This window comes from Notamacropus eugenii, chromosome 3 (assembly GCF_028372415.1).
Source record: "Notamacropus eugenii isolate mMacEug1 chromosome 3, mMacEug1.pri_v2, whole genome shotgun sequence".
NCBI classification, from domain to species: Eukaryota; Metazoa; Chordata; class Mammalia; order Diprotodontia; family Macropodidae; genus Notamacropus; species Notamacropus eugenii.
The window spans coordinates 187,009,439-187,153,617 of NC_092874.1; the positions used below are offsets into that span (position 1 = coordinate 187,009,439).

Sequence of the window (144,179 nt, forward strand, 5' to 3'; positions counted from 1 at the left end):
CATGCTTTTGTGGAATGAGTACCTACATAGATAAAGTTACATATTTTGTTAAAGAATTATTATACATACCTGACTAATCTCTATAAAGAAAATGTGGAGGAGGCTGACAAGATCTCTGATGGAACACAATTAGAGTACAATAGTGAATTCATGTTTTTTTATTCTTGTATTATAGAAGAAGGAATATGGGTCTCTAAAAAGGAATTTAATATTCCACTTCATGTATAGTTATAAGTTCTAGAAAAAGGAATAAGATGAAAAAATTCTAAAATGCATATATTTATTCATTCTTATAGTTTGGCTAGTCAAAAAGAAAAAAAATCTTATGATTTTTGAGTCAGGGCTTCACTGTCTGGGAATAGCAAGTTTGTGGCTAAAGTTCAGCTCTCCCAACTTCTAGTCTGACATTTTTTTCCTCAAGGCACAATTTCTGATGGCAAAATAGAAAGGACGATCAATTTTCTTTTCCTGTTGGATTTCTTATAGAGGGCATAAATTGTATCACTGAGGATAATTCTTGTTTTTGAGTGAATTAAAGTTAATCAAGCAGCAGCTATTTATTGAATACATATATTTAGGTATTCTAAAACTACATAAAATATATTAAAAATATATAGCTCTATTACTTGTATTTGTCAATTAGTTATGACTGCTAAATGAGTAGTGTATATATACACATACACACACATATGTATGTGTATAAATATATGAAATTCTATGATATAATCTAACTTTTCAAGGGTAAAATTAATTAGTTGATTGACACCTTTTGTCCTAAAATGTTAACCTCTTTGCAATTTCTTTATATTAAAAAACTGAAATGTCTTCAGATGAGATTTTTTTTTAATCATACATTTGCAGTGAATACTGTGGTGAGAATGTGGTAGGATGGGACCAGGTTGTAAAGACTTTAAAAGCCAAATAAAAGAGTTTATATTTGGTCCTAGAGACGATAGGGAACCATTGGAGTTTATTGAATAGGGAAGTTTTATAATCAGACCTGCACTTTGGAAAATTTACTTTGGCAGCAATATGGAGGAGAGATTGGAGTGGGGAGAGACTTGAGGCAGACAGAGCCATTAGAAGGAATGCAATACTTCAGGTGAGAGGCAATGAAACCCTGAGCTATAGTAGGGCAATGGTCATGTGAGCAGTGACAAGGGAATGGATGTTGTGGAGGTAACAATTTCATAGTTTGTCAACTCATTGAATATACGGGATGAGGGAGAGTGAGGAATCGAGGACACTGAGATTGTGAACTTAAGTAACCAGAAATGTGGTAGTGCCCTCTGTAGAAATAGGCAAGTGTGGAACCATGGTGGGTTTGGTGGGAAGATAATGAGTGCTAATGTGAACATGATGAGATTGAGAGGCTTTATGGGACATGCAGTTTGAAATGTCCAATAAGCAGTTCCTTGTGCATGACTGGAGGTTAGGAGATAGATTGAAAAAGAAGGAAAATGTAGAGAGAAATGAGAGGAAAACCTAGAACAAAGCCCAAAATTAATGGAAAGAAGAAAGATGATCCATTGAAGGAGATAGATGGAGTGGTCAGATACGTAAGCAGTAAACCAAAAGAGAGTAGTGCTATGAAAATCGAGGTCAGAAGAAGAACTGTCAGGGGAAGATAATATTCAGGGAAAGGAGGTGTTCACCAGTGTTTTCCCTGGAATGTACTACCTCTTCACTTCTATCTCATAAAAGTTCTGTTAATGATTTTGGCTCTTTTAATATTTGTTTCAAATAGATTTGAAAATGGAGTCAAATTTTGAAAGATGATGTAACAGAATATTATACAAAAAGTGTATGGATTAGAAAAGACATATTGACATGACTTTAAACTGACCTTTAGAGGAAAAAATGTCAAAGATAACTATAATGTACTTAAGTTAATGTGTACTTCAAATAGAATCTTAATTAACAAAACAACTGGATTTGCTAAAAGAATTACTAAGATATTAGACAAGAATACGTTAATGGAAATAGTTGATAATTTTCCAGGAGTTACTTCAGAACAAATTTTCAATTATAAGTTCTCCATGGAAAAAATAGCATCACCAAATATATGGAGCAAACTTAGTTTTACAATATTACTTTATGATCATATAGTCATTAGAAATGATTTTTTTAATACTAATGTACTTGAGGCATTAATTCATTAGCAAGTTAAGAAGAAATAATATATACTTTAAATAAGCTATGCTTTCATATCAACTCACTAATGAAAATTTAATTAAATATAAACCCAATTATATAATTTTATGCAAAATTTTGCAAGATTTTGTTTCTTTTCTGTATAACTAGAATCATGTTATCTCTGGGTTTGTTTAGGAAGACTTTCTTTCCTATTTCCATGGTCAGAAAGGTAAAGGATTTTCAAAATTTAGAGATTTAAGAAGCCTAAATCTGCTTTTAAAATGTATATATTCAAGAAAGTATAATATGCCAATAAGATGTTATTTGATATATTTTTTTTAAATACAAGGGGATGAAACTTGATAGAAGAAAAATAAATTATCCAAGAGATCACTGAATGAAAGTGGCAAAATCTATATTGCAATTCAGATTGCTTAACTGCTCTACTTGCCAAATAGTAGGACACATTAGAGAGTCTTGGAGTGAGTCCTGTAAGGATTACATGTATTTGACACATAATTATATACTTCCACTCACTGTTAATAGTTTTATATATTGAAGCCTTGTTTCTTTAACTAAACTTGGAACTCCTGGGAGATAGAGAAGAATAGGACCTGTGATTTCATTGGTATAGTGAACTCCCAGGTGAGAAACCTTCTTCGGGCCATGTAGATCAGAATCTTTTCTGTACATTATAGTTTTGGAGGGTTGCCTAGAGCACTGAATGGTTAAGTGATTGCCTAGCATCGGAAAGAAGGGGGCAGACCTTTCAGCAGGATGTTCTACGTTGAGAAGGCTGCATGTTGGATATTCCATGGCAAGGAGGCCTCAGGTACTGACAAAGTTTCAAGATAAGGCAATAGTTGTTTCAAAATCTAGAAGCCAGAAAAAAGCCTGGGAAAGAAATGAAGGCTTGCTAGAGCCTCTCCACAGTGTGGAGGTTCTAGGAGGGATGTTCTATCTTGAGAAGGCCCTTAGGGACCTTCTTTATCAACTACATGGTGCCGAACAGTGGCTAATACCTCTTACAAAGTATCATGTACTTTATGAGAAGTAGAATGAATGAATGAATGAATGAATGAATGAATGAATGAAAGTTCATTCCTTTAAGTCATGTGTCTGGCAGCAGTCCTGGTCTTGGGGATCTAATGCTGAGGTTTCACACACAGATTGACAAGGCAGTGAACTCAAAGGGACTAAGAGATTCTAGCCTTTCCTACCTCATCCATTCCATAGACACACAGGAGAATAATATATTTCAGAAAAGGTTTTATTTATTGGAAGAAAAGGAATGAAATTAAAGTCCTTTAAAGATAAGATAGGTAGTTGTAACTGGAACTGATGACTAGGCTCTGGATCTGTAGGCTTTTCTATGAGAAGAGGGGCTTTTTTTGGGGGGATGAGAAAAGATCATGAGCAAGGAGAGTTTCACTTATAGAACGTCCTGTATCTTCAGATGTTTGATTTTTCAGCTTAGGGGGATGTCCCACATGAGTACTTTCAGAACCCGGTTTTGAACTCAGATCTGTTCATGACTACCTTTTTGAACCTGAGCAAATTATTTAATCTTTCTGGACTTCATTTGTCTCTTCTATAAAATGAAGGGATTGTCTCTTTCATAAAATGAGGAGATTGGATCTCTATTGTCTTTCTATTTCTAAAATTTTTTCACCTACATTTGTGCCTTTTGACTTTTTTTTACATAATTGCTGAGCCCTCAGGTATTTTTGAAACATTATGTATATGTGGGATTTTGTTATAGTCAATTTTGTTACTCTATTGCAATATTATAGTCTACAGAAAGATTTGGTATCCCACAGAATTATGAATTGTGTAGTAAATTTAAGTTGAATGTCAAAGATCAAGTCTGTTGCTATATGAACCTGATGTCAAAAACTCTAGGGCATTCTAAGAATACATGGAGTTATGTGTTAAGGGCTCAAAAGCATCTCCAATACCCATTTGAAGAGTGTCAACTCATTTTTGTTATACTGTCATTTCCCAGAAAAAAGTCTCATTAATAATTTATATCTAATTTCAGCTTAACACATAGATTCTGTTAAAAGAAAAGTGAGTGGGATTAACATAGTGAAGTGAGTAGGACTAACCAAATCAAATGTCGAAGTGAAAATCATGACAAGTACCTAGCATTCCATTTTCACCCTCTTGCCGCCCCCATTTTTAGGAGACATTTATAAAAAAAAAAAGTTTTTCTATGAAGTTTTATACGTACATTTACAAATCATTCTCATTATGTAGAGTAATTTATTTGAAGACTAAGTATCTCTAAGATGAAACCAGTTTTATAGATAAGGCTGACATAGGTCTATATCTTCTAACCATTACAATCTCTTTTTGCTCCTTTTATCATTTGGCTAAGAGTCTTAACTGTGCGTTTCCAAATGTAGGTTCCTCCAGTCCTCTACCCCAAATGTTTTTGGCATAGTCTTCTGTATGTGCCCATGAGTGTCCATGTGTATCCTTTTCTAAAAACAACAAAAAGGCTTAATCGATTTATTTTGATCATTTGCCATCCCTTTATATAGTTATACCCCTGCCTCCAACAGCAAAAATAAAAGCAAAAAAGTTAAGTGAAATCATTAATTACCTCAACATATTGATCAAAGCAACAGGATATGCAAAATTCTATGTAATTCACTACTTATTTACCAAGTCTGAGGAAGTGGTTCCAACATCAGTTGTTTTTCTAGATTCTATTCAGTAACCATGCTTTCTGGGAAGCCAATCCCACCTTGTCCAGTCATCCCTAGTCAAACACACAAAGACAGATGGGCTTTCTATTCTCATATACTCACAGATTCTATTTCCAAACTTTGTTTTTGTTCCCCTCTTATATGTCCTACCTAACACCCACACAGAGAAATTTTTACCCCCTCTTACTCACCTTCATTCATATTGCCTTGTTGTTCAGATGTCAGCCTCATGCACACATGTGTAAGGACTACAAATACATTATAATTAAAGAGATGAAGCTTGTTTGCATGGAGTTGAAAAGAGTTGAAATGCAGGTGAATATTCTAGTTATCTAATCTTAAGGCCTTTAATTTAATTCCTTTTCTTCCAATCAAATGAAATCTATTTTGTAATTCATTAGTTCTCTTTTGCATATATGTGAGATGGATGAGGTGAGAGGAGGAAGAGAGAAGAGACAAATTCCTTTCATTTTTCCCTTGTCCCTAGAACTTGGACTTTGGAAGTTGAATTTTTTGTACCCGAGAGTAGGACTTTATATTTATCCCTTCTAAATTAAATTTTATTGGCCCAATATTACTTCCTATCTTTATCATCTAAAGTCTTAGCTATACTTCCTTTTTTATTTCATCTGCAAATTTGATAAGCTATCACCTATGCTTTTATAAAAAAAATGTAAAATCACACCAAGCATCAAGCACAGATCATTAAGGAACTTTCCTGGACAGCTCAATTCAGTTTATGAAGCATTTATCAAATGTTTACTGTCTGCCAGACACATTCCTAGGGGCTGGGGATGCAAAGGGAAAAAGAAAAGCACAGTTCATACACACACCATGGAACTTACATTCTACTGGAGGGAAGCAGCATGTATATAGACAAACATATACAAATTATATGCAGAGTAGTACAGAGTAATCTGGGAAGAGGTGCAGAGAGCATACCAAGGAGGATGAGAAAAAAAGAGGCCTTGAAGAGAAGATGACATTTGAGCTTACTCTTGGAGGGATTTAAGAATATCAAGAAGGAGAGATAAGAATAAAGACCATTCCAAACATGGAAGACAGCCCTTGCAAAGCACAGAGACTTCAGTTGAGATGGCATGTATGGAAAGTAGCAAGTTTGCCAATTTGGCTGGAATATAGAGTGCATGACAGGAAGAAAGAGAAAGTAAGAGTAGAAAAATAGGTGGCATCCAGATTTGTGAAAAGCTTAAAGGCAAAAAAGAGAATTTTGTAGCTGACCTTAGAAATAATGGGGGACCACTGAAACTTTTGGACAAGGGAGTGACAGAGTCAGGACCTCACTTTAGAGATATCAATTCTGCAACTTTATGGAAGCTGGATTGGAGAGGGGAGAAACTGAAGGCAGAGAGATCAATTAGGAGCCCTTTGCAAGAGTTCAAATGAGAGATGGTGAGGGCCTGATGTGAGTAAAGGAGATGGAATAGATGCAAGAAAGGTTGTAGAGTTATAAAATGAATGAGTAGGGAAGAGAGAAGAGCTAGATATGACTCCCAGATTGCGGACTTGAATGACAAAAAGATTAATGGTAACCTCCATAAAAGTAGAGAAATTAGGAGGTATGTGGGTTTTGGGAGGAGAGAGAATTCTGTTTGGACCTGCTGAGTTTCAGATGTTAATGGTATAATTGAGAGATATCTAGCAGAAAGTTGGTGATACAGAACTGAAGAGAAAGAGAAAGATGAGGATTGCATAAATAGATTTGGGAGTCATCTGTGTATATACAGATGATAGTTGAACCCATGAGAGCTGCTGAGATCATCAAGGTAGACAGAAGGAAGAGGGAAAGAGAGAAACACACACACACACACACACACAGATAGAGAGAGACAGAAATAGATAGATAGAGGAAGGAGAAGGAAGGAGAAAGAAAAAAGGGAGGAGAAGGCAAAGGAGGAGGACAAAGGGGAAAAAAGAGAGAGAAGGAAAAAAGGAAGAAAAAAGAGAAAGAAGAAAAAGAGGTGGAGGAGAAGCAGCCACAACATATATTGAGAGAATCAACAACAAAAGTAGAAGAAATGGCCTTGGCAAGAAGGACCATATCTTACTTTCAGATAGGATGAAAAATGATGAGAAAGTGGGGGATAATGCTGAGGGAATTTGGGGTTTAGAACTGTGGAGTTAAGGGAGTTTATGATAAAGAATCCCAATTTTCTTCAGTTAAGTGTGAGAAAGAACAAGTCTTTTGCTGTTGGGAGTTGGGGGAAGGAAAATAGTTTGTGGAGAGAAGAGCAGGTTTGGTACAGTTGTTGGTGTGCATATTAGGGATAATCAGAAAAGAGTAAAAAGGTTGTTGTGAAGCAATGAAGGTCAAGCTGACATCAGATAATATAAATTTGTAATGTATCAGTTCATCATGGATATGGTATCTTCCAATAGCATTCAGTAGTATGTGAGGAAGAGGAAAATGATGGTATGGATAATCTTGTGTTTATGTCAGGAATAGGATGAACTTCAACAGGATAAGGGAAGGCAAGGCCATACATGAAGGATTTATTAAGTGCTTACTATGTGCTAGGTCTGTGCTCAGCACCGATGAAGTGAATATAAGAAAAAAGAATGAGGAAGGATAACATAAAATCTAAGGGCCACTGTATCCTTGTTATTAGCAGGGGAAGGTGTGGTGACTTGCATGATCTTCAGATTTCCTTCAAGTCAAAGGGGCCCAGTCTTCATGTATTAAGATTTCTTTTATGCCCTTAGGAGACAGGAAACACATCAATACAGTCAGAAGCTACCAGGAAACTGCATCCTAGAGGCATGTGCCAATTAGACTGTGAGGATAGCTTTGTCACTTTTTGGAGAATACTTATCCATGTTGTGGGGAGAAGGAGAGGATTGGGGAGCCTTTATGGTAGACATTAGTCCTATCACAAATAGTAAATAAATAATTGTTGGGTATTTCAACATGCTTGTTTCATACTTAGACATGTAATGGATATAATCAAGAAAGAAGCTAAGGATCTGAAGACATTATTAGAAAAATTAAGCACATTCAACCTTTGGTAATAATTGAATTGCTTAAGGAGTATATTTTTTTTCAGTATTTCATAATAACTTTACAAAACTTACCCTTGTACTAAGACACAAACAACTCATAAATAAATGCAGAAAAATTAAACACATTATTTATAGATCATAATGCAAAATCAATTAAGCAACACGCACTTATTAGGTGCTTTTTATGTGTTAGTCTTTGCATTAATCAAGTACTGGGGATAAAAATAATAAGCAAAACACATCCCCTGTCCTCAAAAAGCTGAAATTCCAAGGAGAATACAATGTATACATACACACAAGATACACGCAGAATAGACAGAATGATCTTAGAAGAAAAGATTAACTAGCAAGTGGGAGGTAGAGTTAGAACGCCAAGCCACTTACCAAAAGGTGGCATCTGAGCTCTGGGCAAATATGCACATCAATACCCTATTGGTTGGTCTATGAATTGGTCTAATTATTCTGGAAAACTAACATGGAATTATTTAAGAAAAACCATGAAACTATTCCCATGCTCTGATCCAATGACTCCACTTCTAGGCAAATACTTTAAGTAAGTCCAAGAGAAAAATAAAGGTGTCATACATATCCAAATATTTGTTGTAAAGCAGTACTGTGGTATCAAAGAATTAGAAACAAACTAAATGCACTTGTTAGGAATGACTGTCCAAATCACACTATATGATTATAAATGAAATGTGGTTATATATGGAATATAAATTTAATAGGTTTTTATTGTATAATAAGAAATGATTAATATGAGGAATTCAGAGTAATAAGAGAAGACTTGTATGAACAACTAGAACCAATAGAAGAGTATTCTCAATGACTAGCACAATGTCAATGAAAACAACATCAAAAGACTTGAAATGACTAATTTCAGTGACCAGTTTTGCTACCAGAACACAGAGAATGAAACAATCTCTTCTCTTGTTGGTAGAGAGGTAGGGGTCTAAAGTATAGAATGATGCAGATTAGTTAAAAGTTGTCCCTTTACTGATTGATTTTTTCTTTATTGTCTTTGCTAGCTATGAGGAATGATATCAGGAAAACAGTAATATATATTTTTAACTGTTTAGGAAAATAGAAAAGAAAATGGGAATGAGATACACCTGCTGCTTGTATGTAAGGGGAAATGTTTTTGGATAAAAGATGTATCTTTACTACTTAGCTTTTATTTTGCTTTTATTATTTCTGTCAAGTAGAAACTTTTTTGGATTGAAAAGCCTAGCTAAAAAAAATAAAAGGAATTGGAGCTTAGGATGGGCGAAGTGATTGTAAAAGAGAATCTAGCTGCCCGAAAATGTTCAGGAGTTCTGGACAGATCTAACAAGTCAGGCTAAACCACTGTCAGTGATCTCTGAGAAATCCTGGAAAAGGTGAGGGGGGCCACAGTGTTGATTAAGAAAAATGTTCTGTTTTCCCCTCCCCCCCAAAGATAGCAAGATCTTAAATGTATTAATTTTTAAAGGGAGAAAAGTATATTAAGCAATTTAAAGATTAATGAGTTTGACCACTATCTCTGACTAGTCTAGAATCTGTAATTAGCAGCAAACAGCTATCCACTAAGAACAAAACATTCCAGATTTATCTTAGTTCCTTTCTTAACAGGTTACTAGACTAATAGATTAGGGGAATACTCAGATATAGACTATCTAGATTTCAATAAAATATTTAACAAAGTTTCTAATAATGTTCTTAAAGACAAAATAGAGAGATGGACATACTTAGAAACAGAAAGTGTTAGAGATAGAAGAGGTAGTGAGTTTGGAACTGGTAACTTGATTGAACCAACCAATCATTTTTATCCAGGAGAGAGGTATTTAGTGGAATTCTACTGGGATTTGTCAGAATTCTGTCATTCACAGGACCAATAAGGTGAAGCTAGAAGGGCCATCTGGTTAGGGTTCCAAATTCAAAAAGAACTGCAAATTTAGCAGGTGCTGTTGCAGGAATCACCTTATTTTTTCAAATTAATTAATCAATGAATTTTCAGTTTTCAACATTCACTTCGATACAATTTTGAGTTTCAAATTTTTTCCTTCTCCATCTCCTCTCCCCAAGATGGAATACAATATAGGCTGTACGTATACATTCATATTAAACACATTTCACATTAGTCATATTGTAAAGAAGAATTGGAACCAACGGGAGGAACCATGAGATAGAAGAAACAAACAAGCCAAAAAATGAGAGCAAATAGTGTGCTTCTCTCTGCATTCAGACGCCATAGTTCTTTTTCTGGATGTGGATAGCATTTTCTATCATGAGTCTTTTAGAATTGTCTTGGATCCTTGCATTGCTGAGAAGAACTAAGTCTATCTAAGTTAGTCATTTCTCAATGTTGCTGTTACTGTGCACAATGTCCTTCTGGTTCTGCTCACTTCACTCAGCATCAGTCAGTGTAAACCTTTCCAGGTTTTTCTGAAATCTGCCTGCTCATTGTTTCTTCTGGAACAATAGTATTTCATTGCATTCGTATACCACAACTTGTTCAGTCATCCCCCTACTTGATGGACATTCTCTCAATTTCCAATTCTTCCAAAAAGAGCTGCTACAAATATTTTGTACTTATGGGCCCTTTTCCTGTTTTAATGATCTCTTTGGGATACATATCTAGAAGTGGTATTGCTGGGTTAAAGGGTATGCATAGTTTTATAGCTCTTTGGGCATAGTTCCAAATTGCTCTCCAGAATGGTTGGATCAATTCACAGCTCCAGCAACAATGCATTAGTGTTCCAATTTTCCCACATCTTCTCCAACATTTGCTATTCTCCTGTACTGTCAAGTTAGCCAAACTGAGGTGTGATGTGGTACCTAAGAGTTGTTTTGATTTGTATTTCTCTAATCAATAGAAATTTAGAGTATTTTTTATATGACTACAGATAGTTTTAATTTCTTCATTCAAAAACTGCCTATTCATATCCTTTGACCCTTTATCAATTGAGGAATGACTTGTATTCTTATAAATTTGACTCAATTCTTTATATGCTTTAGAAATGAGGCCTTTATCAGAGAGACTGGCTGTAAAAATTGTTTTCCAGCTTTCTGTTTCCCTTCTAATCTTGGGTGCATTGGCTTTGAGCAAAAACTTTTCAATTTAATGTGATCAAAATTATCCATTTTGCATTTCATAATGTTCTCTATATCTCTTGTTTGATTATAAATTCTTCTATTCTCCTTAAATCTGACAGGTAAACTATTCCTTGCTCTCCCAGTTTGCTTATAGTATCAGCCTTTATATCTAAATTGTGTACCCATTTTGACTTTATCTTAGTATATAGTGTAAGATGTTGATCTATGCCTAGTTTCTGCCAAACTATTTTCTAGATTTCCTGGCAGTTTTTGTCAAATAATGAGTTCTTATCTCAGAAACTGGAGTCTATTAAACAATAGATTACTATAGTCATTGAGTACTGTGTACTGTGTACCTAACTTCTTCCACTGATTCACCACTCTCAGGAATCACTTTCTAATGGGTAACTGAGACTAATTTAGGAACCCAGAACTCTGAGATTTACAAGGTACCTGCTGCTCAGGCAGGAAGTGTTCATCTCTCAGGATTACTGGTTCTTTATTGAAGATCTGTGCTTAGGGAAGAAAGAAATATAAAAGCAGAAGAAGGATGCCAATCACTCAAGCTCAACCTGATCAGAATATAATGTTTGTTCTGTTATTTTAGCCAACATAGCCAGTGGTTGTGGGATAAAGAGGAAGAGAAACCCCTTCTTTCTCCTTGTTGGAAATTTTAGGCAAAGAAACACTGGGACAGTCCAAAGAGTCAGTTTAAAAAGAAAAAGAATAGAACCTTTCTATAGCCTACTGAGGAATATCCTCAGGACTCAACAGCTGGCTGTCTTAAAAACAACTTCCCAGACGTGGAGACCAGTCATATCAATTAAGTAAAAACACATATCTATCCCAATGGAGTCAGAGTGTATGTTCCATGGGTTCATCCCTCTTATAAATAAAAAGTTATTAACCTGCTATTTTTCAAACATTGTGCTTGGTTCTGGGAAAGAAGAAAAATAGATAAAAGCTTTCCTGAGAGGGCTTATAGTCTAGTAAGATGATATAATATATGTAGAGTTAAAATTATACTAAAACATTGAAAAAGTACAAATTAAGGTGATAGAACAGGGATCCAAAAGATCTCTGTAAGCCAGAAGGGTGGGCTGACTTTAACAAAGTGAAATTTAGTAAGGATACACACATAAAGGTTTGAATCAATTCCCTGGACTCACAATTGTACAAGTGATGGAAATAAGCTGTAGTTTAGTGAAAAAGACTGGTGAGAGTTTTTATTGGATTTCAGATTCACTACGGGTTAATAGAACAAGACTGCAAAAGAGCTAATTCAAAGACTGAATTAACAGAAGTATAGGATTCAAAAGGAGGAAAGCGATAAGCCCATATTACTCCATTACTCAGACCACATCTGGAGTGTAGTTTAGTACTGGGATCTAAATTTTAGAAGGGACATTACCTAACTGAAACATGTCTAGATAATTGTTCAGGGTACAATTCTTTTACATGTACTTTTGATCATCTGAAACTTTGGTAGCTATTATTCTTAATGAAAGGTGGCATACATAGTGGATAGAAAGCTGCTCTTGGAGTGAGAAAAGGTAGAGTTCAAGTCCCATCTCTGATAGAAACTGATTGTGTGGCCCTGGGCAAATCATACAACCTCTCACTGACCCATGTGAAAAAAGAATCTAAGTTGTGGATCAGTTGGTAGGGAGCATCCTCACTGAGAATTCCCTATACCAATAAAATCACAGATTTGATCCAACAAAAACATTATTGGTTATTTCTATTAAGTCTTTTTCCCCCTCTATAAGGAAATGTCCTCAGAAAACTGCAATTATAATTTAAAGCATGTAATAAAAGGGGAAGAAAAGAATGATGGATTGAGTACCAAAGCTAAGGAACCCACATACAGTGTTAACACTGTGACATTTGGGAGACAGGTTTTATGAGGGTAGAAGGTTGAATTTTTCCTTGTTTTGCTGCAGTGAACCAGAAATAAGAGATTTTCATTTATATTTCAGTAAGAAGAATCTCTGAGTCAAAGTCAGGTTCTACTGGACCAGTTCTGGGAAGAAGTTCATTCTCTAGGAGGTTAAGTGACTCATCCTTGGCTTAGAGAAATCTCTTATAATTTTACAAAGTTTGTCCCTGCATTCTTTGATTTCTTTGCTCAGACACACATACTCTAAGAAAATGCTTACCTTTTAGAGAGAAAAAAAATAAAAAGCAAAACAAAACAGTACTCCTTTTTTTACAATGACCCAATCAAGAACAGCCCATCACCAGGAACAAATCCTTTATGTGATCCAGTGGCATAATGCATTTTTTGAATAATTGACATATCCAAGGCTAGGATACATCACCAGCTTCATGTCATTTACTATTCTCTGCCAGTCAATATAAGTACGAGTCACTGGAAGATCTCTTCTTAAAATTTTTTGCAATGAAACTGCTAGGTCCTGAAATTCTTCTATGACTGCAGTTTGAAATTTGTTTTCTTGCTCCTCTACAAATTTGGCAAAGCCTATAGCGAGTTGAGCTTGGTTAACCACATCCAAGTAGTCCTGTACATCCTTGCTGATATCAAGATGAAAGTTGACTTGTTTAAAGAAATGTGCTTTCACATAAATTGACCCTATTACTTGAGTGAGAAAAGGAGTTATTGAAAAAATCCATTTTGATTTCCAAAGGCCATTCCAGTAATCTGAAGCTTTGTAATGATGATCTTCTATGCATGCTATTAAGAACTCTTTACTTCTTATGGTTTTCCTAAGTACATTGCAATTTCCTGATGGGAAGTGTTTGCTCACATAGATTTTTAAAGCATAAGATACCACCATTCTCAGACATTCTGCCTCATTACGTAGAATACCATGACTCTCAATGTCTTTCAGCTGATTCTCAAGAACATCAAATTTGAAAGAAAGCCTGGTATGAGAGTCAAAGAAGCGATGGTCACCCAGTTCATTGTGGTGAGCAAGTAGTACTTGGTGTCCATCTATGTTGAGTGGTACAAAATACTTTTTGCAGTATTTGTTACCAGCCCATTCACCATGTCGTCGCATTAATTTTTCATCTTCAACCAGCAGAGAAAGGTCATCAAAACTATTTATAAATTCTCCTGGAGGGGCTTGTGTTAGCAAATTTTGAATGGCTTTTTCTTTGTCTTTCTCACTCACTTTACAGCGAAAGTTCTTCATTGTTTTTCTTTCGGGGGAAGTAAAGAAAATTAAATTAAATATGACCAAAAGAATAAGAGAACATCATTCATGATGCCTTCCCAATCGACATGTTAAAGGTTCAAGAAGTTTTTATGATCATCCATCATCAGACAGAAGGTCTGGAACATTCTGATCTTCCAAATGTTGTCATAATGTATTTTACTCAGCAACATCTAGAACTCTTGAGAATGTTACAGAATGCATTTGTGTGGAAACAACTTATAAGGCCAGTAGTCATGTGATAGGCTGATTTGCAGTGTTAACAGCTCACTATAATCTGAGGATTTAAAGAAACCGGGAATCCTGAACACTCCTCTGCAAAGGTGGTATGTCTGTGCTTGTGTTCCATACTGGGAGATATCTAGAGAAATAGCATCAAGAGTCAAGGCAGGGTTAGGAATATTGGATACCTTAAGGCACAGTAGTGAAGCTGGCATATTTATCTTCCTGATCCATTAGAATAGGGCCATTAATATAGTAGCCTCAAATTATTTGAAAACATTCTATGATGAGAAGGCTTGAATAAATGTAAAAAGAAACAAATGTAAACATTCTTATTGTCTAAGTTCATGGGGAGAAAGTCAAACTTCTAATTTAAGGAAAATGTGTTTTAGATGGACATAAAGAAAAGTAGACTACCCTAGAAGTCAAACTTCTAATTTAAGGAAAATGTGTTTTAGATGGACATAAAGAAAAGGAGACTACCCTAGATTACCCTAGATTATATAGAAAAGGACTGGACTGGAGTATTTTACCTTGCACACAGTTATGTAAAAGAAAGTAAAATGCTACAGATTATTGGTTGTTCTCTGCTCTTTTCCTAGCATCTTCGTGGCAGCAGCAGGTGCATTAATGAAATCTATTACTTCAAGAGGCAAACCTGAGTACCTTCAGAAGCACCATAAAAACAAGAAATATGGAATGCTTGACTAATTGAGAACAAGACATAAAAGAGTCTAAGAAATGGAGAACAAATATCCACTTAGATGTCACTTCTGCCTCCCCTGTTCTTTCTCCTGATTTCATACTTTTCTGGGTTTTGATCCCAACCTTTTCCAAGATTTTCTGTTAGGTTAAAATCCATTCCTTGAGCACATGCTTTTTGTTAACATTATATTCTCTTAGGTTTTCTCTAGTTTCAATATCAAACTCTTTATCAGGTAAAGAACAAAAGGGTTGCCATGACTGACCTGACCCACAATTCATATTATATAGATATTTTTCATCTGGCATTAGCACCATGGTTTGCTTTTTTAGAGAACAATTTCCTCCTAAATGCTAGCCTCTTAAGTTTAGATGTGTACCCCCAAAACACTTCAGTAGTTCTTAATACTCCATCACAGATAGGGCATATCTTTCTTGAATTTTATCTGAATCTTTTTAAAAAAAAGTACTTATATTTTAGCTACTTATCTCTTAGCAGTAGTAGAATCATAGTATAGATTTAAAATAGGAAGAGACCTTAGAAGCCCTCCCATCCAATTGTCTCATTTTATAGATAATGAAATTGAGGTTCAGTGAGGTTAAATGATTTGCTTGGATATTTAGCTATTGTCTGGATTTGAGGCAGGATTTGAACTCAGATCTTGATTGTCTATGATTCTATTCACTGTGCCACCTAACTGTTCCTATGATTTCTGAAATTTTCCACAATTCTTATTAGAGATTAAACAATATTTCTTTTCTGTGCCCTAAATTTATATATTTCAAGTTTCAATCTTTCAATCCTAAACCTCTACAGAAATATTAATTATTTTATTATTATCATCATTACTCCCATTAGTTTTAGTGAGAATTCATTTTTTGGATAAAGTCTGTTCTTGCTCAACCCCCACCATGATTTTATCACATCAGACAAAATTACCTCTCATCATTCCTTTTATCTGCTGAATAAGAACGATCTCCTTAATTCTCATAAAAAAATGGTTCATCTGTCCCTTGATCATTTTAGATTTTCTTTGGACTTCACTGAGGTGTGAAAACTAGATCTTTATCCAAGTTCCAGGTGTGGACATACAATACTTTTCCTATTCTTGAAAGTGCTTGGAATTTGTTAATGTTTGGGTGTAGCAGCCCATTTAACTCATGCTTTCAGAGATAAATCCACAATAACTACTAAATTCCTCGCTGGTGTCATGACTTCCTTTTTTCAGGTTTTCCTTCTTTCATCTGTAATTTTTATTGTTTCATGTCTTTGAGTAACTTTACTTCACCGAGATCCTTATCTTAGTCCAAATAGAGGCTCTCTCTCTGCATCTAACTTTTATTATTCTTTGGTGTGTAGCTAGAAGTGTATACATACATATATTTATGTGTATATATATATAAAGGGGGAGAGGGTAAAGGAGAGACAAAGGAAGAGGAAAAGAGAGACATACAGAAACAGAGAGAAGGAGTGTATGTATGTGTGATGGTAGGGGTAGGAGGTGGAAGTGGAGAAGTGTTGCAAGGTAGAAAGAGTGTTGGATTTAAAATTAGAGGACATTTCCTACCTATGTGACCTTGGGTAAGTCACTTCCTTTCTCTGGGTCTTAGTTTCCCCATCTACTTGTATGATACACACATAATAAGGGAGCTAGGTGGCACAGTGGATAGAGTGTTGGGTCTGAAATCAAGAAGTCCTGAGTTCAAATTTAGTCTCCTCCTAGCTGTGTGACCCTGGGCAAGTCATTTAACCTTTGTTTGACTTAGTTTCCTCACCTGTAAAATGGGGATAATAATAGCACCTACCTCATAGTGCTGTTGTAAGGATCAAATGAAATAATAATGTAAAGGCACAGTGTCTGAACTATAGCAAGTGCTATTTAGATGTCAATATTATTGTACACACACACATATATACATATGTATACATATATATGAATGTATATACATATACACATTTTATTTTAGCATGATCTTATTTTAAGGATATATTCTATATTAAAGTGGTCCTGTATTTGAACTAATGCAACATACTGTTTGTATCTTTTAAAGCAAAATATAGAGCACCATTTAAAATAAATATTTTAAACTGCCCCTGAAACCAAATTTTAGATATTTAGATGCCTAATGATTTGGTATACTAAATGTTAATCATGAGACTTTCCTTAACTTGTTTTTTTCTCCATACATGGTTTTTATCAGTTATTCAGGAAGACTTTAGAGCTGGAAGAATTAGCGTAGAAAAAACAGTGAAATTACTTGAAAAGCTAGATATCCGGTGTGATGGTAATCATGTCAAATGTATTTTTAAGGTGAGAAGATATATTTATTTATTTTTCTTATAAGGGCTTGTGGTAGTGGATCAATTTTATGGTTCCTACACAAATTGCACATGACAAATGAAAGTCTTTTGGAAATCAAAGCACATGTTAATGCACATTTCTGACAATGGATAGAGTCTGGACAAAAGGAAAATATGACAAATATAGAAGAGGATGAGAATATTTAATCATCTATATGATTTAATGCAAAGTTGATTAATCTCTTTGGTAGAAAGTTTACTGACCATAAAAATGTGGATGTAATGTCATCTGATTCAGAATATGTATCATTATTGTTCTCAAAGCTAGATTCTCTACACTCTGCTATTTTAAGGTCCTTATTGAATCTTAAAGTACTATATAGTTATGATTATTATTGTTAGTATATAAATATTGTTGTTATACAGGATATGAATAAGGATTCCATGAAAAAATCAGTGTTGACTCCAGTTAGTCACCAGTGCCAAGGTCAAAATAAAGCCAGTAATTGGGGAGGTGGAAATAGGTTAACAAGAGGTGGTAGAAGGTAGATGTCTAGGGCTTGACAAAGGAAATCCTACTCTTGGAGTGTGAGTTGAGCTAAAGCTGGAGGGAGAGCTGAGGACTCAGTACCTGCCTGCTCATTCATGTCTCTTGTTTTGGACACTGAAACTTTCCTAAACTGCAGTTCTTATAATTAAACATGGTACTCCAAGTGTGGTCCGACCAGAGGAGATTATGAGGAAACTATCACCTCTTTATTTCAAAAAGTTAAATCTTTCTTAACTCAACCAAAGGGTGAAGTTAATTCTTTTGGACTCTATATTACCCTGTGTTGCCTGATATTTAACATGCGGTCTCCTAAAAGTTCCAGATCTTTTTCAAACAAAAATCTATGTAAGCATTTTCCCTCCATCTTGTGCTTGTGGAGTTGGTTTTTTGAACCAAAGTATAAAACTTTACATTTCTCTATTTTGCATTTAATTTTGGAATCAACCTAACGTTTTAGATCATCAATTTCTTTATCTGAGTCCTGACTTTGTTTTTTTAGGTCTTCAAATTAGATGTGCATTCTATGTGTGCCTTTGTCCGAATCATTAATAAAAATGTTAAAATCCATATGAGGCCGAGCACATGGGGCAGTGTGCTGGAGACTTATTCAGTTGACCTCTAAGCATCAATTGAGTTTCACATCGCTCTACATTTTCTACAAGAATAGAAACTATATCAAAAGCATTGCTAAAATTTAGGCAAACTAAGTAGAATTTCATGATTTCCTTTTTAATAATGCTTCAAAATGGGATATAAATTTGGCTTGGTAAGGCCTCTTCCTGAGACAATTCTGGCCTATAAATAAATATTGTTTCCATTTTTATATACTAATTAGCCAATACTTTAACAATGCATTCTCAAATTTTTCTAGGAATTAGCATCAAATTCACTCTCCTGTAGTTTATAGACTCAACTCATTCATTTTTTATTTGAAAATCAAGAATACCATTTGTCCTTTTGCAGTCCTTCAATACTTCTCTTGTCTGTTTTCTATAATCTATAATCTTTCAGACATCACTTAAAGTGATTCAGCAATCACATTAACTGATACTTTGAATCTCCTGAATCTAGTTCATCCAGGTCAAGTGTCTTGAATTTGTCTTAAACAGCTAGGTGCTTTCTTACTTCCCCATATATATCTTGTGTTACTACCTCCATTCTATCCATTTTTGTTCTGTCATTGTCAATGAAAAGGCCAGGAAAACAGAAGGAAATAAAAATGAGCAGCAATGCCTTCTGTCTGTTGTCAGTTGCCACCATCCCATCTTCCTTGAACAATGGTTCTGTCTATATTTAATCCTCCTCTTAATCCTAAGGTAGCTTTTTATAATGCCCACCTTTGCTGTCCTTAATTTTTCTCACAAAAATTGTTCTGAGCTTTTTTACTCTTGATATTCTTCTTACAGTACCATGCTTCACTTCTGTAGTCATTATGTTATCTTTCTTTGTGTTTATATCCTGTTTATGCATATATAACACATATACAATACATACATATATATGTATAATACATATATAATACATATACACACAAATATGTATGTATGTATACATAGATATGTGAATACATTATCCATATATATCTGTGGTCCAATGTGGATGTACAGAGAACTAATATGTGAGTATGTATGTATTTATGTACATATAAAAAATCTTGTTATTTGATCATTCATATGCATGCATATATGTGTAGATGTATATATATATATATATACATATATATATATATATATATATATATATATATATATATATATATATATATATATATATATATATATATATATATATATATATGTAGTTTGGTCTGTTTTTTCTGCATCCACATTAGTCTCTTCAGACAGTTCTTTCCTCCCCCTCTCTTTTCAGAATTATTTTCCATTTTCTCACTAAAATCCAATTATTTGGAGAGATGCATTGAGTTCAAGATGCCTGGGTATGTCCAGTTGAAAATGTGATGGAGCTCAGGAAAATGATGAGGGCTAGATTTTTGGATCTGGGAGTCATGTTCATACAGATAATAGCTTAATGGGAGCTGATAGAGTCACTAAGAGAGTGTGTAGAAGAGAAAAGGGCACAAGGTTGAACCATGGGATATCTCCATGGTTAGTGGTAGAACTTGGGATAGTGTTTGCATAGAAATCTGAGGAGTGGTCATTATAGGTTGAAGGTAAGTAATGAAAACATATCCAGGAGGACAAAAAGAAATTCAAGGAAGTCAGGAAGGATGAAGCCTGAGAAAAGGCTAATGGATTTAGCAATTTAATAAAATTTAAAATTAATTTTTAGCAAAATGCAGTAGTGATGTAACAAGTGGCAGAGTTTTTATATTGGGTGAGGAACTTTGAGCAAAGATCTAAAGACAAACTGTTGACACTCTGAGAGTCAGAGAGAACTTGGAATTACTCCCAGACATGATCCAGTGTTGAGTGGGAGAGGGAGCCTATAAAAATGGGAATAATGTTGGGTTAACAAAGTACGTCCTTGTTACTGAGAAAGATCAGGCCACTGGTCAACAGTCCTCCATGAAACTGTGTCCAATATAATTTTAAGTGTTCATTTTTAACTCTTTTTAAGAGTTAAAAGCTACACACTTTATTATTCTATGAATTTCTTTGAAATAATAGATATTTTGTAAATTTTTTCTATTCTTATCTTTTTGAAATCCCTCTTTGAATATAACTGCTCTGCTTTATTATATTTTTTATTTTATTCTAATGCTTTAATTTTATTTTAAAGTTTCATAGTTTTGTTTATTACTCGATGATTGTCTGCTTAAGCAATGGTATCTGATGCATTGCTGGATAGATAGATAGATAGATAGATAGATAGATAGATAGATAGATAGATGGACTGATGAATTGAGCATTTATTGCTCTCTAATTAATACCAAGATCTGGGGGTGCAAACAGAAGTAAATGACCTCAAGGAGCTAAAATTCTAGTGGGGGAATACAACTCATAAAGAGGAGTGGAGAGCTGGGATGACGCAGGTCAAATACTCCTGCAGAGTCCTTGTGGTTTTGGATGAAAGTTTGCCTATCAGAAACCAATGTCTCAGAGGTAGAGTCCAGTGTTTTGCAGTCAAGAAAATGAGAATTGTGGCCAGATAGTAGGCAGCGTGATGTTGTTATTTAATCTAAATTAAACAGTATGGGTAGGAAATCTTTAGAAGGTTGGTTCAAAGTGTTGGGATTTAAATCTCATGATAGACTTTTGAAAAATTATTTTTAATTGCAAAAACATTAATAAACATGACATTTTCCATATACAAAAACAGAAAGGGAGAATTGTATACGAAACTATGAATCTCTATTATGTACATATTATTTTTAAAGTATGTAAATGTTAAATATAACATGGTAGTACCCACACTGCACTACTTGTCTGGTTCCATTTCTGAAAGTCCTTTTGCACTCTTCTGTTTATTTCTTTAACATTTCATTGGGACTATCTCTATCCCCTTCCCCCTCTTTATAATTCCTACTCCCTGCCAGGAAAGCCTTTTCTTGTAACTAATAGTCAAGCAGTGGGGTAGAGTGTGCTGATCCTGGATCAGGAAGATCTGAACTGAGATTTGACCTCAGATGCTTACTAGCTAGGAAAGTCACCTAACCTCTGTTTGCCTCAGTTTCTTCAACTATAAAGTGATGATGATAATAATACCTACCTTTCAGGGTTGTTGTGAGGATCAAGAGAGATAATACTTGTAAAATACTTAGCACAATGTCTGACACAGAGTAGGAGCTTTCTAATTATTCCTCTCCCCTCCCTTTCTCTTCCTTTCCTTTTCCTTCCCCTGTCAAGCAGAATAAATCACACATTGATTTTTCCTGAAAAATCTAAGTCTTATTCCACACTTATAAGTGATTAGTAGCACCATGAGATTTGAGGACAAATGTCAAAAAAGAGGGATGATTACACATCATAGGTCAGTGATCTTAACTTTGAAGCCTAGGGAAATTATGGAAAGCATCATTAAAGACATGGTTACTGACATTTAGAAAAGGATGTGGTGATTACAAGGAACCACAATGATTTTAGTAAGAACTTGTCATTTCAAACTAACTCATTTCCTTTTTTCTGTATTTCTAAATTAAATGAGGGGCACGTTATAGATTTAACTTTACCTAGATTTTAGCAAAGCTTTAGATAAAGCATTTAATGTTATTCTTGTGGAGAAAGTGGGGGGCAGTGGATTAGACAATGACACAATAAAGTAGATTCAAAAATGGTTGTATAGCCAGGTTTAAAGAGTAGTTGTTGATAGATTAATATTAGTGTGGCAAGAGGTCGTGTGTATTTCCCAAGTGATTTGTACTTGGGCTTATGTTACTTAACGTTTTTATTAATTACTTGAATAAAGACATAGATGTTATGCTTATAAAAACTGAAGATGACACAAAAGTAGGAGTGCTAGCTTACACATTGTGTGAAAGAGTCAGCAATGAAAAGGAGCTTGACAGGCTAGCACTGGGCAATATCTGATAAGATAAAATTCATCAGGAATGTTTAAATTTGTCTTTACAATGTCTTTCACCTAGGTACAAAAAATAAACTTCATAAGTATAACATGGTAGATATGAAGTATAACATGGTAGATACATGATAGAGAGCAGTTCCGAAAATTATCTAGGGTTTTTAGAATACTCTAAGCTTAATATGAGTCAGCAGTATGATGTGACAGAAATACATGACAGCTAATGACATTGGAGTACATTAAGATGGGTATACTTCTGTGAACAGGGATGTAATAGTGAAGACCCACTGTTCTCTGCCTTTATTAGGTAGCTGGAGTACTATGTTCAGTTCTGAGTGCCACATTTTAAGAAAGTCATTGATAAATTGTACATTGACCAGAGCAGAACAACCAGGATGCTGAAAGACCTTGAGTCCATGACCTATTAGGACTGGTCAAAGGAACCCATAATCCTTAGCATGGGGAAGATTAAGATTTTGGGGTTGAGGAAGTATATAATATCTATCTTCAAGTAGTTAAAGGATATGCATATATACACACATATATATAATAACATATATATGTGTATATATGTATGTGTATACACACATATATGTGTGTATATACATATATACATATGTATATATATGTATGTATATATATGTATATATATGAAAGATGACTTTCTACCATTGCTGAATTCCATTATTGCCTACTGGAAAAAAAGTTTTCAGCAGCATTGAATTGACCAGAATAAGGTGTTTTGGAATTCAAGTTCTGAGTCTGTGAGGACAGTGCAGTGGACAAAAGCTTACTACATTTTTGCCACGAATATTTCACCTTTTGATGTTGGAGCTGTGTCTAAGCTACAGAGTGTCAGATGACATTGTGGTACTACTTGCCATTCAACAATGATGTTCTTTGCAGAGTGAGATGATACTAAACTATAAAATAGCCCTTTGCTATTATCAATGTCAAAAAGCCTATTACTTGTAAATTTATAATACAGACATATCAAAAGCTTCATTTAGATTATAGAGGTAAATGTATACATCTTTAAGTATTTTATAAAGATTGCATCACTGCAGCCTTCTGCTCAGTGGTTATGACTACATGATCTAAGTTGCATTGAATGCTGATGACAAGAGCTGTGTGCTACTATAGATCCCAAATTATGTTTTGCTACTTTGACTGAAAATGTTCTGGTTAGAAGACCTTCTTGATCCCCTACTTTGGGCTCCTTAACTCATGCAATTAACTGTGTAGGAATTCTAGCTTGATGAATTCAAACCATTTTCAAGTTGTCAACATAAAAGGATCTAGGCACAAAAGATGCCTTTTATAGGGGGAAATTATGTTCCTATTCCAAAAGGCAGCCATCCTATTATCTAGTGAGTGTTCATATGCTCTTTAAGGAGATCATGAAAATGTGGCATTATGTCTGGAATCATAGAAATCAGGGAACCCATGAAGGATGAGAAGATTCCGAGGGCAACAAAAATTCTAAATTGAAAGCATTTAACCCTTAATCAGTGAACATTAGCATCACTGATCACTAATTTGACAAATATCTGTAAAGTGCCCACCTCATCCCTGAGAATGTTAGCTTTTTGAGAACACGGGCTGTTTTTTTGTTGCTGTTTTTATAGCTCCAAAACTTAGCAGAGTGCTTTGAACATAGACATTTGTGGGATTGAACTGAATTAAGTTGAATTGTGTAAAGCACACTGTTGGGGGATGGGGGAGCTATAAAGTTTAGATAACACAAAGCACACTCCCTCCTGAAGCTTACAGATAGATGAGTAAGGAGATAAGACATACAAAGAAATAGTCGTTTAAAAAAAAACCCTGAAAAGTCCAAATAGTCTATATCCTAGTGGAATGCAAATTCTGCTAGTTTCTACCAAGCTGGAAATTGATTTTGGTGCAAGACTGGGGACAAGCCTCGCCCAGCCAGAAAGGCTCCTTACTAAGATGGCCACAGAATGATATATCTTTTGGTCACAGCTACTCTCCCTCTTTTAATTAGAGATAGGTTGTTGCACTCTGCATTGGAGAAGAGATTACTCAAACTAATGAAGCTATAGGACCTTGAAATGTTGAAATAAGCAGTCGAAATGTTTTGTAAGATCAGTTGGCAGAGCTTTTGATAACCATTAAAGACTTTGAGAATTAGGGCAATTCAGTTTCTGCTTCACAAACTTAATAACTGTGTGACCCTGGAAAAGTCATGTAATCCCTATGCCTCAGTTTTCTTATCTGTAATATAAAGGAGTCAGAATCAATATCTTTCTATACTCTCTTCTAGCTCTAAATCTATGAACCTTGTTTGTTGTGATTTCATAAATTGGATAATAGGAGATCAACTGATCAATTGAGGATTACCTCCCTCTTTTCCCTGCCACTCCTCAGATATCTTTGAAAACTCTAAGACACTAGATTTGTCAACCATCAAAGGGTCTATTTGTTCACATTTATAACACTGACACTTTTTAAATCACCAGTCTTTTCTTATTCTATTTAAACTAGCATAGACCAATTTCTGTTTTGCCAAAAATTTTCAGAGGATAAACTGTGCTGAGCAATTACGTTTCTTTAAAAAAGTCCACAATTTGTTCTGGTTCTTAATATTAAGATCTTTGCAATGCTTTTTATATAGTATTAACTTTCAAGAAAATTATTTGCAGCTCTATTGACTGTGTTCTAAAATGTGTTGCCAAGAAGTGAACTTCTTCCAATTCTTCCTGACTAGGGTAGTCTCCTTACTGTTGGAGACTATTTTTTTCATAATGCATTCCAATTTTCTATTAGCATTATTAGTGACCTCATCATAGTATTGACTCATACTGAGTCTGAAGTCCATTAAAACCCACATATATATATATATATTTAAGATAAATGACCATGTTATCCCCACTTTATACTTGTGATGTCTATTTCTAAAGTAGGAACAATGAGAAGAAGTGTCAGAGAGAAAAATTCTGGCTTCGTGTAAGAATAAACTTTATCATAAGAACTACCCCAAAATAGAATGGCTGACCTTAAGAAGTAATGGGCTCCCTTTCTTGGTGGTCCTCAAAGGACAGTTGATCATTTACCATGTATGGTGCAGAGTACATTTTCTTTCAAGATGGATTTATATGGCTTCTGATGTCCCTTCAAACTCCAAAATTCTGTGATTGTGTGCTTGCCTATTTTTAAAAAGTGCATTTTCATTAAGCATTAGGCAAGAAGATTGCTTTTCCAAAACCCATTTACAAAAAAAATATGACCTAGTTAAACTAATTTCATTGCATGCCTAATATGGCAGTTCTCAAAAGATGTATTAGAATTAGCAGATAAGACTGTTGTCCTTCCTGAACCTTAGCATCGTAATATTGATGGGACAGCATCAACATCTTACACCAGATCTTTCTTACTATATTTTTCCAAGATGTGCATAGATTTCTAGTTTTCTTCTTTTAGGCTCAGAACTATTTTTAAATTGTCTCTCTTACAGTGTAGTGTGATAGAATAAGAATGATTAAGAGTCGTGATAAAATTCTAATTCTGATACTTCAGTGTCTGTGCTTTTTGGCAATTTGTCTCACAAACCTGAGCCTCATTTTTCTGATCTGTATAATAGGAATGTATAATGGCATCATTGTAGATGCCAAGCCTATCTTGTAGTATTGTGAAGATTGAATGACTGATATGTACATTAATTAAATAATTAGATAATTGGTACTGTATTATAATTCATAGGACAGCACATCTAGCTATTTTCTATAGCGTTCATGATTTTTGTATATACAGTACTATAATGAATTGATTTTTCTTCATTTCTTTCAATTTTCATCCCCAAAACTTTTGTAGGCTTCATTTTGCCTGTTGTGCTTTTATCCTCTTTCTTTCTACTGTTCATCATTTTCCATTTGACTTCTTTCTCCATCTTTGCTATCTTTCTTATCCTTTCTTACCTCTGATCTTCTTGACTTCTCGGAGCTTGGGCTCTCATAGGACTTATTTGTGTAGCATGCTCTTTCTCTCTGTCTTTTCCTTTTTTGGTTCATCAACCAATCATTATGTTTCTTTGAACTCAGGGTCTTGGGAGTTATTGAATTGAACTCGTACAGAATTTCCCTGTGCTTTTTGAACTTTGAATCAGGGATTCTCAGCATTATAATCTCTCCCCAGTGTCAATCTAAATTTAATGTATTTGTGGAAAAAAGGGTTACTTGAGGGTTTTAGTTATTCCAATTAATCAAGATTGAGCTTTTCTTTAGCATAATAACATTATACAAACCAGTCTAAAGTATTGTGGGATTCAGATGTTTAATAATTCACATTGGTATTCACCCAAGTTCATCAAAATTAATGAGGTTATATTGTACAATACTAAAAAAAATGGGGAGGTAGATGGAAAATTCAATAAGTCAACAGTATGATATTGTAGTAAAGGGAGCTAATGTAATTTTGGGCTTCTTTAAGAGGGGCATAGCATCTAGGAAAGAGGAGCTATGGAATTGGTATTTGTTCTTCATTCTTTTTTTCTCCTTAAGACTCTAGATCTGTTTTTGGCTACAAAGGAATTTCATTATTATTTTGTTAACCTTTGATAGTTTGAATTGTATGACACTAAATCTGCAAACCATCTTAGATAGTTCATAAGTTTTATTATGTTGGGACAATCCAACATCAAGAAAGAAATATCACTCCAATTAATGAAATAGCCAAAATAGCAAATGAACAAGGTGAATTCACAGTGAATATATGGAAACAATCATCAGATTACCTAAAAAATATCAAACCCTCAAATTAACAGAACATGAAATAGAGATTTTATTCCAATCTCTGAAAATGAAATTACACAAACCGTGAAGATAATGTTAATTTCTTTAAAGACTATTTGGAATAGGGTCGTTTGAAACCTCTGTTTCATGTCATATTAATTTAGACATATATATATATATATATACATTTATGGGTACTAATAAAATACCAAGGACTAGCCAAAATAATAACAAAGTCCACTGGGAGGAACTAAAGTTCTAGAATCTGAATGAACAAATGAATAAAAGAAACATTTATTTGTGATGTACAAAAGCATTGTGCTAAGCACTGGTGATACAAATAGAAAAAAAGCAAAACAGTGTCTCCTCTCAAGGAATTCACATTTAGTGGGGGTGGGGGAGTGGGGGAGGCAATAAATGTAGGAGTTTTAGTTTCAAGTCAGATGGAAAGACTCAGTGGTTTTTAGGGTACAGAAGTAACAAAGATGGTAAGCATCTCCTTTAGTAGCATTTTCATTGATAAACCTATATCCATTTTTGACACTGAGTCATTTGACAGAACCATTTCAGCAAATCAGTGATAAAAAACATGATCTGCTTGGAGAAGAATTTTTTATTTGATAAGATATCTGGGAAAACGAGAAAGCAGTTTGGGGGGAAAAAGATTTAGATAAGTATATTATATCATACACCACAAAAAGCTAAAAAAATGTGTATGTGTTCCAAATACTGAAGGTCACACTATTAAAAATTTAGATATCAAGATTAGATAATTTTCATAACTATGTCTAGGGAGAATTCTTAATAAAATGGATTAATAAGAAATCATAACGGAAGAAATTGAATAATTTTTATTACCTGAAACTGAAAAGATTGTGCTTAAACAAAATGAAGATAGTTAACTTATGAAATTAAAGCATTTATTGGGAAAAATCTTTTAGTCAATTATTTTTTATAAACATCTAATATACAATATGTAGGAAATTTGCACAAATATATTGAAGGCATATTGTTAATCAGGAATTGATACCTATGATAAAAAGAGAATATAGTAGGAAAGCACCTAGTTTCCCTTAATGCACTCAAGTCATTAAATCCATATAAATTGTATTCTGTGACATTGAATTAGAAGATGTGATTGCCACCATCAGTGATTTCAGAAAGATCATGGATAATGACAGAGTGTAATTTCAACACTGAAGAAGGCAAATTTCCAGACTTGAGAGAGAGTGAGGGGATGGAGGATAAAACCTATAAATTAAAATAAATTTGTCTTTAATATCTGCCATCATTCTAAAATATATTATAAGGGGATATTTAATGGATGTGCAGAAATACAATAATATAGTGCCAGCAAGACAAGTCATACTGAGAGTAGACTTGTAGATCAGTGGAATTTTGTAGCTATAATTCAACTAAATTTTAGCAAAAACATATGGCAGTCTCCCATGCTATCTAGACTTTGGAACTCAGCTGGGTGTTGTAATCTTGCAGTCACCTCACTCCTCCCTTAAACTCACTTCCTATATATCCAATCTATTGTTATATTGTATTATTTCTACCTTCCCAACATCTTTTTACATGTCCTTTTTCCATTCACATAGCCACCCTGGTACATGATCTAATCACTTCATATCTGGACTATTGTAATAGCCTTCTGGTTAGTTTACGTGCCTCAAGTCTCTCCTCACTTCAGTTCATCCTCTACTCAGTTGACAAAATGATTTTCCTAAAAGACAAGTCCATGTCGTCCCCTATTCAATAAACTCAAATCACTTCCTTATATCTCTAGAATAAAGTATGCAATCCTATATTTGGCTTTTCATCTCCTCCCCTCCTAGCCCCTTCTACCTTTCTGGTCTTTTACTTTTACTCTCTTCTACATACCCTACAATCAATTGATAGGATGCTCTCTATTGTTCCTTGCACAAGACACTCTACCTCCCTGCTCTTTGCCTTTTCTCTTTAAAAAAAATGATATTTTCCCCCAATCACATGTAAAAACATTTTCTAACATTCTTTTTAAGTTTTTGGTTCCAAATTTTAATTCTCCCTCTCTATCTACCCTTTCACTCACTTTGTGGAAGAAAGCTCAAGAAAGAAAGAAAGGGAAAGAAAGAAAACTGAGATGGCATCAGTTTTCTTTCCTTCCTTCCTTCCTTCCTTCCTTCCTTCCTTCCTTCCTTCCTTCCTTCCTTCCTTCCTTCCTTCCTTCCTTCCTTCCTTCCTTCTTTCCTTCCTTCCTTTCTTTCTTTCCTTTTCTTTTATTTCTCAACAATTGGGGTTAAATGACTTGCCCAGGATCACACAGTTAGTAAGTGTTAAAGTGCCTGAGGTCAGATTTAAATTCAGGTCCTACTGATTCCAGTACTATCACACCACCTAGCTGCCCCACCATCAATTCTTTCTCTGGAGCCAGATAGCATTTTTCCTCATGAGTCCTTTGAGCTTGCCTTGGATCATTGTATTGCTGAGAATAGCTAAGTCATTCGCAGTTGTTAATCATAAAATATTGCTGTTACTGTGTACAATGTTCTCCAGGTTCTGCTCACTTCACTTTGCATCACTTCATGTAAATCTAGGTTTTTCTGAAATTATCCTGTTCATTTCTTATAGTATAATAATATTCCATTACAATGCACAACTCTACCAACAGTGTACTTGTGCCCCAGTTTTTCCACATTCCCTCCAACATTTGTTATTTTCCTTTTCTATCTTATTAGGCAGTCTCAAGGTGTGGGGTGGTATCTCAGAATTGTTTCAATTTGCATTTCTCTAATCAATAGTGATTTAGAGCACTTTTCTACATAAGTATAGATAGCTTTGATTTCTGTCTGAAAATTGCTTGTTCATATCCTTTGATCATTTATCAATTGGGGAATGACTTGTATTCTTAAAAATTTAACTCAGTTCTCTATATATTTTCAAAATGAGTCCTTTATCAGTGATATTTACTGTAAAACTTCCCCACCAGTTTCTTTTTGCTTTTCTTTTAATTTTGTTTGCATTGGTTTTATTTGTGCAGACCCTTTTTAATTTAACATAATCAAAATTATTCATTTTACATTTTGTAATGCTCTTTATTTCTTTTTTGGTTCTAAATTCTTCCCTTTTCTATAGATCTGACAGTTAAACTATTCCATGCTTCCCTAATTTGGTTATGGTATCACCCATTATGTCTAAATCATGTACCCATTTTGACCTTATCTTGGTATACAGTGTCTACCTAGTTTCTGCCATGCTGTTTTCCAGTTTTCCCAACCGTTTTTGTCCTCAAAGCTGGAGTCTTTGGGCTTATCAAACGCTAAACTACTATGGTCATTTACTATGATATATTATGTATCAAATCTTTTCTGCTGATTTGCCACTCTGTTTTTTAACCAGTACTGAATTGTTTTGATGATTAATCATTTGAGAACTCTTTCACATTTTTTTCACTGATTCCCTTGATATTCTTGAACTTTTGTTCTTCCAAATGAATTTTGTTCTTATTTTCTCTAGTTCTATGAAATGTTTTTATTTCTTTTAGTTTTCAATTAATTTATTTCTAGTTTTCAACATTCACTTGCATAAGTTTTAAATTTTTCCCCTTCCCAAAAATTATGGAATGCTTCATGAATTTGTATGTCATTCTTGCACAGGGGCCATGCTAATCTCTGTATCATTCTAATTTTAGTATATGTGATACCAAAGTGAGTACCTATAAAAAGTTTTTTAATAGTTTGATTGATATGGCACTGAATAAGTAGATTAATTTAGGTGGAATTGCCATTTTTATTGTATTGACTCAGTCTACCCATGAGCAATTAATATTTTTCCAATTGTTTAGATTTGACTTCATGTGAAAAGCGTTTTGTAATTGTGTTCATTTCCATGCCTTTTCTGGGGGGACTAACTGTCCTCCTTGCCTGGAGGGGCATTCCTCCTCATCTCCTCTTGACTTCCCTGACTTCCTTAGTTCAATTTCTACCTTCTTCAAGAGGGGTTTCCTATCCTAACACTCTCTCTCAGTTAGTGCCCTTTTCATGAGATTACTGAGATTGCATTTACATTGCATATATCTTGAATATATATAATTGTTTATATATTGTGTCCCTCAGCAGAATGTGAGATCCTTGATGGAGAGGACTGCATTTTTTGCCTTTCTTTATTTCCCCAGAATTAAGCACAGTGCCTACCACATATTAAGAGTTTAATAAATGCTTGTTGATTGATTAATATGTAATAATACAGCTAGATGAACTCAGAACTGTTTGTATGATTGAATTCAAAGCTGAATCATTAATGATAATGTTTTTACTTGAAAAAATGTATTAAGGGGACTTTCTGGCCTTGTGTCATTTAATACATTTATTAATTATATTGATAAACTTATATGTGCTATGCTTATAAAATTTTTAAATGGCATAAATCTTGGAGGAACAAAAAATTCAGATAACAGATTCAGTTTCAAAGAAAATTTCAACAGTTGAAAGTATTTGACTGGATCGAATTTATTCTGAAGTTTAGTAGGGAAAAATGTAAAATTTTAACTTCAACAAAACAGTCTTGTAAGTGAAAAATCAGAGAAGTATAAGTTGGTGATGTTTTGTCTAGAAACAGTATAGGAGTTCTCATAGACTGATAGTTGAATATAAGTCAACAGAATGGCTGATAAAAAAGCTAATGTAATCTTCATTTGGAGAAGAACAGTATCCAGTATTAGAGAGGTGATAAACTCCTTATACTCCATTTTGATCAGATCAAATCTACAGTTTTATGTTCAGTTCTGGGATCACACTCTAAAAAGGGTATCAATAGACTGGACGATATCCAGAGATAGTTATGGTTGGTCCTGCTTCATAACAGCATCCTTCTCTTCTATTCCTACCTATTATGCTGGTCTAATTCCTTATTCTCTCAAGTCTGGAATTCGATAGAACTGTCTCTCTATGCAATTCCTTCCTCTAACCTTATATCAAGAAGTTCTGCACATGGTTGCTAGATTACCCTTCTTAAAACTGTTTTCATTATGCCACTTGACTACTTGAAAAAGGCTGTAAGGGGTCCCCATTGCATATAGGGCAAAGTATAAACTCAGATTGTCATTGGAAGTCCTCTCCAGTATGGCTCCAGCGTACCAAGTGACAATTATCAGCCACTATGCCTCAACCTTCAAATTTTAATTCTACTTACTGCTTCCTGAGTATATTTTGTACATGACTTCCTCCATGTCTGTTGTCATGCCACTCTCCCATCTGGAATGTATTTACTTTTCATGTTTGTTTATCCATATCCTATTAATTTTTCTTGGATCATTTGCATTCCCTACACTTCATGAAGTTTCCCTGACCACTTTTGAAAGTTTTGAAAGTTTATATGACTTAATGTCTCACCCTTCTACTAATTTGAAACGTGATAATATCCTACCTTCAATTATTATTTAATTCAACTGTTTATTTCTTGTTCCCTTAGCTGGTTTGAAAATTCAAAGGTAGTTAGCACTTTTTTAATAGTGTTATAACTATCATACCATAGTATTATTCTAACATTCTAGTAGACCAGGGGTAGGGCTTTGAGGCCACTTGTGGCTCCCTAGGTCCTCAAGTGTGGCCCTTTGGCTGAATTAAAACTTTAAAATTTATTCTATGAAGTTTGGATTCAGTCAAAGGGCCACACTTGAGGACTTAGAGGACCACATATGACCTTGAGACTGTGAGTTCCCTACTCCTTTAATATATAATCAATAATAATCATTGAATGAATTGAAAGAAAATAATCTTTCTCCTCATTTTAATCTACATTTTTTTACTGTGAAATAATATAAGTGATGATCTAAGTTTTGGACTCTTTCCTTACAAAGAGGTTTCACATTTCTATCCATGTGGGTTCTTGACAGTAACATTTTATTTTCTTTAAAATGTAATATATTTTGTACATACAATACTTTGATTTAAAATATGCTTTTTTTTGTTAAAACAAATGCCTATGACACTCCATAAATTCTTTCTTTCTTTTTAGTAGGAAAATGATATACGTAGGAATGGCAAAATAACCATAGAGGAATTTAGAGGAATTTATCGCAATTTTGCCTACAGAGAAGAAGTTGTTGAGATTTTCAATACCTATTCTTCAAACCGCAAAATTCTATCTGAACAAAATCTGACAGAGTTTCTTAGACAAGAACAATATGTTGAGATGAGTAAAACCATTGCCTCTGAAATAATTCAAAAATATGAACCCATCGAAGAAGGTATAATCTATTCTTAACTTGCATTAGAGTTTACATTGAAAAGATTTGTTAAGTTATAGATGAAATATTTTTTTATCAGTCAGTAGTACTGAACTAAAATTTAGTGATGGCCCATATTTGTTTATGTGAAAAGAGTGACATGCCATATTAATATATTCTTCCTTATACAATATTGACCATATTTGGAATGTAACCTTTCTTTTCAAGGAATACCCTTCTTTCCCTTAACTTTTATTTCCAACACATACTTTCTTTTTTTTTTCCTGTGTATCTACTATCTCCCTTCCTTGCTCCCATTTTCACCCTTTCCTCTTATTTTCTTCCTTTCTACTTTCTTTCCTTATGGCCACTACCTATTCTTTATATTCAATATATTTCCCTCTTTCAGGTACATCACTTTGGAGACCACTTATAATTGATAGCTAGATTGACAGTTCAGGGTCTTCCAAAGGATACTCAATGTTCTCTTCCTTTTCTTTTTAATATATTATTCAAGGTTGGCAAGCTGAATAAAATGCTAGAACTATATAGTAATAATAGATGCTAAAAGTGTGGTTGCTTTTTGATTATTCAGTTATGACCTTGTGGACCATATTCTCCATGGAGTTTTCTTGGCAAAGTTACTGGAGTAGTTTACCACTTCCTTCTTCAGTGGATTAAGACAAACAGAGGCCAAGTGATTTGCCCAGAGTCATATAGCTAGTAAGAAGCTGAGACTGGGTTTGAAGTAAGGTCTTCTTGACTCCAGGCCCAGTGCTCTATCCACTAAGCCATCTAGTAGCCATGCTATATAGTAATAATATATAAATACTCATTGTATACTTAAAATTATATACATTCAAAAATGAAGCTGTTATATATATAATATATAATATTATATATTATATATAATATAACATTATATATATTATATATAATGTTATATTATATATAATATATAATATTATATATTATATATATATATATAAAATACTAGCACTAGTTAATCCATGACTTAACACATACCAACATGCAATTGCATATAAGGCATATATTACATGAGCAAACATAATATTGCCATCTGGGTACCTGTTTAACCACTTTGCTTCCTCCTGAACCATAATAAATTTCCTTAATCATAGGTTAGATACTTCTTATTCTCATGAACAATTAACATTGCTGCTGGTGATGGTATAAGCTGACTTAGCACTTTTTAACCTTTGGATTGTACCACAGTGGGTCTCTGATATTTAGTGCCATTCACCTAGATTCTAAACTATTTAGTGACAGCACACTTCCAAGCATTCCTGTTTGATCCTGGGATAGCAAGTCTCACTGTCAATAGATCTTCTACTGGGGAATGCAATCATTTCCTTATGATCACCACTACTGCAGTAGATAATTGGTTCACAGCCTTCCAGACTAGCATCTGTGCTCGGAACGAAAGGCTTCCATGAATCTGCACAGATCAACCTGGTTTATGTATGAGGCAATTCACAAAGTCTTTGAAAGCTTTTTCATATTTGTCTGTCTAGCAATCTCTAAATGGCTTCATAGCATTTAGAAAGAATTAACCTTTCCCACTTCTGTTTCTGATTCTCTTCATATCCATGAGTGAGATTATATAACGCTTTAACCATATCAACATACAGTAAAAATTTGTGATAATAGCTTCCCAAGACCTAAAAATGTTCATAAATCTTACAGTATTTTGGATGTGGCCATTATGGTTTTTTTTCAGTTAGTCTTATGTCTTGCTAATACCCTGTGATTTTTACACTTAATGGAGGTTCTGAAAAACTGGCACTTGTCAATTGATAGCTTTGGACCAGTCTTCTCTCTAGCTGACCTAACATTTTCATTAGAACATTTTCATGTTCTCTCAGTGTCTTTCCATAAACAGTGAGACTATCTAGGTACACCAACACTTCCAGAAAATGTATATCTCTTGCTACTTTTTTCCCATTGGTCACTGGAAAGTATCTTATGACACTGAAATGCCTTGAGGTATATATCCAAATTGTAAAAATCAAATAAAAATTGTTATGTCCTTATCATCTATCATAGGAATCTGAATGTTTTCATGCTCTAAATCCAACACCAACATTGAAAGTTATTGGCAGTCTAAGGAATAGTCCAGGGTTTCTTGAACCCTTGGTATATTATACTGATCCACTTATATTTTCTTGTTCAGAGTTTGGTAGTTTTAGTCTATGCTCCACTATACATAACATATACAGGATACTGGATTCTGTAGTGATGTTGTTGATCAAAAGTTCTTTCAGTTACTGAAGTATCCCATCACAAATAAACATAGATTGGGAGTGGAATCAAGATAATAGAGTAGAGGCAGCAAAGTAGTTGAATTTTTCCAACATTCCCCTCCTCCTCCTAAGAATTTTAAAATAATGCCTAAAATTAAATTCTGGAGGTCTGGGTGAAACACTTTTTTTTCCAGCTCAAGACAACTTAGAATGTCAGAAGGAAATATCTGTGACACTCATCTGGGGGATGGCTCAGAGCATACAATGACAGTACCAGAAGTGAACCTTAGAGGCAGTGTGGGCAGCAGCAGTTTCAAGAGCTCTCAGCCCAGAGATGGTAAGGACAACTGGTCAGAAAGACATTATGGGATACCCTTTTCTGGCACCAGGTACAGGACCTGGTACTGTTCAGCAGCTCTATTGTGCAAATGCGGTTCTGGGTCACAGTTCCAGGGTGGAGAGGATTGCTTGTGGTCAATCTCAAGGGAGCAGGACCTCTGGTCATAGTTCTAAGGCAGAGAGGAGCACTAGTGCTTGCTGCAGCAGGAGATCAGGGGACCTGGTCATGGTCCCAGGGACAAGACAAGCAGTAGAGAGTAGAGACCTTGAATGGGTAAAGATCAAAATGTAGACCAGGAGAGCAATGATCACATCTCCCTGGGTCACACCATCTTGGAAGCACTGAAAACTCACAGATCCCCAGAACTATCTCTGAAAACAATAACACCAAAAAGTCAGAAGCTCGGGACAGTGCCTCCCCACCCCCAGGTGAAAAGAGGGAAGTTTTAAAATAAAATTCATTTGTCAAATAAAGGGTATACTCTAGGGACCTGTAAGTTCTCAGTTCCTCTAAGGTGGCACAATTGGCCTGAGCCCTGGTCTGGGCTTTTCTGCCCAAAATCTGTGAGTAGGAGTCCCTCTCCAGAGCCTCCACCAGCTCCACCATACCAGTGATCCTCCTCATCCCAGGACCGCCACTTAGGACTGAGACTCAGATCAGCTGCTCAATTCCCCCAGGGTCCTTATGCATAGGGCTCCAAAAGTGGAAGCTGCTGAGCAGTGGCTGCTGCTGACCTGGGGCCAGGCGACACCTTGCTCCCCTCTCATTCAGGTGAAAGAGCTTTCTCACTGACCTTTGAAGCTGTCTTTGGCATTTGTGGGTTGAGAAATCTGGGAACTGCAGCTGCTGTCAATGATTCTGCACCATGAAGCCTGCTCCAGTCCTGTCCCTGTCATGTGCTGGGCTGTGGTCTGCTCTGAGCCTGGTGTAATAGACTTTTCCTGTTGGCCTTCCAAGATGTCTTGGGCTGGAAATCTGTTTCACTCTATCATTTTGTGACTTCTGTTGCTCCAGAATTTGTATTTAAATTTATTTATTTAAGTTTTCAACATTCATTTCCACAAAATTTTGGGTTCCAAATTTTCTCCCCATTTCTTCTCTTCCCCACCCCAAAATGCTGAACATTCTAATTACTCCTATCACCAATCTATCCTCCCTTCTAACATCCCTCCCTTCCCTTATCCCCATCTTCTCTTTTGTCCTGCAGGACAAATTTCTATACCCCATTACGTATATTTCTTATTTCCTAGTTGCAAGAAAAATACTCAACAGTTGTTTCTAAATCTTTGAGTTCCAACTTCTCTTCATCCCTCCCTCCCCACCCATTCCCTTTGGGAAGGCAAGCAATTCAATATAGGCCATATCTGTGTAGTTTTGCAAATGACTTCCATAATAGTTGTGTTGTATAAGACTAACTATATTTCCCTCCATCCTATCCTGCCCCTCATTTCTTCTATTCTCTCTTTCGATCCTATCCCTCCCCAAGAGTGCTCCCTCCTCCTACTGCCCTCCCTTCCATTATCCCCCCCACCCTGTTTACCCTCTTCTTCCCCACTATCCTGTATTGTAAAATAGGTTTTCATACCAAAATGAGTGTGCATTTTATTCCTTCCTTTAGTTAAATGTGATGAGAGTAAGCTTCATGTTTTTTCTCTCACCTCTCCCCTTTTTCTCTCTACTGAAAAGTCTTTTACTTGCCTCTTTTATGAGAGATAATTTGCCCCATTCTATTTCTCCCTTTTTCCTCCCAATATATTCCTCTCTAACTGCTTAATTTCATTATTTTAAGATATGATCCCATCCTATTCAATTCACCTTATGCTGTGTGTGTGTGTGTGTGTGTGTGTGTGTGTGTGTAATCCCACCAACTACCCAGATACTGAAAAAAAGTTTCAAGAGTTACAAATATTGTCTTTTCATGTAGGAATGTAAATAGTTCAACTTTAGTAAGTCCTTTATGACTTCTCTTTGCTGTTTACCTTTTCATGCTTCTCTTCATTCTTGTGTTTGAAAGTCAAATTTTCTCTTTCAGCTCTGGTCTTTTCATCAAAAATGCTTGAAAGTCCTCTATTTCATTGAATGACCATTTTTTCCCCTGAAGTATTATACTCAGTTTTGCTGGGTAGGTGATTCCTGGTTTTAGTCCTAGTTCCTTTGACTTCTGGAATATCATATTCCATGCCCTTTGATCCCTTAATGTAGAAGCTGCTAGATCTTGTGTTATCCTGATTGTGTTTCCACAGTACTTGAATTGTTTCTTTCTAGCTGCTTGCAATATTTTCTCCTTGACCAGGGAACTCTGGAATTTGGCCACAATGTTCCTCGGAGTTTCTCTTTTTGGATCTCTTTCAGGTGGTGATTGGTAGATTCCTTGAATACTTATTTTGCCCTCTGGTTCTAGAATCTCAGGGCAGTTTTCCTTGATAATTTCATGAAAGATGATGTCTAAGATCTTTTTTCAATCAAGGCTTCCAGGTAGTTCCATAATTTTTAAATTGTCTCTCCTGGATCTATTTTCCAATGAGATATTTCACATTATCTTCCATTTTTTCATTTTTTTGGTTTTGTTTTGTGATTTCTTGGTTTCTCATAAAGTCATTAGCCTCCATCTGTTCCATTCTAATTTTTGAAGAACTATTTTCTTCAGTAAGCTTTTGAACCTCCTTTTCCATTTGGCTAATCCTGCTTTTTAAAGCATTGTTCTCCTCATTGGATTTTTGAACCTTTTTTGCCAATGAATTAGCCTATTTTTCAAGGTGTTATTTTCTTCAGCATTTTTTTTGGATCTCCTTTAGCAAGGTGTTGACCTGCTTTTCATGTTTTTCCTGCATCTCTCTCATTTCTCTTCCCAGTTTTTCCTCCATCTCTCTTACTTGATTTTGAAAATCCTTTTCAAAATCCTTTTTGAGCTCTTCCATGGCCTGAGCCCATTGAATATTTATTTTGGATGTTTGGGATACAGAAGTCTTGACTTTTATGTCTTTCCTTGATGGCAAGCATTGTTCCTCATCTGAAAGGATGGGAGAAGATATCTGTTCACCAAGAAAGTAACCTTCTATAGTCTTATTTTTTTTCCCTTTTTTGGGCATTTTCCCCAACCAGTTACTTGACTTTTGGATCCTTTGTCAGGAGTAGGGTATACTCTGGGAATCTTTAAGATCTTAGTTCCTCCAAGGTGGCACAATCAAGCGTGTACTGGTCTGGGTGCAGAGAGGGATTTTTGTGCACAGAATCTTAGCAGATACCTCTCCACAGCCACCTGGCCTCCAGTGTTACCAAGTCAGCACCGCGGGCCGATTTTCAGATAGGCTGGATGGGCAGGGCTGCCGTTCAGTGTGAGACAAAGACCAGCTCTCCCAGGGCCTCCACACAGGGCTGAGGCAAGAATCAGCTCCTCAGTGCCCCCAGGGTTTTTACGCTCCAACAATGTATCTGGCTGCTGTGCCTGCTGATGTGGCCTCTGCAGTGGCTGCCTAAGGCCAGAGCTATGGAAGGCCCTTCTCCCTTCCTGGCCTGCTGAAAAAACCCCATCACTGACCTTTGGTGCCTGTGGGTTGAGGGATCTGTGAACCCACTGCTGCTGGGACTGGGGATTCTGTGACTGGAGATTCTGCCCCCAAGGGCTGTTCCCCAAGCTGTGCGCTGAGATCAAGACTGGGCTGAGCTCCACTCTGTGTCCAGTGCAACAGATGTTTCCTGTGGGCCTTTCAAGTCACCCTGGGCTGGAAATCTCCTCCACTCTGTTGTTCTCCACTTCTGCTGCTCCAGAATTTGTTGAGAGTCCCTCTCTCCAGGTATTTTATGGGCTACGTGGGGAGAGCCTCCATATCTGTGTCTTTGTACTCTGCCATCTTGGCTCGGCCCAGAATTTGTTTAGAGCCTTTTTTAAAGGTATTTTGTGGGCTATGAAGGTAGAGATAGAGCAGGTCCATCTTGCTACTCCACCATATTTAACATAAAATTCAAAGTGAAGATAGACTGGAAAAATGAGAAACAACAAAAAGAACATACAATAAGAATCTCCTGTGGTGGCAGGGAAGACCACGACATAAACTCAGAAGAAGACAATAATGGGAAAACGACTCACAAACAAAGCCTAAAAGGAAAAAAGATAATTTGACACAATCCCAACAAGAATTACTATAAGAGTTTTAAAAGAAGAGATTAGAGAAGTAGAGGAAAAATTGGAAAAATTATGAAAAGTGAATTAACAGCTTGGTAAAAGCTGAAGAAAAAACCTTAAAAAATTAAATTGGCTAAGTAGTGAGAGAAGCATAAAAAATTAGCTGAAGAAAAGAACTCTAAAAAGCCGAATAGGCCAAATGGAAAATGAAGTACAAAAGTTCACTGAAGAAAATAATTCTTTAAATATTAGAATTGGGCAAGTAGAAACTAATGACTCTATGAGATGTCAAGAAACAATAAAATAAACTCAAAAGAATGAAAAAATAGAAGAAAATGTAAATACCTCATAAGAAAAGCACTTAGGCAGGAAAGTGTGTCAAGGAGAGATGACTTAAAGCTTATTGACTACACGAAAGAATCAATTTAGATTTTCCCAGAAGGGTCAGGAATCTGTCTACAAGAACTTAATAAGTACTTATTATTTACCAAGTGAAAACAAAGACAGTTTCTGCTCTCAAGCAGCTTATATTTTAATGGAGGAAGACAACACACAAAAAGGAAGTAAAAAGCCTGGTATACGGGAGTGTCCTTAGTATTTTGGTATAAGAAATGGCTGGCCTGGGGACTTTCATCAAATGGAGTTGCTGAATATAGCCATCCCATGAGGAGAAGTTTTTAGGGACTGAGGGTACTTTCTAGGTGTGAATTCCAGGACCAATGCTGAAGTATGATGGAGTAGTCCAGAAGTGGCCTGATGAAAAATGAAGAGCCAATAAGGTAGATTCTGAGTTGCTTCTTGGGATATACCATCTTCTCTTAAAGATTAAGAACATGACTGCCCTCTCTGAGCTCTTTCCTTAATCAATTTTTCTATTCCTCTGGCACTGGAAGGTCACCAAAGTTAAACTTCTAAGGCTCCAAGTTGAAGGGTACAGTACTCTCATGATGGTCATTGATACAACTTCCTATAAGCTTCTGAAAGTATGTAGGTATAGATGGTCAAAATACATAAGCACTGAGCCCTACTTGCTGCTTACTCTACCCTAGTAGGAATTTAAATAGTCTAAAATTGGTTCATATCAATACTTTATAAAAGCAATAACTGCTCAGTTTGGACATTACAACTTCCTCAGGAAACTTCATCTCCTTAGGAAACTCAGACATCTCCTAAATATGGGAAAAATTTGTCATCCAAATCTAGCATGTTCTCATCCTTTCATGAGTTGTCAAGGTATTTTTCACAAATATCTCTCATAGAATAATTACATATAATAATCATTGGTGATCTATTTGTTCAATATATCAGTGTATTCTAATGATCAATCTTTACTACCACTTTTGTGTAATGTTCTATGAGTCCAGATGAGAAGAATTCATTAAAAAATGATGATTCAGACATGCTAACTGTCTTAGGAACCTTGACTCCTAAGCCACTTCTCATTTTCTAATGCTGATTCTTTGAAATTTGCTGTTTTGCACACCAACATTCCTCTATTGGCTATGTGCATCACTTGTGTTCATCTAGGCTACAGGTGTAGAAAATTCTGTTTGTTCTTTGTTTATAGTGGTTGTATCAAGCTGTTGCATCTTCTATTCCTTTGGTTCTTTGTCATTCTAAATAGGACAATTCTATTCCTGGTTCCATATCTTAGTGGACTTCCTGTAGGCTCTTATCATCAGATTTTTTATCAATATGACTCTTGTTTTGCTTCTATTTTCCACACACCAAAAGATGTTTGGTTTTCCCAAGTTAAATCCCTTTTTGCTACTCTGAGACAGTTCTCAAACCAACTGACTCCTTTAAGCAAATAACCAAAGTTTTGTACTTTCTGTTAAAAGAGAAGACTTATTAGGTGTGGCTGTTGCTCTTGATGATATATCATGCTTCTATATGTTTGCTCCACCCTGACCTCATCCGTTTCCTCAGGTTTTACTAACTATTTCCCACCAATCTTTGTAATTAAATGCTCACTGAAATCACAGAATTAGAGGGCTTTTTGATCATGTAATTCCACTGAGCACTCAAATAATTAAATGGACTTTAGCTTAATGAAAAAAGTGGTTGGTTCATTGTTTTCTCTCTTTCTTTCCCTCTCTCACCTTTCTTTTTCTCTCTTCTCTCCTCTCACCTTCCTTTCCCTTCCCTCTCCCCTCTGCATCCTTCCTTATTTCTTTCTCTCATTACATATAGGTAAATAAGTAGCTGGGTTCTTTCTTACTGAACTTGGTTACATCCCCTTAATAGCCATTTTTCTTCTATTCCAAGAGTCACTTCCCTTATCAGAGAAAAAATAATTGAAATACATATTGAGTAACAACACACACACATTATGTTTATATCTATTTTTCTAGAAATATGAATTCACTGGTATAGTATCACAATAAGAATCTGTGATGAGGAGAAACTGAGGCACAAAATTCTAAGCATAATCATTTTATTATCAAGTCTAGCAGGTGCCAATAAAGTGAGATTACAAGCCCCTCAGTGGTCAGGGATTCATTAACAGCAGACAGAGCAGTCTTTTTTACACAGTTGATTACATAAGGTTCAGGGATGCTAAATTAGGATTGTGATTAATCTATAGTAAAAGTGGAGTAAAGGTATAGGGTAGACTTACATTTGGCATAAACATGCTGACTCCCAAAAGGGAGTTTCCAAAGTCCAGGGCAATGGGGAAAACACAGTTAGTCAAACTCTTCTGGAAAGTCTTATGTTAGATAACCCCTTAGACCAGAGTGGTCCAGTGCTAGGCTTGTGATCAGACACAACATTTTATGACCATGTTAACTCATCCTTCCTTCTCCTTTCCAGGGTAAGATTGAGTCCAGCCTGTAGCCTAAAGAAATGGGAAAGTAAGACTCTCATATAGAAGTCAAACTATCTTATAGACTGTAAAATGTCAAAATCTCTTTTTAAATCAACCTAATTCCTATGTACTGATTCCAGTGATTGATTAGATAATTCTCAATCAACAATTAACACACAACAAAGAGGGGTATCAATTTTCAATATCACAATAGGGAACTCCAGTGAGGAGTTCTAGATACTAGATACCAATACTAGATATTAATATAGATCAGCAACTGTTTTGTAATTTAAGTTTTTAGAGTGTTGTCTAGGGGTATTGAGAAGTTAAAGCCAGTGTGGGTCAGAGACTGGTCTTTATCCATTACACACACACACACACACACACACACACACACACACACACACACACACACATATATGTATGATTATTCCATAATGTCTACATGCAAAGCAGTTGGGTGAAATGAATTGGTTGCCTGGATTAAATATTTTTAAGGCCTAGATTTACTCCATACCTTTTCTTTCTTTTTTTTAAATGAACAAGCATTTTATTTTCTTTCTCCATACTTTTTCAATGGGCTAAATAATTTTAGATAGTGCTTCTATTATTGTCTTACCAAACACTTGGAAGCAGCATAACCTGTAGATAGCAAGCTATAGGAGAGAAGGAATGTTGGGGGTGGTGGTAGGAGCTGATAGCTCAAAAATAGCCTTAGTCTGTGTTGGCAGATGTAGCAATAGTCATCTCATGGAGTAATCTTCAAGTTTTGGTTTCCTATGATTTTTTTTTTTTATTTAACTTTTAACATTTATTTTCACAAAATTTTGGGTTACAAATTTTCTCCGCTTTTATCCCCTCCCCCCACCAAACCCAAGCATTCTAATAGCCCCTGTGACGAATCTGCTCTCTCTTCTATCCTCCCTCTCTGCCCTTGTCTCCGTCTTCTCTTTTGTCCTGTAGGGCCAGATAGCTTTCTTTACCCCTTAACCTGTATTTCTTATTTCCTAGTGGTAAGAACATTACAGTTGATCCTAACACTTTGAGTTCCAACTTCTTTAGCTCCCTCCCTCTCCACCCCTTCCCTTTGGAGGACAAGCAATTCAATATAGGCCAAATCTGTGTAGTTTTGCAAATGATTTCCATACTAGTTGTGTTGTATAGGACTAACTTTATTTCCCTCCATCCTATCCTGTCCCCCATTACTTCTATTCTCTTATGATCCTTTCCCTCCCCATGAGTGTCGACCTCGGATTGCATTCTCCTCCCCATGCCCTCCCCTCTATCCTCCCCCCCACCCTGCCTGTGCCCTTGTCCCCCACTCTCCTGTATTGTGAGATAGGTTTTCCTATCAAAATGAGTGTGTATTTTATTCTTTCTTTTAGTGGAATGTGATGAGAGTAGACCTCATGTTTTTCTCTCGCCTCCCCTCTTTATCTCTCCACTAATAAGTCTTTTGCTTGCCTCTTTTATGAGAGATAATTTGCCCCATTCAATTTCACCCTTTCTCCTCCCAATATTTCTCTCTCACTGCTTGATTTCATTTTTTTTTTAAGATATGATCCCATCCTCTTCAATTCACTCTGTGCACTCTGTCTCTATGTATGTGTGCATGTGTGCATGTGTGTGTGTGTACTCCCACCCAGTACCCAGATACTGAAATGTTTCAAGAGTTACAAATATTGTTTTTCCATGTAGGAATGTAAACAGTTCAACTTTAGTAAGTCCCTTATGACTTCTCTTTGCTGTTCACCTTTTCATGGTCCTCTTCATTCTTGTGTTTGAAGGTCAAATTTTCTTTTCAGCTCTGGTCTTTTCATCAAGAAAACCTGAAAATCCTCCATTTCATTGAAAGACAATTTTTTCTCCTGAAGTATTATAGTCAGTTTTGCTGGGTAGGTGATTCTTGGTTTTAGTCCTAGTTCCTTTGACTTCTGGAATATCCTATTCCATTCCCTTCGATCCCTTAATGTAGAGGGTGCTAGATCTTGTGTTATCCTGATTGTATTTCCACAATACTTGAATTGTTTCTTTCTAGCTGCTTGCAATATTTTCTCTTTCACTTGGGAATTCTGGAATTTGGCCACAATGTTCCTAGGAGTTTCTCTTTTTGGATCTCTTTCAGGTGGTGTTCTGTGGATTCCTTGAATATTTATTTTGCCCTCTGGTTCTAGAATCTCAGGGCAGTTTTCCTTGAAAATTTCATGGAAGATGATGTCTAGGCTCTTCTTTTGATCATGGTTTTCAGGTAGTCCCAGAATTTTTACATTGTCTCTCCTGATTCTATTTTCCAGGTCAGTTGTTTTTCCAATAAGATATGTCACATTATCTTCCATTTTTCCAATCTTCTCGCTATGTTCTGTGATATCTGTCTTTCTCACAAAGTCCTTAGCATCCATCTGTGCCATTCTAGTTTTGAAAGAACTATTTTCTTCAGTGAGCTTTTGAATCTCCTTTTCCATTTGGCTAATTCTGCTTTTGAAAGCATTCTTTTCCTTATTGGCTTTTTGAACCTCTTTTGCCAGTTGAGTTAGGCTAGTTTTCAAGGTGTTAATTTCTTCAACATTTTTTTGGTTCTCCTTTAGCAGGGAGCTGATCTGCTTTTCATGCTTCTCTTTCATCCCTCTCATTTCTCTTCCCAGTTTTTCCTCCACCTCTCTAACTTGATTTTCAAAATTCTTTTTGAGCTCTTCCATGGCCTGAGCCCATTGGGTGGGCTGGGACACAGAATCCTTGATTTCTGTGTCTTTGCCTGATGGTAAGCATTGTTCTTCCTCATCAGAAAGGAAGGGAGGAAATGTCTGTTCTCCCAGAAAGTAACCTTCAATAATTTTATTTCTTTTCCCTTTTCTGGGCATTCTCCCCAGCCAGTGGCTTGACCTCTGGATATTCTCCTCACACCCACCTTGCCTCCTGGTCCTCCCAGCCAGTGTTTGGGGACTGAGATTCAAATGCTGCTTCCAGCCTTAGGGCTTTTGGCGGGGGCAGGGCTGCTATTCAGTGTGAGAATTAAGTTCAGATGGTCAGGTCAGGGCAGGGCCTCCTCTCAGGCTCAGTTCCCTCAGGGGGTTTATGTACAGACCTTCCACAATGGATCCAGGCTTCCGCCCGCTTGGGGAGCCCCTGTCTGCAGCTGCCTCTCAGCTTCTATCTCCTGGGGGGGGGGGGCCCGAGCCATGGGGGCACCCCACTCCCCTCTCGACCCGCCAAAGAGACTCTCTCACCCACCCCCGTCACCTGTGGGTGGATGGGCTTGTGCCGCCACTGGAGATCCCATCCCTGAAGCCTGCTCGGGTCTGTACCTCTCGGAGCCACGGCTGCTGCAGGTCTGGGCTGGGCTCTGCGTCTGCAGCACGACGGACCTTTTGCGAGAGGTTTGCAGGTCCCTCTGTGGGTGGAGGGACCCGCGTGGCCGCTGGAGATCCCGTCCCGGAAGCCCGCTCGGATCTTTTCCTCACAGTGTCGCGGCCGCTGCAGGGCTGCCCTCTGCTCCCAGTCCCGGCGCCCAGTCCGCAGCGCAAAGGACCCCCCGCGAGAGGTTTGCAGGTCTCTCCGGAACAGAAATCTCCCTCGCTCCAATATTTCGTGGCCTCTGGGTGCAGGATTCACCGTGAGTTGGTCCCCTCTAGCCGTTCTGTGGGTTGTGGGTTCGGAGCTATGTGTATGTGTGTCTTTCTACTCCGCCATCTTGGCTCCGCCCCCGGTTTCCTATGATTTTTGCAGCTTTATTAGCTACCTCCAGATATGATAGGTTATAATAGTTCTAATTTTTTTGAGGCAAAGTAGAGCTAGAATTGACCTCAAATCTGGGAAGCTGGTTTCAAGTATTGCATTTAGCAGATATTGGCTGTGTCACCTTAGGCAATTCACTAATCCTTTCATTACCCTATGACTTCTTTAAGACTGTAGGTTACAGAAAAGATGCTGGCCTGCATTAACAGATGGAGTTTCTTCTCTCAGAGTTTCTTATACAAATGAAATCACAGGTCCAGCTGCTATTGAATTTCTGACCCTTATTTTTGTCTATTCATTCACTGGACCAACATTTATTGTGCTCTTTTTGTATCTGAGACTTTATAAATATACACTCTTATACTCATCCCTTGGTTACTGTTATGCTGTACAGACTTACCAAAGTCAAATTGAATTGTGATATTATTATCTAAGACACTGGCTAGCCCCAATTTCAACTCCATTTTAGCATCATCCATAAACAACAAATAAATTTAATTAAAACAACTATTGTAATTTATTTCCCCATATTTTGAAGTACACTTAAATATATCCATTCTACTGACTACATGAGAACAAAGGACTATAAACATTTGCAAATGATAGCTGATATAATTTATAATGTCTTTCATGCCATATAATACCATGTCCTTTAATTTACACAGTCTCTGACATAGAAGGTCTCACAAATAGAAGTCTCACAGGTATATGCACTGTATGGTGCTATCCAAGGTTATAGAAAATGAAGAAGAAGCTATTCTTGCAGTCAAGCTGTTTGTAATAAATAAGCAAACTCCTAACATTAAAGAAGTTACCTATGGAAGTGTATGTATAGGAGATGTTCCTAAAAAATTACAGTAGTTGATTTTCTTTCTTAATCATAGTTGAGTCCCCTGACAAATATTTTTGAAAACTAAAAACTAAATAGTGAAGTAAATACTACTTGGTTTACTATTGAAAAATATAATGATCTTTTATAGATTTTTTAGGTCAAAGGAAGTACCTATGGCATATTTTTGGGCAGTTAGTTCACACAGTGGATAGAAGATTTGAAATCAGTAAGAAATACTTGTCTATGTGACCCTGGTCAAGTTATATAACTTTGTAGGCCTAAGTTTCTTCATATCTAAAATTAGGATAATAATGGTACCTTCTCCCAGAACTGTTGTGAAGATCAGATGACTGTATATGCAAAGGACTTTGCCAGGCTTAGAGAAATGTATGAATGCTGGCTATTATATTTTAAAATGCTGGAACAAATTTATATGGATTTTATATACTTTGCTTCCTGATGATGAAATAAGAATAAAATCATTTGAGATACTTAATTGAGAAATTTTATTAAATTAATTTTGAACTAGAAGATCTTAGAGTTAACTTATTCAAATGCGTATACTAGGACAATTGGAAATTCTAGTGATTTTAACAATATATTAATATTTTAGGGATAACATCCACTGCTAAATATATCTGCAATAAACATGCTTTTAATTGGTAAAAATAATTTGTGCTTTCTTTTTAATATTTCTTGTAGTGAAAAAACAACACCAGATGACAATCGAAGGATTTATAAGATATATGAACTCGAATGATTGCTTGCTATTTAAAAAGAGTTGCACGCATGTTTATCAAGATATGACTCGTCCTTTAAGTGATTACTTTATTTCTTCTTCTCATAATACCTACCTGATTTCTGGGCAGTTAATAGGGCCAAGTGACCTCTGGGGCTATGCAAGGTATTTATTTTTGCATTTAATTTGTTTTAAATATAATTTCTGACCAACTCAAAGAATAGAAATAATGTTTTCCATTTAGATAGCACATAATTTTTTTTTAAAGTACATTCATGTGTACTATTTCATTTGCTACCTGTTGTAACAAATCTATACAATTTTGAACAATTCCTATTGATTTATACTCTCTGTATCATCACAGCTATGTCTGAAATTAGGAGAAATGTCAAATTGGAAGCAGTTTTCAAAATTACATAAAAAGATAAGTGTTTATAAAACATGCGCTTTCTAGTAGTAAAAAGTGTGGCAAATTCAATCTATAAAATTAAGATAACTTCTTTGAATTTAAAGCTAGAATTCAGATCTAGCCAAAATCTTTGATGCCAAATAACATAGGCCAATAATAAGGGACTTGATGCATAACAGATTTTAGAAATTCAGTGGAGTAGAAAGTGTTCTTTGTGGCTCTTTGATGGAACTCAAACCCAATACCAATACAGAATTTCTAAACAAAAATATTTGCTAATCTCTTCACCTCCAGCTGCAGAGAATGTGTGAATCAGGTGAGAAAGTGAGCTCCAGAGGCTCAGGCCCTGATCCATCATTCTTAGAGGTAATGTTTTCTAAAATCAGTATGGAGTAGAAGCTGAACAAAATTGTGACATAGGTGAAACTCACCTTTGGCTTCGCTAGCATCAGCATTCATGTTTACACTTTCAGTGTTCCCTACAAATACTTCCCTCCCCTGGGCATCCAGGATTCCTAATGTCTCTCCATTTTACTGACAATCAAAATCTGCCTCCTGGGTAAGATGAGATGAATTAAATTTCACTAAGATGTAAATGACTAATGAAACGATCATAAAAGAGTAGAGAATTTCTAGAGTTGCGAGAGATCCAAGATTATCCCTTTTAAGAGGTATTCACATTTTAATAGGAAGAAACACCTCAAACTAAAGGAGGAAAAAAAATGTCTGACTGTGGAATTTGGTGAATCAATAAGACAATGTCACATTGCATCTCAGTGGCAGAGATACTGTAGTCATTTGTCATTTCCTTCTTCAGCTCATTTTGCAGAAGAGGAAATTGAGGCAAACAGGGTTTAGTGACTTGCCCAGGGTCACACAGCTAGTCAGTGTCTGAGGTTGGATTTGAGCTCTAGAAGAGGAGTCCTCCTGACTCTAGGTCAGGCACTCTATCCACTGTGCTACCTAGCTGCCCAAATGAAACCTAAGAAGTGATAAATTGAACATTTGAATAGGTTGGGAGATGCAGGGAAGTTTTTGATCTTATCCCAATCAGATCCGTATAGTACGCCTTTGCTGGTTTCCCAGAAGTCTTGTGAAGTCAATTAGATTTTGTCAATTTTTAGGACAAATGTAAAAATGTTTTAAAAAGGAAAAAAAATATTTTGGGGTGATCTGTTATTCTAGGTTATTTATTAACATATTTATTACCTATGTGAGATGTCTGAGAAGTATTTTGTTTTAATTTTATTCAGTGCCCTTGTGAAAGGATGCCGTTGTTTAGAAATTGACTGCTGGGATGGATCACAAAATGAACCTGTTGTATATCATGGGCGTACACTAACAAGCAAGATTCTGTTTAAAACTGTCATCCAGGTGATCAACAAGTATGCATTTATGGTGTGTATGTACTGTTGTTAAAATGTAATAACCTAATCCAGGCTCTTAGTAGTACTATTAGCTTTAAACAACAATAATCAGGTTAGATTATTAGATAAAATGGCAAGCATATTTTACCAACATTATAAATTCACAGAATCTGAGTAGAAAGAGACTGTAGAAAACTAGTTCAATCCATACCTGAATAGCAATACCCCCTACAACATATCTAACAGGTAACTATCCATTTTTTCTATCCATTTGAATACTTAATAGGGAGAGAGAACTCTCCACCTCCTAAAGCCATGGTATTCTATTTTGGGATTACTCTTAATTAGGAACTCCCTATTGTTAAACCTAGATTTTCCTCCCTGCAACATTTATCCAATGCTCCAAGTTCTGCCCTATTTGACCCAAGTGGAACAAGTCCAGTTTCTCTTCCTTCAAATTCTTGAAAGCAATTCTCATATCCCTCTCTTAGTCTTCTCCAAGTGAAACATGTTCATTTGTTTCAACTGAGCCTCATATGGAATTATTCTTCATTATTCTGCTAGCCCTCCTTTGAGTGTTCTTATCAAAATGGTGGCTATATTGAACACAGAACTTCAGATGTTGTCTGGCAAGGACTTGGTACAGCAGGACTCTCTCCTCCTTACATTTTTGGGCACTAAGCCTCTCTTAAAACAGCCTAAGATTATGTTAGCTTTTCTTGGTTGTTGCATCACACTGTTGACCCATGTTGGATTTGCTCTAAAATCCTGTATGTGTAATCTATATCTTAATCCCACAACCTATAAGAGAGACAGATTTTTTATACTTTGTATGTATGTCCCCAGTCTAGTAGACACTTGTTACATATTTATTCATTGAATGCTTGGTTAAGGACATCTCTTCAATATCTCCTAAACTCTCCTTTTCACTACTCTTATAGTTACTCCTATAGTTTAGATCTTAATCATCTTTTGTCTATGTGATTCAATCAATCAACAAGCTTTTTTGTACTTGATCCTGGAGCCTATAGAGAGAGAGCCACTGGAGTTTACTGAGGGACAGGGCATGACCCGATCAGACTTGTGCTTTAGAGAAATCACTTTGATGGCTGAATGGAGGATGAATTGGAATGAGGAGAGAGTTGAGGTAGGCAGACCCACCAGCAGGCTATTGTAATCATGCAGGTGTGAGGCATTAAGGATCTACATTAGAGTGGTGGCAGTGTCAGAGGAGAACAGGAGGCCTGGTGGAGAGAAGCAGTGAAGGTGAAATTTATAGGCTTTAGCAACAGATTGAATATGTTGAGGGTGGGGTGGAGTGAGAGATAGTGAGGATCTAAGGATGATAAATACAATGTAAGCCTGAAGAACTGGAAGGTTAGTGCCAAATTTAGTTAGAAAAGGGGCCCCTAAATCATACACAAGGATCCCTGAAGGCCACATATTGACTAAGAAAATCACTTGAGTTCTCCCTCAAACCCCTCCAAATACCTGTAAAAATGACTCTAAACAAATTCTAGAGCAGCAGAACCCACAAAATGACAGAGTAAAACAAATCTCCAGCCCAAGACAGACTGGAAGGTCTACAGGAAAGGTCTTTTGCATCAGGCTGGGAGCTGAGTGCAATTCAGTGTGGGCTGCGCTGGTACAGATGGGGCCAGAGGAAGCCTCAAGGGACTGAATCATTGGCAGCTGTGGTGGTTTTCAGATTTTTTTTTTTTTTTGACCCATAAATGCCAAAGACAGCATAGAAGGTCAGTGGGAAAACTCTGTTGGACCTGGGTGAGAGAGAAGCTTAGTTTAGCCTTAGCTGGGGGGTGGGGTAGGGGTAAGGGTGCATGAGAAGAGGGGCAGAGATGGTGGCAGAGCAGCAGCAGCTGCTTCTGGAGCTTGGGGCCTACAGAGAGTATGGGGGTGGAGTGGCTGATCAGAGGGGGATTGCAGGGATGTCTCTGCTGATGCTGAGGCAGGATTCTCTTGTTTTGTCCTTGGATCTGGGTCACAGTCTTGGTTGGTGGTCCTGGGGCAAGGAGGAGCGGTGGTGTGGCAGATCTTTTGACTGCAGTGAAGATGGAATCCTCCTCACAGTTCCAAGGCAGAAAAGAATGCTTTTGGTCACTCGTAGACAAGAGGACCAGAGGACCAGAGCACAGGACAGGAAAGGAGTAAACACCTTTCCTTTGATCATACCACCTTGGAAGAACTAAAAATTTGTGGACCTCTAAAGTTATCTCTGAAAATAGTTGCACAAAATCCCTGAAGTTTGGGACAGGATACCCTATACACTAGAAGCAGAGTCCTACTTTAATAAAGAGTTAGAAAGTCAAGTATTTGGCTGGGAAAATGAGCAAACAGCATAAGAAAAAACCTCAGACTATAGAATCTGACTTTGGTGACAAAGATTAAAACATACAACCAGAAGAAGACAACAAAGTCAAAGCTCCTACATCAAAAGCCTCCAAGTAGGCCGTGGAAAGGCTCAAAAAGGATTTTAAAAATTAAGTAAGAGAAGTAGAGGAAAAATTGGGAAGAGAAATGAGAGTGATGAAAGAAAATCAAGAAAAATGAGTCAACAGCTTGCTAAAAGAAAACCTTCAGTATTATCTATGTTCTATTGTATTTTTATTTATTTTGGTCAATAGTTCTCAAGTATATTTTAATCTGATTTATCATTCTAGAATATTATGTCTGACATGTCTGACACCTCTGCTTTACAATAATAAGGAAGTTAGGAGGGAGGAGATTTAGAGGAGGAAACATAATGAGTTTGGTTTTGAAAATGTTGAGTTTGAGATGTCTACCACGGACACGTGGTTCAAAATGACTGAAAGGCAGTTGAAGGTACAAGCCTGGAGGTCAGCAGAGAAGTTATAAGGCAAATATGTAGATCTGAGAATCACTAGTAACAGAGGTGGTTATTAAGTCCATGTATGCTGATGAAATCATCAGGTGAAATAGTATAGAGGGAGAAGAGAAAAGGGTCCAGGACAAAACCCTATTGGGCCCCTATGATTAAAGGGTGTCATATGGGAGACAATTTAGCAAAAGAGAGAGGGGTGGTCAGATAGGTAGGAGAAGAACCAGGAGAGGGTGGAGCCCCTCAAACCTAGAATGTCACAACAGACAGTGACCAGCCCTGTCAAAGGCTGCAGAGAGGTCAAGGAGGATGAGGATTGAGACGAGGCCGTTGAATTTGGCAATTAAAAGATCAATTAAGAGAACCACAATCCTTTATCTTATGATCTAATACCCATCCACATGAAGCAGCAAACTCATGGATTCTGGTAAAGTTTCTCATACACTAATCAAAGCCAAAAGCACAGGCTTAACAACTTTGCAAAGCCAATTATGTAAGGTGAGGCTTATTTTCCCCCTTTCATTTTCTTTCACTACTTCAGCCAATTATAATGCAATAAAATAATGTATATATCTTGGAGTTGAGGTAACAGAAATTATCATGTCTCTCTACAATCACTGTTCTAAAACCCCTGGGAATAGAGAAAAACAGATAAAACCTCACTAATATTTATCATTGAGAGAATCTTCCTTGAACATAAGAAACCATCAACTGATCTTACACCTCAACTACATGCCAATATAGGAGCCCCAAAGAATTGTCCATACAGATCTCTAGTTCTCTATAGCCTCAGAGGACTCTAAATAAAGTTTTCCCATAAATGTCATTGAGATACATATTTATTATATATCTTTTCCTTCTTTAGTCAGTCCCCTGGTTTGCCATTTACTGCCAAGTAATAATGAAAAATGGTCAGAAAGCCTTTAATTCTCTCTTTAATTTTTCCCTATGGTCTTAGAATAGGACTAATTTAGGTAGTCCATAATTCTCAGAGACATAGCATCACTGTAAATATAATGGTGCTTGAAAGTACTGTGTGTGTGTGTGTGTGTGTATGTGTGTGTGTGTGTGTGTGTGTGTGTGTGATCTTGGAGTACTTTGATTTCACTACAAAAAATGCCCAATTTTTCGAATCCTATCTGGCCCTCTCTTTCCTTGTACTTCTTTTATTTCTTGGTATACTTTATTGTCCATAGGCAATTCTTGTCTAAGATATGTGAGTTGATGCACTAACTCAACAATCCTCCACCCAAATACATTTCATAATCTTTACAATGTGCATTCTTCATCTTCTTGGTTTTTCCGTGCCAAATGTTAGGTCAATCTCTTGGTTGTCTATAGATCTAATTTGAGAGCCTATGCAATATCTTGAACTATAAGAATCTTGACTTTATTTTTATATTACAACAATATTTTAGTTAAATAAAAAGACAACTCACTACTTTCTCCTTAGAGAGGCACACAAAACAGTTTCTATCAGTTTTAATTGCTTAGCCCTATAAAGTACCTGTTGGTAGTCTAATTGGTATAACTCAAAATCAGTAAATTAATTTAGGTAGTTTGATTATTTATATAGAATATATTATGTATATTACTTATACATTAAGTTGGCATGTCCCAACAATGCACAAGGATTATTCTTCTAATTACTTAAGACATTCTGTACTTCTTTAAAAGTATTTTCATCTTGTACTCAAAGGGGGTGATCTTTAATATAGCTGTTAAAACTATGAAATTCTTTCAAGAATTATTGATTCTTATTCTTTGCATATACAGACACATACAAATTTTGGTACTGGTTCTTAGTTTTACATGTTTGTTATTTTCGTGTATGTGTATATATGTATATTTTATTGAACATCAGACCCCTGTAAGAGGTAATTCCATGTAAAGATTTTTCTTACTTGATGGTTCTCTTTTTGTCCCAGCTATACTAATTTAATCTATGCAAAATATTTTCAATTTTATATAAGTGAAATTATTTATCTTTTGTCATTACCCTTCTCCCTTGTTTAAGTCAGAACTCTCATTCTAAGCATAGCTCTGGAATTCATGTGAGCTTTTTTTCTTCAGAATTCTTGATTCTTTGGCCATTACAATTCAGGTCACAAAACCATTTTACATTTATTGTTGCATATGGTATAAGGTACAGAGACATTGTGGTATAATGAATACAGAGCCAACCTTAGAGTCAGAAGGATATAAATTTAAATCCCATCTTTGATACATACTGTCTGTGTAAACCAGAACAAATAATTTTACTTCTCAGTGCCCCAAGCATTTATTTTCTAAAACTATAATTTTCAGAGAAATGATTGACCTGCCTTAATAGAGCTAGTTTCTTCATTCTGAAGTCCCTATACCAATGAAATCACAGGTCTGATGCTAAAAAATGATATATTATTGGCCTTAGCCCAATTTTTTGCTAAACTACTTTTCATTCCTGCCCCCACCCCCAGATGTTCTTGCTTAATAGGGAGTTCTTTTTCAAATAATTTTTGTTCTCTTTTAATAATTGAGTTGTTTCTGATTCTTGCTTGTCTATTTGCTTCCACTGATCTGCTTTTCTATCTTTAAAACCAATATCAAGTAATTTTAATGATTTCAGCTTCTTAATAGCCATTGAATCCTGGAAGAGCAATTCTTCCTTTATTCCTATGTTTTTCCTTATTTTCCTTGAGATTCTGGACTTTGTCCCTCCAAATGAACTTTGTTACTTGTTTAGCTCTACAAAGTACCAATTGGTAATCTAATTGGTATAACTCTAAATCTGCAAATTATTTTAGGTAGTGTGATTATCCATTATATATTATACATATTACTTATACATTAAGTTGGTATGGTCCAATCATGCACAATGATTATTCTTCCAATTCCTTAAACCATTCTATATTTCTTTAAAAAGTGCTTTGTAATTACACTTATGAAAGTCTAGAGTGTGCCTTAGTAGATTGACTCTCAAATATTTATGTATTTTGTAGCTACTTTGAATAGGACTTCTCTTTTTATTATTTTCTTTTGGATTTGGTTATTGTTGTGTCTACATGCTGATGATTTTCATAAATTAACTGTATGCTATGACTTTACTGAAGATTAGATTCTTTGCTGTTTCTCTTGGATTTTCTAAGTAAACCACCATGTAATCTGCAAAGAGGCATAATTTGTCTCTTCTTTTCCTATGCTTATGGCTTTAATTTCTGTCTCTTATCTTGTTGCTGCTGTTAGCATTTTTAGAACTATGCGGGGAAAAAAAGGATAGGGGTCTTTCTTGCTTTACTCTTACATTTTATTGGAAAATCTTTTAGTGTATCTCTATTGCAAAAAAAAAAAATGTTAGTTTCTCCCAACCAGGGAGTCACACTCTGGAGTTTTAAGAGACACACACAAACTTCATTAGGGCAGATTGAAAAGAAGGATCAGGAAGCAATAAGCTGAAATGGGAAATATTGGTGGTATAGGAGCAATGCCTGGCAGAAGAAACTGAAAAAGAATAAAAGAGAGTTAGAACTGAAAGAAGGGAGGAATTGTGACACAGAAAGGGGAGGACAAGGTGGGCCATACAGCTTTTTAGGCAGATGATGATGATGATGACGACAGCGTCAATGATAAGCTAGCATTTATGTAGTATCCACTATGTGCAAGCCACTGCACTAAAGACTTTACAGATATCTCATTTGGTTTTCACAGCAGCCCTGGTAATTAGGTGCTATTATCATCTCTATTTTACAGTTGAAGAAACTCAGGCAAATAGGGGTTAAGGGACTTGCCAAAGTTTCACACAGATAATGTCTGAGGCTGGATTTGGACTCAGGTTTTCCTACACTATCTGCTATGCTGTAAGATACATAGCTATATCTCAGAAACTAGAACTGAGGATGACAACCTCCAGTAGCTTCAGTCCAAGTGCATGATTCTGAGGTACTTAGAGATGCTATACAGTTCACTTTGATCTCTCCCTTTTCTGATTCTGCTTTCCCCTATCCCTTATGTGCCTTCTCTTTAATGTTTTTTTTCTGTCAGGTGTTGCTCCTGTACAAATGATTACTGTTTAGGTCATTATGTCCTGAAAGGGACTGGGGATGCTATCTCCCTGGTGCTTCCTATCAGTTTTATTTGTTGAAAGCTGCGTATGTCTTTTAAAACTCTCAGGTGTGATTCAAATCTCTTCCATTTCAAAGACTAGAGTAGTTAAAGTCACTTTAAGGCCTTTAAGTCACTTTAAGGGAATGCTTATCCCCTTAAAGTATAAACCCCAGTGGATCCAGTCTGCCATGAATTCAGGATTGCAAAGTATATCTGGCTATATCTCCTTCCCCAGGGATCTAGGGGTAAAATCGATAGGGTTGAGGTCACTTTATTTAATATTATAAGCTTGGGTACCTATTCTGGGTGTGTTTCCTCCACTGTTAACCAACAGTGCCTAGGGACCCAGTTCCATTTAACCAATTAGCTTTTACAAGGGAATATTAACTTCTAAGACATAGCAAGAATTACAAACATTGTAAATTCTTCTAAGTAAGAATGTAAGTTCCTGGAGATCTTTGCACCTATTTATCTTTGTATTACCAACACACAAACATTGTCCACCCCCCAGTAGCTTACAGGCACAATTCTTCCCTCTATCATCTCTGTCATTGGGGACAATGAGCTCGGTTTAATGCTGGTTTTTACATAATGTTGATCTTACCAAATTCACATTCAGATGTGGCATGATTAATGGATGAGTCCTCTCCTTAGCAATCACTGGGATGAGTCCTTGCTCCTTGAGGAGATGATGTTGGGCTCTCTGAAAAACTCATCTTGGACTCAACTCCTGAACTCCCAGATGGCTTACTGTCCTGATGTCTTGAAACTCACAAGGCTGTAGACTCCAGATTAATTTACTTCACCTAAAGTGAAAAATTAAGGCAAAGGATTGGAGCCTGTTTTTATGGAGCCACATGTTGGCCTCAGGTGGGGAGAGGGTCTGACACTTCTCCCCTTAATCACTTATACAATACTTAATCATACTTCAGTTTCTATAAGGCACTTCCTTTACATGTTCTCATAGCTCTATCAGAAGCACAGTCTACTCTGTGTGTGTGTGTGTGTGTGTGTGTGTGTGTGTGTATGTATGTGTGAGTGTGTGTGTAAAATTGCATCAGTGGCACTGCGACCATGCTTTCAGGATTGGAACTTACTGTTCAGTCCTCTGTTACACTAGAATGTTAATTAGTTCTCAAGCCCCTCCCACCTGTGCCACATCTCTATCCCTTTGGACAGATAATTCCCCCATAGCTGGAATGACCTCTTCATCTCTACCTCTTAGAAACCCTGACATCCTTCAAGGTTCAGTTCAGGTGCCAACTTCTAAGAGAAGCCTCTTCTGATTACTTGAGTGTTTTTTCCTTTGGAAAATTACCTTGTATATTCTTACCTGTGCATATGCTTTTGCCTTCCTGTGAATTCCTGTAATTAAGTAAGACATTAAACTCCTAGACATTTTTGTAACTATTTGTCTTTTTATCTCTATGAATTGCATATAGTAAATGTTTTATACATGTTTATTGAATTAGCAGAATCCTTTGAAAATGTCACCTTTGTTTTTGTTTTTTCCAATTTATTTATTTTTAGTTTTCAACATTCATTTCCACAAGATTTTGAATATCAAATTTTCTCCCCATCTCTCCCCTCCCCCTATCCCAAAACATCATGCAATCTGATTACCCCTTTCCCCAATATACCCTCCCTTCTATCACACCTTGCCCATCTCTTATCCCTATCTTGTCTCTTTTCTTGTAGGGCAAGATAGAATTCTACCCCCCATTACCTGTATTTCTTATTTCCCAGATTCATGTAAAAACAATTCTCAACATTCGTTCCTAAAACTTTGACTTCTAACTTCTCTCCCTTCCTCCCTCCCCACTCATACCCACTGAGAAGGCAAGCAATTCAATGTAGGCTATATATCTGTATTTTACTAAAGGCTTCCATAATAGTCCTGTTGTGAAAGACTACCTATATTTCCCTCCATCCTATCCTGGATTATATTTATTTATAAATACAATTTATTTATTTATTCTATTTATTCTTTTCTCTCTTTTGAACTTATCCCTCCCTAAAAGTGTTTACTTCTAATTACCCCCCTCCTCTTATTTGCCCTCCCTTCTATCATCCCCCCACACCCTACTTATCCCCGTCTCCCCTACTTTCCTATAGCATAAAATAGATTTTCATACCAAACTGAGTGTGCATATTATTCTCTCCTTAAGCCAAATGTGATGAGTAAGCTTTCACTTTTTCCCTTTCACCTCCCCACATTTCCCCTCCATTGAAAAAGCTTTTTATTGCCTCTTTTATGAGAGATAACTTGCTCTATTCCATTTCTCCCTTTCTCTTCCCAATATATTCCTCTCTCACCCCTTAATTTTATTTATTTAGATATCATCCCTTCCTACTCAACTCATACTTTGCCCTCTGTCTGTACATATGCATATAATCCCTCCAACTACCCAAATGCTGAGAAGAGTTTCAAGAGTGACAATATTATCTTTCCATGTAGGAATGTAAACATTTCAGCTTTAGTAAGTCCCTTATAATTTCTTTTTCCTGTTCCCCTTTTCATTCTTCTCTTGATTCTTGTGTTTGAAAGTCAAATGTTCTATTCAGCTCTGGTCTTTTCATCAAGAATGCTTGAAAGTCCTCTATTTCATTGAATGACCATTTTTCCCCCTGAAGTATTATACTCAGTTTTTCTGGGTAGATGATTCTTGGTTTTAGTCCTGGTTTCTTTGACTTCTGGAATATCATATTCCAAGCCCTGTGAACCAGATCCTGTGTTAAACTGATTGTATTTCTATGGTACTTGAATTGTTTCTTTCTGGCTACTTGCAATGTTTTCCCCTTGACCTGGGAACTCTGGAATTTGGCTACAATGTTCCTAGGAGTTTCTCTTTTTGGATGTCTTTAAGGAGGTGATTGGTGTGTTCTTTCAATATTTATTTTACCCTCTGGTTCTAGAATCTCAGGGCAGTTTTCCTTGATAATTTCATGAAAGATGATGTCTGGGCTCTTTTTTTGATCATGACTTTCAAGTAGTCCCATAATTTTTAAATTGTCTCTCCTGGATCTATTATCTAAGTCAGTTGTTTTTTCCAATGAGATATTTCACATTGTCTTCTATTTTTTCATTCTTTTGATTTTGTTTTGTAATTTCTTGGTTTCCCATAAAGTCATTAGCTTCCATCTGCTCCATTCTAATTTTTAAAGAACTATTTTCTTCAGTGAGGTTTTGAACTTGCTTTTCCATTTGGTTAATTCTGCTCTTCTCCTCATTGGCTTTTTGAATGTCTTTTGCCATTTAAGTTAGTCTATTTTTAAAGGTGTTAATTTCTTCAGCATTTTCTTTGGTCTCCTTTAGCAAGCTGTTGACTTGTTTTTCATGATTTCTTGCATTGCTCTCATTTTTCTTCCCAGTTTTTCCTCCACCTCTCTTACTTGATTTTCACAATCCTTTTTTGAGCTCTTCCATGGCCTGAGACCATTGCAAATTTATTTTGGAGGTTTTGGATGCAGAAGCCTTGACTTTTAGGTATTCTGATAGTATGCATTGTTCCTCCTCATCTGAAAGGATGGAAGAAAATATCTAATCACCAAGAAAGTAATCTTCTATTGTCTTATTCTTTTTCCCTTTTTTGGGTGTTTTCCCAGCTAGTTACTTGACTTTTGAGTTCTTTGTCAAGGGGAGGGTATACTCTGGGGACCTGTAAATTCTCAGTTCCTCCAAGGTGGCACAATCAAGGGAGAGGAATTTTTTCCTCTCCTGGCCTGCACTCTGCTCTGGGAGGACAATTCCCTCTCCAGAGTCTCCACCAGCTCCACCTTGCCAGCACTCTTCCTCACCTCAGGGCAGTCACTTAGGGCTGAGATCCAGATCAGCTGCTCAATTCCCCTAGGGTCTGTGGGCCAGGGCTCCAACAATGAAAGCTGCCACTGCATTCCCTTCTCATCCAGGTGAAAGAGCTTTCTCACTGACCTTTGAAGCTGTCTTTGGCATTTGTGAGTTGAGGAATCTGGGTCCCACAGCTGCTGTTGGTGGCTCCTTGAAGCCCACTGCAATCCTGTCCTTGCTGCAGCAAGGCCCACACTGTGCTGTGCTCCACTCCACACCAGGTGTGATAAATCTTTCCTGTCTGCTTTCCAGGCTGCCTTGGGCTGGAAATCTTTTTCACTCTGTCCTTTTGTGACTTCTGCTGCTCTAGAATTTGTTTAGAGTCATTTTTACAGGTATTTTATGGACTGAGGGAGGTGTGTCCTTCTACTCAACCATCTTGGCTCTGCCCCCTCACCTTTGTTTTAAACAACCTTTTCATTTCCTCTATTTGCTGTTTTGGGAGTACATTCATGTGTACATAATTATTTGTTTCCAAATGCCCAATATTTCAGAAGTTTATGTTTAAAAAAGAAATGTCACATAATTTCTTTCTCCTTGTCTAAATTGTGCTAGCTCTCTCCTCTCCTCCAACGTTTTTTTTTTATTCGATCAAATTCAGAAGAATTTCTATTTCTCCCTTGTTCAAGGTATCCAAACTTTTAAAATGTATGAAAATCCCAAAGTATTTATATGGTTTTTTTCAATAAAATTATTTTGTGTTTCTGGTGACTAATCTTAATCACAATCTCTTTTTAGGCATCTGACTATCCAGTGGTGCTCTCTCTAGAAAATCACTGTTCTCCTCATCAACAAGAAATAATGGCAAGCAATCTACAAAGTATACTTGGGGATACACTTCTTTCTGATGTGCTTGAAAACTTTCCAAATGACTTACCTTCACCTGAGGTAACTATAACAGGGTTCATATAGCTTTGTAAATATAAGAGTGCCTCTATTCTATCCCCACTCTAATACTTCTTTCACATAGCTGCCCAATATGAAATGATTAGAGTCTAGCAATTCAGGATTCTGAGCCAAGTTGTTGCGATGATTTGATTTACTGTTTTAGAATTTTGATATTTTAACCATGATCCTGATTATGCTTGGCAAATGAGTGATTATAACTCTTCAGTTAAGATATCAATTAAAGACATATTTATAACATGTGGATATATACCTAAGCTCAAAATTATTTCAGTATAACATAGAGAAATCTCAACTTAGGTTCTCACTTCTAAGCTGTGTAATCATAAACAAACCATTTAACCTTGAGGGCAGGGTCTGTTTCAATTTTGTTGTTATTGTGTTCCTCCTTCATTTCTGAAGAAGGTCATGCCAACAGAGAAATAATGACATGACTTGCACTTGACTTTGTTTTGAGTGAGGGAGGGCTGTGCAGGTCACCAGTCTCACTTCTTCTCCAGAGCCATCTGGATCCAGTGACCAGATATTCATCAGAATGACTTGAGATGCCCCAGCATGCACTGGGATACTGGCCCCTTTAGGCCAAGGTCTATGCAGGAACTCACTTAGGGTGAGGTAATGCTGATTCATTGAATAGGCCTATTTAAGAAATATACAGGGCATGGCCCCTTTGATGAGGCAAAGAAAAGAAAGAGGTTGAGAGGGAAAAAGCAACAATTACTATTAATAATCACTGTGAAGCCAGGAGAGGTCAGAAGAGAGCCTATAGGCAAGGGACAGAGGCCCTATGGTGTCTGAGCTTCACAGTGCAGTAGGTTTAAGGTGGAAGGGAAGAGAAGGGAAGGGAAATGGAAACTAGTCAGTAAAACCCAAGTCAATTGGGCATCTTTTGGCCATCCAAATTTACCTTCCTTTGGAGACGAGAAGGAAGGGGAGGGAGAGACAGAAGAAGAGGAGCTGAGTCTACTCACAGGATTGTGTTCATCTTTTGTTGCTGAAGAAGACCAAGCCATCAGAGAAATAATGACATGACTTGCACTTGCCTTTGTTTTGAGTGAAGGAGGGCTGTGCAGGTCATCAGCCTCACTTCTCCTCCAAAAACATCTGAATCCAGAGTGATTAATGGCCAAAAAGATACCCAGTTTCACTTTTACCTTTTATCTGTAGTGCCAAGTACAATTTCTAGCACTTAGTAAGTGATGAAAAAATGCTTGTTGATTAATAATTGAACTATTCTTACCCACTGTTACCTCATTTGTAAAATGGAGACAATATTTTTGCTACTTCAATCATAGGCTTATTGAGAAGATAAAATGTAAGTCTATTGTGTTTAAGCACTTTGTAACTATAAGTGCTATACAACTAGAAGTTAACTAATCATTTTTATTAATTATTAATAATGTTTGGTGCTTTCTCCTTCAAATTGTCTTGTATTTACATGTTGAACTCTTCATATCCTCCAGGAAAACGTAAGCTCTTTGAGGACAGGGACTGATTTTTTTCCCTTTATATCTCCAGAGTCTAGCATAATGCCTTACTACCTACTTTCATTATGTAATACTTGCTACATTTATTTGTTACACAAAAAGTAATGACTAAATACTTCTTGAATGAAATTGAATTTATAAAATAAAGTATCAAAGAATAAAAGCAAAAGAAGAGAGGCAAACATGTTGTCCTCTGAGATCTTCTGTGTCTTGGGAAAACTTTTCTTGCTGGGATTTTAGGTCAAGTCAACAAAAATTACTCAATTTCTTCTGAAAAAGAATACTATTGGAATTTGTAGGAAGAAGAAACTGTGTCCAATAAGGGAGAGGGGTGCATTAGGGAACCTTTCCTGAAGGAATTGTAATTTAGATTGATATTGAAGGATGTTTAGGATTTGGATAGCTGGACATGGATGTAAGACATTCTAGGGGAGGTAGGGACACAAAAAGAGCATATTTGCAGAGATCAGAAAGCGTGGGATATATAGGCGAATCCAAATTAATTAAAGTCAAGGGAAATACAATAGAAAATTGACTGGGGCCAAAATATGTAGAATTTTCAGTGCCAAGTGGAGAAATTTGAATTTCTTGTAGTAGTCAGTGAGGAATCACTGAAGACTATTGAATAGGGGGCTGACAAGAATCAATAAGTGAACAAATGACTTATTAAAGCTCTGCTTTAGAAGATTAATCTAGTAGTAGTACCTAACATGTCACAGATTAGTTTCAGAGAGACAAGAAAAACGTGGACTAATTCAGAGGCTATTTTAATAGTATAGATAAGATATATTAAGGAACTGTACTAGGGTGAATATAATTGATTTGAGAAATATTGAGGAAGAAGAAGCAATAAAATTTGGTAAATGACTGGATCCTTGAAGGATAGAGAAGAAAACAAAGGTGACTGAATTTTTAAGCCTAGGGGATTAATAGAACAGTGTTATTAATGGAAAAGGGAAAGAAGGATGAACAAACAATCATCTCTTAAAATATTTTCTGTAAGCCTGTTATTTAGGCTGTTATCCTATCTCTCCTTCCATTTATAAACGTTTTAAAAAATATTTATTGATTTATTTTTAGTTTTTAACATTCACTTCCATAAGATTCTGAGTTCTAAATTTTCTTGCCTACTCTGTCCTCTCCCCTCCCCAAGATGGCATGCAATATGACATAGGCTCTGCATATACTTTCATATTAAAGATATTTTCATATTAGTCGTGTTGTAAAAAAGAGTTAGAACCAATGGGAGAAATCATGAGAAAGAAGAAATAACAACAAAGAGAGCAAATTAATATGCTTCAATCTACATTCAGACTTCTTAGTTTTTTCTCTGGATATGGATACCATTTTCTTTCATGACTTTTTTGGAGTTGTCTTAGATACTTGCATTGCTGAGAAAGCTAACTCTATCAAAATTGGTCATCATGTAATGTTGCTGTTAACTGTGTACAATGTTCTCCTGGTTCTTCTCACTTCACTAAGCATCAGTTTATGTAAGTCTTTCCAGGTTTTTCTGAAGTCTGCTTATCATTTCTTATGGAATAATATAACTCCATCACATTCATATACCATAACTTGTTTAGCCATTCCTCAATTGATGAGCATCCCCTCAACTTCTAATTCTTGGCTACCACAAAAAGAGCTGCTATAAATATTTTTGTATATGTGGGTCCTCTTCCTGTTTTTATGATTGCTTTTGTATACAGTCCTAAACGTGCTATTGCTGGGTCAAAGGATTTGCACAATTTTATAGCCCTTTGGGTATAGTTTCAAATTGCTTTCCAGAATGGTTGGATCAGTTCACAACTCTACCAACAATACATCAGTGTTCCAACTTTTCTACATCTGGAACATTTATCATTTACCTGTTTTATCATGTTAGCCAACCTGATAGGTGTGATATGGTAACTCAGAGTTGTTTAGATTTACATTTCTCTAATCAATAGTGATTTGGAGCATTTTTCATTTGACTAGAGGTAGTTTTAATTTCTTCATCTGAAAACTGCCTGTTCAGATCCTTTGACATTTATCCCTTAGGGAACGACCTATATTCTTTTAAATTTGACTAAGTTCTTTATATATTTTTAGAAATGAGGTCTCTAGATCAGACACTGGTTGTAAAAATTGTTTCCCAGCTTTCTGCTTCCCTTTTAATCTTGGTTACATTGACTTTGTTTGTGCAAAAACTTTTCAATTTAACATAACATACCTTAGCCATTTTGCGTTTCATAATGTTCTCTGTCTCATTTGGTCATAAATTCTTCTGTTCTCCATAAATTTGACAGGTAAACTATTCCTTGCTCTACTAATTTTCTTATAGCATCGCCCTTTATATCTAAATCTATATATTATATACCCATTTTAACTTAATCTTGGTATACAATGTAAGATGTTAGTCTATGCCTAGTTTCTGCTATACTATTTTCCAATTTCCCCAGCAGTTTTTTTTAAAATAGTGAGTTCTTATCCCAGAAGCTAGATTCTTTGGGTTTATCAAGCAGTAGATTACTATAGCTGTTGACTACTGTGTCTTGTGTACCTATCCTATTCTACTGATCTACTTCTTTATTTCTTAGCCAGTACTGAGCAGTTTTGATGATTGCTGTTTTAGAATACAGTTTATGATCTGATATGGCTAGGCCACCTTCCCTTGCATTTCTTTTCATCAATTCCCTTGATACTTTTCATTAATTCCCTTTGGTTCTTCTAGATTAATTTTGTTATTATTTTTTCTAGCTCTATAAAATAATGTTTGGTAGTTTGATTGGTATGACACTGAAGAAGTAAATTAATTTGAGTAAAATTATCATTTTGATTACATTAGCTCAGCCTATCCATGAACAACAGATATTTTCCCAGTTATTTAGATCTGACCTCGTTTGTGTGAAAAGTGTTTTTTAATTGTGTTCTTATAGCTCCTGGGTTTGTCTTGGTAGGGCAACTCCCAAATATTTTATTATGTGTGCAGTAACTTTAAATGAAATTTCTCTTTCCATATCTTGCTGTTGAGCTTTGTTAGTAAGATATAGAAATGCTGATGATTTATGTGGATTTATTTTATATCATGCAACTTTGTTAACATTTATTATTTCAAGTAGTGTTTTAGTTGATTCTCTAGGATTCTCTAAATATATCAGCATATCATCTGCAAAGAATCATGGCTTTGATTCTTCTTTGCCTATTCTAATTCCTTAAATTTCTTTTTCTTCTCTTATTGCTAAAGCTAACATTTCTAGTAAAATATTGAATAACAGTGGTGATAATAGACATTTTATTGAAAATTCTTCTAGCTTATCTCCTTTACATATAATGTTTGCTGTGTTAGATAGATGATTCTTATCATTTTAAGGAAATCTTCATTCATTCCTATGCTCTCTTATGTTTTTAATAGGAATAGGTGTTGTAGTTTGTCAAAAGCTTTTTCCTGCATCTCCATTTATAAACTTTTAAAAGAATAGTCTTATTGCCCTCATTTTCTCATCACCAGCTGACTCGCCAATCCCTAACAGCCTGGATTCCATCTAGTACTCTACTGAAATTATTCTCTCAAAAATTCCCAAAGATGACCTAACTGTTAAATTCAACAGGAAGAATGGAGTTTGCTATATAAGCTCAAGTATAATATTTACACTGGCAGGCTATGCCAGCCATCATTATCTATGTTTCTATATCACCAATGTTCATCATTCTAATTAATTACATATTATGAAGTGCTTTTCAATTAATATGTTTACAAAGCATTAGTAAAAATTAATTATTGTACCTACAATTCAATTTATGTCCATAGGCACTGAAATTCAAAATATTAGTGAAAAATAAGAAAATTGGAACAATAGAGGAGACAATTAAAAGACTGGGCAGTGACAAACATGGCCAGATAGTAGAATGTGAAGAAGAAGTTGAGGATGATGATGATGTTGAAGAAGATTCAAAAGAACATATTACTTCACCTATGATTAAAGAGGGCAAAGAAAAAGAGTCGGAAGAAAAATCATCTCTAATAAAGAGTTTTATTAGCTATTCTAAGAAAAAAAAGGTAAGAAACTTAAAAAAAATTTTACCAGTGAGTAGAATTTTTTCTTACTATTCCAATTATGCATTGATTTCAAACATAAAGAGGCTTTAGAGGTAGCAAGATGGTGAAGACCTTGAGTGAGGAAGACCACAGACTAAATACTTCCACAGATATGACCTTGGGCAAGTTATTTAAACTCGTCCTCAGTTTCCTCATTTGTAAAATGGGGGTAAGTTTATCTCAAGGTCGTCAAAGTACTTTCGAAAACATTGTATAAATGCCTGCTATTATAATTTTGAAGAAATTTTTTTTACCTATCGTAGGAACCTGAGTGCAATGTTCATGTTTTCTTTTGAATTAATTGATATCAGAGAAAAGATCATGCCTACTTTCTAAATTTATGTGCCATATATGTGCTATGTGTGATTTATGTCAATATTATATACAGACATATCTCATAAACAAATTAAATGTAATAGGAAAAATTGTTCGGATTGACACTGCAACTAGAACAAGAATTGAATAAGAGAATAGACTAAGTTGAACTTGGGTACTGCTCGTAATGATCTCATGCTCTTCCCTAAAACAAAGGTCTGTTTAAAAATGAAAATTATCTTGGATCCCAAATGGCCTTTATTCAGGTCACACCTCTGACACATAATAGCAGTGTGGTCTTGGGCAAGTCACTTGAGTTGTTCTAGGCAATGTTGCAGAAGATTCTGACTTGCATATGAAGAGGGAGTTTCCTCATGGGATAGCTCCCTCTCCACTGAAATCACAGAACTAGTTCCAATCTCAGCATAATATCTCATCCTGTCCTGGCAGTAATGATAATTTCCTCCCAACTCCACTGGGATATTTTCTTACCTGTGCAACTTCTCCTTCTTGGTCTCCTTTGCCAGATCTTTATATAGGTCATGTCCAATAATCCTGGGTGTCCCACAGGGCTCTCTGTCCTGGGCCCTCTTTTCTTCTTCTTTTCCTTCTCTAATATTTTGCTTGGTTATTTAATCAGCTCCCATGGATTCAATAATCATCTCTATACTAATGATCCTCAAACCTACTTATCTAGTACTAACCTCTCTACTCTACGAACCTCCATTCTCACATCTCCAACTTCTATTGGATATTTCACCCTAGATATCCCACATACACCTTAAACTCAATGTGTTCAGAACTGAATTTATTCTTCTCCCTAAAATCTATTCCCCTCCCAAACTTGCATGTTGCTGGCCATTCTCTCCTCCAGGGTCACCACCTAGGTATCATTCTCAATTTCTCACTCTCACCACTCTCTCCCCATCCCTCCATATCCAACTTATTGCTAAGGTCTATTGATAACATTTTGTAACATCTCTTGAATATATATCCTGCTTTCCTTTGATACTGCCACCACCTTGGTTCAGGTTCTAATTTCCTTAGCTCAGACTGCTATAATAGTTTGCTGAATGGTCTTCCTGCCACAAATTTATCCTCATTTCAGTCCATTCTCCATTCAGCCATTAAAATTATTTTCCTAAAGTTCAAGTCTGACAATACCCACCCCCAACTCCATTAAAGTCCAATGACTCTATCACCTCCAAAATAAAATATAAAAATCCTTTGTTTGACATTCAAAGCCTTTCATAACCTAGCCCCCTCTTTAGTTTTCCTACACTTTGCAACTTCCCCTCCCCTATCTACTCTGTGATTCAGAAGACGCTGACTTCTCTTGCTGTTCCTCTAACAAGACACTCCTTTCTCCTGACTGGGCATTTCCACTGCTTGTCTCTCAAGCAAGGAATGCTCCCCCTCCTCCTTTCTGTCTCCTGACTTCCTAACTAAGACTCAGTTAAAATCTTACCTTCTCCATGAAACTTTTCCCAGTTTCTCCTAATTCTAGTCCTTTCCCTCTGTTGATCATTTCCTACTTATGTATATAGTTTGGTTGTACATAGTTGTTTGCATGTTGTCTTTCCCGTTAGACTGAGTTTATTCAGGGTGAGGGACATCTTTTGTCTTCCTTCGTATCCCCAATGCATAGGCCAGGCTCTTAATAAATAGCTGTTTATGAAGATGATGATGGTGAGGTGGAAGATGAAACAATGACAACTTAAATTATTTGCCTGTGATCACACAGTAAATAAATGTCAGAAGCAGATCCAAATCCAGGCCCTATAATCTGTGTGTCATAACATGCTTGAATCATGTAGCACAGATCTGACCTGTAGAAAAATAAAAGAAAAATAAGTAAGTAGTTATTCCCACAAGAGTGATAATGGTAACCAATCAAAGGACACAGTAACAGAAGTAATTGAAAGTACTTGTTTTTTTAATAGCCAGAGAAGTATTTCTTACATGTGCTTTGACTTTCTTTAAGCAACAACAAAATGATCTTTTATTTAGATAGCTTTCATGTTTGCAAATTGCTTTCCTTACAAGAGCCTTATGCAAATGTTCTTTTCCTCATTTGAGAGAAGAAACTCGTTCCTAGTGATTGACTGACTTGTTAATGATGGCACAATTGCTAATTGTCAGAGACAAGATTCAAACCTAGGTCTTGAGTTCAAGTTCATTTTGCCGCTGATAAAAGAGACTTGGAACAGACCAACATACTCGATGTCCAGGAAGCAGAATTACAATTTTTTCCTCATTACAAAAAGAGAAAAAGACCCCCATTCTCTTCAGTGTTACATAAGGTTAGAGATGCTAACGACTGGGCATAAGGGAAATCACAGGCCTTCTGATTCCAAGTCCTGCTCTCTTTCTAACTCTTCCATGAAGCTGGCTACTGCTCTGGCACCCACAAAATCTTGCAGACCCACAGGATGAATAAAAAGGAAATCAATCTGCTTGATAAGGAGGAATAGAACTCATTGGGGGAAAAGATGGAAAGATTTAGCTTCTTTGGGTAATATTTATCATATCATTTATGATGTATTATATTATGTATTATTGTGTTATTTTTATATTAACATTAAAATATTTATTTTATATTTTCAAAAGAAGTACATTTACTAGATTAAGATGATTTTCTATATGATAACTTTGTCAACAATGAATTAAGAACACAGAATTGAAAGTCTAGTTCCTTGATTTGAAGTTTTTCTTTCAAAGAACTTATGAAACATTGCAAAATAATTATATTCTATTTATAGACAAGGAAGGTAAAAATGGCCTTGGAGCTGTCAGATCTTGTCATTTACACCAAATCCGAGAAGTTCAAAGGCTTTCATCATGCCCAACTTCATCAGAAATTCAATGAGAATAATTCTATTGGGGAGTTACAGGCAAGAAAACTTTCAAAACAGAAAGGTAATATCAAATTGTTTGCCTTCTCAGTGAAGTGGGAGAGGAGGGAGAGAGAGAATTTGGAACTCAAAATTAAGAAAGAAAGAATGTTAAATTTTTTTTTTTACATGTAATTGGAAAAAAATAAAATACTTGGAAAAAAACATCAAAAAAACAGAAAGGCAATTTCTTTTGGTTTAGTTATATCATGTTTATAACTTACATTTATTTATAACATACATTTATTTAAAATTGTATTTTGTGGCTAAATTAATAAGACTGGTGTATATATGTGTGTGAACATATATATATAATATATGCCCTTGATTTCATAGATTTCAGTATTTTTAATAAAATATTTTTTTTAAAAAAGCATGTGCTTTGAGTTAGACCCAATAGTTTTATTTGGCAGGACTTACAGATGCAAATACTGGCTCTATAGTTTTAAAATTAATAATATTAAAGCAAATAAATACAGTATTTTAAAAACAATGCTAAGTTATCTAGTGGTTTAAGCTTTCCTTTGAAAGAAACTTCCATGTTTCACTTCATTTTATCCCTATACTATTCTATACTACACTGGACTACATTATTACTATGCTGCCACTAATTAACATTTATAGCATTTACTATGTTCTAGGCACTATGCTATGTGCTTTACAAGTATCTCATTTCATCCTTGCAACAACCCTGGGAGGTAGGTGCTATTATTATCCTCATTTTTGAGTTGAGGAGACTGAGGCAAATAGCTATTAAATGACTTCCTTAAGGGTCACCCAACTAGAAAGTGCCTGAGGCGAGATTTGAACTCATGCTTTTATGACTTAAGGCCCAGTGCTCCATTCATTATGTCACCAGTTGCCAGGTAGCTCAGGAATTTTAACTTCCAAGTTTTTTTTTTTCTTCTTAAAATGGGAAAATTGAAAGAAGGGATGGAATGATTTGCTTTATTTCACACACTTCAGACCAGGGTTTCTTTCTTCATACTACATTGCCTATTTTTCACTTCAGTATTTCTTTTTTAGTATCATAATATGTCACTATCCTGAAGATGGAAGATATCCCCCATCATGGTCCTTCCTCTTTATTTATTCCACTCCAGTCCTGCTTATACTTAGGTCTGATTTGAGCAAATTGCTAATTCATTTAAAAATGGCAGTCGTAGAAGATGCTGGCAGACAGTTTTCCTTAAGTGCTTTCCCACCTACTTAGAAAATGATAAGAGTAGGAGGATAAGGTACCCAATCTGCTTGTCAAGCTTCATGATAAAAGAAATAAGTGGCCAAGCTGGAATTTCTCTATATAATGATGGTAAAGCAGAGACATTTTTCTCATTCTGGTTTATGAATAAAGAGTTAGAGAATAAGTTTTCTGCCCAGACTTAGGGATATCTTTCTGATTTCTGTTTGCAATATTTACTAAATCTGTGCTTTCCAAAGGTTACCAGTGACCTCCTAATTGCCACATCCATAGGTTTCACTGTCCTTGCCGTATCTGCCACATTTAGCACTGCTGAACATCCTTTTTTCCTGGGTACTCTCTTCTTTGGATTCTGACCTTGTTCAGTTCCAGATATTACTTCTATATTTCTGTCTTTTCCTTTATCTCCTTTTCTGATTCCTTACCTTCCTCTTTCCCAGTGAATGTGGGAAAGCTTCCCCTCAAAACTCTTTCCTTCTCTTCTTTTTTATATAATCTCTTTCCTGAGTCCAATACATTCCAAAGGCTTCAAATGCTAACCCTATGATTCTTTAAGGGCCAGGTAGGTGGTGATGTGGATAGATCATTGGCCTTGGAATCAGGAAGACTGATTTTCATGAGTTCAAACCTTGCTTCAGACACTTGCTATATGATTCTGGGCAAGTCACTTAACCCTGTTTGCCTCAGTTTTCTCATTTGTAAAATGATCTAGAGAAGGAAATGGCAACCCATTATATCTTTGCTAAGAAAACCCCAAATGGGGTTATGAAGAGTTGGACATTACTAAAAGAACTCAACTGCAGCAACAACAATGACTTCCAGAACTGTATACCCACTTTAAGATCTATGTAGCCATTTCTGACCTTTCCTTTAAGCTCCAATTCTACATTTCTAGAGGCTTATTAAATATCTACACCTGGATGTTAAACCAAAACTCCAAATACAATGTATCAAAAAAAAAAAAAACCCAAACCCCTCATTATCTTTCCTCTAAAACCTGCCTCTTTCCTTAATTTCCTATGTCTTTTGGACACCATCATTTTTCACACTCTAAGGTTGAAACTGCAGTCTTTTGTTTGTCTCTGCACTCCATCCCTACATCTATCTAATCACTTACCAAATCCTATAGAATTTCTCTTTGCTGTATCTTTAACATCTACTTTCTCTTACCAATTCTGAAGTGGATAAACCAACCCACTTCAATACTTGAGATCCGAACTATAATTTCCCTGCCTCCATCTAGTTTCCTTTTTTTACAAATCATTCTTCACACTGCAGTGAATGTAGTCTTTTTAAATACACAGTCCAGATAAGATATATCTTTAGAATTTCATCTTTAAGAGTTTCCTATCCATCCTTGGATGTCATCCCAATAGAATTTTAGTCAGTGGAATCCTTCCTAACTTTTCCTCTGAGCCTTTGGAGCCTGCTTATCTAAAATACAGGGTACATATAAAACTGTCTCTGGTTTTCCTCTCTTCCATCAGAAACTCTAGGGAGGAGTGGTCACTTATTCCAAAGGCTTCCTTTATTTCCACTCTAGAAACCAGTTCTTCTTTATTAATGATTATTCAAACCACAACAAAATTTCCACTTTTTGATTCCTTAATCTTCTGAAATATGACCTTTTCCTTCAGGTAAATGAAGAAGTTATTACTTGATTTTTTTTTTTTTTAGGATGGAGGAAAAAAATTGTGAGTGAGAGAGCTAGAAGGAGAGTGATGGAGGGATGGAGAAGTATGGAGGGATGGAGAAGTAGAGATAGGGATACAGAGACAGACAGAGATAGAGAAGAGACAAAGCTACAGAATTGTAGAAATAGAGAGAACAGGGATTGACAGAGACAGAGAGAGACAAAGAAAGAGAGATAGAGACACAGAAAGAGAGAGAAAGAAAAGAGGTACAGATATAGAGTTATAGAGATAGAGTCAGAGAGACAGAGACAGAGACAGGTGGAGAAAAGAGAAGCAAAGAGACATAGAGACAAAAAAAGATAGAGAGAAAGAGATAGAGACAGTGCACTATGTGTCTCCACTAGTTTGATTTTTATGAAGTTATTTTTTTTTCTCTGGTCAGGGGAAAAATAATTCTCATTCCTTGACTTTCAGTGATTGAATAAGTTTCATAAACATTTTCAAGTCGAAGAGGAATAAAGAACAGTATGTGTCTGAACCTATCTTCTTTTCCTCTTCCTTGAGACTTTTTGTTTTTTAGAATATGTATAGCTCTTACTTCAAAGGCTAATGCTTCTGGGTAGATCAATGGTACGTGGAAATCATTGCTGTCTGATTATTTAACAATGTACTGTCTTTATCAAAAGTAGCATAAATAGACTGATTTCCCATATTGAGATGTGATGGTGAGATTACTTATTCATATAGCTAGGCACCTGGCACAAAATATTCAGTCTTGCTCATTTGGCATACTCTTTATGTAGATTGCCATGGATTGTATGTGAAGGAGTTTTTGTGCAAAATTTGTGAAAGATGAGGGAAATTGTAAGAAGATGCAAAGAAAATATGGGCAAGGCTAGGTTGCTACTTTGAAAATCATTAAATTTCATTGGATTCTTTTGAAGATTCTTTTATCAGATTAAAATTTAAATATACTTAATAAAAATTCAAAATAATATTCACTAGGAATGATTCACTTCAACTGTGTTAATTAACTAGTCCCCTAGCTTCTTAGGTGATTTTTAAAAGAAAATAAATTGTATATTCTCCATTATTATCATGCCTTTAAATTAAGGTAATTATTATACTACCCAAGCTAGTTGTATACTTATTTAGAATATTTAAAATAATGATTTCAACCTTAGTAATCATCAGCAAAAGACACAGATTTGAATGCACAAGCAACAATAATTATGATAAAAGCAATAACCTTATCAAAGTTCAATCCATCATACATATTATGAGGGGGCAGAAGGAAAAATGCCAAAGTAAGCGTATGCCTGCCAAGGCAACATGCAACAGGAGCTCTCTCAGTGTCCTGGTACTGCTTTGAGCTTTGAAGTCCTTACATTGTCTCTCCTGAATCTATTTTCCAGGTCAGTTGTTTTTCCAATAAGATATTTCACATTATCTTCCATTTTTCCAATCTTCTCGCTATGTTCTGTGATATCTGTCTTTCTCACAAAGTCCTTAGCGTCCATCTGTGCCATTCTAGTTTTGAAAGAACTATTTTCTTCAGTGAGCTTTTGAATCTCCTTTTCCATTTGGCTAATTCTGCTTTTGAAAGCATTCTTCTCCTCATTGGCTTTTTGAACCTCTTTTGCCAATTGAGTTAGGCTAGTTTTCAAGGTGTTAATTTCTTCAACATTTTTTTGGTTCTCCTTTAGCAGGGAGCTGATCTGCTTTTCATGCTTCTCTTTCATCTCTCTCATTTCTCTTCCCAGTTTTTCCTCCACCTCTCTAACTTGATTTTCAAAATTCTTTTTGAGCTCTTCCATGGCCTGAGCCCATTGGGTGGGCTGGGACACAGAATCCTTGATTTCTGTGTCTTTGCCTGATGGTAAGCATTGTTCTTCCTCATCAGAAAGGAAGGGAGGAAATGTCTGTTCTCCAAGAAAGTAGCCTTCCATAGTTTTATTTCTTTTCCCTTTTCTGGGCATTCTCCCCAGCCAGTGACTTGACCTCTGGGTATTCTCCTCACACTCACCTCGCCTCCTGGTCCTCCCAGCCAGCGTTTGGGGACTGAGATTCAAATGCTGCTTCCAGCCTTAGGGCTTTTGGCGGGGGCAGGGCTGCTATTCAGTGTGAGAATTAAGTTCAGGTGGTCAGGTCAGGGCAGGGCCTCCTCTCAGGCTCAGTTCCCTCAGGGGGTTTATGTACAGACCTTCCACAATGGATCCAGGCTTCCGCCCGCTTGGGGAGCCCCTGTCTGCAGCCGCCTCTCAGCTTCTATCTCCCGGGGGGGCCCGAGCCATGGGGGCACCCCACTCCCCTCTCGACCCACCAAAGAGACTCTCTCACTGACCCCCGTCACCTGTGGGTGGAGGGGCTTGTGCCTCCGCTGGAGATCCCGTCCCTGAAGCCTGCTCGGATCTGTACCTCTCGGAGCCGCGGCCTCCGCAGGTCTGGGCTCGGCGTCTGCAGCGCGACGGACCTTTTGCGAGAGGTTTGCAGGTCCCTCTGTGGGTGGAGGGACCCGCGTGGCCGCTGGAGATCCAGTCCCCGTAGCCCGCTCGGATCTTTTCCTCATGGTGTCGCGGCCGCTGCAGGGCTGCCCTCTGCTCCCAGTCCCGGTGCCCAGTCCACAGCGCGAAGGACCCCCCCGTGAGAGGTTTGCAGGTCTCTTCTGAACAGAAATCTCTCTCGCTCCAATATTCCGTGGCCTCTGGGTGCAGGATTCACCGTGAGTTGGTCCCCTCTAGCCGTTCTGTGGGTTGTGGGTTCGGAGCTATGTGTATGTGCGTCTTTCTACTCCACCATCTTGGCTCCCTCCCCTGAAGTCCTTACTAGAGTCCTTAATCTGTGGCTCTGACAATGCTAGCACACTCACCAGCATGACATAAGTACTCCTATGAACCTAAAAAGATATGGTGGCATATAGCTGTAGCCTGATTCTCTTTGGGACTGTAATGATGATCAGCTTGACATGGGGTAGAGTTATTACTGTTTCTTTGTGCTTTGATACCACAAGAAGGCAAGAATGCTAGGATGTGAGGGTGCATTGCAACAGGTCAGAAATACTAATAATCCAGCTCCTGAAAATGCTTAGGTATAGATGATATTGTTCACTAAAGTAAGTGAATCAAAACAGCACAGGAAATAGACTAAAAAGAATCCGAATGTTTTCATAACGTGCTAGTACTATAATATGACAAAACTGGAAACAGAACTTACTAGTTATTGAAATGATTGGTATGTTGCTTTCCTCTCCCCACCCAATGATAACCTTTGTTTTAAATTATGCAACAATATATTCTGACAAATTCAAGACAATGAGAAGTAGGAATTCTTAAACACAGATTAGATGAAATAAAAATGAAAATTAAGGAGTTACTTAAATATGAAGAGTGAAAGTCTGGAGGACCTGGAGGTATTATAAATCTACACTGAACACAAATTTCAGAATTGCTACCTAATAATGAAATAGATGGCAAAAATAAAGTTGATGCCTCAAACGATTTTGAAAAGGAAATGATGGGCATACTTGGAGTGGAATTTTAAAAAGTACATTTTGGGTTTGATGGCACAAATCCCTCTAATAGTATTTATTAAGAACCTACTATATGCTGGGTACTGTGCTAAGTTCCAGGGAGTCTAATGGGAGAGAAAATATATAAAAGTAACTATGAAAAAGATATATACAGGATAAGTTGGGTATTATCTCAGAGGTAAGGCCTTAAGATTAAGGAGTACTGAGAAAATTTTCTTTCAGAAGGTGGGACATTTGTTGAGACTTGAGTGAAGCCAGGGAAATTGAGAGAGCCTCAAAGCATTTCAGTAATGGAGGATAATCACTGAAAACACTTGAAGTTGGGAGATGAAGTGTCATGTATGGGGAACAGTAAGGAGGCAAGTGTCACTGTGTCATGAAGTACATGGAAGGAGGGGTGGAGGAGTATAAGGCATAGGAGAAGTAGAAAAACTGAAAAGGTTAGGTTATAAAGGGCTTTAGAAACCCAAAGAGAATAATTTCCAAAGGGTGGGATCAGTAAAAGCTAGCATAAATGATACATTTCCCCACTATTTGAGGGTGTAAAAAGATTTTAGGAGCCATACAAGTATGTGTTTCTGTATGTATGTGTATGTATTTGGATATACACATATGCATACATATACATACAGAGACATACACATACATATAAAAAAAGTCGTTGTCATGGTGAGGGCCCTAGGAGTAAAGGTGGAGCTACTCAGTAATACTACTTAGGACAAGTGTAAAATGCCTACCCTTGAAAAAGTGTATTGAGAAAGCCACTGAAGACCTGCGAAAAACCATTGCAAGATTATATAAATATGTAGTCAGTACATGTAGCAAAACATAAACACCATAATATCTAATTAAAGTTACTGGAAAAGAAACATGTCAAGTGGAATCTGAAAAATAAAAATATATTAGAAATTCTTGATACCCTTAATTAACAATTAACAAAAGACAAAAGGTAACACAAAGAAAAGGAAAGGAATAAGAATTCGTTAAGTGCCTATTATGTGCTAAGTGCTTTATAAATATTATCTCATATTATCCTCACAACAACCCTGGGAGCCAGATGCTGTTATGATCATCACTATTTTGCAGTTGAAGAAACTGAGGCATAAAGTGGCTAAGTGACTTGCCCAGGGTCACTAAGCTAGAAAGTGTCTGAGGCTGTATTTGAACTTGGGTCTTCCTCACTCCAGGCTCACTGCTCTATCCACTGCAGCACAAAGAACAAAATAAACAATGCAACATAAAAAAAGCCCCCTTGGAAGGGAGGGACAGAAAAATTTAAAACTTATGGAAGTGATTGTTGAAAACTGAAAACAAATAAATTATCAACAAAAAGGTCCTCTATATTTTAGAAGCTTGAGAAGCAAAGTTATTTTAAGAGGGAGAACCCCCAAAGAAGAAAGATATGAAATAGTGATGTCATCTACATTGTTAAATGAGGTCCACCTGAATAAAAACATAAGATGTATTACCCATGAAATAGAAATTTTTCATTCCATTAATATAATAAATGATAGAACGGCTCCTTCACAGAAGGCTTCTGAAACTTAGTTTCCTCTACAGAAATGGAAGGCAGTATGTCTGCATAAGATCCATAACTATTAGTCTGACTGTTTCATAGTAGTGCATGTAGCTGCAGCTGCTCATTGGCTGCACCTACCGTTAGGAAGATTTATGAGGTGGTTCATGGTATCTAAAAGCTGAGGGCACCAGACCATCACTGAGCTAACATGATTGGTGCCCAGTATATGCAAAATTCTTAACACATGTCAAGGAAGAAATGAAACTGAAGACTTTGGGCTTAATTTCAGAAATGAAATCAAAACACAGAATGAGGATATTATTTACAAATACCTTTGCCTTTCCTGGGCAAGACACACCAAACATAGGGCTACCAAGGAGAAAACTGAGGTTATGTAAAGAAACTGACTAACATCAGGCAAAGTCAAATCATAATAAGAAATAACTAATTTAGAACAATTAATATCTATATAATTCTTAACATAGAGTTTTGGTGTGATGAAATGAATGATAATCATTGTGTCTAAACAAAAACCCATACAATGTTAATAATACACGGGACTCCTCTCCCTAAAGCAGTTATAGATAGATTATTTTTTGTCAGAGAGAATATTAATAGACATTCTCCAAGTGATAAACAAATTAACAATTTACAGAAATACTTTTGAAAAAAAACATACTTCATCTTACTAAGGAAAAATAAAAACTGATTTGAACTGTATGACAATGAAAGTTTATCGTGTAATCAAATGTTTTATTTCTGTATTTAATTCAATTTGATTAACATTTAGTAAGTGCTTACTGTGTGCCAAGACCTTGCTAAACACTAGGCATATAAATGAACAAAAAAAAAGAGACTGTCCCTGCCCTCAAGTTGCTTAAAATCTAATGGGGCCTGGGATATGTGACCATCAAAGGGTACCTGGGATGAGGATGTACCAGTTCTTTTTAACTGTTGTTTCATTTTCCAAATGTTCACTGACCATATTTTTAATTATTCATTTTAGAATTTGGGGCAGAATTGAAGTCAAAGTCACCATTCTTTAGTTTACAGGATACATTTTCATCTTATTTTTTGAAAATAAGGATATTTTCCCTTCCCTCACCTTGCAGTATGGTTACTATTTTCAATGATCTTTCAAAGGTCATAGGCAATGACAGATATTTCATTACCTAACATATTAATTCATTTGTTCTAACTGACTTGTGTTTTCTTACTATCTCCTTACTTATCTTAAGTATCAACTGTATTAGTAATTTTTGTTCTGTTTTTTCCAGGCCAAAGACAATTTTCTCCTTGAGTCAGTGAACACTGCCTTCTTGCTATAATCAGTTATCATCATAATCCCACTCACCTTGAGTAGTTGTCCTATGTATTTCCTCAATATTACTACAGAAATTCCCTTTTTGTTATCCATAGTTTTCCTTACTAGAGAAATTACTATGTTTTTGCACTCCTGACACTATTTCTTGTTAGTCTGCTACATGTTTACATCCATCCTTTGTTACTTGTTCTTGCTTCCATTTTCCATAAATATCTTTTTAAACATCTAAGTTGGTTGGTGAATGAAGTTTATGTGACTCCATATTAGTCTTATCAGAATATCCTCCCTTTTTCTCCTCACTGGAATTGTTTCTATTTATGTCTAGAATTTCATTTTTGAGAGATTCCTATCCTGTGAAATTTTAGTCCAAAGGATCATCTTATTTCCATAAACTCTTTGAAATCTTTTTTTTCCAAAATGTGAGTTTTATGTTAGACCTGTTCTCCCTATCTTCTCTGTCTAAAACTCTTAAGACGCAATGGTCATGTCCCCCTCCCCAAGTTCTACTTTGATCATTTCCAAAGACTGGTTGATTCTACTTCTACATCGTTCATATATGTTCCTCTTTTTCCATTTGCATGATCAGGTTCCTAATTCAGGCAGTTATCACCTATCACTTGGCCCTGATACAAGTCTTTCTCCTCTCTTCTCATCCTTTACACCACTGCCAAATCAATGTTCCCAAAGCATAAGTCTGACCATGCCACTTCCCTGATCAAGAAGTTTCAGTGGCTTTTCATTTGGGATAAGACATAAACCCCTTTAGTATGTAGGAACTTTCTTAATCTTTCTCCAACTTTTTCTTCCAGAGTTATTTTACATCACTTCTCATTATATACTCGATGTCTAGCCAAATTGTTCTATTTGTCGTTACCCATATATGGCATTCAATCTCCCACCTCAATGCCTTTGGATAGGTTACTCCTCATTTTTGGATTATACCTCCTTCCCTCCATTTCCTCTTGGTCCCTAGTGTTCTTTGGCATTCAGTTCAAGTCCTACCTCCTATGTAAGACCCTTCCAAATCTCTTCAGTTACTACCCTTTAATTAAAAAAAGTTTCTTTGTTTTTTTGTAAATGTGTATAGGATAAAAGATTTTGTTCTAGAAGGGACTTTAAAGGTCACTTAGTCCAACCTCCTCATTTTGCAGATAAGGAGAACGAGATTCAGAGGATTTAAGAAATTTGCTCTGGTCAAAAAGGTAGTAATAAGTGGCAGAAGTGATATTCAAACCTAGGTTTTCTGATGTCTTCTTTGTACTATACCACACTGTCCCCATCTTGCTTACCCTCCAACAACATAGAAGTAGCTTGAGGCACTCAGGCTATTTCATTTTTGCCCCTTTATTTCCAGTGCCTAGCATATTGTTGGGCATGTAGTAGGAAACTAATACATTTTCCATAAATGACATGTAAAGGGTTTCTATAATTTTTACCTTAGCAACCAGTTCTTTCTTTTTAGTGAAAATGAGATCCAAAATAGAATTTTCCTTTGTTCATTTCCCTACATTTGTAGTAAGTGTTTTGTTGAATTGGTTTTGAGGATATTGTCAGTTCTTTGTGGAATTCTTGCCTTCATCCTTTGTAAAAGAAAAGAACACATAAGTTATAATTATTTTCATGTTTTTTCCTTTTGCTCATCATAAACAATCCAAAACAAGATGAACAAACATCCCATAAAATGATGTCATTTGAGGGCAGTATGGAATAGTTAGCTCCACCATCTCTTGTACTTGTCTAAGGGAAAATGTGTGAGCTTTCATTTCATTTAATTACAATTTCCTACTGGTTTTTATTTTATTTAATTTATAACAAGAATGCTAAGATTAATGTAGTCCAGTATGTACTGGGGCATCTTAAATTTTTTCCATGACCACTCAAAAGACTAAATGAAGATGCATGTTGCACAAATTATGACTTAATTTTGGATAAAGACTCCATTGATTAAGTCCCTGAACTCATATGTCTTAGACATGTATTGCACTTGGACAAAAAACCTGCTCTCTGAAATGAATATATAGAGAAGAGTCAATTTGATAGGATTTAGGAAACTAGGTATTACATTTAATGCTTCTAAACTTCTCTATGATGCAAAAATAAGGTAAAAATAGCAAAAATTTCCCAGTGATGCTATGTGTCTGAGTTCAGTTCTGGGTTAGGGATAAATTAGAAGGAAAATTGATCAAGTTTTCTTGCCTACATTTCATTATCACTTAGAAGTGGATCCTTTCATAAAAGATTTTGTTGTAAATCATCAGTCTGACTAAAGTAAAGATGGTCTGTGCAAAAACTTATGTAGCTTAATGAACTTATTGAGGGATATTTTTGTAGCTATATGGGACCTTGGAACAGCTGGAAATTGAAGTAGAGTGAAGGTCTTCAGGGCTTCAACTGAATTTCTTGCCATCTGGACTGGTGCCTGAGATGTCAGATCATCCACATGGTGTAGCAGCAGCCCAGATGGCTCATAGAGATGGCAGCATCAAAGATGACTTCCAAGCTTTCCCCTATAGATAAGAAAGATCCCGTCTTTAGCATATGTTGGTGATGTTTTGCCAATTGTATTTGCTTCCCAAAATATATAGGTAGTTATTGGAAGAATGACAAAGTTTTATCTGTTATCTTTGCCCCAAAATTTACACTTTGGGATCTTTCAGTGTTGTTATTAGTTGATGGCCTGAAGGAAAGAGAAATGGAAGGTGAGAAAGACTCAATTATCCTATGTCTGACTTTATTTATTTGTGGCAAATTTATTTAACCTATTCTCTTGACTTTAGATAGTGTCAGAAAAACTGGCCCTGAGAGCATTACGCTTTGTAATGTAAACAACCACAGGCAATGAGAGTTAAAGATCTTCCCCTACTCCCTCCCACTATTAATAGACCTCTGGTAGAGCCCATTAAAGGAAGCTTGATTAAGGGAGGCTTGTTTTGTAGGAAGGCCTACACCTTTTGTTAAGTTCTGTTCAGGCACTGGGTCACGAGATGCCCTCCAGTTCTGAAAAGAGTCTATATACTTTGAGGTGAGGTTTTGCTGTGGGGCTTACTCTTTGGAAGAAGGTTTGTGCGCCAGATGGGACTGGGTAGCTGTTAAGGAGTCCCCCGACTTTGAATAACCAGATGTTGGTGCTTCTCTCTCTGGTAACTGCATATGTATGTAATGATCAGACAGCTGGATATATCTGTTGATCTGCAACATATGTTTTTCTTATAGTCAGACACTAAGAAGCCTTGTCTGTTGGTCCTTATTTCTCTGCTTGTATTTTCTCTGTTGGTATATGTGATTAAAGAAGATTGTTGACCCCTCAAAAGTTGCTTTCTTTTTAAGAAAGTAGATCTAAGAACCTGTGCTAGCAGGTCATCCTAGATGTGTCAGGGTGCTTGCTGCCACACACTTCCACATAAATAACCATTATTAGACTGGGGACTACACAGATCAGGTTATGCAAGATTAGCAAAATTAAGCTTTTTCATAGATTGAATTTCTTATTTAACTTTCTCAAGTCAGTCCTTAGACTCTAAAGAATGCTATGGGTACAATAAATAAGTTAATATTCCCTTAGGGCTTTTTGTTTAGTAGATCACATATATTTCTGAAATGGATCAGAAAGCAATTACTAAGCACTCGAATACTCCCTAACTTGCCACCATAGTCTCCAACATTTCAAAGTAAAGAGTAACTCCAAAGATCATGGAGAAGCACAGGTAAGTAAATTATGAGGATGCTTCCACTGAAGACATGTGTGATGAAGTGGCTGAAAAAATTCATCAGGGAAATAGTATGGTCTTATTTGTGATCAGAAAAGTACTATATAACACATAATGAGAGAGACAGTTGAACAACACAAGTGTTTCATTAGTACCCACATAATATTAAAAGGCCCCAGATGAAGATCTTTAGTACACTAGTATCCAGAGCGGGGTGGTAACCGAGATGAGCTTATGCTATAGGAGGATCTGCTGACACAACTGCAGATTTTTAATCTAGAGAAGAGGAGACCTAGGGGAGACAGGATTACAAGCAAGGGTATGCTAGGGCTAGCTTATACTGGCTCTCAATGCCTATTATTAAATTTTAAATGTGAACATTTACACCTTTCAAACTTGCAAACACAAAAATTGGGTTGATTTATAGTTTTGTTGATTAGATGTAAGAAAATGATAGGGGAGATATTTATAATGCAGGCTAAACTTTTTGAAAGCCAGCTGTTAAACATTTACCCCCACACCCCTTGTCATAAGTGTTTGAAAAACTGCCATGTAAGAGAAAGAATAGACTCCCAGGAGGTGGGTGTCAGAGTATTGTTCTCTACAGTAGACTTAGCACTGGACATGCATTCACAAATACTAGGTAGGTCAACTCCTTATTATCTTTCATCTAGATTATTGAAAATACTTCTAATTTGTCTTCTTACTTCCCGCCTCTTCTCTCTTCAATATACCCTCCAAGTGACTGATAAAATAATCTTCCTAAAGCATACGTTATGCTATGAAATTTTCTTGTTCAAGAATCTTCAATAGCTAATTACTTCATATAAAAAAATTACCAGGTTTTCTGTTTGATACTTAAAGCTTTACACAGTTTGGCTTGAGTCTACTTGTCAAGACCTTTTACATAGTCTTTACCTTCACACACTCCATATTCTAATCCAACTGGCCTATTTACTTTCCTCCCAACAATTAGTACTTTTCCCTTCCTCAAATTATCTCCTTTTCAAATTTTTTGTTTTTAGGTCATTTCAGATGAGTCTAACTCTTCACAACTCCATTTGGAGTTTTCTTGGCAAAGACATGGGAGTACTTTGCTACTTTCTTCTCCAACTCATTTTACAGATGAGGAAACTGAGGCAAATGGGGTTAAGTAATTTGCCTGGGATCACACAGCTACTAAATGTCTGAGGGCAGATTTAAACTCAGGTCTTTGAAACTTCAGGCCTGTGGATGCTCTCTCCATTGTGCCACCCAGCTGCCCTCTCCTCAAATTATCTTTGAATTATTTCTTATCTTTATAATTATTGCATACTAAAACATGTAAAAGAACTAGAAAGATGAGCATGAATTCTTGTGTGTAACACATACACAAGCTCTCCACAGGTATAAGTGGGTTCCCACATGTAGAAGCTCCCATATAAGGAAAGCTCATTAATGTAGAGGAAGAAAACTCATGTATAAAATAAACTTGAACTAGGTCCTATCTGAAATAAGCCTACACATGAAACAGAGATAATAAAATAAAATGATGATGATGATCTAGAGCAGAAGTATCCAACACACAACCCATGGTCTTTATGGTGGCTCACAATGTCCCCAAGTGTGGCTGAAACAAATTAAAATGTAACTGGGGAATTTTAAACAATAAAACAATTGCAATTGTTGTTTAGTCCTGTTTGACTCTTTGTGATCCAGTGGACTAGAATGCCAATATTTTGCTTTGGTTTTGGCACACTTAGTGGATTGGTTTACCCTTTAGGCAGAGAGATTAAATAACTTGCCCAGGTCGTACAGCTAGTAAGTATCTGAGGTTGAACTTGAACTCATATCTTCCTGATTCCAGGCTCAGTGCTCTATCTATTGAGCTACCTAACTGCTTCCAGTAAAACATATATAATGTTAATATATGGTTTCTTAAGTCAACAAGCAACCACAGGGATCTCAGTGTATGGTTTAGTGATCCTCATTCCTACTTGTATTTGACATCACTGAAATAGAGTGTAATAACTAACAATTTTATATTGCAGGCCTCACTTCTAAGTTTTGATGGAGAATTAGGTTTCATAATAAAAATCTTCTTGGTAATTGGCCAGTCATAGCAATACCATGCCAGCCCTCTTGCCAGTCATCAGCTTCATCATCAGTTTTCCCAGAAAGTTGTCTTTCTCTTGTCTCGCGTATTTCAAGAGTTGCTCTTATAAAGTCTAACAGATAATAATGATTTCTGTGCTACCTCTTGTCTATGGCAATTCAGGAGTCACCCCTCATCTCCCTTACCTCACCTTCCATTGAAAGGGAGAAATGTCTCTTATCTTTTTAAGAACAGATTCCTTTGTTCAGTCTCAACCTGTGCCCCCATCATTAAATCATGCTAGTCAATATAGGTGGAAAACCATTTTTTATTCCTGTCAATAGGAATATGTCTTAGACAGCAAATAATCATGGAATGGTTGGAATGCTTGCTTCTTGTGCTTCTGGCTTATAATAAGGAAGTAGATTCATTTAGAATAATTCCCTTGCTCCTCCACATACTTTGGCCATTATGGATTCTCTATTTTCCTTTTTCCTGGATTCCTCAACCAATGCTAAGCTCAAACTGCATGAGTCCTGTGAACTTTGGATAAGAGGTGAATTTGTTAGTTATGGTTGGTTTTGGTATATTGAGTGAACCCCCACTCCCACCCCTACTCCCAGCAATGCTCTCTATACTGGCAAGTCAGGATGTAATTGTATTGCTTCCAGTAGAATTTAAGTTCTTCGAGCTTAAGTTTTATTTTGTTTTTTCCTTTGTACATATCATGTGTGTATTTATATATGTGCGTGTATATATGTATGTATATATACATGCATGTTCATACATGTGCATATACACATTTTTGTGTATGTAAATGTATATATGAAAATACATGGGCAGCTAGGTAGCATGGTGAATAGAGCACCAGGCCTGGAGTCAGGAAGACTCATCTTCCTGAACACAAAACTGGCCTGAGCTCTGTGACCCTAGGCAAGTCACTTAACCGTATTTGCCTCAGTTCCTTATCTGTAAATGAGCTGGAGAAGGAAATGGCAAACTACTTCAGTATCTTTGTAGAACCCCCAAAAGGGAATTATGAAGACTCAAATATGACTAAGTGACTGAAAAACAACATATATTATACATAGTAGATGCTTAATAAATACTTGATGAAATTGAGTGGAATTATTGAAATATCTGTTAATTTAATTGCGTAAGGTACCTCAAAATTATTTGAATTTGCATTTTGGGTTCTTAGAAAGTTTGAATAATTTTATTTGATTATTGATAATTTGTTTCTTCTTCAGAGAATCACTTTTCAATATTCCCTTATGTTTTGTTTCTTGAATATAGGTTTCTTTCAGATGTCAAATTTTCATGAAAGAATTTAAAGAAAAATTTTATTCTCATAAGGTTCTTTCCTTTGTAGTCCAGACATTTTTTTGGTTATATAAAAGCTATTTTTATAAATCCATTTATTTCCCTCTATAATTTTCTGTATTTGTTGAATACATAAACATCTTTCTTCTCTCTATAATCACAATGGATATAGCATTATGTTTTTATGATCATTGATAAATTTGATATTAACTTTGTACAATTTATTTCCACAAAGTTTAGTGATAATAATAACTAATACTAATGTATCAATTTACATTTTGTCATTTGATTCTCCACAACTCTGTGAGGTAGGTGCTATTATTACTATATTTTTATAGGTATGAATGTAAACAAGGTGGGATTTTTGTTGCTTTTCTTTTTGAGTTCAGTTTTCCAGGCTCAGGTTTAACTGTAAACATCTGAAGGATTAATCTCCTTTGAGCCCTGGTAATCTACAGCTGTAACCCATTAGATGCTGAGACACATTGACTTTCATACCTTTGGGCACTAAGCCAATCAGGTGCAGAGTTTTGGCACTATGCACTTCTGCCCTGAGTCAATCAGGTGCCAAGGAAAACCATGTATATAACAGTGTATATTGCCTTGAGGCTCACTTGTGGGAAGAATGTTTCACCTGAGAACTCTTGATGTCCTGGACAAGACTGGGTAGCTGTTGTTAAGGGGTCCCCTCGTTATGAATGTGAACCTAGAAGAAGAAAATGAGCATTAAGCACAAAGAGAAAATGAATGTAAAGAAGAGAAAATGAGTATTGAGAGAACTAGAAGTAGCAGCAGCTGAAGGAACTTGCTAAGTAGTGGGAACTTGCTTAGCAAAGAGGAGATCTCTCATAGATTAAGAATGAACTTGTGCTGGCAGCCTTCCTGTTGGCAGGATCTGTGCAGACTAGAGGAAAGTATGGAATTTAGTGAGACTAGAATACTTGCCTCTTGTTTCCCAGTCATTGTGTTATGTTTTGGAGCTAAAGCTCCTACAGAGGTAAAAAAGAAGCCAAGGGAGAAGTTGCTTTTGAGCTTCTCAAAGCCAAGGCTATGACTGGAGGCAGAGCTTTAGTGGAGTAGCCCCTCCTCCTGTGAGGTGACACATGGAGCAGGAGCAGAAAGCTACCTGCATCAGAATCCAGGCAGGAGTTGGGAACAGCAGGATCACAGACACAGAAGGAGGCAGAGCCATGGGAATGAATTGAGGCCTGAATCAAGATGAAACCTTTGTTGCCCAGCTGCCCCTCAGGACTTGGAAGCAGAGGCTGGAGCAATGTTAAGACTTGGAGCAAGTGTATACCTGAGAGTGCCAGGTGGGAGCCTGTAATGGCAGCATGGAAAGGAAACATGCCCAAGAAGACTTTTAGAATTTAGGCAATCTATTTTGAATGAGGAGATTGTAACATACTGTGACCTAGGAGTGGAGGGTGTTGTGTTCTCTGTTACCTCTGGAGATGTGTTGTGTTAAGGGGAGACCCTGGCCCAGCATCACCTGATTGTATAAACAAATATTTTAGGACAATATATTACATATTGAATGATATGTTTTATTTAAGGCCATGTGGTCACCCTGGTAATAAGTTGCTATGCTGTTATGGGTTGTGAATGCTTTAGTTTCTTGAATAAGGTTTAGTTCTGAATGAATACAGACCCTTGCAATTAGACCCTTAAAATTATTCACAACAGTAGCCCTCACAAGTGCTGTGTTGATTGGCATTACAATAAGTGAGGAAACTGAGGCTAAGAAAAATTGAATGACTCACCCAGGATCACACAACTCATGTTTGAAGCAGGATTTAAATTTAGGTCTTCCTGACTTTGGAATTTAGTACTCTATCTACTGTGCCACCTACTAGCCTGGCTGTGTCAAACTTTAATCTATTGTATGTCTTTAATTTTAATTTTGACATCTATGTTTTTTCCTGAGAATTATTTTTCCATTTTGTGTCCATTACCAGATAGTTTTGATAATTATTGATTTGTAGCATAATTTTCCTTCTTCCCATAATTCTCTTTGATCCTCATTTACTTAATCATTTTTATACATAAATTTTATGTTTATAGAGAGAGGCAGTATGGAGTAGAGCAGAAGTATTCCAGGCCTGAGGGTCACAGGGTAGAGGTAGCAGGAGTGGAGGAGAGGGAGGGTCAAACACTCCCCAATATCATACAAATCAGATTAAAAGTTGCAATTGGGAAAGTATTTAACAAAATAAAAATACAATAGAACATAAATAATTATGCTGACATGTGATTTTCTAAGTCATTATGTGGTCCTTAGGTTAGTGGCCCCTATTTCTACCTGAGTTGGATACCACTAGTATAGTAGATAGAGATTTAGTCTTGAAGCCACAAAACCTGGGTTCAAGTCCCATCTCTGACGTATACTGTTTATGTGACTCTGGGCAAGTCACTTAACTCATCACTGCTCTAGTCAACTCTAGGACTGCAAGTTGTAGCAAAGGTACTAACCTGAATTTATATAAGGAGTTTCCTGACATAGAAGCTGCTTATACTAAGAAAGTCACAGATCTGGTGTCTATCCTTCATAAAGTAGGCAGTTATTACTTTGGTTGGCATTACATTATATCTGTAAATTAATTTAGTCAACATATTCATTTTTATTCTATTGTCTTGACCTGTGCTTGGAACAAAAATAGCAGTAGTAACAATTTAAATTTATACTGAGCTTTAAAGTTTACACAGTTCTTTCCTCAGAAGAACTCTGAGAGGCAGGTAGTATACGTGTGCTTTACAGGTGAGGAAAATGAGTGTTTAGGTGACCCACTTATCGTTATGCACACTGATATGTGCTTGGGGTTGGGCTTTAATCCATGTTTCCCGATTTCAAGGCTAACAATATCTATTAGATAGCTATGTCTTCAGATGGTTGATTCTTTATTTCTGTGTTTGTCCCATAGTGGGGTAAGACCCAAGTATCTACTACATATTGTTGTGGTTGTTCAATTTTTACTTCTCTTATTATCATCTTCTGTTTATTGTTAGTGATTTTTAGAAATGCTGGTTATTTGTGTCTTTATGTTATATGCTTCTATCCTGCTAAAGGTTTTTCTTATATCTTTGACACAACCTGTATGACCGTGGACAAATTTCAGCCCTCTGGGCCTCAGTTCTGTCATCTGTAAAACCAGGAGTTCAAAAAGATGACTTCCAATAGCCCCCTTCAGGTCTAATTCTAAGATCCCTTGACCAAAGAATTTCTGGACCAGACCATGAAAGGAGGTTAAATGCTTAATCTCTCTAATTCTTTATTTTCTTCTCTATAAAATAGGGAAAACAATCTTTGCTCTATCTCCTTCACAAGGTTAAAAGAGCTCTTTTAAAACTATCGAGTACTAAACAAGTGTAAGGTATAATTATTTTCAATATATATACTTTTACTAATATGATGTGCTAAAAGTATTAAAAATACTAAAATATTTATGCTGAAAGAAAAGAATAATATGAATTCGCACAAACAAGAATATCAAGAACTGCTTGTTTCACTTATTTTAAATACAGAAATATTTCACAATGTTCCAATAATACTTTTTTTAGCTCGTGAATTTATCACACATACCAACAGTTTCATTACAAGAATTTATCCAAAAGCAACCAGAACAGACTCTTCTAATTACATTCCTCAAGAATTTTGGAATGTAGGATGTCAGATGGGTATGTAGAGCAGTTGCATCTTTACTTACAAAATATGCAATGAAGAATATTTTAATGATATATTGGTAATTCACTATGTTATTGATTTTTACTGAAGTAGAAGCTGGTTCCCTTCTTTCCTTCTCTCTTAGAATTAATAATATACTAGGTATCTCAAAATGTTGACTGAGTCTCAGTAGTGATATTTTTAAAAAATCATATGCTCCAAGAAGTAAAGCAATTTTTACATTAAAATGGTGGTAAGGGAACTCTTAAGTAACTAGGGTGTGAATTTGCTTTTTATTTACCATTTATGTGCTGTTTTAGACATGTTGAATTTAAAATGCCTATAGAACACCTAGTTCAAAATGTCCAAAAGGTTATTGGTGATCTGGGACTATGTAGATCTAAGAATCATCTGTACAGAGATGATAATTACCCATGGGAGCTGATGAGATCATCAAGTGAGAAAGTACAGAGTAAAAAGAGAAGATATAGGACAGACCCTTTGGAACCACCCATGATTGGTGAGTTGTTTGACCTTCATTCATTTAAAGAGAAACAATGACATCAGGAGGGTGACGTCTTGACTTATAAGTGAATTGGATTTAAGTGAGGCAGAGATGTGCAAAGTCCTCAACCTCATTCTCTCCTCCAGGGTCATCTGAGTCCAGTGACAAGACACAGATCAAGAAAGCTGGAAATGACCCCAGCTATAGTGGGAGACTTTTTAAGTTAAGGTCTTTCCCAGGTCTCAGTTTGTCTGAGGCAACACCCATTTAGTGATTTAAGGCTAAGTAAGAAATATGGAAAAAGATAGCCTAGTTTGCTTACTTAAAAAAATCAGATTGGGAGTGGTTTCTGGACAGAATAGAAACAATTGTTATTTACACTCACTCTGAGCCATCAAACCCAAACAATGACCAAGTGAGGCTTGGGCTAGGACCTATTATTGGCCAATCAGTGAGAGCTAGAGTAGTGTGGTTTTAAGGCATGATCAAGTAGTTCTATCTGAATCCCAATGGGCTTTATCAAAGCTGGTTTATCAGAGTTCTATTTCAAGAAATCATAAATGAAACTGCATGGGACAAATGGGTTAATTGTTCCAGTTTTTTTTAATAATAGAATAAATAAGTAGGAAGAGAAAAAAAATCGACCCCCCCAAACTCCAACATAATTTGTATTCCTTTGGGTAGTGTAACTTTGATGAAGATTGAGGAAAGAACATTGAAAAGGAAAAGTTATGCAGAAAGGAGAACCAGAGGAGAGAACATTGTCATGAAAGCATATAAAGGCGAGAATATACAGGAGGAAATAATGATTGATAATGTTATAGGTTGCAGAAGATTTATTAAGTATGAGGACCAAGAAAAGGTCATTAGATCTGGCAATTAAGAGTTTCTCAGTAACTTTGGAGAGAGTGATTTTAGTTAAATGAATGACGTTAAAAGCCAAAGCAAAACTGCTGAGGGTTTAAAAGAAAGTGACAAGAGAGAAAGTGAAAACACCTACTAGAAGGGGCTTTTTTAGAAGTTTAGCTGAAAAGAGGAAGAGGAACAGTAGATAATAGCAATCAAGGATGACTGGACAAAGTGAAGGGTGTTTTGTTTTTTTTTTTTGAAGGACGTAGGAGACTTGGATAAGTTTGAAGGTAGCAAGGAGGATCCATAGATAGGGAGAGATTGACTTGTTCAAGGTCACTCAGTAGGTATATGTGAAAAATAGGACTTGAACCTGGCTTCTAGTTCCCAGAAAGCAATAACCTTTTCACTTCCTGGGCTGAGAAAGACCACCATAACCAGGATTTTTTTTTTAACAGTCTAGTTCTATGTGCAAGGCAACCAACTTGAACCTTGTCCGAATGACTGTTAGATTGAAATTGGAACTCATCTGCCTTTTTTGTCAAGTTCTCCTGGTTCCCCAGTTTATCAATTAGAGGAAATCTTTTTCTTCTCCAAAATTCATTATTCTGATGCTACCTTTACCTCTTAAAGAGTTGAGGAATATTAGAAGAAATTAATCAATGAATCCTAAAGATTATTTTTCTCTGCTATTTCTTAGCCCTTTCTTTTCTTATCTATTTCTCCTCTGCAATATGTACTGAATAGGATTTAAAAGAATCAACTTCTCTGTGATTTGTATCATAATTTATCTTAGTAATTAATCCTTTCAGTTCATTTGCACAAAAATTGATGACAGCCTATGGATAGCTGACAAAAGGAACCAAAATAAGAATACTGTTCCAGTGTCACATACTTTTAAAAAATATAGCATGATTAATTTTAAATGGATTAATTAACTTGATGTTTCTTAAATGCAGCCTTCTTTTCCACAAAATATAACAATAATGTTCTTTTTTTTCACAGTTGCCTTAAATTTCCAAACCCCTGGATTACCTATGGATCTGCAGAATGGGAAATTTCTAGATAATGGTGGCTGTGGATATCTTTTAAAACCAGAAATCCTGAGAAATCCTAAATTAAACTTCACTCCCAATGAATTTAAAGAGTATAATCCAACTACACTTTCAATAAAGGTATGTTTGATGGCAGTTTTATGAATATTGGCACATGTTTCCTATTGCTAATAGCTAACATTAATGTCATACTTGTAAGATTGCAAAGCATTCTATAAACATTATTTCACTTGAGCCTCATAACTATACTGTGAAACACATGTTACAATTAATGTTACTTCAATTTTATGCATGAGGAGACTAGGACTAGAATAGGTTGAGATTAAGTGACTTGTTCAGGTTGAAGAGGTAGTATTTAAACCCATGTTTTCTGTGTCCAAGTTCAGCTTTATGTCTTCCATGTCACATTTTTGACAGTTATGCAAAAAAATGACGAGATTTCAAAATAAAGAGATTTCAAAATCTCTTTAGATTTCAAAATAAAGATGACCAAGGTCATGGTCATTTTGTATGGATATAACTATCTTAAGGATGTGAAGATTTATCATAAGCTGGTCTAATATTAAGAAGTCAGCTGGACTGAGGGGACTGGGGCACTATAATCACTCCTTTTTTCCCTAAGGCCCATCTGCTCTGGACCAATGAGAAATCAACTAGAAATCAGCCTTGATGGAAAAAATACCTTTAATAGCAGGTATTGGGCTCCCCCTTTTCAACTCTTTGACTCATTAAGCACCCACCCCAAGAATCCAGAAACAAATTGCTTAATTATTAGGTTTTGCTTCATTTCTTCTTAAATGACATAGTAAGAATGTAAATCAAGTAAATTTACTTAAATAAAAAGAATGTAAATTAACAGTTTAAATTAAGTGTGGAACAGGTATTTATTTCCTAAGTACAAAATAAATGCTGAAAAGACTTATAGGTTGCATTGACAGAACAACTGAAAGAAGATTTAGTAACCTAAGTTATAACTACTGTTAAAACATTTTTGGAGACTGATATTTAAACCTCTTTGGAACATAAGGTAGTATGAAGGACTGTTGAATAACCATTGCAGTAACCATTGCACTTTAGTTTTGTACCGCCCAAACATTTGCTAGTCCAGGTATTTTGGCAAAATGGTCCTATCTTCTTGTTGGTGGTCATTTCCAAATGGCGGACTAGTTGGTGGGGACTTTTCTCTTTGTGCTCCCAGTCAACTCCAATGTAAAGGACCCAGGACCTCCAGACTTTTATAACTTACAAAATTGTTTCCAACCATAGACAAGTCCATCTTGGGTGTAGAAACTTATTCATCTAAGATTAGGGCAGAACAAACACAAAAAACGCAGCTCAAAGTCTAGGCTATCACTTAGGTAGGACATTCCTCACAGTCACATGGCAGCCAGGCAGGGGCATAGGCAAACCATTGTTCTCCCCAGCCCCTAAATTAGACCTGACAAATTCCAAAATCAGAAAGGAAGAGACCACTAAGTTTGAGATTACTGTCTTAAATATCTCCAGAGTCGTCATCTCTTCCTGCTCAGGGGTCAATAAGGGGAATGATCCATCATCTCAAAGTACCAAGCCCTATTAGCACCAACTCAGGTTAATACATTTGGTAGAAAGCAGAAATATAGATAAGTGGAGGAAATAAAAACCTAAAGGACTAGACTACTTTGTGAGACCATGGCAAGACTGCCTGGTCATAATGCTGATGAGGCAGGATAGGCAAGCACAGCAGAAAAAGGCTTCATGACAGGGAGCTGGTTATATGGAGATTAGGGTAGTGATTTTGGGTGGAGCTGATTATGCCTGTGGCATAAGGGTAGGCTACCCCTCTATTCATCTGATGTGTCTAGAATTCAGCATAGGAGTTGTGGAGGAGAGAAAACTGCTGCCAGGACACACAGAAAACCCTTCCTAAGACACAGCCAGGATGGTGAAGGAACATCATGAATTTGTGAAAGCAGAAGTGGAGGATATTGATGAGATTATTCTTTCCCATTCATGGTATGAGGGAGAAAACCCAGGCAGCGGAGTTTGGAGAGTTGAGTTCAAATCTCATCTGTGTGATTTTCAGAAAGTCACTTTGGGATTTGGTTTCTTCATCAGTAAAATAGGGTGTTATACTTGAGAGCCTCTCAAATCCTTTCCAGTTCTGGTTCCAGTTCTAATAATCCTTGAGACTTTGACTATGAGGTACCAGGGATGAGAGTAGGGGTGGGAAAGGCAGTGAAGAGTTACCTAACAAAAGCCTGTGAGGTGCACTTGATCTCAGCTACTAAAGTGTACAATAATGACATGGGCAGAGTCCTCAAATGTGGCAAAAATAAGATTTGCAGAAGAGTAATAATAATGTGGGAGGTGTCTGATAGGGAATTGTGTTTTAAGCTAAAAATTCTTTCTTTACAAAGGGTAAAGCTAACATTGGTACCTAGCCAGTAATTGCAGTGCCCTCCAAATCCCTGGCTCTTACCAACAATGGGACTTTTCCTATATGGATTTTCATTGGTCACAATAGTCTTTCTAACTGGTTTAAGGGATGATTGTTTAGTTGTGTAGTTTCCCTTTTAGAGAAAAAATTGGAATGTAGCTGAAGAGGAACCTGGCAGGATAGGCTAGAAACCATCATTAACACCTACTGATCCAAAAACCACTGGAAGTGTGACTTCCCTGGGGAAAGATTGTCTCCCTCTTTCATTTTCTGAAAAGAGAGAGAGCACTGGGATAGTCAGCTACATAGTGTACTGGTATCATTGCTGTTTTGGTCACTACCAGGACCAGGAACTTGCAAAAGAGAGAATGTGGGGAGCAAGAGGGCAGACCATAGATACTTGTAAACCATGGACCATAATAGTGAATCTCTCACCCAGCTATCTTCGACTTCATGCTGGCTTTCTCATTGAACTTATTTTCCATTTCTTTTTTTCTTTTAAACAGTCTATTCACTTACTAAATTGTAAAACTCGTCTCAAAAAGAAAACAGGTTCTCTAAGATATTCTCTTTTTGTGTATGTGGCTTTGCAGGACTTAAATGGGAAAATAGTGTAGATCTGGGATTTGTGCAGGGGAGAGAGGAGAATGACAGAAACAGAGACAAAGAAATTCTCTTTTAAAAGCACTGGTGTGTCCGATTGGAGGCTGAACACAAACCAAAGAGGTCTTTCTTTAATAAGCAATTGAACATCAAATAATTCACAAGGAAATAGTCATCTTAGAGGCTTGTGATGGAGAATAAAATAATTTCTTTTTACTTAACTCCACCCATTTTAAGAGGGAAGAAAAGAAATGGAATTATTTCTGCAATTAATAGAAGATTATTCTTCTCCTTTACCCTTAAAAGAATGGGGGGAGCAGGAAAACATTTGAGAGACTTTGTGCCTGAGAGGTAGTTCTGTGTACCAGTCCATTTAAGGATCTTTTGCTTCCACTGACACTACTTGCGTTGCTTCTCTACAGTTAACTGGTTGGTAAATTTCCTATTACAGGGTAGGGAAAGGATGTATTTCTCTAACATTGCCACCTTGTCCCGAGTTTCTTTGTAATTCTCAAAATGAAAATTTTTTTCTCTCTCTCCTAGAAGTCTTTTTCATGAATTCTAAATCACTAAGCCAGTGAATTCTGGGAAAGAGTTTATCTGGCTATTTTCATTCTATTTGGCTATTTTCCTGAGTCTCACGTGTCTGTGGCAAACATTCACAGAATGGCGATACTGGAAGTAGGGAAGCGGAGAAAGAGAACTTCAGGGATATCATTACCCTCTTATGTGTGACCTGGGTTCCTCTGAAGAAAGTAAAGTTAGGAAATCAACTTTTAATGTAGAGGGAGAAGGGAACAGATGCTGCCACTTGGAGTGGAGAGATAGCCCTGAGGACTGTTTAGCCACCCAGAGTTTTAATATTATATCTTTTAAAATTGGATTTTATTCAGTTAATGTATTCTAAAATATAAGCTGAATGTGTTTTTCCTTTGGGTTATGCAAAATTGTGGAGATAAGAATCTTGATGGAAAGTGTGGATAAGTACAAGCCAATTTGTGATAAATGTATGAAATACCATTTGCAAATGATTTTAGATTTAAAAATCTAAAGTGAACCTAGAGAAATCTGGGCCAAGGAGAAAAGGGAAGTCAAAACTTCAGCATATAGGAAACTTATACTACCTTGCAATAGGAGCATCAACCCCTTACATATGGAGGGTAGCCTACCCTTTATAATATAATATTATGTCTTTAAACTATCAGTCCAATAGGGTGAAAAGTCACCAATATTGAGTTATAATAACAACTCATAATTGATACATCACTTTAGGACTTAACTCTATGAGCTGGATAGACACACATTATTATCCTCATTTTAAAGATGAGGAAACTGAAGTTTAATGACTTTCCCAGGGTCACACATTTAACATTAGAATTGGACTTCAAATTTAGATGTCTCTTTTGACTCCAAATCAAATGCTTTTTAAATTTCTGTTACCCTACTCTATGTTAACAGCCTAAAGCCTGGAACAGATGGTTTCTTGAGGATTCTTTCATTTCAAAATGAATTAAATATGAGTTAAATTTTTGTGATCACATGAAAGTCTTTTTTTGTTTTTAAAAACATAGATCCCTTTAGTAGCTTGGTGAAGTCTATAAACCCCTTTCTAGGAATAATGTTTTTAAATGTGACAGATAATATACATAGAAATACAAAGAAACCAATAACATTGAAATATTGAAATTGCCAAAATATTTTTCTAAAAAAGTTTGCAAACCTCAGATTAAGAACCTTTGCTTTAGTTAAGCCATTGACTTCAATAATAGAAGTTAGAAGTGAAACATTATTCATACATATATGTGTGTGTATGTATATATGTATATAGATACATATATACATGTATGCATATGTATAAATATACAGGTATACACATACATACATACATATATATATCTTCTTGAGTTTTGTTTATATATATATATAAGAGATATATTTTATGGGACACAGTTATATTCCAGTTTTGGTTTTCTTTCTATCAGTTGTACAGAAATTAGTGAGAAATGATAAGGCAAAGAATCATTAATAAATAATCCTCATATAAATTCTGCTATCTGGAAATTCTAACGTAAGAAACTGGATTTTTTTTTTTTTTGGAATTTGAAAGAAGGCATTTATTTGATTTCACTGTCTTTGAGGTCTATAATATATAGACACAAATACACATATACATACATTTACACATGTATACATACACATATGTGAATAGAGGTAGTTTTCAGGTTAGTTGAGGTTCTCAAAATAAGTTAGCCTATTTTAACAAAAATAAGTCTCAAGTTCCAAAGTACAACTAAAGGTACAATTAATACCTGTATTATCTGATCCTATGGAATTCTATTATAATGAAATCATTTAGACTAAATCCATGAAGATGTATATATAATTGGCTAAAGGGGAAAAATGGGAACTTTTGTTTTGTATTATTTTGATAGCTACCCCATTTAAAAATGACATTAGATTGGACCAAAGTTTCTTTAATGAGAGGTAGTGCTGAATTTTGTCTGATCTTAGAATCAGAAGACATGGGTTTGAATACTGTCTCAGATATTTCCAAGTTGCATGATCCTGTGAAAGTGATTCATTCTCTCTGAACCTAAGATACTTTATTTATAAAATGTTAAAAATAATGGCATCCACCTTACAGGGTTATTTCGAGCCTCCAAGCAGATATACTGTATATAAAGCACAATGAAAATTTTAAAGTGCTATTTAAACCTGAGCTCCTTGCATTACTGAATATATACATGTGTATATATGTAAAGTGAATTCTGATGAATATTTGCACTCCAAAATTATTCTTATACTTAAATTTCATTTGTACAGCTCATAAGTGGTTTCCAGTTGCCTCCTACTTATAGGAATGACCCACTAGTGCTGGTAGAAATATATGGCATTCCAGATGACCAAACAAAACAACAGACTCGTGTAGTTAGAAAAAATGGTAAGTTCTAAAGTCATTTTTACTCAATTGTAAAAATGAAATCTTTTAGTTATAACAATATTTATGAATTGTCATGATTTATATTATTTTTTGTGTTAAATTCAAGATTATTAAAATTTTATATGGCAGTTATTATGAGCAGACCTTAAATTTTGGATAAACTTTTAAGAATTCTCATACAATCATTCTTTTTGGGTTACAGAGATTTTATTGATCAAGCCTATATTTTCCATTGTTTAACATATCACTAAATTGATAGTATTTATTTACCAGCTGCAGAAAACTCAATTTTCAAACCCCAAATAGGTAATAATAAAACAAAGAAGATTGAGTGCCATGGCAGAACATAATGTCTTTAAACTTCTTCAATTTTTCTAGGTTAAGGATCTGTGGGTTTCAGGTCTGATTTAGTGGGTTTAGGAGGTCAGTTCCTATTCTAAATAATTCTTGAATGTCTAAATTGGGACATTTATAGGCTAGAGAATCCAAGACAATCTGGAGGTCACACAGGTGTTTAGGATAAATTTGGAACTCAAAATCGTGTGGAAGTGAATGTTGAAAACTAAAAATAAATTATTTTATTTAAAAAAAAAATGATCTGTCTTCCACTGATCCTTTGGGAGATGATTCTCCAGACTCCAGCTGAAGTATCTTAATATATGTCCTATTGCCAAGCATGGAAACAAAATATCCTGAAAGAGCAAGAAAGTGGTCTGGAACTGGTCCCCACTTCCTCCTTCCCTCAGAGGCTACTTTAGTGTTTGACATGAGAAAAGGCAGAATAAGCTTGGGAAATATCACTCTCAGTACTTTTGGTGGTAGGTGGAGAGAGAGGAATTGGTGACATATGAGTTGGACGAGATCTAAGAATTATCTTGATAATCCATCCATCATGAAACCTCGATAATATCCATGAAAAATTTTCATCCAACCTCCAGTTAAAGTTTTCAGGCTATAAAGGAATCATACTTTTTAATAAAGGTCATTATACTTTTAGACGCTTTTAATTGTTAGGAAGCCATGTTGAGCTAAATTCTTCCACCTTATATAGTTTAACCATTGATCTTAATTCAAGGGCCATACATAGAGAATCAAATTTCTTTTTCATGTGACAATCATTTAAGCATTTCAGAATAGCTACCAGTATCCCTCCAAGTTTTCTCTTCTTCAGATTAAACACTTACAGCTCCTTTTAATAATTTTAAAAAATATAGCATAGTTTCAAATTTCCTCACTGATTGTCTTCCCTTGGCAAACTTCCAAACTTAAAAATATCTCTTCTAAAACATGATGCCCAGAAATGGACACAATAATACAGGGGTGATACAACTAAGAGAGCTTATATGGGATTTCTCTTCATGAGTTTTATACAGTCTCTCAAATACCCAAATTGTTCTCTGATCTCATCAATTCAGGGATTTCCTTTAGTGATACAGATAACAATCCATCTTTGTCTGCCCATAATTTCCAATTCTCATTTAGTTCCTCCCAAAGGTTTACTACAAGGGGTCCATGCAACATTCTGGAGGCCTTTCTTGCTTTCTCCAAATAACAGGGCAACACCAGAGGAGCACTCTAGCTGTTTAGTTGTCATGTCTTAATGTCACCATTTCTTCTCTGAGTTTAGAACCAGAAGACATGGGTTTGAATACTGTTTCAGATACTTCCCAGTTGTATGACCCCAATCTTGGATGACATCATACACTACTATTCTGCTTTAGAAGTCTTCATTGGTTATATGTAATAGCCAGTTCACACCCATTATGAATCTTTCCATTGCTGTCTGTGGGATGAATTCTATTTGTTCTTTGGAGGTAATGGTATTAATTACAATATTGGTCAAATACTGGTATTGAAAATATGTGTCTAGGTTGTTATGGGAACTTTGGTGCCTGTAAAAGTGCTATACAGTTCCTGAAAGCAAGGCAATCAATTTTCCTCCTTTATCAATTCTGAATTCGGCTCACTGTTTCTCTTGTCAGTCCAAAATACTATTGGACAAGACTATAAGTGTCTATTCAGATGCATGCTGAAATCTGAAAAATAAACATTTTTCATTATTTGGTCTTTCTTCTTTGGATGGACGATTGATTATTATTAAATAATCATAGATATCTTCCTGGAGACTCTTCAGTATCAAAGGGCTTAATGAAATCAATATAATGTCCTCCACAAATAGAGGAATCTGGAGTACCTCATTACCTACAGAGAATTTCTCCTTGCCCTGGACCCTGTGCTGGATCTTCTCCATCACTATGGTGAATATTTTTGTAAATCATGTATTTCCATGTTTTATGTCTCTTCTGATTTTTACCATCAGAGAGACACAACTTGGAAGGAATCTTGAATGCTATTGATTCATACTTGGGAGGCACTGCTTTGTAAAAGAGCCTATAAGGCAGTGCACTGAGTCTTCATATTTCTATCTCTCTCTGTATTGAGTAAGAAACTTACTTTCATGCATTTTTTTGGAACTACATTCTCTTCTACACTGGCAGATGACTGAATATTTGAATTCTGAGCTAATCTGAATCAATTCCTTAGATACTTTGAAAATTAGACCTTTATCAGAGTAACTTCTCACATATATGTTTCCCAATTATCTGCTTCCTTTCTAATTTTAGCTGCATTTGTTTTAATTACAGTAAGAATTTAAAAACAGTAGATATCATCTCTACTATTTCACAATTGTCCAAAAATATTGAGAATTCACATACACATATGCCTGCATATACATATATACTTGCATTTATATATGTTTATATAATATATATATGCATATAACTCATACATTATATAGGCATTACATATGCACCATATAATAATACATGTGTACCATACATCTATAGATGTGGATCATATATCCACACATGTATATATAGTCCATACATTGTATGCATATATGTATATAACTAATATTATACATACATATATATGTTTAGACATATATAAGTATGAATGTATATCTATATATTCATACATCTATGTATGTGGATGGAGCTTACATTGTCTGTATTTATGGTCAATTATGAGATAGTAGAGATGAGACCGATTGTAAAAGCTTACTTGTAAACGAAATAAATGTAGGTAAAATTAGAAGGGAAGCAGGTAACTGGGAAATGTATTTGCAACAAATTACTCTGATAATGGTCTAATTTCCAAAGACATAATTAACTGATTCATATTAGCTCAAAAGCTGGTCATACAATCATCTGCCAGCATAGGAGAGAGTACAGTTCCAACCAATTCCTTTGAGAGTAAATTCTTTCCTTCCCTTGCCCTTGACCAGTAGTGAACCCTGTGAACTTTGGAAGGTTGGAGGATTTAGAATTCTCATTAGTATCCTAGCAGCATCCATAGGACTGCAATAACTATCTGCAGTGTGCCTGCATTAGGATTCAAGTACAAATTAGACACACAGGGAAAGGCAGCTTTAGGACTATGGAAGGATCTCAGCAAAAAAGCACACTATGCTGTGCTTTAATGAAGGTCTCACAAAGTAGGGGAGGAATTCTAGCAAAAGGAATTCTAGGAGTTGTGCTACCCAACGTTTGCTATCATATACTCTAGATTTGGTTATTTTTCATTTTAAATCTTCATTAAGCAGCAGGACTAAGGATCATGTTATATCATAGTAAGAGTTAAGTAAAATTATATTTGTAATTTTGGATGCCTATGTCATAGAGTAGATAAATTTGACTTTAAAAAATAACAAAGGTGACCCCTTGCATGGAATGAATTTCTGTTCATTAGAAGTAATAATTGGATATGTAATTGGAACTCTCTGATATTATAATTGGATCTCTGATTTTGTTAATATTTGTTAATATTCCTTCCAATGGTCCAGGTCCCTACACATCCATGCCTTCTCACCCTTTTGGACTCCTATTCACATACATTTGTAATATCTACCACAGAGATGTCTACCTAACATTCTAGGATGCCCTACTTTACTACTCATGGGTAGTAAAAAGATGTTAGTTATCATACTTTTCCAGTCATGAAACATCTTGATATTAACTTTTATATTTTTTCTTATAAATAATTCTTCATTGGTGTAACCATTCTATACACATAGGTAGAGGCAACATGATGTAGTAGATAGATTTCTGGACCTAGAGTCAGGAAGACAAGTTCAAATTTAGCCTTGGGCACTTACTAGCTATGTGACCTTGGGAAGGTTACTGTTTACCTCAGTTTCCTTAACTATAAGATGGGGATAGTAATACCTGCCTCTCAGGGTTGTTGTGAGAATCAAATATTTGTAAAGTGCATAGCACAGTGTCTAGCACAAAGTAGGTGCTACATAAATGCTAGCTATGATATCATAATGATCATAATAATAGTAATATGTATTTTCCCCCACCATATATCTCTTGATTGCTCAGTGATCTGAAATACTGATATTTTTGAAGTTGTGTCAATCCATGATTCATAGCCATTCAGACCTGTCATCACCAGGGGACCTTTGATGTTCATAAGACAGATTTTTGTTTTGAGGGACTTACAGGGTCATTAAAAATACTGTGTAGTTTACCAGTTGAAGAGCTATATGAACATAAACCTTTGAAGAGAAACTTAAGGTGCCAAGAATAATCACTGGGTCAAAGATTTGGAGAAAATGATGAGCCCACCACTAACTAGTTATATGACCTTGGGTAAGTCATTTAAACATCTTCATCCCTCAGTTTTTCCAATGGAAAATGATTGAAATGATTCAAAGGAGATAATTCGAATATACAAAATGGCAGATGATTTTCAGATCATGTGACCAACAAGATGGAGGACAAGACATTTTTTCTGATCATCACCTCTCAAACATCTCTAAAGTAGAAATAATGTACCAAAGATAAAGCAGCTTCAGCTGTCTCCATGGTCTTCGGCAGCAGGGACCTAAAGGAAGGTAAAAACCTCCATGAACAAATGCCTAACTTGTTCTCACTCAGCTTCTCCTTCGGTCCCTGGGCCTCACCAAAAAACACAACCTCATAGCTCAGTCCACCATCCCTCCCTGTAGCGTAATGGAGACACAAGTTCCAAACTGAGTAAATTTGCTGAGGTCTTAATAGCCAGTTCTTTTGACAGTGTTGAGTGTTGCAAAAATGATCTCTTCAGGAGAGTGGAGAAGTGGTGAAAAAGACTGAGCATTTGTAGGCAGCTAGGTGGTACAGTGGATAGAGTACAAGTCTCAGAGTCAGGAAGATCTTTGTTTTTAATTATATTTATAAATTATATTTTTATTTATTTCATTAAATATTTCTGAATTGCATTTAACATTCATTTTTTTAAAAAGAGTTTTGAATTCTCTCCCTTTCTCCTGCCCCTCTTCCACCCACTGAAAAGGCAAGCAGTATGATATTAAGTATAAATGTGAAGTTAAGCAAAACATATTTCCATATTAGCCATGTTTCTAAAAATAATTAATTCAGAAATATCTAATGAAATAAAAATATTTATTTATTTTTGGTTTTCAACATTCACTTCCATAAGATTTTAAGTTGTAAATTTTCTTCCCCTCCTTTTCCTCTCCCTTCCCCAAGAGAGAATGCAATCTGATATAGGCTTTACTTATCCATTCATATTAAATATATTTTTTCACATTAGTCATGTTGTAAAGAAGAATTAGAATTAATGGGAGGAAACATGAGAAAGAAGAAAACAACATAACAAAAGAAGAGCAAATAGTATGATTCCTTCCATCTGCATTCATACTCCAAAGTTCTTTCTCTGCATGTGGGTAGCATTTTTCATCATGAAATTGGAAGTTGTCTTAGATCCTTGTATTGCTGAAAAGAGCTAAGTTTATCAAAGTCATTCATTGTACAGTGTGGATGATCCTGTATACAATGTTTTCCTGGTCCTGCTCATTTCACTCAGCATCAGTTCATATAAGTCTTTCCAAGTTTTTTTCTGAAGTTCATCTACTCATCATTTCTTATAGAACAAAAGTATTCCATTACATTCATATGTCACAACTTGTTCAGCCATTCCCCAATTGATGGACATCCCCTCAATTTCCAATTCTTTGTCACTTCAAAAGGGTTGTTATAAATGTTTTTGCCCCTCTTGGATCACTGCTTAGTCAGGGCAGAGGGGTTTGTTGTAGCTTGATGAAACTATGACCTACACCATGTAGTATTACTCAAAATAGGTCATAGTGAAGATTTTTGACAAAAGGTGATTCACCGGAGAAGGCAATGTGAAGCCACTCCAATGTCTTTGTGAAGAAAATCTTATAGACAGTATTAATTCAATGAAAGATATAACATCGGAAGATGAGCTCCTCAGGCCAGAAGGTGTCCAGTACTTACTGGGGAAGAGTGAACTACAACTACAAATAGCTCTAAAAAGAGTGAGGCAGCTGGGCCAAAGTCAAAAAAAGTTCAGCTGTGTATATGTCTTATGATGAAAGGCAAGTCCAGTGCTATAAAGATAAATATTTCCTGGGGACCTGAAATGCAAGATCTATGAACCAAGGTAAGCTGGATGTAGTCAAAAAGAAGATGGAAAGATTAAACATCAACATCTTAGGTGTCAATGAGCTTAAATGGATGAGAACGGGTGAATTTGATTTAGGGGATAATTATGTCTACTATTAAGGGCAGGAATTCCTTAGAAAAAATGGAATAGCCTTCATAGTCAATAAAAAGGTATGGAAAACAGTCCTGAGTATAATATAAAAAACGACAGAATGATATCTGTTCAAATCCAAGGCAAACCATGAAATATCACAGTAATCCAAGTCCAAGGCACCCCAATCACCAATGCTAAAGGGTTGATCAGTTCTATGAAGATCTACAACATCTTCTAGCACAGATAGTGGAGGGCAAGCTAGGGTAGTATAGTGTGTTGGCTTTGGAGTTAGGAAGACCTGAATTTAAATCTAGTCTCAGACACTAGCTGTATGATCCTGGGGAAGTTGCTTGAATCTATTTACCTCAGTTTACTCAACTGAAAAAGAACTTAGAGAAGGAAATGGCAAACCATTGCAGTATCTTTGTCAAGAAATTTGGAGTTTCCAAATGGGGTCTTGAAAGTTGGATGTGACTAATCAACTAAAGCACAATAATATCAACAAAATAGCACCAAAAATACTATATTTATCATAGTGAATTTGAATGCTAAAGTTAGAAATGAAAAGATAATTGAAATAATAGGCAAATTTGACCTTGTAGTACAAAATGAATCAGGGCACAGACTAATTGAGTTTTGTCAAGATAACTCATTGGTTATATCAAACACTCTTTTTCAACAACCCAAAAGGTGATGCTATGTCTGGACATCACCAGATAGTCAATATAAAAATCAGATTGATTATGTACTTGATTATGTACAAGACCTGGAGATGACCATGGCTCACATCACAAGCTTCTTATTGTAAAATTTGGACTTAAATTGAAGAAATTATGGAAAACCATCTTTCTGTGTTGATTATTTAGATCATTACTTATGATCTAAATAACATCTTTATGAATATGTAGTGAAGGGAATGAAGAGATTAAGGTGATTAGATATAGTGCATAGTGTGTCTGAAGAACTATGAACAGAAGTTCACAATATTGTACAGGAGACAGCAATGAAAAACATTCCAAAGAAAAAGAAGAGCAAGAAAGCAAAATGGTGGTTTGATGAGGCTTTACAAATAGCTGAGGAAAGAAGGAAAATGAAAGGTAAAGGTGAAAGGGAAAGATATACCCAATGGAATGCAGAATTCCATAGAATAGAAAGAAGAGAAGGTTTTCTTAAGTGAGCAATACAAAGAAATAGAAGAAAACAATGGAATGGATAGAATGGGAAAGAAGAGTTCTCTACAAGAAAATTAGTTATCAAAGGAAAGTTTCATGCAAAAATAGGCATGATAAAAAACAAAATTAGTAGAGACTTAGCAGAACTAGAGAGATTAAAAAGTGGCAATAACATAAAGAAGAACTATATAAGAAATATCTTAACATCACCAGTAAGCATAATGCTGTGATTATGGATTTAGAGCCAGATGTCCTGGAGAACGAAGTCAACTGGGCCTTAGGAAGCATTGCTAATAATATGACTAGTGGAGGTGAAAGACTTCCAAATGAACTATTTAAAGTCCAGAAAGATGATGCTGTTATGGTGCTGCCCTTAATATGCCAGAAAATTTGAAAAACTCAATAGTGGCCACTGAATTGAAAGAGACCTCTTTATGTCTTAATCCTAAAGAAGAACAATACAAATGTTCTAATTACTGGACAATTGGACTCATTTCACATGGCAGCAAGCTCATGCTTAAGATGCTTCAAGCTAAGCTTCAGCAATATGTAAGCTAAGAATTACTAGAAGTGCAGGCTGGTTTTCAAAGAAGCAGAGGAACTAGAGACCAAACTGTCAACACTCACTGGATTCTGGAGAAAGCAAGAGATCTGTAGAAAAACAGCTGCTTCTTCTTCATTGGCAACATTAAAGCCTTTGTGTAGTCCACAACAAAAATGTGGCAAATCCTTGAAGAAATGGGAGTATCAGATCATCTTACTTGTCTCCTGAGGGAACTGTATGTGGGTCAAGAAACAATAGTTAGAACCAAGCATGGAATAACTGATTGGGTTTAAGTTTGGGAAAGGAGCACAGCAATGCTGTATGTTGTCACTTTATTTATTTATTTAACTTATAAGCAGAATATATCATGCAAAATTCAAGGATGAATGAACCAAACATTCAAATTAAGGTTACTGGGAGAACTATCAACAATCCCAGCTATGCAGATGATACCACTCTGAAGGCAGGAAGTGAATATGAATTACAGAATTAAGAAGCCTTGTAAGAAGGATAAAAGAGAAGAGTATAGAAGCTGACTGGAAGCTTAACATAAAAAAAAAAAATTTAATATTGTGGCAATTGGTCCCATCACTTCCTGGCAACAGAGGGAGAAGAAATTGAAGTATGGTTAGATTTTATAATTTTGTGCTCAAAGATCACTGCAGACAGGAACTGTAGCCATGAAATTAAAAGACACTTGCTCTTTGGAAGAAGAGCTATGACAAATCTGGACAGCATACCAAAAAGCAGAGATACTGCCTTGCCAAGAAGGATTTGTGTAGTCAAAGCTACGGCTTTTCCAATAGCAATGTTTGGCTATACAAGTTTGACTAAGAGGGAAGCTGAGAACCATAGTATTGACACTTTCAAATTGTGGTGCTGAGGAAGACTTTTGAGAGGCCCTTGGATAGCAAGGGGAACAAATCAGTCAACACTGAAAGAAATTAACTCAAACTATTCATTGGAAAGACAAAGACTGAAGCTGAAGCTTAAATACTTTGGTCACATGATGAGAAGGCAGAACTCATTGAAAAAGATCCTAATACTGGGAAAGATTGAAGACAAAAGGAAAAGGGGATGGTAGAGGATGAGATGGATAGTGTTATGGAAGCAAAGAATATGAGCTTAGAGAGACTTCATGAGATAGCTTGGTATGCTATGGTCCCTGAGGTCACAAAGAGTCTTACACAACTGAACAATTAACAACCAAAAATTATTTTTTGTACAAATAGGTTCTTTTCTTTTCTATTTCATCTCTTTGTGATGCACATCGATTGGCATTGCTGGGTTTTGCTATAGTTTTATAGCCCTTTAGGCATAGTTCGAAATTGTTCTCCAGAATGGTTGAATGAGGTCACAATTCCACCAATAGTGCATTTGTGTCATTATTTTTCCACATACCTTTCAGCATTTCTTCTTTTCCCTTTCTGTCATGTTAACCAATCTGATAGGTATGAGGTGGTACCTCAGAGTTCTTTTAATGTGCATTTCTCTAATCAGTAGTGGTTTAGAGCATTTTTAAAAGGTGATTACTGATAGCTTTGATTTCTCCTTTTGAAAACTGTTTATATCATTTGACCATTTATTAACTGGGGAATAGCTCTTATTTTTAGAAATTTGTCTTTGTTCTCTATATATTTGAGAAATGAGGACTTCATCAAAGAAACTTGTTATGTGTTCCCCTCCCTACCCCAATTTCCTGCTTTCCTTCTAACTCTGATCATACTAGTTTTATTTGTGAATATCCTTTTTATTTTATATTCATGCACTAAAAATTATCCACTTTACTTCTGATAATTCTTGTTATCTCTTGATCAGTCATAACCTCTTCCTTTATGCATAGATTTGGCAGGTGAGTTTTTCCATTCTCTCCTAATTTATTTATATCACCCAATCTATTTTCCAGTTATTTTTCCAATGAGATAATTCACATTATCTTCCATTTTTCTTTCTTTTGACTTAGATTTATTGTTTCTTCATGTCTCATAGAATCATTCGTTTCCACTTGCTCAATTCTAAATTTAAAGCAATTTATTTCTTCAGTGAACTTTGGTATCTCTTTTTCCATTTGACCAATTCTGCTTTTAAATATTCTATTTTCTTCAGTATTTTGTACCACTTTTATCAACCTGCTAATTGTGCACTTAATGGAGCCTCTGAGGCCGAAATGCAACAAAGCATAGATCAATTCTTTCCCACTTATGCTAATTTTGGCCTAACAGTTAACATCAAAAAAAAAAAAACAAAACCCACTAGCCAGTCCCACACCATCCATACGTAGAACCATCAGGTACAGCAAGTAGAGATGTTTTGAATACTGTGGATAAATCTGCTTACCTTGGTAGTATATTTTCCAGGAATGTCCACATAGATGCATGGTTGATTCACACATTTCCAGAGTTAGCTCAGTGTTTGAGAGGTTCTGAATGAAAGTGTGGGAGAGAAGAGGTATTAGACTGCCTACCAAACTGAGGTCAACAGAGCCTCATTGCTGTATCCCTGTGAAACCTGGACAGTATATCAGCACCAAGCCAGGAAACTGAATTGTTTCCATTGAAATTATCTTACAAAAATTATGAAGATCAATTGGATGACAAGGTACTAGATACTGAGATCCTTTATCAAGCTAAACTGCCAAGCATTCAAACTCTACTGCAGGAAGCACAACTCCTGTAGGCTGGCTATAGAATGCCAAATGTACATTTGCCTTAAAGACCATTTTACAGAGAACTCACATAAGACAGGTGTTCACATGGTGATCAGAAGAAGCAATGCAAGGACACTCTTAAGGTCTCACCTTGGAATTGATTGTGTGATATAGGAGACACTGGCAAAGGACCACCCAGCATGTCATGCCTACATCAAAGAAGGTGCTATGCTCTATGAGTGAAGCAGAATTGCAGTAGCTCAAAAGAAGTGTGAAGTGTACAAATTTAGAGACATCTCCACTGCAAAAGTTCATATAGACCATTTGTGCTCAATCTGTTGCAGTGCCAAGCTTGTATTGGTCTGATCATCCACAGTCAGTCATACTGTTCCTTCACTCCAACATAGTGATGTCACTTTGGTCCTCTTCAAGAACAAAGGACAACCTTATGCCAACACTTCATATCATATTCCACAATGGATTCTAAATGGATATGAAACCTTAATATTAAAGATCAAATTATGAAAAAATATAGGCAATTGCAAAAGATAAAGTCGATAACTTTGATTACTTGAAACTGAGAAGCTTCCATACAGATAAATTTTTTTTTTGATTAGAAGGGAAATAATTGAATGGGAAAAATAATTTTATCACATTTCTCTGATAAAGTTTTGGTGTTCAAGATATACAAATAACTAACAAATATATATCCACACAAACACATATCGATGACTAATAGCCATTCCCAATAAATGAGAGGTCAGATGATATAAACAGTTCTCAAAAAGTATTGCAAACTACTTACCATTGCATGAAAGAGTGCTCCAAATCTCCATTAAGAATAGAAATGTAAATAAAATAAATCTGAGGCTTCACTTCATTCCCTGAAAATTAGTAGAGATCACAAAAATTACAATAGTTAGTGTTGGAGGGGTTGTGAGATAATTAGCACACTAATACATTGTTGATGGAGCTGTGAAATGGTGCAACCATATTGGAAATAATTTTGGAATTATGCAAATAAAGTGATGAAAATATTCATCCTCTTTGAACCAGAGACTACATTACTGGGCTAATATCCCAAGGAAATCATTATAAGGAGAAAGTTGCCATAAACATCTGCTGTGAGTGATTTTATAATAATTCAGGAAACAAAGTCTGAACTATGCAATTTATTAAGAAGTCATACAATGGGTCCAGGGTCCCCTCAGTAGGCACACAGTCCCTAAAAAGAAATTTGCAATGGCTTCTATGGTAAAATACAGTTATTTTTTTTAGAGTATTATTTTTGGATTTAGTGACTTTCTAGAGTTTAGGAGCTTTGATTGGTTGCATCCACCTGCATTCTTCAAAGCTGTTAGTGGTCCAATAATAAATGGCTTCCCTGAAATTACATGACTTACAGGAAAATGAAACTTAACTCTGGCAGCTGTACAAAATGCTGGAAACGATACAACATTGGGTTTGGTTCTCTCCATCAAAATATTTCTAGCATCACTTTTTGTGACAGCAAAGAGCGGGAAACAAAGTAGATATCCATTGCTTTGGGAATGGTTAAACAAATTGTGGTATGTAAATGTAATAAAATGTTACTATACTGTAAGAAATTATGTATGTGATGAATGCAGAGAAGCATGGACAAATCTACACGAATGAATTAGTAGTGAAGTAAGCAGAGCCAAGAAAACACAATTACTGTAGCAATGTGAATGGGAAAAAACTGCCCACAAAAAAATCAAGTGACTAAAATTTTTATTAAGATCATACATGAATTGAATGAAGAGATATAATCATAGAGGTCTGGAGGTCCACAGATGTACATTGCATGTGTTTGAGGTCTTTTTTTCAATTTGTTGATAACTTAGGCTGATTTTTTCTCTTCTTTGACTTTGAAAATTATTGCTTGTTACATATAATGGCTATCTGGAAAGAGAGGAGAAAGGATATTAAGGAAAACTATGATTATGGAAAAAATAAAAGACATTAAGGAAAATTTATTTTAAAAAATAACAGACACTTCAAAATAAACAGTTAAATGACATGAACAGGCAATTCTCTAAAGAAATCCAAGTTCACAACACTCATATGAAAAAATGGTCCCAATTACTAATAATTAGAGAAATTATTCTGGGAGATTGACTGATACTCACAGCTTGTCAATATCCTCCACCCCTCTGATTAGAGGTCTGGGAAGAAGAGCACTGAATTCCTCCCAAATCTTCCATTTAAAGAGGACTTCCAGGCTAGCCCTTTCTTTATTTCCCACTGGCTATACATCTTTGCACTAGACTTCATAATACTCCCAAACAGGGAAACTTTTTCCTACTTTCTCTCTTCCTTCTTAGTTTCTTTTTGTATGCTATCTTTCCTCATTAAATTGTAAGCTTCTTATAGTCAAGGACTGTCTTTTTCTTCTTGTTTTTTTTTTTCATGTTTGTATCTTTAGCACAGTCCCTATCACATAATAGGCACTTACTTTTTACTGATTGACTGAAATGAAATGAAATTTCAAAGAATTTTGACAGCTATCTGATAGGTAAAGGTAAAAAACATAAAAATGGAAAATGAAAATTGTTGGAGGGGATTCACGAAACAGGCCTACTGGTGTACTTTGGTCTAGTCATTCTGGAAAGCAATTTGGAACTATTCCCTCCAAATCACTAAAATATAAACACTCTTTGATCTTACTATACCACCCCTAGGTTCATAAACCAAAGAACTGGGTAGAAGAATTTAGATAGTAACAAATATTGTAAAGAAAAACAAATAGGAGAGACTAAGTCTTCTGATTAATTGAATTACTGTTATGACTCAAGAAGATCAGAGATTAATGAAACATGTTACCCACTACTTGTGGAACAGAATGATAATGGTCTCAAGGTACAGAATGAAATGTACATTTTTAGACATAGTTAATATGTGCATTTGCTTGGTTTGATTATTTATTTGTCATAAGAATTATATTTGGGGGCATGAGGGAAACAACAATAGTATTGCTTCCAAAAAAGAAGAAAAGAAAAGAAAGAAAAGCTGATCAATGAAACATTTTAAAAATATTGTACAGAGAAGAACAGAAAGAAGTTCAGAAAGAAACAGAGACAAGCAGAATAGCTTTGAAAGAAATATGTTGAATTTCTCATATTTTTTAAGTAAGCTATATGTAATATAATTTTTTTCATTTCACATAATTACCTTTTCATTTTTTTATATATAAAAATATTCATTTTTGAAGACAGTGTCAAGAATGTTTAAAAATAACAGTATATTAACTGCTATATAAACTTTATATAGACATATAAAAATAGCGTACCAGCTACTCTAAATTTGAAAAACATGATAAATGAGATGTAACAAATTTTCTTGACATTGTTAGCCTTGTAAAGGTATGGAGGAAAAGCTATGAATGTAAATTAAACTTTTATTTTATCCAAAGATTATCTCTTTGACTATATCATTTATTTTATATTTCAGCTTTTACTCCACGATGGAATGAAACTTTCACATTTACTATCCATGCCCCAGAAATGGCACTAGTACGCTTTGTTGCTGAAAATCAGGCTACACTAGGGTCAAATGAATTCCTTGGACAGTACACATTACCACTGCTATGCATGGATAAAGGTAACTTTTCTAAAACTAACATTTCTGTTTCAATAAACATGTATTAAGTACTGTCAATGTGTAATTCAATATGCTAAGCATTAAGGACACAACAATCAAAGACAACTTAGTTCAGGCCCTTATTAAGTTTTCAGGCTAATATAGGAGATAATCTGTGTGCAAAAATAAGTATTATAAGTGTGGGTAAAGATCAGTTTAGCCAAAATGCTCCAAGAAGTATAGTGAAAAACACTTTCAACTTTAGATTAGGAAAGACTTCATGGAAGAAAAGGGGGCCATAAGCTGAATCTTGAAAGCAGATCAGAGTTTGAAAAGGTGGTAATGCAGAGCAAATCCACTGCCAGCATGGGGGACAGTCTGTAGGAAATCACTAAGGTAGGAGAAAATGGAAACAATCTAGGAAGTTCAATATGACATGAAAGTGAATAATGTGAAAAAATACCATAAAGGCTTGAAATGTAAATTGAAGCCAAATTATTGAGGGCCTTACATGTCAGGCTGGGTATAGATTTTTCTCTAGGAGGGAGCTTCTTGGATATATTTTACCAGGGAGTGACATGGTCAGATTCCTTAGGAAGTGTAAGTTGTCATTGGAGGGAAGGATAAATTGGATATAGGAAAGGCTAGAAGAAGGGATAGAAGATAGAAGAAGCCTTTTATAATTGTTCAGGTGATAAGTGATGTGGATTTAGGATTATTGCTGAGTGGAATGAAGTGACATATTGACATTTTTAAATGGTTGGACTTTTCTAGTATTATATCTTGAATAACAAAAAAAGTTAAGAGAAACAATAAGGAAGCATGGGGATAGTAACAAATGCAAAAGGCATCAGTTTCATTAAATGAAAATATTCTTCTAGTTTAATCTCAGTCCTTAGTAATCAGTTAACATGCATTTTTAAGTGCTTACTATGTGCCAGGCACTATGCCAAACACTGGAGATGCAAAGAAAGGCAAAAAACACAATCTATATCCTCGAGTAATTCAGAGTCTAGTTCCCATTATTGGACAGCCTACTCATTTTACCTTTATCTGAACAAATTCCTGATAAATCTCAGCATTCAATAAGCATTTAAGTGTTTATGATTTGTCAAGGACTTTTCTTGGTGCTGGGGGTTCAAAGATGAAGAGTTCAATATTGCCTACCTTCAAGGAGCATGCAGTTTAGGTGGGGGTGGGTGGATGTGTATACAAATAATTATAATACAAGTTAAACTGGGGGACAAAGATAGTAGGAAAAGTCAAAGAGGCACGAAAAGTTCAGGAGATATTTCTTTAGGGGGGCTAATCAGAAAAGGTTTCATGGAAAAAATGGCAACTGAGTTGAGCCTTGAAGAAAAGAAAATATTTGAATGGTCAGAGATGCATAAAGAGACAGAACACAGAAGCAGGAAAAGGTAGCAGGAAGGACTAGCAAGTCTAGTAGGTTAGGTCAAACAAGAAAGAACGTAAATGCTATAATCCAAGTGTTAGCATCTTGTAGACCAGAAGTGTCAAACTCAAGGTCTGAGGGTTGCAAACTGCCCAGAAAAGCTCTAACTTTAATGGGAACCAGGTTAAAAAGTAATTGGGAAATGTTTAAGAAAAATAATTACAAATGTCATGTAACATGTGATTTCCTAAATCAGCATGCTGCCCTGTAAGGATGCATTTCTCTTTGAGTTTGATACCACCACTGTAGATAACCAGGAGACATTGGAAACATTTGAGCAAGAGTGTGACTGATTAGATCTAAGAATTGAGAAGATGACTTTGAGTTTGGTGTGACAGATTTATTAGAGAGGGAAGAAACTGGATCAATTAGGAAGGGAGGATGGGGTGCATTTGGAGGCTTAAGAAAAAGAGTTGGAAGAGCTTTGGTGGGAGGATTTATAGGAAATCTATGTCAATATATAAAGGACTTGTGGTTTATGTAAGTGTAAGATGTGAATGCTTAACATGTACATATATGTGTGTTCACATGGGTTGCCAAAATATGACTCAAAGGGAAACAGGAATAGATATCTATGGAATATCACTCATCTTTCTCCAAAGGAGATTGATTCCTGCCAGGAAGGCAGCAAAAGAATAGGGATATGAAACTAGCCTCTATGTGTTTTCTCAGAGAGCGAATGTTAGGATAGAACCTTGCTAGTCTAGGGGAAATAATTTTTAGGTTCAAGCCACTCTCCTAGTAGTTACCCTTTAATGGAAAAGGTGTTTCCAAGGCTATATTCAAAGGTTTGACTCCCTTTCTACCAAATTTTAGTTTGTATAAAGATCACTACAAACCTATTTATTCAAGGTGATAGCAAACAGTAATTAAAGAAGTTATACAGATTAGAACTTGCCAGACAATACACAGAGTGACTGAACTCTTCCACTGGGAGTGAGATATCTTATCTCAACCAAAAGAGAGATAGTCTCTAATTTCACTCAAGCAGAAGTTCCCTGATGATACAAGCTGAATATAAGCGCATGTTCAAGGTACTTACTCTTCTACATGTTGACTTCTTCCTAAAATATTTTTCTTCCTCCAGGGACCTCTCTGAAGAGAGCTGGAATAATGTGTGTCCTCTCTAAAAGCTGGAAACAAAAAGAATTCTCTTCTCTCAAGCTCTCACCAACTCTGTCCCTCATGAAAGCATAGATCATAGTTATCATTCTCTCTACCATGGCAGAGATACAAATGCCTATGCTTGGGACCTGAGTTACCTGGTAACTCCCTGTGTAATGTAGATCAGAATTTGTCTATAATTTGTTTTCTTGTGAGTTGCTTGAGAATCAGAGAAATGACGTGGCCATGGCCATATAGTTCAGTAAATTTAAAAAATAAGATTTAACCTCAAGTCTTACAACTCCTTGTCCAAGCACATTATCTATTATAAAATCCTACCTTTTAGAAATCATAAGAGATGGATAATGATTGTCTTGTAGGAAAGGGGACGCAGTTAAGGGTAGATAGTATAAAGTATCAGCATAGTATTTTTAATTCTTCCGACAGTTTTTAGTATCTCAGGAGTAGGTTGGGATACAGCAGGAATAGATGGAAGTCAGGGGGTAAAGTAAACACAAACTGGAGAAGACTGTGCTGAAGAGGCTAACCTTAGAGTAAATGGAAGGAAATGTGACCAGAAAAAAAATGACAGAGAAAAAGAGAAACTGAGGGACTGGAGTTCTCAATGAGGGTGAAGAGAAGGATTAGGAAAAGTGAGTTCAAGGGAGAATCTTTTGAATAGAAAATTGAGATCAGAGAGGAATTCCATCTTGAGATCTTGGAGGTGAAAGTTTGGGGTGATGGTGATGTATAACATATAACCCTTGAATGGACAAAGTATTGTTAAGATGGTGATCATACGAGTTTAGGATATTAAGGAAAGAAGCCAATTAGAAGGGTCATCAGTATGAATACTGAAGTTATTAAAAATATTGTTAGAGTATGGTATAGAGATGAAGATCATAGATCAGGTGGCAAAGTCATTGAGGAAGTAAAGATAGGATCAGTTTTAAGTGAAAAGAGATCAAATAACAGTGGCAGAGGATCTAGACATGGCAGCAGAGAGAAAAGAGCACATCATTTTGTTCTTCCTTGTCCTATTTTTTGGGGTGCAGAGATTAGGGAGTTAAGGACCAGCATTGGACAGGGTCTGTGAGGGGAGTTTTATCCTCAGAAACAGATCAGTTTCAATTAGCACCAGGAAGTGAAAGGGATATAAGAGCAAGTGACAGATCTTCAGTGGAAAGAGTTTATGTCTGGTCAGAAGGAGGTTGGAACACAAATTGGAAATACTGTTGACCATAAGTCTGGGATAGTTGCATAGGTAGGAACTAAGGGAAATCAATCGATATATCAACAAAAAGTTCCTTGGAGCCTCTACTTATGGTGTCCCTTACTGATGATACTATGCTCACTTGACTGCAGTTGATAAAGGTTCAGTGGCTTTAATGGAGGAAGAGAGGTGGTGGTAAAATCAGTCCCTTTTCTCCAGGAGCAGATCCCAGAAATAATATGACATTTTACAGTAGCTTCAAATAAGAAAATCACAACAACGATTTTTGACACCCTTCTCTAATAATTAGGCAACATCACTTCACTGCAACATTCAACTATAATTGTACTGGTTCTTTCTCATTAATAGATATCAAAGCTATGCTAAACATGGGACTATACGAGAATAGAAAATAGTTATTTTATTTCTGCAAGTTTAAGACATGTTTTGTTTGATTTTTTTATCTGTCTAGCAAAAAACCATTCTTTTTCTGTAGCAGTACTGTAGCAATTTTTAATTGACTTATTTTCATTTTCCTAACCAATTATGATTTCATTACAGGTTATCGCACTGTTCCTCTATTTTCCAAAACAGGTGACAATCTTGACCCTGCTTCATTATTTGTTTATGTGTGGTACCACGAATAGTATTTACAGTATTCTACGTGCTGTGTAACTCAATAAAGCAACCAAAATGAATGTTCTTATCTTTTTATTGATATGTAAGTAATTTCTCCATATTTTGATCAACTATGAAATAGTAGCCACTAAGCTGACCTGAGAATCAAGCTTCCTCTCTGACACAAATTATCTATGAGACATTAGGTAAGTTACTTAGTTTCTCAGTTCACCATGTAACTTCTCTAAGTCTAGAATTTCAGAAAAATTGCTGAACTTCATTGATAGAGAGAGTTTTCTCACCAGAGTTCCCATCATTAGTGAAATATCTGGACTGAAAAAAAAAGAAAGAAAAGAAAAAGGAAATGAAATGGTTGTAAAATATTTAGCAGTATAAATGGAGTGAGGAATCTGAAAAATTTTGACTTTTATGTAGTATATTTCGTTGTTGAAATCACATTGCCAGATTCTTTGTGCCATATTTCCTAGAAATTAATTAGCTACTATATTCTCAGATGTAATATAAAGAAGATCTGATCATTTAATTCAAATTACACAGATGTTTTATGAAGGTCTATTAAATTGATTTTTCATTATAACCATATACAGTTTCCTTGTATACAGTCTTTAGTTGTTTCTGGTCTTTCTGAGTGATCATTTTATAAATTTTAAAATTTGCAGTGAATCTACATATTGTTACTCTTCACTTTTAAATGTAACTTCTGTTCTGCTTCACATTCCGACCTTCCTGACTTCAATAAGATGATGCCTTTCAGAATGTCATACACCTCACTTACCAGACTGTGGAAACTTAGTACATATCCTACATGAGTATGAAGGGTGACAATCATGACTTTTTGCATAAGGAGAACCATCTGCTGCTGCCCAGCAAAACACAAAAGGAACTATCCAGCATGAGAGTATGTTAACTATTTACATTTTTTACACTGAAGACTCAAAGTTTTTCTATTAAAATTCCACCACTAATTCATGTTCTTGAATCCAATGTTAGAAACTTCTGAGATTGTTAAATCAGCTAGGCGGTAGAGTAGCTAGAACATTGAACTTGCAATCAGGAAGACCTGAGTTCAGATATGGCCTTAGATTTTTACTAGTTGTGTGATCATACGTAAGCCACTTAATTGTTGTCTGCCTCGGTTTCCTTATCTGTAAAGTTATGATAAAAATAGCATTTACCTCCTAAGATTGTTGTGAGAATAAAATAAGATATTTGTAAAGTGCTTAGCAAAATGCCTGGCAGATGGTAGTAGCTTAATAAGTGCTTCTCAAAAATAATTTTAAAAAAATCTATCAACTCACCAATTTTCATTCTTGGGGACACTAGGAGGAATAAACTGGTGCTATCAATATTGTATATTATTGTTTCTAGGTTCTCCTGTTTCAAGATCTTATTGCTGAAATATTTGACCACTTGCTGGGTTATTTTATGGAACCCTTGGCTACGTTATCTTTAATTTCTCAGATTGTTCAACATGATATAGTCATTTCACTTGCTGTTTATCTGTGTAGCCTCTCAGACAACCACAAACCTGTCACACACAGCTCATCCTTGTGTTCTTTGAAGATGAGAGTGAATGACCAGTTTCTATTCTTGGCAATAGTTTATGGTACCAGAAAGAGAGAGAGAAAGATGGTTAGAGACAGAGACTAGAACTCTGATTTCATTGATATAGAGAACCTTGAGATGAGTCTACTTCCACTACTGATGTAAATGAGCACCCCATAATTTGAAGACTTGCCTGTAGAACTGACAGACTTCATGATCAGTAGAAATGAGATAAACTTTTTTCTTATTTTCCTCTAAACAAATTTTTATTTTTTACGATGTCTTTTTTATTATTTCTCCCTGCCCTCCAAGAAAGTCTTGCAATCACTGTTCCATTCTGTATATGCTATTGCATTGTTGGACCATAATTTTGAGAAAAATCTGTAATCTTCAAGTTCTTTGTCTCCACTTTTAATTTTATACTTCTTTTTTGTATGTTGTTATGTACCTTTAATGCTTTTCTTTTACATGGGAAATTCTTAAAGGGGACTTCACTTCCTAGAGAAGATTGAGGATTTTTAAAACCACCTCTCAGGTACATAAGGAGAAATCTGCTATGTATTTCCTGTGAGTAGGTTCTGCAACTTGGGACATAATACTGGTTTCTGAGAAGATTGGTGGTAGAGATATGGAAATGGTGCAGGAAGTTTCTGTCATAAAGAACATCCAGAAAAATATCGTGGTGAGTGGCTTCTTCCAAATCAATTAATCAACTAATCAACATACATTTATTAAATACTCATTATGTGCCAGAAACCGTACTAAGTGTTGAATCTAGGCAAAAACAATCCCTGCCCTCAAGGATCTTATATTCTAATGAGGGAGATAATATGTACATAAGTCAGTATAAATGAGATACATACAAAATACATGGAATACAGAAACTATATAACTATATGTTTAATCCTTATATATCTATATGCAATGCATATATTTTTCATATAAGATAATTAACATGTAGTTCGTGTAGAAAATATAGGACTATCAAAATGAGAATTTTAAAAATGATAAATTATTGGATGTGTATATTCACATATTTTTAACATTTCTTATTGGGTTATTTTATTGAACTCTTGCCTAAGTTATCTTTAATTTCAGTGGCACCGTATTTTCATATGCTGTTGGGTTAGCTGGAGTCAGGAATATTGCCTACAAGACTAATGTGTGGAGCTGGAGTCAGATTTCTTTGAAATAAATTATAAAAATACTGAAGAGCAACGGAAAGAGTATCATCCTACAAAAAGGTCAAAAGAAAGCAAGCAAAGTGATGACATAAAGAGGAGAAGGGAAAGAGAAGGAGAAAATCAACTGGACAAAGTGTGCTCATGGTTTGTTCAGCTCATGTCTCTTCTATCAAAATGACACTAAAAAATGCGCTGTCATCCTTAACATTCAGTTCAAAAGGCAGAAACATAGCTCCATTTATAATAATTTCCTTTGACTGATGAATAATGTGTCTTTTAGCTGTAAATTTGTCTATATTACTTTTGAGGCTATTTTTTCAACCAGTATCATTTTTTGCCCTACTAAAAATATGAACAGATTGAAAAAGACATTGCTGCAAGTATGCTTGGTTGCATCATACAGAAATATTTTTACATCAAGGTACAATGTGTATATATATATATATATATATATATATATATATATATATATATATATATGTGTGTGTGTGTGTGTGTGTGTGTGTGTGTGTGTGTATGTGTGCAATACATGTATTTAAAAATTTATACATACACATGCTTCTACCTTATAGGTTTATATGCAATGCATTCATTTTTCATATAAATTAATAAACCTTAAACCTAATGCACTCTGAAACTAGGACTCCAATGGGCCCCTGCCTAAGGGCTCCTAGCTTTAGAGTGATTATCAATAGTAACTGTTGCTGTTTCCTACCCAGCCTGATGTCTTTTTTCTTGACCTCCTTAAAGGGGCCATGCCCTGGCTACTGCCTAAACAGGTCTCTTCAAGGAATGGGAGTTGCCTCCCTAAGTGAATACCTGCAAAGACCTTGGCCTAAAGGCCAAGGCCTCCCACTGCATCATGGGTCGTCTCCAGTCATCCTGAGGAATATCAGGTCACTGGATTCAGATGGCTTTGGAGGAGAAGTGAGGCTGGTGACCTGCACAGCCCTCCCTCACTCAAAACAGTCAAGTGCAAGTCCTGTCATCAATTCTCTGATGGTATGGATTTCTTCCGCAATGAAGGATAAACATAATCACAAAGTTAATTAATACATAGTTCATATAGAAAATATAGGAATAATATGTGTTTGTACATATACATAATGCCTATTTATGCATACTTAAGTATCTAGATTTTATACATATATACATATATGTGTATGAATTTATATAGGCTGTGAAATTCAAAACGATTCTTGTGTATCATTAATATAACATAACTATTACTTCAGAGGAGGTAAGCTTTTCTGCAGAACAAGAAAGATGTCAGGATAAGATTCAAAATTATTGGCTCAATTGTTTTATCTTACATAAGTCTGATCTCATATTTCTTAAGAGAAATGATCACATATTTATTATAAAAAAAGGAGACTACTAGTGATTGCCTATTTATGTACTTGTTAAAAACATTCATGATATTTACTGCTCAGTCCACAAATATTTAGAAGGAAGCATTCCAGTGGGTGATGAGAAAAAAGGATGGTTCCCCCAAATTTCAGATGTGAAAAAATTAACTCAGTTTTTGAGTGACCACCTGAAGGTACATTTATATTACCTATTCTTAAAATTATTGTAATGTTTAGTTCTATACTCATGGTAAGTCAACCACTTTACAAACCATGTTTAGACTTTACTGATATCAAGAGTCTACTGGTCTATAATTTTATAGTCCTTCTACTATCACAGATTACAATCTGTCCATAATTGAGAATTGCCCCAGGTCAGAGAGGTTAGGTGACTTGCTTATACTCACACAGCTATTAAGTGTCAGAAATGGATTTTCAACTTAACTCTTCCTGACTCCAGGTCTAACATTCTATCTCCTATGCACATTGCCTCTCAAAGAAAGGAATTAAGTAGAGAAATTATAGCTCTTAAAAATGAATTTGAAAATATAAGCAAGAGAAATGATTGTTTAGAATGGAATTTTTGACATGGAATCATGATGGAAAAACTGAGTTGAAAACTCATTTTTGATACCTAATAACACCTCTCTGAACCTCAGATAATTTCCTTAGACCGTAAATTACGGGCAGATTATAATCTATGACAGTAGAAGGAATTAAAAATTACAGATGAATTGCTGTTTTTGTGATGTTTAAGGGGAATATTTTGAGCCATTCTCTTTTAGATTATTTGTAAATTGGATTCTTCCAAGATTACAGTATTCCATGGTGAAGCTTTATAGAAGCTGTTTGAAACAATCATTTGAAAGCATTGTACAATTTTCTTTTTCCTGTAATTTTAAAATTAATTTTAGACAAATGCAAAATGAGAAAAGAAAAAGAAACCAAGAGCATTGCCATGTACACAGCAGAAAATGAGAGGATTCAATATAAAACAACAAATTTCCATTAACAAAAACCCTATATAATAAGTACTACACATTGTTTTCAAAGCTACCCATCTCTTTTTTACTTCCTTGTAGGTTTTCTTTTGTTCTTTGCTGTGTACTTTTTACCTTATTTCCCACTCTTCCCCTCTTCCCCACCCTAAAGAAAGCTATAACATGTATATGTACATGCATGTATGTATACACTAACACATAAATATCTATAAACATATATATACATATATACTCATACATACATATATGTAAAACCGTACTTACATAGTTCTACTTGTCATGTCTTTCTCTGAAGATAGATAGTATCTTCTTTCATAGGTTCAAGTCCTTCCATGTTTTTCCAAATCAACCAGCTCCCCGTTTCCTACATCACAGCAATATCCCAATGCAGTCACGTAGTATCTGAGAGATTGTCTATGAAAGTCTACCCCAATTTTCTGCATTCCTTCTATTTTTGCCTTTTATACAAGAAAACTTTAATTTAAAATAACCAAAATTGTCCATTTTACCCTTCAACAATGCTTTCACCTTATAATGCAATTTTCCAAATTTAATCCTGCTCTACTCCATCCTGGGCTGAGGTCATTGTCCAATGGCAGTTCCTATCTAAGACATAAGCATTGATGAGTGTCTAAGGGAATGCCATAGCCTGGTAGGCAATATTTCTTTTCTTTTCTTTCTTTCTTTATTTTTAAATTTTTTTCATTATGAACTTTTCAGATATCAATAAACATAAACACTGAAAAAATCAGAGATCATTGACATTTCTCATGCTTTAGTTCTTCAAGTAAACTTCTCAACCACTCTGGGGATTCTTCTGAATCTCCTTAGTGCATGTTACACTTCCATCTCTTCCATCCCAGTTTCTGGAGCCTAGCTATAGTTCCTATTCCCTTATTTTTTCTTCTGGAGATTTCTCCTCCAATCTTGCCTGCCATGGCAAGTTTTCTTCCTTATGTGTATGGATCTTTCATGTTTTATTCATTTCTTTAGTCTCAATGTTGTTTTCTTTTCTGTTCTTTTTTGATAAGAATTTATTTCCTTTTCTTTCTTTTTTGTCATCCTTTTACTTCACCTGACACAACTCTTATTGTTTAAGATGATGAAGGGGAGCTACGTTAGCCAATATTCATCCGTGTAGCCAGAATGCTGCCAAAACTAAGCCAGCAACTTTAAAAACCATGTTCAGACTTTACCGGTATCAAGTCTACTGGTTTATAATTTTATACTTCTTCTACTATCACATATTACAATCTGTCCATAATTTATTGTCTTAGAGAATTGTCCCAGGGTCAGAGAGGTTAGGTAACTTGTTTATACTCACACATCTATTAAGTGTCAGAAATGGATTTTCAACTCAGCTCTTCCTGATTCCAGGTCTAACATTCTATCTTCTATGCAAATTGCCTCTTAAAGACAGGAATGAAGGAGAGAAATTATAGCTCTTAAAAATGAATTAGAAAATATAAGCAAGAGAAATGATTGTTTAGAATGGAAGGTGGGAGATAAATCAAGTCCCAGAAGAGAGTGCTTTATATTCAAGATCAGTAATTTTCCACTATACATCATCATCCATAATCCTTCTTTACTGTTTATAATGAATTGTAGTTGAAAGCCCACATGTATACATGTATGGACAGAGAAACTACCTTTAGGATTCATGTACAAAAATCCTTGGGCAGTTTGGTAGCACAGTGGATAGAATGCTGGACCTGGAGGCAGGAGCTTTGTAATCTATCTTTGTGATCTATCACATCTATCCAATCTGTCCTCTGATACTAGCTGTGTGACTCTGGGTAAGTTACTTAACCCTGTTTGCCTCAGTTTCCTCATCTGTAAAATTAGCTAGAGAAGGAAATAGCACACTACTCAAGTGTCTTTGCTAAGAAAACCCCAAACGAGGTCACAGAGAGTAGAACACAACGTAAATGACTTAACAACAAATAGAAAAACAAATTGATTAAGTAAGGGTTGTTTACTTATTGTTTTATTTTGTTCCTTCTTTGCTCTCCTACCACATCAGTTCTATATTAAAGTCATTTCCAGCAGCACGTGCCACCAAAAGAACGAGAGACAAAAGAATTAACTCTGAGATTTGTTATGCATCATTTTAAGATGATAGGTTGTAAGTTATCATCTTAAAATAATCAGAACACTTCTACTAAGCAGGATATGCAAATCATTGCAGCAAAAAAAGAGTACCAATGTTCTTGACAGCATTTTCTCTCTCATACTGTAAAAAAAAAATGGTATTTTTATCACATAATTATTCAGGTACTTCTAAGAGAGGGGATATTTAGTTTAAATACATTAACTGCCTTGCATATATTCTCTAGTGGTAAAAATACATTTATATTTTAAGTGATTTTAGGACAAAGATGCAAGAATCTATCATAGAGTAAGTACAACATGTGTGTATATGTGCACATTTGTATGTGTGAAGGGACAGTTAGGTGCATCACCCTACACCTCCAATAGCTAAAGTAGAGCACCAGAATTCCAAAGTTAAGAGGGTTGTGCTGCTGACAAATACTTAAAATAAATTTAGGTCAAGAGAGTAGAGAACAGTGACCTTGCCTCTTTTTTTGTCATGGAAAACCAGAGAGGGTCTTGGGAATTTCTAATCCTGTCAGGTTTTTTTGGAACAAAGCTATTTTGATCTGAACCTCACATACAGGGTTAAAAGCAAAAGACTTATTTCTGATCCGAGGCCATTCTACCTGGCTTTTATTAAATGGATGTGCTCTGGCTTTACCTAAAGAGCTATCAGCCAGTCCTTATCAGACAGATATTTTCTAATCATCAAGCTGAAGTGGCAGCTGGCCCTAAAGAATTGAAGCCCAGAAGGTGCTGGCACTCTGCAGCAGAAACCATAAGACCAGAAGAGCTGCTTGCCTAATATAGAGCACAGGGACATCTATGCCTTAACGAAGCTTTAGGGAAGGGGCAGAACAACTACAATATTGTACAGACCAAGAACAGCTATTTCTTTAAAAAGGATAATCTATGTCACATAAAGGAGAATCACTCTATTTTTAGCTATCTTAAGAGAAAAGGGTCTGGGGCTGTTCAAAGAACAAGATATCCACTGTGTCATCAATTGGTGTGTGGGAAGAGAGTTTACTTTATTTATTTAAAACAGTTTTTTGAGGGTTTACTTTATACAGCTCCATTTACACAATATGGTCTTGTTTAATTGCCTATTATTAAAGTGCTCAAATACTTCCTACATTACAATTCATGAAAAAAAATCATATTCTCCCTTCCCTGAAACTTGTACCATCTCCCATTCCCCACAGTACTCCTTCTACCCCCACAATTACAGAATTTGAGATTTGGAAAGATCTCACCAGACATGTAGTATAACCAATTGCGTCAGCAAGGACCCTGGCATACACAGGAGGGCCTGCTGTACAGGTTCTTATATCTCCTTTTCTAAAAGGAAAGCAACTTTTGAGGGGTCAATAATCTACTTTAATCAAGCACATATATCATTCACTTAATTCAGGGAAAAGGTCAGCACCCTGAACTACAGAGAAAATACAAACAGAAATTACAAGCAGAAATTACAAACAGAAAGACCAAGAGACAAGGCTTCCAACTGTCTGACCATAGACAACACATACATCATTACCAGAGAGAAGCACCAACCTCTGGGTTTTCAAAGTTGCAAGGGGCTGCTATGCGGCAACCCAGAGTCTCATCTGACACAGGAACCTTCTTCCAAAAAACAAGCCTCAATGCAAAACCTCACCTCAGAGTATATATACTCTTTTTGCGACTGGAGGGCATGACCCTTGTGACCCAATGCCTCATTAGAAATTAACAAAAAAGTGTCCAAGACCTATTAATGGATGGTAAAGATCTTTAACTGTTCCCCTCACCCACCATTAACCTTATACTAATACATGAAAGAAGTATCCACTATAACATACCCAAATGGTCATCCAGCCACTCCATAGAGACATCCAAGAAGTAGAAAACCACCAATTTTTAAGGCAGCCCACTGGATAAATGTGTCCATTAGGAAAATTTCTCTCCCCTCCCCCCATTTCAAGCTCAATTTTCCATTTTGCAATATCCATCCAATGCATCTTGTTCTGCCTTTCTGGGACCAAACAGAACAAGTTTAATCTTTCTTCCACAAGATAGCTTTTCATATACTTGACAACAGTTGACAATCTGTCCCACACTTGACTTCTTCAATCTAAATATACACAGTTGTTTCAACCAATCCCCATATGACATGAACTCAAGACATTTCACAATGTTGTCTTTTCTCATCTAGTATTCTCAAGTTTTTCAGAGTCCTTCTCAAACTGTGGTGCCAAGAACTGAATACAATATTCCAAAGGAGGACTGATGAGAGCCGAGTATATTGGGAAACTCAACCCTTTATTCCTGCAAGATATCTCTTTCTTAATGTAGCCTAAAATCATATTAGGCTTTTTTTTTTGGCTGCCATCACACTGCTAACTTATATTGAGCTTGTGTCCACCAAAACTTGTAAATGTTTTTCAGACAAAATGCTACCTACCTATGTTTCTAAAGTCTTTTATTCATGAAATTGATTATTTTTATTTTATAGGACTATATTTATTCATATTGAATTCCATCTAATTAGCTTCATCTCAATGCTCTAATATATAACCGTCTTTTTCAGCTTACCATCATGTGCAACACTGGTGAGTATGCTACCTGCGTCTTTATTGGGTCAGTGATTAAAGTGCTCGTATAAACACCTAATGCCAATGTGGCTACTAGAAAGATAGATATAATTTCCCCAGCTTTTGCCCATTATTAAAAAAGTAATCATGGTGAGTCATCAAGAAATAAAAGGATAATAGCAGTAAATATAGTGCCATATGATAGGAAAAGAGAGAAAAACTCTCCCTTGGCCTCTTCCCCTAAAAGCTGCATGGAGTAGGACCTGTAGTGGTATTAGTTTGTGTGTGTTTGTGTGTGTGTGTGTGTGTGTGTCTATATGTGAATATTTTAAATAAAGTGTTGTGAACGTCCTGGGCAATTTATCACACTCCTCATAATATTCTTTACAATTATTTAGTGCTTATGCCATCATTGAAGACTTTTAAGTATTAAGTCCTTGGACCATCATTACAGCCCCAAAGCATCTGTAAACCATTAAATGGGAATCACTGAAGTGAGAATAAAAGGTTAGATGTGTGGTCAGAATGACATAATCTCAAACTCACTTCAGATATTTTAACTAAGTCAAGACTAATTGACTAGACATAAGCTAATCAATTAGTGTCTTAGAGCCATTATTTCCACTTCGGCAAAATCAAGATGATACTTGTAGTGTTTACCTCACAAAGATCTTGTGAAACTCAAATTAGATAAGGTATGCAAACAGCATTGAAAACTTTAAAATTATTACTGTATTATTATCATTTATTATTCAAGTAAAAATGGATATAATGGTATGCATTTATGATCTTACATATATTTAAGCGTAGGTATGGTCAGAAAATCATAAATATATATTCTTGTGCATTTTCTCTTTAATTATATGCTGGGATGATATGCCTGGCTTGAAAAGCAAGGCATGGTAAATGCCCATAGATGTATAAATATATTATAACCTAAAAATTCATAGTTATTTTCTGTCTCAAAATCATCAGGAAAATGTTTACAAAATATGTTCCATCAATGGAAGAAGACAATAATGGAGCTGTGTCATTAAGCACCCAAGTTAATACCAAACTGAATACAATCAGGTATCAATTGTTAAGAGTGGAGTCCAGAACTTTCTTTGAACAAAGCAAAGAAAGGGAAAAGGGAAGTAGGGAAATAAGTTTGCTAAGTAATCCCATGAATAGTGATGCACTTTCTCTTGATAATATATGACAAAATCACTACAAGGCTTCCAGCAGGAGGTGGATGTGATTAAAGCACCAAGAATGAAGTATCATTTTGACTTTGCCAATAAAAATCAACACTACGGAAATGATCCTGGTACATGGGGGTCAGGAGGGGTATTTGTGTGGGGGGTGGGTGGGAGGGGAAGAAGTAAGGAATGAGAGGAAAAGTAAAATGAAAAACAGCTCCATTGAATTCAATTTAACTTTAAAGTAGAGCAGCATTTGAAAAGATCAGCATATACAGGACAGTCCATTTTGCTTTAATTGATGTGTTTTTAATGGAGTAAACTATCACTGTATAATTCAAAAAGACACAAAACATATAATACTTATCTGTGATATATATGTACACACACACATATATGTTGTTATTTGTCCTCTATTTTTTAAGAGGAGCAATGACGTCTTGACTTACCGGTGAATTGGACTTAAATGACTCAGATTCATCAACCTCACTCTCTCTTGTACAGTCACTGAAGCCCAGTGGCAGGACAACTGGTAATGGCTTGGAATGCAGGGGATGACTTTTGCATCTTCAATGCCTAGCCAAGATCTAATAGCACCACAGTTCCTGTTTCAGTCATTTTCATGGCCATTGGAACAAATTGTTTTCATCTGCCTATTCCATTAGGAAAAGTCTTCACATGCTTGGGGTATACATCTCTCTAATTCATCAACAGATTTGAAACCTGCCTTTTATCCTCAAACTGGTTTAGACTGTCTGAGAGATGGTGTACTGGGGTGAGGCTGCTGTGCATTCTACAGCTTTTTGGAGCCACAGGTGAGAGTAGGGAGAATCAGGTAATCACCTAAGGTCGATGAGCAGTCCTGAAAAGGGATTGGCAAGCCCTCACACCAGAGGTATGAACACCTGAAAACTCCATACACCCCAGCTATTATGTAGGTATATTTTATATATATAAATGTATATACATAGAGCTTAAAAATACATTGATTTTTGTGATACCCTCAATATGTATAGATAAGTCTATCATCTCTCTACCTACCTACCTACCTACCTACCTATCTATCAATCTTTAAAAAACCACTCAGCATTTACTATATACCAGGCACTGTATTAAGTACAAATATCTCATTTAATCCTTACAACAACTCTGAGATGTGTGCGCCATTATTAACCCTATTTTTACAGATGAGGAACTGAGATACATAGAAGTTAAATGACTGCTCAGTCAGACAGCTAGTTAAGTGTCTGGTTTAAACTCAAGTCTTTTAGACTCTAGTTCCAGAGCTCTCTCCACTCAACCACATAGCTATTTCTAGAATTAAGAATGTGATGGAGATAATATTAATGTTAAATTAATTAAACTAATATTAAAATTATTAATATCAAATATTAATAATGCAGATTAAGCTTAAAAATGTGTCATATTTACATTTTTTCTCTGCAGAACTGATCATTAAACATTTATCAGTGCATCCTGGTCTTTCCCCCCAAACCCTTGCAGCTTTTAAACTTTACTGAAGAAGGCATCACCATCTTCTCAGTTCTTTGGGCTCAAAACCTAGGTGTTGTCCTTAACTCTTCACTATGTCCTAGCTACTATATCCAATCTGTTGCTAAATCTGTCTATATTACTTTCATAACAGTTTTTGTATGTTTCCTTTTCTCTTATGACATTGCCACTACACTGGTTTAGGCAGTTCTGGTCCATCTTCCTGCCTCAAATCTCTTCCCATTCTGATATAGTCTTCTCTCAGCTGCCAGTGGTTTTTCAAAAGTACTAATCTGACCATATCACTCCTCTACTCAATAAACTCCAATAGCTCATTATTTTCTTCAGGATCAAATAAAAATCCTCTGTTTGGCTTTTAAAGTCTTTTGAAATTTTCCTACCTTGTCAGTCTCCTTTCATTTTACTCTTACATTCATTATAATAGAATTACTCTGGCATCCTTGCTGTTCCTCTTACAATATACTCCATCTACCAATTCTCTTTCCACCAGCTGTTACCAATATCTAAAATACTCTCCTTTGTTTCTGGAACCTGGCTTCCTCTTTGAGATCACCTTTGATTACAATTGGAGATTATCTCAAAAGGAAGATACCAGCAATATATGTGTGCATATATACATGATATATACAGGTATATGTGTGTATATGTACATGTTTTACATATATATATACTTTGTATGCATACATATGTATACACACATATACATATACGTCAGAGGTGATCTCAAAAGGAAGACACTAGCATTATAGACTTTTTTGCAGAAAATGAATTCTATGTATATATATATATATATATATATATATATATATATAAACATATACATATTAACATATATAAATATATTTCATTGCATTTTGTATATATACAAATGTATACCCACACACATATATATAGAGATTTCTATCTATATATCTATATCATAAAAATAGATCTCCCTCTGTATATATGTGTTTGCATATGTATGCTTGTTGTTTTCCATTTTAGATTCTTGAGCTCCTTGGGGGCAAGGACTATGTTTTCATTTTTCTTTGTAGCCCCAGAGCTTATCAAAGTTTGTGGCACATAGTATGTGCTAAAAAAAATTCTTTTTGATTGACTAAATGAGCTATAGTCAATTGGGAAAGCATGGGCACAAGGCAGGAGCTAGCTATAGGTGTAGTTGGTAGGGTACAGCCCTGACAATAGCAAGACGATGGGAAGAAGATGGTGATAAAGCATAATTCCATGGCTTGAATTATTGGGGAGAGCTCAGTATATCTTGGCAGCCCCAACCAACTAACCGTAAATCACCCTCTTTGGCCTGCCACAGCCACTACTTCCCTCTCCCAGCCTGTTCTCCAACTTCCTAGCTTTTTAGTGGATATATACACAAATACATTGAAGGATAAATCTGTGTTGTCTACTTTAATCACAGTGAGAAAGATACACTAAGAAGGAACTTTCAAAATCTTAGCAGTCCAGAAATTATACAATTATCACTTCAGGTGGAAGAAACAGTCAACCTTATCATTAAAAATAATTACTGTTGCTGACAATAATAGTTCACATTTTTATAATGCTTTCAGTATTTAAAAAGTGTTTTATTCGCATAAAAATGAACTGTTGTACCAGAATTAAACAGGAGAGTTGCAAAGAACAATTGCACCAGTAAGGAAAAAAAAAAACTTTGAAAAATTAATTTCAGTAGTTTTTACTGTGATAGTATGGTACAGGTATTATTATCTCTGATTTTACAGGAGTAACTGAGTTTCAGAATGGTGATTTAAGATTATCATAGTATCTTAATATTACAACTTAAAGGAATATATACACATACAAAGAATATACACATGCAAATATAATTGAGATATCTGATCCAATCCTCTCAATTTGAAGTTGAAGAAACTAAATCTCAGAGAGTTTAAGTGATTTTCTTGTCTCTCAATGAGATAATTGAACACCTTCATTTTTCAGGTGAGGAAAGATGAAGTAATTTGCTTATGGTCAGTCTTGTGGGTCAGGATACTGGTGGAGCTGGTGAGACGAGCTAAATGCATGACTTCTACACTACTAATAGGGCTGGTGTGTGTGAAAAAGCAATGGAGTAGACCTGGGGCAGCTTGAGTTAACTTCTACTTCCCTATCTCCTCATCACTCCCTCATCCCACAAAGTGGACTAATGTGCTACCTGGCTGTGGACCTTTTGGGCAACATGGATATAAAAATAGTTTAGGATGTTGGTAGAGAGCTCCACCACCACAGAGAATTTCCTTGCCAATTTTTAATCTTCTTGCAGCTGCTTTGAATTTCTTGTGGAGTGCTTTTTTACTTCCTGGTAGACTATTTTTTTTCCTCCTTATTTAGTATTTTTCCCCCAATTCCATGTAAAAACAATTTTAACTTATTTTCTTCAAATTTTGAGTTCCAATTTCTTTCCTTCTCTCCCCACCCTGCATTAAGAAGGCAAGTAATTTGACAGAAGTTATACATGTGTAGTTATGCAAAATATATTTCCATGTACAGACAAAAAAAAAACCCAACGAAAACAAAGTAAAGAAAAAGTTATCTTTGATGAGCATTCAGGCTTTAGCAGTTCTTTCTCTGGAGCTGGACAGCACCTTTCATCATAAGTCCTTCAGAATTGTCTTGGACCATTGTAATAATGAGAATAACTAAGTTATTCAGAGTAGATCATCATACAGTATTGCTGTTACTGTGTACAATGTTCTCCTCATTTTGGTTATTTCACTTTGCATCAGTTCATGTAAATCTTTCCATGTTTTTCTGAAATCAGCCTGCTCATCATTTTTTGTAGCATAATAGTATTCCATCACAATCATATACAACAACTTGTTGAGGTATTCCCTAATTATTGATGGATGTGCTCTGAATTTCCAATTCTTTGCCACCACCAAACAAGCTGCTATAGTTTTGTATACAAATATCACTCTTTTTTTTTTTTTTTAATCTCTTTGGGATACAAACCTAGTGGTATTGCTTGGTCAAGGGATATGCATATGCCTCTTAGGCATAGTTTCAAATTACTCTCCAGAATGGTTGAATCACCATATAACTTCACCAATAGTACATTAGTGTTTTAATTTTCCCACATCCCCTCCAACATTTGTCATTTTCCTTTTCTGCCATATTATTCAGGCACGAGGTGGTAGCTCAGAGTTGTTTCAATTTGCATTTCTATAATCAATAGTGATTTAGAGCATTTTTTCCAATGATCGTAGATAACTTTAATTACTTCATCTGAAAACTTCTGTTTGTATCCTTTGACCATTTATCAATTGAGGAATGACTCTTAATTCTATAAATTTGACTCATTTCTCAATATACTGAAGAAATAAGGTCTTTATCAGAGAAATTTGCTGTCAGTTTTTTTTTACTTATGATTACTGCGTATTTCCCCTCCATTTTATTTTCCCTCTTTATTCTGTTCTCTCTTTGCTTTCACCTTGTCCATTCTCAAAAGTGTTTTGCTTTGGATTTTTACCTCTCCAAGCTACTTTGCCTTCTATTTTCCCCCTTTCTCTTATCCCCTTTTCCTTCCTACATTCCTGTATGGTAAGATAGATTTCTACATCCAACTCAGTGTGCAAATTATTCCCTCTTTGAACCAATTTCAATGAGATTAAGGTTCATGTGTTCCCCTTCCCACTTCCCCAATAGCCCCCTCCACTGTAAAAATCTCTTTCTGGCCTTTTTTTATGTCAGATCATTTTTCCAATTCTACCTTTCCCTTTCCCTTTCCCCCAGTGCATTCTCCTTTCTCATCCCTTAATTTTATTTTGTTTTAGATAATCATACCATCAACATTCAAGTCACACCTCTGCTTTCTTTCTATGGATATTCCTCTTAACTGCCCTAATAATGACAAAGTTTTAGGAGTTATAATTTTCCCATGTAGAAATATAAACAATTTAAACATTAAATTCCTTATGATTTCTCTTTCCTGTTTATCTTTTTATGCTTCTTTTGCATCTTGTATTTGAAAATCAAATTTTCTATTCGTCTCTGGTCTTTTCATCAGGAATGCTTGAAACTCCTCTACTTCATTCAATGTCTATTTTCCCCTTCCACCCACCCCAAAGGATTATACTCATTTTTTCTGCGTAGGTGATTCTTGGTTGTAATCCTAGCTCTTTTGCCCTCTGGAATATCATATTCCAACCCCTCTGATACTTTAATATAGAAGTTGCTAAATCTTGTGTTAGCCTGACTATGGCTCTACAATATTTGAATTCTTTCTTTTTTATAGTGCTTGCAGTATTTTCTTCTTGATCTGGGAGGTCTGGAATTTGGCTATAATATTCCTGGGGGGTTTCCTTTTGGAATCTCTTTTAAGAGATGATTGATGGATTCTTTCAATTTCTATTTTACCCTCTGATTGTAGAATCTCAGGGCAGTTTTCCTTTATAATTTCTTAAAAGATGATGTCTGGATTCTGTTTTTTATCATGACTTTCAGGGAGTCCAATAATTCTTAAATTATCTTTCCTGGATCTGTTTTCTGGATCAGTTGTTTTTCAGTGAGATATTTCACATTATCTTGTATGCATATATTTATATGTATATGTATATATGTGTGTATATATAGACACACACATACACATACATACAGATATTTAGATGTATATGTATGTATATATATGTACGTATGTATGTTCATATATTTGAGGCAGGCTGTGAAGAGCTTTAAATAATAAGCTTAAGAGTTTGAATCTTATTCTAGAGACATTATGGAGCCCCTGAACTTTCTTAGGCAACAGTGTGACATCTTTAGATTTGCACTTCAGGAAAATTTTGGAGACAGTGTTACAGAAAATGGATTAGGAAAAAGGAGAGACATGAAAGTTTTGCTGGAGTCCTTTGTAAAATGTTAGGCTACTGCAATTGTTCAGACAACAGATGAAAAAAATCTGAACTCAGTGGAGGTAGATGTGTAAGTAGAAAGAAGGGGACAGATAAAAGATTTCCATATTGAATATGACAAGTGAAGAAGAGGGAAGAATCAAAAATGTTGCTAACATTGTAAATCTCAGTTACTGAGTGGATTATAGTTCCCTTAACAGAAATAGACCTTGGAGGAAGGGTAGATTTAGGGATATAAGGTAATGAGTTATAGGGCTAGAATAGTTAAAATCTGATGAGAAGCCAAGAAGGGTAAGAACTATTGATAAAAGGCTGCTGGTTTTATCTAAAGAGCTACTCTCCCAACTATTGCTATATAAGAAAACTGGGACCCCAGAGGGAGGTTATTATATCTGTGATTACTCTTCATGGTGCAAATGGTAACCCTGAGAAATTGTAGTTGATTTTCTCTGGTACGATAGCTCACAAACACCCACCAGGATACCTTCCCATTGATTATTAGTTGATATTGATTAGCCATTTAGGCTTTATTAGTTTTAGAAGCATGGATTTTCTAACATAGCAGAGTAAGATTGGTTGGTAAAGAACACACTCCCCATCCATAGACTGAGGGCACACTTCCCCAAGTACATATGTATAGTCCCAGGAAGGTGGGTTTAAGTTTAGAGAACACATGTGGCTAAATGGATAATTCATAGTTCCTGAGTCCTAGAAATCTTCACTTTATGGAGTTCTTATTCTGTTCCCTTTAGGTATGTTATTGCTTTCTGTTGGATTCCTAGGAAAGTCTTTGTTCCCAGTGTATTTAGTTTGCTATTGGATCCCAATGCACAGGCACTGCTATTCCAGGGGTAGCAACTGCAAGGATACCAATGGAGAGTTCAGATCTGCCAAACTTCCAAGGTCATCCTTTGGTCAAGATGTGGTGGAGATGAGACAGAGGCTCTCTCCTTCTCCAAAAGTCATTTCTTCTGAGGTTTGGTTGGAAATATTTCCTTCACTTGACTGGTCTACTGTTTGAACTCTGAGTTTCAAATTGGCATATGATAGTATTTATCAAGGCTCCCAAAAGCAGTACTAACCAACTTTCTTCAACCAATCCTAATACATTTCCTGTGTAATGTTATTTCATTTAATCCAGTGCTTTTACACCTTCCAAACTGATTAAGGACTTTTTACTATCTAGTTTAATACCTTTGATTGATTGACTATTTCAAAATAAATATTTTCACCTGGTAAAGGTATCATGGCAAGAGCATACTGTTAGTTATTTTAAGTAGGGTAGGTTGATTGATTGATTCAATCCATCCTACCCTTACATAGTTATCAAGAGATCCTTAATTACTTTGGGAAAAACAATTTCAGTTGAGAGGTTAGAAGCCATATTACAAGGGATTGGGAAGTGATTGATAGGAATGGAAGAGGAGGTAAGGAGCTTAGAAAGATTTTTTTTTTTTAAAGGAGGTTGGATGTAAAATGCAGAGAAACAGAGCAATTATTTCTTAATTATGCCTGTAAGATCAAATTGAAAATCCTTTATTTAGCATGCAAAGCTCTTCATAACCTGGACTCTTTCTACTTTTTCATTTTCTTACACACTTACATAGGTCTCGAAGTGGGCAATACTGCCACCTGGGGGTACCAGAATGATCCAGGGGGGCAGTAGTTGTTTGAAATGACACAAATTAAAAAAAACAAACAAACCCCCAACAAATAAACCATTAAAGAGTTAAAGAAAAATTTTGGTGGGGGCAATGAATAATTTTTTTTGGGGGGAAAGGAGGTGGCAGGCCAAATAAGTTTGGGAACCTCACATATCCTACCATACAGCTATACTAGTCTATTTGCTGTTCCTCCTACAGAGCACTCCATTTTCCATATCAACTTGCAAAGGCTGTTACCCTTAACTGGAATGCCTTTGTCCTTTCTCTCCATCTCTTAGATGACCTGACTTCAATAGCAATAACCATTATTAATAACTAGCATTTATACATCTCTTTAATGCTCACAAAGCATTTTAAAAACACTGTCTTATTTTATCCTCACAACAACTCTGGGAAGTTGGTGTTATTATTATCCCAGTTTTATAGATAAGAAAACTGAGTGTATTAAGATTGAGTGATTTGTCCAGGATCACACACTGACACATACCTAATAAGTGTCTGAGTTTGACTTTGAACTCAGGTCTTCTGAATCCAGATTTAGCACTTTGTCTCCTGGTAGATTTGTAACTAACTGTAACCTTTCTGGAGTATGAGTTGAATAGAAACTGGGAACTGTATCAGTAATGGATTTGTATCTTCCCTTGGTTGAAGACATTTACAATTTTGGAGAAACTCTGGCTATAGTCACATTACAGTGGTTATATCTGTAGGGCTGATCCCATGCTCATGTGATTTCTGCTCTTTATTACTCCAAGAATCAGCTCAAATGCAAGAAGTCTCTGCTGGTTCACCCATATTCTAGATCCTTCCCCTCTGTATTTCCTTCTGTTTGTGTATCTTGTGTGTGCCTATTTATTTTTGTTTCTTGGTTAGAATATAAATTCTGTGAAAACAAAAACTTTTTACCTCTCTTTTTATCCCAATCACTTAGTACAGTGCCTGACATCAGTGGGTACTTAATCAATGCTTGTTGATTTATTGATATGTAGGTGCTAATTAGACTAAGTATGATCTATCCAGACTTGGGAAGCATAGAAGGGAGGAAGGTATGCTTAACAACCTTTTCCCTCCATCATCAGCAATTTTGTCTACATGCAGATAGGACACTGAGAAACCCCCTTGTCTTCTTCTCATTGGTAGTGAGTGAGGTCTGTTTCTAGGAAGAGGGTGGCAAAGGGTCAACATCAGGGAGTGGAATCAGTAACTTACCCTTTCTACCTGAGCCAGACTAATCATCCCATTACATTTTGGGGGGGGATCCATGGAGAAAGACATGTGAAATGTAAATATGACAAAAAGAAGCATATTTTCTGGGGTCCCTAGTGTTCATAACTAGTCTTTATCTCACATTGTTCAGATTCCATGATGCCACAGTCCCTCAAGTCTAATGGGGAGATTTAAAGCTATCTCCTTTTCTATGTTTCCCTCAACCTGAGACTGAGATGCTTTTTTTTAAGCAAAGAGGAAAAATAAGATGTCTATCTCTGACTTCCTTTCGCCCCTGATGCTTTGATGAACAGAACCTAGAGTACTGATGGTCCTAGAGACTAATGCCACTCTCGCTACATTCCTGTATCAACAATTTATCACTTTCTAAATTTTGTTGTTCCTGTGGTGAAGCCTCATATGCCTCACACTAGTTTCAACTCAGAAGATCCTAAATAGGTGAAAGAAGATTGAAGAATAGAGCTTGACCACTTGACAACTCAATACGCACTATAAGAAACCCCCATGAGATCACTTCCAAGTTCTGATTAATCACTTTCTCTCTATATTGATTCCTAAAAGAAATTCACAACCAAAGTGATGATGAAAGCAAAGCAAAAATAATGGCAGAAAGAAAATATAACTTGGAATCCTTACATAATAAATCACAATTGGAGGTTTTTTGGCATATATCAAATTAGAAACCTAAAGTTTTTGTTTTAATAGTAAGTCATGGAACTAAAAAGAAAAACAAAAATATCTTCATGAATTTGTAACGTCCTTACTCCCCAACCTTTTCTTCTCTTGTTATGACTATGGGGACAAGGGAGGAGAATGGTGTAGTCAAGCTCAGTGCTTTGAGCTAGCTGCCATACATGAAATCTTTGAAGGGGGGTATGTCCATGTAGCAGAAACACTATAAAAAAAAGCAAAAAGAAACCCAACTTAGGGGAGGAATGATGTAGAGGTGACTGCCAAGGGGAATCATGTGACATACCATTTTTAGGCACACAGAGAGAGGAATCAAAATGGTCATCACGACAAAGAAGCATTGTTCTGGTTCAGATGCCAAATTTTCCCAATAAGGCTTCTATGCTGGAGTTAATTTATAAGATGTTTGGTGAGACAGGGGAGCCTGGAGGAATGCCATAGATAAAGCAGACAGTAGGAAGAGAGAGCAACTAAAATCACTTTTTTTTCTAACAATAAGGGAGAAAATGCATGCACATGGCTAATAAACAACAACATGTTATTCATTTTATTTGTTCAATTGTTTCAGTCATGCCCAACTCTTCATAACTGCATTTGGGATTTTATTGGCAAAGATAGTGGAGTGGTTTGCCTTTTCCTTCTCCAGCTCATTTTACAGATGAGGAAGCTGAGGCAAACAAGGCCAAGTCACTTACCCAGGGTAATAGCTAGTAATTGTCTGAGGCTGGATTTCAACTCAGGTCTTCTTGACTCTAAGCCTGATGCAATCTAACTGCCCCACCCCTGCCGCAGCCCCAGGAAATATTAAGAAATATGCTAAAAGATTCATGAGAAATGCAAAAATCTCTTCTGGCTTCACAAAGTAAGTGGCAGTTGAGCTGGATCTTAAAAGACATAAGAATTTATTAACTGAAAATTGTGAGGAAGGTAGTCCAGAGGGAAGCTACAGCATAAAGAAAGGTTATGGCTGGGAAAGGTTGGGTGCTTTGGAGAAAACACGAGTAGTATAATGTAGCTTTGTCATAGGCAAGTAGTAACAGGTTGGAAAGGGTAGGCAGGTTGTGGAGGCCATAGAATACCAGGGTGAGGAATTTCCAACACATAATGGGGAACTAATGAACCAATTAAAAATCAGTGGAATTACACAATCTAAGAGGTGCTTAAGGAAGATGTATTTGGTGGTCCTTCACAGATTAGGAGACATAGGCTGGACACAGAAGAACACTTAGGAAGCTGATATAATAGACATGAAGTGATAAGAGTCTGACCTGAAGAGGGAGTAATGAGAATTGAAAGGAAAAGAGAATTGTGAAAAAGAATTGGTAGTTTTGGTCATGGTATTGAACCATCCTGATTTATTCCATGGCCATGAATCAACATTTTTCTTACTGAAAAATCTATAGCTTTTATTTGATGAGTGATTTCCTGATGGGAAAAATAAAATTAATTTAGTTACATCTTATAAAGACCTGAAGCTGACAATGAAATACATGAAAAAACATCAAATCCATCTAGTACTATATTTAAAAAAATCTGGATTTCATCACCATTGGTGCTTTTAAAAATTTAAGGATATCTTTTATTTTAACATTAGTTTCATTTTCCAACATATCCCTCTCCCCTCCTCCACTGAGTCATTCCTCAGAAGAAAGAAGAAAAAAGAAAGAAAAAAAGTATTGCAGTAAAACTTATGACTATGTCAAAGTCCTCAAAGCATGCTGTGTCCTGCTTCTATAGACCCTCAAATCCACAAAGTAGGGAGGGAGAAGCATTCTTATTTCTTTCAAATTTGGTCATAATAATTATACAATATTCAATTTTTTTTGTTGTTTTTTTCATTTATGTGGTTTTAGACATTATTCTTTTCCTGGTGCAGCTTACTACACATTTCATTAGTTTATATGTTTTCCCATTTCTCCCTATAGTTTCCATACCCAATTTTTTAGAATAAGTTGATATTGACATCTTTTGTTCTTATGTAATGTGAATTTCCCAATATATTCCCCATTCCTCCCCCTCCCAGAGAGTCATTCCTTCTAAGAAAGAATGAAAAAAAAATAGTGACATTAACTGTGGTCAGAGAATGACTAAACACATTTTGGTATATGAATATGTTATGCAATACTAAATGCTGAATATGAGAAAAATTAAGAAAACATGAGAAGATTGGTATAAATGGATGGAGACTGAAATAAGCAGAACTAGGAGAGCAATATACAGAATAACTCCACATTATTGAAGCAAAATCAAATTGAGTGCTATATAATTGTAATGATCAATTGTGGTCCCAAAGAAGAGACTATGAGTACAAAAAATTACATATAATGTCAGACATTACTGTATTGATTGATTTTTACTGAATTGTTGTAATAAGAGTTAAAAATCTTACCCATCCATTAATAGGCCTCAGGTGGAGCCCATTAAGGAAAGCTTGATTAGGGGAGGCTTGTTTTGTAGGAAGGCCCATACTTTTTGTTAATTTCTAATGAGGGACTGGGCCACAAGGGTAGAGATGCCCTCAGGCTCTACAAGTGTATATATACTCTGAAGTAAGGTTTTGCTTTGGGGCTTACTCTTTGGAAGAAGGTTTGTGTGCCAGATGAGACTTTGGGTAGCTATTAAGGAGCCTCCCCCCACCCCCTTTGAAAACTCAGACATTGGTGCTTCTCTCTCTCATAACTGTGTATGTATGTAATGGTCAGACAGTTGGATCTGTCTGTTGATCTGTGATGTATGTATTGTTTATGGTCAGACAGTTAGAAGCCCTGTCTGTTGGTCTTTATTTCTCTGCTTGTATTGTCTCTGTTGGTATATGTGATTAAAGAAGATTGTTGACCCCTCAAAAATTGCTTTTCTTATAGAAAAGCAGATCTAAGAACCTGTGCTAACAGGCCCTGCTGTGTGTGTGCTGGGATGCTTGCTGCTACAGTTCTTTTCTTCCTTGTTACAAGGGAAAGCTTGCTTGGCTAAGGTACAGTAGAGGGATATATTTAGAATGACTGTGATGTAAAATTGAAAGGCATCAATAAAACTGGGAGAAAACGGAAGAAATAAAGCTAAAATAAAATCAATGTAAACTATATCTGTAACATCCTCATGGTCTACCAATAAGGTATTCCATGTAAAAAATAGCTGATTATTACACAACCCGAATTTTTTAAAGTTATCACCATTTTGTATTTTGGAAGTTATGTGACATATGAATCATACATTCTAGAATTTTGCCACCAACTGAATTCAAGCTCACCAGTACTTTGTGACCCTATTTTTTTCCTTATTTGAAAATCAGGATGACATTTATCCTTCTCTGTTCTTGGGGATGCCTCTTTCATTTTCCATTTTCCTTCAAAGATCACTAACAGTGGCTCAGTAATCACATCTGACAGTATGTTATTTGTAGTTTATTTGGTCCTTGTGACTTGAAAATGGTGAGGGCAGAGAAATACTCTCTTGCCATCTCCTTACCTCTCTTGGGAATCAGCTTCCTATTAGTCATTTTTCTTCTGTTCTTTTCCAGTCCAAAGATAATTCTCCTTGGCAACAAAATGAGCAGTGCAGCTTTGCCCCTTCTGCCATTGGTTATCATTGTTCCACCCTCTTTGAACAGTAGTCTGGTACTATCTTTTGTTTCATATCCCTTTTTTTATTAATGTAGCTGAAAACCATAAACCCCCCACTTTTTTCTTGGTCCTTATTTTCCTCACCAACCTCAACTTATTTTTCATTTCAATTCCATTTTCCCTGAGGGAGCTGGTGGTTCAGTAAATAGAGTACTGGGTCTAGAATCAGAAATATCTCAGTTCAAATCTTACCTCACACATTTTTTTGTGTCTCTATAGCTATGTGACCCTGGGAAACTCACTTAATGTCTATTTACTTCAGTTTCTTCAACTGTAAAAAGTGGGGATAAAACTAGCAACTACCCTGCAGGATTGTTCTGAAGATTAAATGAAATATTTGCAGAAGTACTTCATAGAGTGCCTGGCACGTGGTAGGTGCTATATAAATACTTATTCTTTTCCCAGTTAAGTTCAATACAAATTTGTTAAATGGTAGTCATGTACAAGGCTCTGTCCTAGGTATTGGGAATATCAAGACCAAGACACAACAGTTTCTTTCCTCAAAGATTTTTTATTTTTACTGGAAGGATATGGAATGTACACAAATATGAACACTACAAAATAAATACAACCTTCAGCTATTAAGGAAGGTTTCACTGAGGAGATGACACCCAAGCTGAGTCTTAAAGGAATTCAAGCATTCTGAAAGGTAGAGAAGAGAAGGATGTTCATTCCAGGAATAGGGTACGGATTTTTAAAATTCAGGAAGATTGACAGTCAGACTGAGAATTCATAGTCCAGTTTGACTGGAACCTAGAGGAAAGGAAAGAACATTAGACAGATCAAGAAAGATGGGTAAAACCCTAGAGTGTGCTGGCAGTAGCTCAATCTGTTTCATGAGAGCCAATTGTTAAATTTTTATGAGCATTTATATTGTCTGTATTACAGACATTTGTAATTACAGCATTTATTGTATTACAGCATTTATTAGAAACCAGTTAAATATAAATCAGGGCTTAGTTTAAATTTTTTTTGAGAACACATTGCTAAACATTTATCAACCTACCCTAAAATGGTTTATATTTTCTCCTAGAAGAAATGATATGTTTGAGACTGTAGAGAATGGATCAGAGAGGGTGGAAAAAGGGAAGAGAGGAAACAATTAGAAGACTATTACAAGGTCGCAGATTATGAAACCCTGAATTAGGGGAAGAGTAGTGTAGGTTGAAAGAGGAAGATGGATTTGATAGTGGAGATGAATCAATAAGACTTTGTCAGTGCTTGGATTGTAGAACAAAGGGTGAAGAAAAGAGGAGTCAAGAATGATTTCATGCTTGGGAATGTAATTGACTAGAAAGATAATAGTACCTTTAACAGAAATAAGACATTTTATATGAGAGACAGATTTATGGGGAAATAATGGATGAGTTTTGAACATACAGAGATTATAAAATTTTGACAAATGTCAAGTTTTGTCCAATGAAATCTAGGTTTATGATATTCTATCAATATAGTTATCCAGTAAAACAGGAAATGAAATTAGTTATTCTGTCCTATATTTAATGAATTAGTTCTTAGTGATCAACACTTTGCTTTCTAAAAATGGCTTTGATAATATATTATGAGTTTGCCCAGAATTAGAGTCAAGCCTACTGGCCCATAGGTTTTCTGCCTTCTCTAAAGAATTTTGTTTCCTTCCGCCATATTTTCATGCCCCGCAAGAGTTCTCTAGATTTACTTGATTGATTGATTTTGTTGTTGTTTTATTTTTGTCTGTATTCAAGTGTTCTTAGTGATTTTATTGTTCTGTTTCCTGTATTATGATTTTAAAGATTTTTGATTTAGAATGCTCTTCTGTGAGACAAGTTATCTCTCAATCTTGTCTTAAAGAAAGATCAGTTTGTCTTTGTAGAATTCATGTGTTCTTTGAATATTGTTGCCTTTTGCTTCACTTCTGCCAGATTTTACTACATTTTAGTATTTTTGTGGTCCAAATATGTTCATCTTTCTTTTCTTTAGCAAAATTCTCC

The 144,179-nt window shown here is 35.8% G+C and overlaps 2 protein-coding genes and 1 non-coding gene across 8 annotated transcripts; 1 reads left to right on the forward strand and 2 right to left on the reverse strand.

Annotated features, from left to right (window-relative positions):
• Nucleotides 1–13,146: 13,146 nt before the first annotated feature.
• Nucleotides 13,147–14,197, reverse strand: CAPZA3 (capping actin protein of muscle Z-line subunit alpha 3). The gene has a single exon (XM_072653606.1). The coding sequence runs from the start codon at nucleotides 14,102–14,104 to the stop codon at nucleotides 13,202–13,204; it is 903 nt and encodes a 300-aa protein (XP_072509707.1). The 5' UTR covers nucleotides 14,105–14,197; the 3' UTR covers nucleotides 13,147–13,201.
• Nucleotides 14,198–14,294: 97 nt separating this feature from the next.
• PLCZ1 (phospholipase C zeta 1) lies at nucleotides 14,295–117,769 on the forward strand. Of its 6 annotated transcripts, none has more exons than XR_011977015.1 (15): nucleotides 14,295–14,451; nucleotides 14,950–15,099; nucleotides 17,238–17,361; nucleotides 33,135–33,363; nucleotides 48,145–48,346; nucleotides 49,844–49,988; nucleotides 61,483–61,632; nucleotides 66,925–67,173; nucleotides 70,290–70,446; nucleotides 90,291–90,407; nucleotides 92,753–92,922; nucleotides 98,648–98,765; nucleotides 113,173–113,322; nucleotides 115,842–116,019; nucleotides 117,633–117,769. XR_011977015.1 is itself a non-coding variant. In XM_072653605.1 (14 exons), exons 2-14 carry the CDS (start codon nucleotides 15,089–15,091, stop codon nucleotides 117,716–117,718), a joined length of 1,908 nt encoding a protein of 635 aa, XP_072509706.1. In that variant the 5' UTR covers nucleotides 14,295–14,451; nucleotides 14,950–15,088; the 3' UTR covers nucleotides 117,719–117,769. The 6 variants fall into 6 exon arrangements, 1 of the variants encoding a protein (XP_072509706.1); XR_011977016.1 differs by having other exon boundaries at nucleotides 49,844–49,964; XM_072653605.1 differs by lacking the exon at nucleotides 115,842–116,019.
• Nucleotides 30,728–30,831, reverse strand: LOC140497867 (U6 spliceosomal RNA). The gene has a single exon (XR_011964878.1). It is a non-coding gene; the product is annotated as a U6 spliceosomal RNA (small nuclear RNA).
• Nucleotides 117,770–144,179: the final 26,410 nt, after the last annotated feature.

Coding starts and splice junctions, on each gene's coding strand:
- CAPZA3 (XM_072653606.1), bottom strand. CDS start 14,104: ATGAAGAACTTTCGCTGTAAAGTGAGTGAGAAAGACAAAGAAAAAGCC.
- PLCZ1 (XM_072653605.1), top strand. Junction 61,633..66,924: donor ATGACTTACCTTCACCTGAG/GTAACTATAACA, acceptor TTATGTCCATAG/GCACTGAAATTCAAAATATT. Junction 98,766..113,172: donor TCGTGTAGTTAGAAAAAATG/GTAAGTTCTAAA, acceptor TTTATATTTCAG/CTTTTACTCCACGATGGAAT.